The 141,284-nt window shown below is 37.3% G+C and overlaps 10 protein-coding genes, 1 long non-coding RNA gene and 1 pseudogene across 15 annotated transcripts; 7 read left to right on the top strand and 5 right to left on the bottom strand.

The window, feature by feature from the left end:
• Positions 1 to 59,663: 59,663 nt before the first annotated feature.
• Positions 59,664 to 64,570, top strand: LOC125200876 (uncharacterized protein At1g51745-like). Its single transcript, XM_048098689.2, has 4 exons — positions 59,664 to 60,397; positions 61,791 to 62,254; positions 62,469 to 62,729; positions 63,112 to 64,570. Exons 1-4 carry the CDS (start codon positions 60,213 to 60,215, stop codon positions 64,173 to 64,175), a joined length of 1,974 nt encoding a protein of 657 aa, XP_047954646.2. The 5' UTR covers positions 59,664 to 60,212; the 3' UTR covers positions 64,176 to 64,570.
• A 6,196-nt stretch (positions 64,571 to 70,766) lies between these two features.
• On the top strand, positions 70,767 to 77,939 carry LOC125210711 (DNA (cytosine-5)-methyltransferase CMT2-like). Its single transcript, XM_048110291.2, has 21 exons — positions 70,767 to 71,235; positions 71,361 to 71,395; positions 71,502 to 71,613; positions 72,258 to 72,365; positions 72,450 to 72,569; positions 72,848 to 72,941; positions 73,647 to 73,846; positions 73,938 to 74,003; positions 74,090 to 74,326; positions 74,548 to 74,606; positions 74,704 to 74,770; positions 74,948 to 75,277; positions 75,596 to 75,664; positions 75,746 to 75,832; positions 75,907 to 75,994; positions 76,395 to 76,516; positions 76,587 to 76,685; positions 76,932 to 76,975; positions 77,074 to 77,143; positions 77,227 to 77,330; positions 77,491 to 77,939. The coding sequence occupies exons 1-21, from the start codon at positions 70,831 to 70,833 to the stop codon at positions 77,654 to 77,656; spliced, it is 2,682 nt and encodes an 893-aa protein (XP_047966248.2). The 5' UTR covers positions 70,767 to 70,830; the 3' UTR covers positions 77,657 to 77,939.
• A 4,917-nt stretch (positions 77,940 to 82,856) lies between these two features.
• Positions 82,857 to 85,325, top strand: LOC125202645 (cell division cycle 20.2, cofactor of APC complex-like; annotated as a pseudogene). The gene is made up of 5 exons (XR_016134991.1): positions 82,857 to 83,345; positions 83,508 to 83,783; positions 83,899 to 84,167; positions 84,249 to 84,830; positions 84,932 to 85,325. The product of XR_016134991.1 is annotated as a cell division cycle 20.2, cofactor of APC complex-like (transcript).
• A 268-nt stretch (positions 85,326 to 85,593) lies between these two features.
• On the bottom strand, positions 85,594 to 88,456 carry LOC125202647 (protein VASCULATURE COMPLEXITY AND CONNECTIVITY-like). Its single transcript, XM_048101096.2, has 3 exons — positions 88,148 to 88,456; positions 86,518 to 86,720; positions 85,594 to 86,146 (listed from the first exon to the last, which is right to left on the bottom strand). Exons 1-3 carry the CDS (start codon positions 88,241 to 88,243, stop codon positions 85,807 to 85,809), a joined length of 639 nt encoding a protein of 212 aa, XP_047957053.1. The 5' UTR covers positions 88,244 to 88,456; the 3' UTR covers positions 85,594 to 85,806.
• Positions 88,457 to 91,319: 2,863 nt separating this feature from the next.
• LOC125202648 (late embryogenesis abundant protein At5g17165-like) lies at positions 91,320 to 93,469 on the top strand. Its single transcript, XM_048101097.2, has 2 exons — positions 91,320 to 91,556; positions 93,053 to 93,469. The coding sequence occupies exons 1-2, from the start codon at positions 91,453 to 91,455 to the stop codon at positions 93,336 to 93,338; spliced, it is 390 nt and encodes a 129-aa protein (XP_047957054.1). The 5' UTR covers positions 91,320 to 91,452; the 3' UTR covers positions 93,339 to 93,469.
• A 3,316-nt stretch (positions 93,470 to 96,785) lies between these two features.
• On the bottom strand, positions 96,786 to 98,711 carry LOC125200914 (11S globulin-like). Its single transcript, XM_048098743.2, has 4 exons — positions 98,376 to 98,711; positions 97,951 to 98,213; positions 97,421 to 97,870; positions 96,786 to 97,287 (listed from the first exon to the last, which is right to left on the bottom strand). Exons 1-4 carry the CDS (start codon positions 98,650 to 98,652, stop codon positions 96,904 to 96,906), a joined length of 1,374 nt encoding a protein of 457 aa, XP_047954700.1. The 5' UTR covers positions 98,653 to 98,711; the 3' UTR covers positions 96,786 to 96,903.
• A 4,601-nt stretch (positions 98,712 to 103,312) lies between these two features.
• LOC148932714 (uncharacterized) lies at positions 103,313 to 105,049 on the bottom strand. Of its 3 annotated transcripts, none has more exons than XR_016135445.1 (3): positions 103,877 to 105,049; positions 103,716 to 103,787; positions 103,313 to 103,632 (listed from the first exon to the last, which is right to left on the bottom strand). It is a non-coding gene; the product is annotated as an uncharacterized LOC148932714 (long non-coding RNA). The 3 variants fall into 3 exon arrangements; XR_016135444.1 differs by having other exon boundaries at positions 103,901 to 105,049; XR_016135443.1 differs by having other exon boundaries at positions 103,930 to 105,049.
• Positions 105,050 to 112,610: 7,561 nt separating this feature from the next.
• Positions 112,611 to 113,150, top strand: LOC148932713 (uncharacterized). The gene is made up of 2 exons (XM_089065211.1): positions 112,611 to 112,786; positions 112,868 to 113,150. The coding sequence occupies exons 1-2, from the start codon at positions 112,611 to 112,613 to the stop codon at positions 113,148 to 113,150; spliced, it is 459 nt and encodes a 152-aa protein (XP_088921337.1).
• Positions 113,151 to 114,730: 1,580 nt separating this feature from the next.
• Positions 114,731 to 124,108, bottom strand: LOC148932712 (uncharacterized). Its single transcript, XM_089065210.1, has 3 exons — positions 123,407 to 124,108; positions 118,639 to 118,738; positions 114,731 to 115,302 (listed from the first exon to the last, which is right to left on the bottom strand). The coding sequence occupies exons 1-3, from the start codon at positions 124,106 to 124,108 to the stop codon at positions 114,731 to 114,733; spliced, it is 1,374 nt and encodes a 457-aa protein (XP_088921336.1).
• Positions 124,109 to 127,730: 3,622 nt separating this feature from the next.
• LOC125198078 (uncharacterized) lies at positions 127,731 to 128,632 on the bottom strand. The gene has a single exon (XM_048096528.2). It carries the CDS (start codon positions 128,628 to 128,630, stop codon positions 127,935 to 127,937), a length of 696 nt encoding a protein of 231 aa, XP_047952485.1. The 5' UTR covers positions 128,631 to 128,632; the 3' UTR covers positions 127,731 to 127,934.
• Positions 128,633 to 130,202: 1,570 nt separating this feature from the next.
• On the top strand, positions 130,203 to 132,418 carry LOC125202186 (large ribosomal subunit protein eL13z-like). Its single transcript, XM_048100546.2, has 5 exons — positions 130,203 to 130,291; positions 131,095 to 131,207; positions 131,307 to 131,440; positions 131,765 to 131,923; positions 132,009 to 132,418. Exons 2-5 carry the CDS (start codon positions 131,102 to 131,104, stop codon positions 132,228 to 132,230), a joined length of 621 nt encoding a protein of 206 aa, XP_047956503.1. The 5' UTR covers positions 130,203 to 130,291; positions 131,095 to 131,101; the 3' UTR covers positions 132,231 to 132,418.
• Positions 132,419 to 134,369: 1,951 nt separating this feature from the next.
• On the top strand, positions 134,370 to 137,631 carry LOC125200625 (aluminum-activated malate transporter 4-like). Of its 2 annotated transcripts, XM_048098320.2 has the most exons (7): positions 134,370 to 134,942; positions 135,494 to 135,631; positions 135,747 to 136,010; positions 136,087 to 136,223; positions 136,312 to 136,458; positions 136,641 to 136,758; positions 136,843 to 137,631. In XM_048098320.2, the coding sequence occupies exons 1-7, from the start codon at positions 134,573 to 134,575 to the stop codon at positions 137,337 to 137,339; spliced, it is 1,671 nt and encodes a 556-aa protein (XP_047954277.1). In that variant the 5' UTR covers positions 134,370 to 134,572; the 3' UTR covers positions 137,340 to 137,631. The 2 variants fall into 2 exon arrangements, with proteins under 2 accessions (XP_047954277.1, XP_047954269.1); XM_048098312.2 differs by having other exon boundaries at positions 134,373 to 134,942; positions 136,641 to 137,631.
• Positions 137,632 to 141,284: the final 3,653 nt, after the last annotated feature.

Here is a 141,284-nt window from a genome sequence, read left to right as displayed (position 1 = left end):
GGGTATTGAACACAAGGCGTACTGGGCAGTGAAAGAAATGAACATGAAGCCGATAGCTTGCGAAGAAGAGAGGAAGTTACAATTGCAAGAGTTGGAGGAACTTCGGCTGGAGTCGTTTGAGTCTGCCATATGGTACAAAGAAGGAACGAAGTTATGGCATGATAAAAACCTCCGGGTCAAGGAACTTCATGTGGGACAGAAGGAGCTCCTTTTTCAGTCTCGGCTTAAGCTAATGTCAGGGAATAAGTCTAAATGGATCGGCCCATACACCATCGTTGGCATCCGAGCAAATGGAGCAGTGGAGATCCAGGGAAGTGCTCCAAACTCTGTTCCCTTCCTTATAAACGGTCATAGAGTGAAAGTCTATAGGGATAATTCCGAGTTGTGTGTTGTGGACGAGATTCCACTACGCACACTCCCTATTATTGCCTAAAAGGACGGAGGTAATTTCCGATGAATTCCTGGGTCAAGGAGTAAGTTAATGATTTTGAAAATTCAAAACTGAACCAGGGAATCTCGGAAATACAACATGTAAATAGTTTAATTGTTTTCCTTTAAAAATAAAATAAAATATATATATATATATATATATATATTATATATATTTTCGAAGCACCAGACTCCAAGGAGAACCGATATTTTATGCCCTAACCTCGACCTAGGGGTCTGGAACCTTCATTTTCCTTATTTTGTAGGGCATGGTCGAGGGAATCACCCAGGAGGAGAATCTGAAGGAAGGAGTCAAGGAGGGAAAATATATTTCGAATTTCAAATTCTGGCCGATAATTATGGGAGACGTACGGTTGCTTACATCACGCCTGCAACCGCACCATCTTTTCACCAGAAAAGCAACCGTCGTCCTTCTCTCTCCAGTCATTCTTAATTAGACGAAATTTGTGTTTGCTCTTCCTTCTCTCTTCATTCATTCTCTCTCTCTAAAAACGGACGAAACCCTAACCAAAAATCGCCCAGTTCTTTTCATTTTTTTTTAGATCTACACCGATGGATTCTATCAAGGGCACTGAGTATGACCCAACCTTGTTGGCCGAGTTGACGCGGAAGGTGTGAAGTATAGAGAAAGCAAAGGAGGTGTATGCCCTATTTGCCGCCAGTCTAATGCCGTCTGCGCCGACTGCACCGTCACTGACAATTCCGGCAGATTCGGCTGCGAAATCGGCGAGTCTCTCTGAGGAAGGATCGCGAGTCGCTGCACCACCGCATGCAGAAACCGTTTCGCAAGAGGCGGAGGAAGAGGAGGCATTACACAAACAGTCGGAGGAGGGTGAACCGACACATGACGAGACCTTGGTGGAGACAGAAGGGAAAGAAACTGAGAGCCCTAATCTTGAGGGTAGGGAAATGTGTGATGGGGAAACCCCTATTTCTGTTGAAGTTCGTGAGGGGGAAACCCCTGTTTCTGTTGAAATTGCTGAGGGGGAAACCCCTGTGTTTGAGAAGACTGCTGAGGGGGAAACCCCTATGTTTGAAAAGACTACTGAGGGGGAAATCCCTACTTCGGAGAGAATCGCTGAGGGGGAAACCCCTATTCTGGAGACGGGGGATGGGACCCCGGTTGATTTCAGGGGTGCAACCCCTGAGTTCGTGGAGGAGGGGGCAACCCCAGGAGATGTCAGGGGGGAAAACCCCATTTATATCGAGGGGGCAACCCCAATGTTGGTTGGAGAGGGGGAAACCCTAGAAAAGCTTTTGGCGGAGTCAGATCTACATTCAACGGAAGTACCGGAGCCCGAGGAAGGGCTGAAACTGATCGTGGACCTGGTTGATGACCAGGAAGAAAGTGAGCCCAAGGTTGATGAGAGGGCAGAAAGGAGGCGCACTAGGAGAAGCCTCCTTGATGAAGTCGATGACTTTATACCTGACGCAACAGAGGCAGAGGCGTGCTTGGCCAAGGAAAAGGCAAGAAAAGGAAAGGCGCTGGCGACTACATCCACCCGGTCAAGGAAAGCTCCCTCCGTCCAGGAGGTCGAGGAGACCCTTTCCCCTGTGACCGAGGAAACCTCTGTCGAGGAGCACGACGAGCCCATCCCTGAGCCCAGCTATAACTCTGAGGAGGTTGCAGAAGAGCCGATTCTGGAACGCCCGGTAATTTGGCAGACTAAAAGTTTGCTAGAGGAGATGAGGCAGTTCGACGATCAAAAGAGGATCGCGGTATACAAGGAGAGGTGTAGAGCCGGGAAGATGGCTAAGTCAGGGAAGCAGTACAGCTTGAGGGAGCTCAAAATTATCGCTTGTGACAAAGAATTCCGCGCCTGTATTCGAGCAATAGGGTTTGAGTGGCTGTTGCAGCACAGCCAGGAGAGGGTACCAGTAGATTTAGCAAGAGAGTTTTTCTCCACTTTTCGTTTGAAGAATACCACTGACCTGGACGCGGATTCTATCACATTCAAGCTTTTCAATCAGGAGTACGAATTGAGCATTAGAGAGTGGTCTTTGCGGATGGGGTTGTTCACCCAGGCAGAAGATGAAGAGGGGGCATGGAACGACAGGATGGTCGGGATGCCAAAGAACACGCCTGGTTTCAAAGTACAGACAGCATGGGAGCTAGTCACACACTCTAAATCAGGGGCGTTTAAATCCAGCTACTCCAAAGCCTCCCACATCGAAGACCGGGTCCTCCGTTTTGCTCAAACATTTGTCAGCTATAATTTGATGGGCAGTGCGAATTCAGCTCTCACTACTACCGATCTCTACTTCACATGGTGCATGGCGAAGGGTGTTAAGGTACACCTCGGATATTGGATGGCGCAGGCGTGCCACCAGATGACGAGCAACCCGGGGCGTCATATGTACACCTGCCACCTCATCGGCGCTTACCTCCAGAGAAATATAGAAATGAGAATTGCCAAGGCCACTCCGCTAGTAGTCATGTGCGAACCCCCAGAGGTGTTTAGTGTTGATTATTTCTTCAACAAGGGGCTGCTGCAGACTCAAGGCACCAAAACTCTCTTCTATTCATTGGGAGACAAGGTGAAGGCAGAGCCGGAGGAAGCCGAGGAAGCCATGCCGAGTGAAGAGGTTGAAGAGCTGCGCAAGGAAGTCCAGGACGTGAAAAAGGAGATGCAGATGATGAGGAGAGAGATGATAAAGGAGCTCGGTGGGATAAGGAAGGAAATGATGGGGAATCGGGAGGAAGTACAGACCCTGAGGGGAAATATTGCTGATTTGGCGGTGAAGTGTGCCAAACAGAATGATAGGATGACGGAAGCGGTGGAGCTTTCAATGAAAATGTTGAAGTGGATGCAGCAGACGCTCCCCTTGACCCAGTCGAGGACAACTCCTGGGTCCAGCAGTGAAGTCAGGCAGCCCACTCAGAGCAGTCCTTCCGTCAAGCAACCACAGTAGTCGCTCCAGTTGATCTCCTCGACCATTCCCGTGCAAGTTCCAGCCCCACCAAAATCAAAGTCTATCGTGAGAAAGCCAGTACCTGAACAAACAACACAAGAGGAAGGAGAGCTGGAGCAGCCAGCTAAGAAGAAAGTGAAAGTGACCCGACCCGGAATCCCACCCCAGTCTGGCTCTCGAGGAAGCCAGCCCCAGAAGTGATCAATCATCTCTTGACCAAGTAACTTTTATTTGTCGTTCTTTTCATTTTTTTTTATTTACCTGTTATATATGTGTTTAACATTTTTTATATCTTCTCCCACTTAGCCTACTTGCGTGGTCTAAGTGTGAGAAGTTTGTGTTTTCTGTTGTTATGTTTGTTTTCCTATGTTTTCTGTGTTTCTTCTCCCACTTAGCCCATTGCTTGGTCTAAGTGTGAGAAGTTTTATTATTTTGTTTTGCATTGATCTCTCTGTTCCCCCCTTCACGACGATGGCTTAGGGACAAGCTTGAGTGAAGTGGGAGGGGGAGAGGAGTCAATGCATTACCCGTGTTGCATATTAAGAGTCTGTTAGTCTTAAGTGTTGTCACATGAGCCAGTGGATATAATACGGCATGATCCCCTTAGTGAAAGTAATTGAAGATATGAGACATTTCAACTTAGAAGCTTTTTCCTTAAATAAGCCTAGTTAATTTGAATGAAGCGAGAACGACGGAGAATGCCTCTACTTACTTAGTTGTGAAGCCCTACTATATAGTGAGTTATAAACCTCAGATAACTTTGAGCTAACACATGTTTAAGGGCCACCACTGAATGCTTAGGGAAGAAGAGCTATGAAGGAGAAAAAAATTGGGAATTGGGTTATGAAGGTATAAGCTGGACGAAGTCCAGGGAAAGGCGTTATAAGCTGGACGAAGTCCAGAAGGAAGGAGAAATGGAGGAATAAGCTGGACAAAGTCCAGAAAAAAAAAAAAAAAAAAAGAGAAAAAAAATATAATAGAAAAGAGGAGGAATAAGCTGGACGAAGTCCAGAGGGGGGAAATGGTCTAAAAACAGGAATGATAATAGCCTGACCCAGGAAGGAGAAACTCTCATAACCCAACGCTTCAGTGGTGTAGCATTAACTTAAGAGAGAATCGATCCTTACATCCCTGGTGAGGAATGAGTGATCGAGTGAACCCAACAATTGGGTAAGTAGAAAGCTATCTTGACAAGCTGACAGATTGGCTAGGTAAAGGAAGGGAAAGGACCTATTTGGAGGAGTGCAAACTATTGAATTGACCTTAATCTTGTGGGGACAGATGCTTAAAATTGAAACTAGCTCATGTATATGTGTTTTACGTGTTTGTATGATTTTCTTATATTTTCTTAGTTTTTCTTGTGTCTAGGTCTAGGAGTCGGTCAAGAGATAACCTTGCTTGAAATTTGCCTTATTCTTTTTCTTTTCTTGTCTTTATACTTGAGGACAAGTATGGTTTAAGTGTGAGCAGTTTGATAAGGCTAATTTCAGGCATCGGTAATGTGCGAAAAATGTTATAATTTGCTGGGTCTAACACGCTTCCTAAGCCAGGTGTGTGAAGAAAATCGCTAGATCAAGGAAGTAATGAAGGAGATGGTCTAGCGAGAGAAAGGAACGGAATGAGCAGGATTTACAAGGAAAATTGGCGTGACAGAGGAGTTTACAGCTGAGGGCAACAAAGTCATTATCTATACCTCGCTGGGCCCACTCAAACGCCTATATATAGAGAAGAGCATGCAACACAAAAAGAGTCTTCGACACAGTAGTTTTCACTCTCATTAGCTCACACACTTTACACACACACTTGGGAATGGATCTGGGGTAGTCGTGATCGGTAGGGTACTTTCTAGAAAATCTCGTGTTTGGCAACACCGTCCGAGTGAGGGCGAAGATACAATCACCTTTAATTTCAGTTGTTTGCTTGTTTTCACCGTCGAACTTCACTTTTGGGAGTCGACCTTGATGTTGATGATGTTTAATTGTTTTATCGTTCATGGATCTGCGTTTAGCTGTTAAATTTCAAGTCATTTTGCATAGATCTCTCTGCTGTTAGCTTATTTCTTCAATTGTTATGTCGATCTCTGTTTATTTTGATGTTGAGGTGTTTTGATGTGGAATTTGGTGACAGATCTGTGGTTGTTTGAGTATTCGGAGTTCCTGGCTTAAATCTGACGTGATGGAGGGTTTCTGTTGTTTGGAGTTCATGTCGGACGCTTGGATCCGGAGTGGATTTAGCGTCTGAGGTTGGATTCGACGTGTGGAAAGATAGTTGTTCGATAGATTCTGTTTTTTTCTTCTTGATTTCTATTTTACTTCGTCTAGGGTATGCAGATCTGTTAAGTTCTTCGTTTATTATGCATTAATTTGATTTCAAGTCAGTTGCTCTGTTTTAATTTTGCTTATGCTGTTTTTCTTAAGAAGTTTTACGCAATTTTGGTTGTAGAAGACGATGTCATTGTCAGTTAGTACGAGAGTTAGTTATTCTGCCAACTTTTCATTCGTACCTTGCTTTTTTTTCAGACATGGTCCCCACAGTAGCTTTATTTCCTAGGTCTAGCTGTTAGTTTAAGAATTTTTAAAAGTTTCCAAGTCAAGTTAATTTGATTTCCTCAACCCAAGAAAATGCGTGGCAGCAGCCAACACCAAAAACACTTCCAAATCTTTGAACATGAGTATTACGCATCCTTCTCTGTGGGATCGATCCCTACTTCCCTATACTAGGTTTAGTAAAGTGGTTGAGGGTTTTTGAAAGAAAAAGTGCTCTGTATGTCCGACGACCGAGATTTCTCGCGACCCACGAGTTCCTAGACCGAGTGATCTGGTGGACTTGCTGGATTTAGGGAACCTGCTATTTCCTATTTGAACACGCAGAGACAAAACTAAAGCCTTTCAAGCAGCTCCTTCTCGACGACATCATCGGCGATTGCTGTGTCGTCTTCAGGCAGTCACGACTGGTTGGAGAAGTCGACGGACAGCAACGATGTCATCTTCGTCGGTGAGGATGGCGACGGACAGCAGCAGGTGGCGGCGCTGTAGTGGGAGCAGCACCCGCAGTCTCGGGAGGTGGCGGAGGTCAGACGCGGCAACAGCAGCTACTGCGAGGCCCAGTTGCGGACCAAACCCTAATTAGTGTTTTGGTCACGTCGTCCCGTTGTCTCGTTTTCGTTTCGTTTGCTGATGCACAAGTTTATAATTTTGGTTTAAAATCTAAGCCTAGAAAAATTATTTAATTTTTGGTAAATTGGAATGAATAATTTGATTAATCAAGCTTCCAATTTATAGACAATTTTGATGCCTTCTTTAAAATTTGCAAATTTGACTAATTGGATCCATAATTGAATTTAATTTGCTAATTAACTGATTTTAATGAATTTTTTTCCATCTAGACAATATCAAAATAATTTGCATGAGATAATTCAATTAAGTTTGATTGATCTAACTTTTGGCACTTCCATAATTTGATGGAATTCTAAAGGAATATTCTCTCAAGATGCTTTTATATTTTATTTTAAGGTTTAATTGGAGTTGTCTTTGTTTTAATTGGTGATTTGTGGATTTATTTCCTAGAAATACCTTGGGAAAAATATAAGTTTTTCAATTGTGTAAAACATTAAAGTCTCGAAAATTGCATAATTAATAATTGGATGGATTCAATTCCTAGATTAAAATTTGAATTTTGCCTTTAATTTGATGTAGGTGAATTTTATTTCATCTAGAGAACATCAATTTAATTTAAAGATATGAGAAATTCATTTGGCAATGACATGCCACTAAAATCCTTAATTATTAAAGTTTGAATTAATTAATTAGATTTTAATTGGAATTCAATTCCTAGTTTAAAATTTGAATTGTATCTTTAATTTTGATGAAGGTGAATTTACTTCATCTTGATAACATCAAATTTGATTTAAAGGTATGAGAAATTCATATAGCATTAATTTTGGTATTAAAACTCTTAATTATTTATTTTGAAATTTGTCTTTAATCTTCGATGAAGGTGAATTTTATTTCATCTAGAGAACATCGTTATTGATTAAAGATGTAATAAAATTCTTCTTATTATGTGATTTTATGAAAGCCATAAGTATTTTAATTCTCGAATTTAATTGGTGTGTTTTAAACGGATTTAGTCTTAATTGGATAAATCCGGATTTATATATCCATGTGGGCATTTTAAATTAAGACTTGGCTAATCTTTTATGATATACACCTAGGCATTAATTTTAGGATAATGATGGATTTTTCTATTTAGGTAAATCCTAAGTATATTAAAAGGTAGTACTAATAATCAAGATACGTTGTTTAAGTAACAATGTATGATTATTTAAGATTAGACTTTATATCTATACAATATTGTTAATGTGAAGATAGAATTTTAATTCTATCTATTTATATAATTAGATGCTTAATTAAATAATCAAGTTTCGTCATTATGGTTATGTGAACTACTTGTAAGTGTGTTTTCATGTTTTAATGATGATTGATGGATATTTAATTGTTTGAGTTATGATTTTATTTGTTAAATTCTAGTTTAACTCGAGCATCGCCTATGTACTTGTTGCATGCTATGGTTAATGTGCTTTTAATGCCTTAGAAACTTACATGCATAGCTAGTACATGTTAGTTATCATTTGAATGTGGATGCCTGCCTGATAATATGAAGCGATAATTACAACATGTTTGTATATAGTCTCCATAAAATTGATCTAAGTACGAAGTAGTGACCGACCTGTCTTTACGGGAGAAACATTACCAGTTTGTATGTTTAAATTTCTCTAGATAAAGGTTATTAAAATCGTAAAATTAGTTTTTCACTAATATCACGACTGGTCTTTACCGGAGCAATATTGCTGGAAAATTAAATGACTTGTATTTTAATAATGCTTGGAGGGAGCTATAGGAGGAGATGCTTGTCCGGTTCGACCTTTCTTTAGAGGAGTTCACGCACAAGTGAGGAATCCTTAGTGCTTAATTTTATGGTTAAAACGCTTTAGCAATATTAGTTAGCCATGCCATTCTTATGGTCTCTAGACTATTTGTCAATATTGTGTCCAGTAAAACTAATGAATTTCTTGCATGAATATGACATGTGCTTCCTTGTTGAAGAACGTTTGTGCTTGATTTTTGTGGATGTAAAATGGATGAATTGTTTTGTGGTTATTTGCAATTCCATGAAATTTTACATGTGTATGTTATTGGTGTTTGTTTTCAGCTTGAACGAAAAATGATTACAACTTGAGATATTTATTATGCGATACTTAGTTCGAGGAAGCATGATTCTGAATTATATAAGGAATGGAAAAATAAACTCGATGTTGACCTTTTGGTTAATGACTTGAAGTTAGTTCTCAATGAGGACCGTCCTTCTACATTCCATCTACAAAATGAGGACAAGGAATTGCACGCTCAATGGCATACCACGGACTGTCATCTCAAGGGGTTTCTGTTGGCCACTATTGGCAATGCCCTTGAGAGGTTTGACGAACCCAATAGGCCATTGATCAACAAACCTAGGTGGTTCGAAGAAGTTTCCTCCATGGCAAGAGCTGGACTTGCTGTGAAGCATTTGAGGAATGAAGTATCAGAAGATGGCCAAGACGTGGGAAAGTATGTCCTAGTCATGCATGGCTGCTTTCATGAACTTCTCATGGCGGGGGGGGGGGGGGGGGGGGGGGGGGGGGAAATTCACCCAGAAACCTGACAAATAATGATGTTGGGCATGACTAGGACATATTTTCCCACATCTTGGCCATCTTCCAATACTTCATTCCTCAAATGCTTCACAGCAAGTCCAACTCTTGCCTTAGAGGACACTTCTTCAAACCACTTAGGTTTGTTGATCAATGGCCTATTGGGTTCGTCAAACCTCTCAAGGGCATTGCCAATAGTGGCCAACAGAAACCCCTTGAGATGACAATCCGCGGTATCCCATCGAGCGTGCAATTCCTTGTCCTCATTTTGTAGATGGAATGTAGGAGGACGGTCCTCATTGAGAACTAACTTCAAGTAATTAACCAAAAGTTCAACATCAAGTCGATTTTTCCATTCTTTATATAATTCATAATCATGCTTCCTTGAACTAAGTATCGCATAATAAATATCCCAAGTTGTAATCATCTTTCGTTCAAGTTGAGAACAAACACTAATAATATAAACATGTAAAATTTCATGGAATTGCAAATAACCACAAAACAATTCATCCAGTTTACATCCACAAAAATCAAGCACAAATGTTCTTCAACTAGGAAGCACATGTCATATTCATGCAAGAAATTCATTTGGTTTACTGGCCACAATATCGACAAATAGTCCAAGACTATAAGAATGGCATGACTGACTAATATGGCTGACCAAGCATTATTAAAATACAAGTCCTTATAATTTCGCAGCAATATTGCTCCGGTAAAGACCAGTCACGATATTACTGAAAAACTAATTTTACGATTTTAACCGTTATCTAGAGAAATCTAAACATACAAATTAGTAATGATTCTACCGTAAAGACAGGTCGGCCACTACTTCGTACTTCATTCCTCAAATGCTTCACAGCAAGTCCAACTCTTGCCTTAGAGGACACTTCTTCAAACCACTTAGGTTTGTTGATCAATGGCCTATTGGGTTCGTCAAACCTCTCAAGGGCATTGCCAATAGTGGCCAACAGAAACCCCTTGAGATGACAATCCGCGGTATCCCATCGAGCGTGCAATTCCTTGTCCTCATTTTGTAGATGGAATGTAGGAGGACGGTCCTCATTGAGAACTAACTTCAAGTAATTAACCAAAAGTTCATCATCGAGTCTATTTTTCCATTCTTTATATAATTCAGAATCATGCTTCCTTGAACTAAGTATCGCATAATAAATATCCCAAGTTGTAATCATCTTTCGTTCAAGTTGAGAACAAACACTAATAATATAAACATGTAAAATTTCATGGAATTGCAAATAACCACAAAACAATTCATCCAGTTTACATCCACAAAAATCAAGCACAAATGTTCTTCAACTAGGAAGCACATGTCATATTCATGCAAGAAATTCATTTGGTTTACTGGCCACAATATCGACAAATAGTCCAAGACTATAAGAATGGCATGACTGACTAATATGGCTGACCAAGCATTATTAAAATACAAGTCCTTATAATTTCGCAGCAATATTGCTCCGGTAAAGACCAGTCACGATATTACTGAAAAACTAATTTTACGATTTTAACCGTTATCTAGAGAAATCTAAACATACAAATTAGTAATGATTCTACCGTAAAGACAGGTCGGCCACTACTTCGTACTTAGATCAACTTTATGGAGGCCATATATAAACATGTTGTAATTATCGCTTCATATTTTTGAGTTTGCGGTTTTAATAGTTTAATTATCACTTAAACAGTTCAGACAGGTATCCACATTCAAAGGATAACTAAAAATGTACTAGCTATGCATGCAAGTTTCTAAGGCTTTAAAAGCACATTAACTATAGCATGCAACAAGTACATAGGCAATGCTCGAGTTAAACTAGATTTTAACAAATAAAATCATAACTCAAACAATTAAATATCCATCAATCATCATTAAAATATGAAAGCACACTTACAAGTAGATCACATAACCATACCGACGAAACTTGATTATTTAATTAATCATCTAATATAAATAGATAGAATTAAAATTCTATCTTCACATTAACAATATTGCCTAGACATGAAGTCTAATTTTAAATAATCTACATTATTAATTAAACAATGTATCTTGATTACTAATATTACCTTTTAATATACTTAGGATTTACTTAGATAGAAAAATCCATCATTATCCTAAAATTAATGCCTAGGTGTATATCATAAAAGATTAGCCAAGTCATAATTTAAAATGCCCACATGGATATATAAATCCGCATCTATCCAATTAAGACTAAATCCGTTTAAAACACACCAATTAAATTCGAGAATTAAAATTCTCATAACTTTCATAAATCATATGATAAGAAGAATTTTATTACATCTTTAATTTATAATGATGTTCTCTATATGAAATAAAATTCACATTTATCAAAGATTAAAGACAAAATTCAACTTACAAAAATAATTAAGGATTTTAATAGCAAATTAATGCAACATAAATTTCTCACATCTTCAAATCAAATTTGATGTTATCTAGATGATATAAATCCACCTTTATCAAGATTAAAGATAAAACTCAAATTTTTAATCTAGGAATTGAATTCAAATTAAAATCCAATTAATTATTTCAAACTTTAATAATTAAGGATTTTAGTGGCATGTTATTGCCAAATGAATTTCTTATATCTTCAAATCAAATTGATGTTTTCTAGGCGAAATAAAATTCATCTACATCAAATTAAAGATAAAATTCAAATTTTAATTGAGTTCCAATCCATCCAATTATTAATATGTAATTTTAGGATTTTAAACAATTGAAAAACTTATGTCTTTTCCCAAGGTATATTTCTAGGAAATAATTCCACAACACAACAATTAAAATAAAGATATTTTCAATTAAGCCTTAAAATAAAACACGAAAGCATATTGAGAGAATATTCTTTAAAATTCATCCGATTAAGGAAAAACCAAAATTTAGATCAATCAAACATTGAATTTTCTTATGTTAATTATTTTGACTTTTCTAATGTGGAACGAATCCATCTAACGAATCCATCTAAATCGGTTAATTAACAAATTAAATCAATTATTGAGCTAATTATTCCAATTGAGAATTTTAAAAAAAGTTAACAAATTCTCTTTAAATTAGAAGATTGATAAATCAAATTATTCATTCTAATTTACCACAAGTTATATAATTATTCTAGGTTTAGGACTTTAAACCAAAATTATAAATTACGTGTGCGTTAAGAACGAATTGAAAACGAAGAACGAGACGACTAGACGATGCAACCCAAAACCCTAATTAGGGTTTGGACCGCAGCCAGCCATAGCAGCGGCTGCCATCGTGCCTGACCCTCTGTCGCCTCCATCGCTCCCACTGAAACAGCACTGTCGTCTGACCGCCGCCGCCTCTGCCTCTCCCACTGGAGCAGCCTGCTCTAACCAGCAACGAAGACCACCGCCAACGCAGCTCCTCGCGGCATCCGGCGTTCCAGACGCTGCTGCCACTGCAGCGCTGCCGCCATGTCGCTCCCACTGCAGTAGCTGCCTGCCCTCCGTCGCCTGGAACACTGCGGCTGCTGCCCCAACCGAAGTCAGGGCTGCCGCTGCCCAACGGAGCTGCGCCCCTGCCACAAACCGGCGGTATGCACAGCTGTCCGACATGGTGCAGATCGAAGACGTCGTCGCACCTGCCAAGATCTGGTGCTGATCGCTGCTGCTGTCACACGACTGTGCAGTCGCTGCCGGAGCTTCTGTCCGTTGCCTATCACGTGCGCTGCTGCCCGCTGGAGACGACGTCGTCAGCCACTGCCCCTGCCTCGCTCAGCCGGATCTGGAACGACGATCCCCGACAAGGCAAGATCCACAGCCCGGTTTCGAACACACCTAGGACTTAATCCTTGTGTTCCTTTGTTCGTTTTAGATTTAATTAACTTGATTCATCGCGGTCAGATCGCGGTCGCTTGGCTTGACCGCGATCTTAAATCTTAATTAATCATTTCTCAATTGTAACAATCACTTATGTTCACACCAATATGCACATTTAAATTTCAAGCTTTTAGCAATTTAAATTATTCTAGCATATTAAGAACATAAATCTGTGGATCTATGAATACTTGCTTAGATCTAGAATATTCTTGTGAAAAACTTGAATTAGATCCAAGATTCATAACATTCTTTCATCGATCAAAGTTGTTGATCATGGATCACTTTATTTCTTGATTCAAAACACATATATTCACTTAAACACATACATATGTATCAAATTAAACATATAATCTAGTATATAATATGAATTTAATGATATTCATGATATATCTAGAATATTTTGTAGATCCTAGGATTAAATCCATTGATCTCAATGTTCAATCATCGATCTAGAATATCACATCATAGATCTAGAAATAAAATCAAGAAAAACATAGATGCAACACATATTATAAACATATAACTTGAATTTGCACGATTTTCGAAAAACCCTAGTTTTTATACTATAATTGTAAAACATTACAAATAATTAATCACATAATCAGAGCCTAAAAAATTGGCTCTGATACCAATTGTTGGGGTTACCACAGCCGAAGACACGAAAATCAAACAGGTCGTTTCGGATCTATTTAGGTGACTATGTGATTAAATCCAATTTTCATGCAATTAATCTAGATATATAAAAACACATCAAAATCATACACAAACATGTTATTTGATGTAGATTTGATTGTTACCTATCTATCCATTGAAGGATTGCCGTTGCTTGCTGAAACTCCCGGTGATCCTTGATTTATCGACCCTGAATCTTCCACTCTATTCCCACGTCCTTGATTATTCATCCATGTGGGCGGATCTTGAGAAATCAATAATAGTTTGACGAGATCTAGGAAGAACACTACACAAAACAATCTATCTCGATTCAATTATATGGATTAGAATGAACAAGATAAGATAAGAATCAAAACCCTAGCTCTCCCTTTGATGAGGCTCGAAAATCGAGATGAGGGAGAGAGAGAGAGGCCACGTGAATGGCGGCTAGGGTTTGGAGTAGGAGAATTGTGTTATGTCCTGTGTATTAGGGTTTCCATATCTCATCACTATTTATAATCTTGGACTAGATTTGGGCTAGAGTGGAGATCCATAGAGTGAATTAGATGTTGGGCTCACCCATTAGAAAAATATCTAATCAAATTAATTAACCCATGATTTAATATATTATCAATAGAATATTGTTATGTTCCACTAAAGAATAATATTGGACTCTCATCTAAATCACCAAATTACATATAACTTGGGTTTCATTTCTCACTTATTTCTCTTTTCATGGATCCAAACTTAATACTACTATCTTTCTATTCCAATTCATCTGAGGAGGAGAGAGAGCGTAGGATTGTTGCTGAAGCTGCGGTGCTTAGGCATCCATTGACAGGAAGCCATGTTCCGAGAGCACGTTGTAGCAAATTATTTTTCCGAGAATCCACGTTGGAGCAAAGCAACTATTAATCAAGTAACATTTGAGGTTTTAATTTAGGAGCTTAAATTGTTGTAATTTACTACTCCCTCCGTTCCATAGTAATAGGGGCGTTTTTCCATTTTCGTCCGTTCCAGAGTAATAGAGTCATTTCTCTTTTTAGTAAAAGTCAACACATTTTTCCACACCTACTTTACTCTCTCTTATTTTTTTCTCTCTTTATCTCTTTACCTTTTTTATTTTCCACTTTATTCTCTCCTTACTTAATTCACCTAACACAATTTTTCTTAATCTCCATGTCGAAAAGTTTTGCCTCCATTACTATGGAACGGAGGGAGTACAATTTACAATATGTTTAAAATTCATAATAATAATAATAATAGCATAAGTGATGCCCAGTCTAATATAAACATGCCAATGTTGCGGTTATTTTTGAATTAAGATGTACATAAACAAGTAAAAGGCTAACGTGGAAAAATATGGAATGAAATAAATGTTGCTGAAATTTATTCTTTTAACTATTCCTATACGGATTTGTAGTCTTTTTTTGTTTGAAGCGGAAAAGGAGTCATTAAAGCAAAAGCAGCTCTCTTTTAAAGAGGCCGCAAAATTCACGCAATCAAGTGAAGCTGCTATATTTGATGTAAGAATTGAAAAACTCTATTGTTTTGATATTTTCTTTTGTAGTTATATTTAAGCATCTATTTAGACATCTCGTGTGATTGGTGTAAGGTGCAACATCGTACCATTGTCCAAACAATAGAAAATCAGAGTGAATGAAATTATAGTCTTGAAGTAGAGAGACATCACATGGTATTTATTAAGCAGTAGGAATAAACTTTTGATTACCAAAGCGGTAATGATAAAAACATTAGCTTCTTCAACCAATACCAATCTCAGAATCCATAAAAGTGGAATAGAAAAATGCAAATAACACGAGGTTTAAATCGCCTTCTGATTATCCGACAGTGGTTGGAGAGCAGTCCTTGCAGATGCCTATTTTAACAAGTGAAAAGTAAACAAGGCTTAGATCATAATGTGGATAGAATCAATTAAAACACATTCATGTCATCAAGAAAGATAAGTTACCCCATATTCACCCTCATTCTTGTCTGATTTCTGTGTGAGCGCTAGCTCCTTCATTTTCTTCGACAGCTTCATCAGACTCGGGTTATCCAGCATGGGGACAGTCTCAGCAATTTCCTTGACAATCTTTGACCTCTCTTTTGCAGGCGCGGTTTTACTTCCACTGCCTATGTTCTCTTTATTGTCTGAATTTGAGCTCACTCGGATCATTCTTGTGGATGCCCTTTTTGGTGTCGAAAAGGTTGGTTGTTTGATGAATGATGGAACCGCTGCATTGTTCACCAAACTAATTTCAGAGGGCATGGAATCATTGCCTGAATCTGATTCATCAGGCTTGGATTCGGTTTCACTTGAATCAGCTGCAGTTTTTGATGATACTTATGTCAACCAATATAATCCAAATAACTAACTAACTACATGGGAAATGTAGGACAAGAAAGAAGAATGGGCAAGAAAGTAGATATCATACTATTTAGATCAACATCTTCATCAATCTCATCAAAAGCTATTTCTCCATCACTTTGGATAACAGTGTCAGAAGACACTACAACAAATGCAAGATCTTGTGAGCATAAACACAATAAGGATAACAAAGGTGTTAAAGACCGTGAACCCCAAGAACGGGAAGTGCAAATTATGAAATAGGAATCAATCAAATCTTAGATCAAAGTAAAACAGTTGATCTTCCAAATAACATACCTCCATTTTCAACAACTGGTTCATCCACCAGTTCAACATCTTCAGCAATCTTCTCTTCTGTAATCTCAGCTTTGACCCTCATAGTTTTGGTATCAGAAGTTAGAACCGCATCAATTCCTGTATAAGATTCACAATTCTAAATAAGAAGCTGAACAAATGTATGTTTATATCTCATTATAATTAACTAGGTAGTCTGACAAACACACCATCAATATCAAGAGTAGAGTGATGTTCCTCAATTTCGGGCAGCTCTACTACCTCCACTGAGGTGTTTGCATCTACACATTCCTTCATCATTGATCGAGTTCCATCTTTGTCAGTTGCAGATGATGACAGTTCTACATCAATAGACACATCCTGTTCATCACTCGATTCTACATGTCCTTCGTCTGTTCTCTCAGACTCTTCTGCCTCAGTAAGTCCCGACACTTGAACCGAACCATCAAGGCTCTTTTCCAAGTTTATTTTGAACTCCTGCCCCTCACCAGTAAACAAATCCTTCTTTGAAAACGGCGTAACACCCTATAATAACTTGGCACTCTTCTCTGCCAACCTTGCAGACCGCCGTGTTCCACAAATTTGCATGAGTGCACTGTCTTCCTTCACAGCTATTCTCCTTCGGCTAGCAACTGACTGAGCAGGGGTCGACAATACATCTGTTAAGGGTTTTCCCCTAACGAGGGTCTGCAACGGCGTGCAATGACCCTAAACGTACGGCCCGGAGTAGGGTCGGCGGCTGATAGACAGAGGCTGTGCGCGGGAGTTCTTCCCCGTCGGGCAGCGTCAAGTCTAGGTTTTCGAGAATAACTTGTCTCGCAAGATAATTTTGGCACAATCGTGTATTTCTTATTCAATGCTTCAAAGTTAGAACAAGTGCCCTATTTATAATCTAAGGACCCTAGGATTGGTTCGACTCGTAATCCTAATTCATCTCGGGAAAGAACCAGCAAAGAAAACCCGAAACGGAGCTTATACTTACGCTCGACTCATACGCAAAAATAATTAAAATAACAACGAAAATAAATAATAATAAAAACGTAATCAGAAACTAAATCCCACTACGAATCTACTTCGGGGCGTAGTCCCCGAACCTGACCGGCTGTCGCGACTGTCTCTTGGCCTTTGACGTCACGATGGACGGTTGGTGCTCCGGCGCAGCTTGAACTCTTACCTCCTCCGCTGAACATGCTCTTGTGGCGGCTCTTCTGCCTCCGCCTGCTCCTGCGGGGGTTGCACCGTATCAACTCCCCCTTCCACAGCAACCTCCTTATCCTCAAGGAGCACGTTCGGAAACCAGCGACACACCACCTCCAGCGGCTCCCATGATGGCGAATCAGTGTCGTCCGACCACCTAACTAGCACATGCTCCTTCGGCTCCCTATCGTGCCACAGCATACGGCGATCCAATACGCGAACTGGGTACACCCGTGGCTTATCTCCACAAAATTCAGTCGGCAAACTTGCACCCTGCTCTACACCCCCTTCCACAAAAGGCCGCAACAAACTAACATGAAAAACATTATGGATATGACTTCCCTCTGGCAAACGCAGCCTGTAAGCCACAGGACCAACCCGCTCCAATACCTCGAACGGCCCATAAAAACGACGCGCCAACTTTGCAGATAGAGGACGCGCCACCGAGTGCTAGCGGTAGGGCTGCAACTTCAATAACACACGATCCCCCACCACAAACTCCACATGACGACGGTGTTTGTTGGCCAACTCGCGCATCCTCTGTTGTGCTCGCTCCAAATTTTCCCGCAGCTCCACCAATAGTTCTCCCTGCTGACGAATCAGATCTGCCACAGACGGGGGCGTTACCAACGACGGCGGGGCAAATATCAAGCTCGGCGGCTCGCGCCCATATAGTGCCTTAAAAGGCGACATGCCCAACCCCTCATGGTGCAAACAATTGAGGGCGAGTTCCGCCCATGGCAAGAAATTTGCCCACTTAGCCGGGCGCTCCGCTGTAAAAGCTCTGCTCCAGACCCCTATTATGGACCTCCATTTGCCCATCCGATTGAGGGTGATATGCCGTCGAAAAATTCAACTTAGTTCCGCTCAAGCGCATCAACTCCTCCCAAATCTCATTTAGAAACACCGAGTCGTGGTCCGACACCAAGGTCTTAGGGAACCCATGATGTCGCACAATCGTGTTAACAAACAACTGCGCCACTCGCAACGCATTAAAGCGTGTCGGCAAAGTGTCGAAATGAGCATACTTAGATAAACGGTAACCCCGAGATTGTGGAAGGCCAGTGATGAAATCCATAGAAACGTCCTCCCATACCTACGTCAGAATAGGCAGTGGCTGCAACAGACCTGCCAGCTTCTAGGTTGAATATTTAGACGTTTGGCACACCACACATGCCTCAACAAAACGCCGCACTTCTTTCCTCATGTTCGGCCAATAAAAACCCCCCGCGACTCGCTTCATAGTGCGCTCGAACCCCGGGTGACCCGCCGAAGGAGAGGAGTGCTACTCCGTTAGAATAGGCGTCCTTGCCTCAGGGAACTAACAAAAATCCGCCGCATGTAAATCACCAGGCCATCGACAAAAGATAAGTGAGGAGGGCTCCGCCCCTTCTTAATAGCAGCGGTAATCTCCCGCATCTCAGGGGACGATTTCGTCTCTCTCCGCAACAGATCCAGCAAATGGGGAATAGGTTGTGCCGCCACAGCGAGTAGCGCACAATCGCGGGCAGCCCCCGCCTCGTCTGATTCCGCCGCAAACCTGCCCCCTTCTGGCGCGGCTGTTGACTCCTCCTCGCTCTGGGACAGCGCGTCGGCTACCTTGTTTAGACTCCCCTTCGTGTACTCAATCGAAAACTTATACCCCATGAGTTTGCGGACGTACAACTGTTGATCTGGTGTCTGGACCACCTGCAAAAGCAATTCCTTCAAACTCTTCTGATCGCTCCTAATAATAAATTCTCTACCCAAAAGATACTGACGCCACTTCTGCACCGCCTCCACAATAGCGAACAACTCTTTATGATATGTCGAAGCGGCCCTCCTGCGAGGCCCCATTTTCCTACTAAAAAATGCAATAGGATGGTTCGCTTGCAACAGGACTGCGCCGATGCCAACGTCAGACGCATCTGTCTCAATACAGAAAGGCTGATCGAAGTCCGGTAAACGCAGTACCGGTGCTGTGGTCATCACGACCTTGATCTCCCCGAAACTCGCCCCCGCCTCTGTAGACCAGGTGAAAGCGTCCTTTTTCAGCAAGTCTGTCAAGGGAGCAGCAATAAGGGCATAATTCGCATTAAAGCGGCGATAATACCCCGTCAAGCCCAAAAAACCCCGTAATTGCTTCACGTTCTTCGGGACAGGCCATGCAGTCATAGCCACAATCTTAGTCGGATTCGCCTTCAGCAGCCCGTCAGTAACAATGTGACCTAGATACTCTACCGAAGTGCTACAAAAAGAACACTTGGACCGCTTCACCAAAAATTTGTGCTCCTGCAGCACCGTAAGGACCGAAGCTAAGTGTTGGCCGTGCAACTCCTTCGTCGCACTGTACACAAGTATATCATCAAAGAAAACTAGCATAAACTTGTGCAACATCGGTTGGAAGATTGCGTTCATTGCTGCTTGGAATGTGGACGGGGCATTCGTTAGTCCAAACGGCATAACCAAAAATTCAAAGTGGCCATCATGCGTGCGGAATGCCGTTTTGTAAATGTCCCCCTCATGCATTCGTATCTGATGGTAGCCCGAGCGAATGTCCAGCTTGTTGAAAACCCGAGTCTTACCCAACTCATCAAAGAGCTCATCTGCCGTCGGGATAGGGAAGTGATCTGGTATCGTGGCTGTGTTCAAAGCCCGATAATCGATGCAAAAGCGGAACGTGCCGTCCTTCTTGTGAATCAGTAGTACATGTGACGAGAACGGGTTGCTGCTCCGCTAAATAATCCCTTGATCCAGCATTTCCCGCACCTGACGTTCGATCTCATTCTTCTGAAAGTAAGGATATTTGTATGGTCTGACATTCACTGGGCAGGAACCCGGCAAGAGATAGATATGGTGATCAAAAGGCCGCTGCGGAGGCATGCCTTCGGGCAGGCCAAAAATGTCCCCAAACTATCTCAGTACCGCCACCACCCCGGGGGGAAGATCTGATGAAAAATCCTGCTACACTTTTGTCGCCGGACTCAGAGGAGCCTGAGCATCAAGATCTCATAACACTCAACGTCCCCGTGTGAGGGCAGCCAAGAAACAAGGGAGTGGAGGGATACGCGGCGTGGTTGGGGTAAAATACCCCGTAACGCGATCGGCTTTTCCCCTTGAGTAAACTCCAAAATCTTCCCCACAAAATCTGTCGTCACCTTTCCCAAAGACTCCAACCGATCCATCCCTGAAACAATGTCAAGGCCGTGGATGGGTAAGATGTTAAGGTCCACCAGAACACTGTTCCCTGTACTTCTACTTTAGTCTGTCTCTCCATGTGTGTGCAAAGCAGTGCGGCACCATTCCCGATAAACACCTTAAAGGGGCGAATAGGGGATAGTGGAATGTGCAGCTGCTTCGCCACCGCTGGGTGCATAAAATCTCTATCACTACCCGTATCGATCAAAATACTCACATCCCGGTTCTGGATTGAGCCCACGATCCTCAAAGGTCGTGATCGGTGGTCCCCCTGCATCGAGTTAATGTGGACCGAATCAGCCCTTGTAGTCTCGTCTGCATACTCATCGAGAGGTCCCGTCTCCATCTCCTCATCCTCGTCCGCATAACACAGTAACCTTTGTTTGCACACGTGGCCGATCACCCACTACTCTGGGCAGTGATAGCAAAGACCCAAGCGCGACCGCTCGACCCTCTCTGCCTGGGAAACCCGAATCAGTGGAAACTTCGGGTTGATAGGGGGACGTCCCGATTGCCCCTGAGTTGTACCCGCAGCTATGACGGGTTGAGTTGACGGCTGGGCTATTGTGGATCCCGAGCTCGCCGGTTAAAACCGAAACCGTAACCGCTGGTTACGGTTCTGAACCGAACCGCGAGAAATATTTCGAACCGAAATCGTGAATTTTAGAACTGTGGTTCGGTTCAGGTTCCAGATTTTTTGAATCGAAACCGCGACCGAACCGCCAGTTCCGGACGGTTCCGAACCGCCGGTTAACCGACGGTTTCACGGTTCCGACACAAAATTATTCTCAAATATTTATGAATTAATATTGATTTGATTTCGTTCCATATGTGAGAATATAATCCAGTTAATATACTATATTCTAATAAGCTCATGAATTTTATGTACACTTTAATAATTTTATATTTGAACTTTTAAATATGAACATTAGACTTACGTGGACTAGCTAGAGGGTAGAGCCGTAGAGGCCAAGAGGGGTCATCACTCATCAATGTTGCACTAATTTCATATATGAAAGCATTATAAATGACTTACACAGTAAATACATTGTAGGGCATTGTTGATCATACATGATTTAGTTAATCAAGATCAATTAAAATCAATTAATCTAGTTAACGCAATCTCCTAGTTTTGTACGTATAATATGCAGTCTCCAAAATATGTATATGCATTCTTCAATATTGATTGGTTCATTGATTGGTGGTGGGTGATGGTTGCACTCTTCAAAAATGATGGCACAAAACACCATTTTTTTAATTTTATTTATTTATTTTTTAAATGTTGATATTAAATTAAAATTTAATCTCATTTCCCTCCATTTTTATCTATATTTGCCTCATATTTCTCATTTGTGTAATTGTGTTTACATTTTGAGAATTTAAGTGCTAGTGCTATTTTTATTTATGTATTGTTTGTTAGAGTAGTGATATGGGGAAAGTGCCCCTTAAGTATATAACTAGAGAACAAATCACAGCCACAAGATCAAGAAAATTAAGGGCTAGTTTTAACACATGAGATTTTCGAATTTGAAGGAGAAATCAATTCACTCTATCACAGATTTACTTCACTATACAAGGTGGGGGTATAATAGACATTTCACTAAATTGCAGAATTCATCTCCCACCATCACTGCTCTTCCCGTCGCCTCCATCCATCGTCGCCGTCGCTTCCATCCACCGTCGCCATCGCTTCCATCCATCGTCGCTGCAATCGCCGTCGCCTTCATCCATAGTCGAACAATGAATCCAAATGAGAAAGATTTTTCAAAATGTAAGTTGTTCTACTAGTTACTGATTTAGATTTCTCATTCTTATTTAGATTTAGTTTTGAGAATTCTGCAAATTCTAACGCCGAGAGTGTTTAATAAGTGAGATATGCAGTAGTTTATTATGGAATCCAAATTGAACAGAACAGATGTTAGCTTACAGTTAATTACTACAGTTAACTACTTCTATGTTTTGTGTAGGTTTTGATCGACAGAAAAAAAGAAAAACAACAACCATAGACTCTGATCGTGAGTAACAACTACATGCTCTGTTTTTCATTTAGTGAATTATTACATTATTAGAGTGAAGTGTTTGTGATCTATGCTTATTGTGCTCTGTTTTTTCATTGGTTTGAAGTAAAACAGTGTTAGAGTGAAGTGTCTGTGATCTATGCTTGTAGTGCTTTGTTTTTCCATTTCAGTGAAGTAAAACATGGTTAGAGTGAAGTATTCCAGTGTTAGAGTGAAGTGTCTGTGATCTATGCTTGTAGTGCTTTGTTTTTCTATTTCAGTGAAGTAAAACATGGTTAGAGTGAAGTATTCCAGTGTTAGAGTGAAGTGTCTGTGATCTATGCTTGCAGTGCTTTGTTTTTCCATTTCAGTGAAGTAAAACATGGTTAGAGTGAAGTATTCCAGTGTTAGAGTGAAGTGTCTGTGATCTATGCTTGCAGTGCTTTGTTTTTCCATTTCAGTGAAGTAAAACATGGTAAGAGTGAAGTATTCCAGTGTTAGAGTGAAGTGTCTGTGATCTATGCTTGCAGTGCTTTGTTTTTCCATTTCAGTGAAGTAAAACATGGTTAGAGTGAAGTATTCCAGTGTTAGAGTGAAGTGTTTGTGATCTGTGCTTGTAGTGCTTTGTTTTTCTATTTCAGTGAAGTAAAACATGGTTAGAGTGAAGTATTCCAGTGTTAGAGTGAAGTGTCTGTGATCTATGCTTGTAGTGCTTTGTTTTTTCCATTTCAGTGAAGTAAAACATGGTTAGAGTGAAGTATTCCAGTGTTAGAGTGAAGTGTTTGTCATTCATGCTTAAAGTGCTTTGTTTTTTCATTTCAGTGAAGTAAAACTTGCTTAGAGTGAAGTATATCATGGTTAGAGTGAAGTGTTCCATGGTTAGAGTGAAGTGTTCATTCATGCTTAAAGTGCTTTGTTTTTCCATTTCAGTGAAGTAAAACTTGCTTAGAGTGAAGTATTCTATGGTTAGAGTGAAGTGTCTATCATCCATGCTTATATTGAAAAACAAATTCATGAGATAGAAAAATCAACTCTTGCGATGGAATGCTGAATTAGCATATCATGAAATCGACTATTAGCGTTGGAGAAATTAGCTCTGCGATGAAAATTGATATAACAGATCGTGAAATTAACAATTGACGATGGATAAATCAGCTCTTGCGAGAAAATTGATATAGCAGTTCATGAAATCAACAATTAAGATGAGGAAATTAACTCTTGAGATGAATATTTTGCGAGATGTGATTGTTGAACATGAGCCCTAATTTTACTTTCACTGCGAAATCGAGCAAGTTTTCCCCTCATTTCCACCGATAATCTGAAAATCGCGGTTATTTGCAGTGTAATCCTAATTTTGAGCCCTAATTTTACTTTTACTGTGAAATCGAGCAAGTTTTTCCCTCATTTCCATCGATAATTTGAGAATCGAGCTGTGCGGTTACTTGCAGGTCGAAGTATGAGCACTAAATGTGAAATTCCGGTGACGGCCGATTCATCCTCGCCGCCGTGGATCGAGCTGCCTGCAGATGTGACCGGCAACATTCTCAAGAGGTTGGGGGTGGAGGAGAAGCTGTGCAGCGCGCAGCAAGTGTGTGCAACCTGGTGGAATGTTTGCAAGGATCGGTGGCGGAGCGAAGGACGGCGTCGCCGAAAATCTGGATGATTTTGTTGCAGCAAGATCTGGAATTAGCGTGAATCTTCCATAGAATATGGTTTCCAAAAATGCCCTTGTTAATTACTTTTTAATTAAAATATGTAAAAATAGTTAAGCCATAAGATTAATTTTAAGTATTAAGATATGTGGCTGAGATTTGTTCTCTAGTTATACACTTAAAATTAGTTAAACATTGATCACTCCTCTTGTTTGTTATACTTATATTAGTTGACTCTTTCTCTCAATTGAAAAATATATAATTCTATATTACTATCAAGATGTCTTCACCTCATGAAGCTCGTGTTGATAAGGGAAATGGAAAATCCAAGACTAAGAGGCCAAGTCGTAAATCCTTGATTGTAATTTGTATATTGAAATTGTAAACTTGATATCATTTTCACCTTACTCATCTTACTTCATAATAAACTATCAATTTTCTTGTTTCAATTTATTTTATAATTTCAAACTACATGGCAAAAAAAAAAAGGAAAAAAATCGCGAAACCTTGAAACCGGATCTAAACCGCTACCAACCGTCCAAAAACCGGTGGTTCGAAACCGAAACCAAAACCGCCGGTTTTTTAACTGAAACCGAAACCGTGAAACAGCCTCACAGTTCGGTTCCGGTTCCATATTCCTCAAAACCGGAACCGGCGGTTCCGAACCGAAACCGCCGGTTCATGAACTGTGGGCAGCTCTACCCCACCCCTCCAGCGGCCACTCACGTGCGAAGTTAGGGTTCTTGAGGTGCAAGCCATTGTCGCCATATCTCCCTCGGTTAACTTCGCCAAACTCTACGTCATCACCATCATCCCAACCCGATGGTCGGTCGGTGTCACGTGTTTTCATCAACTATAATGACTCAAATAGCCGTTCCGTCTCATCCTTCCAAGAATCGAATTTATCCACCAAACGATCCAACTTACTTCCTAAAGTATCATCATCCCGACCTTCATCCGTGTAACGGAATTCGGTCACCTCCTCCGCCGGAAATCGGTGAGAAGGCAAAGATTCCCGACGGCCCCTCCCTTGACCACGGCGGGAGCCACTCGGAAATTCGTCGGGGTGAGACCCCCAAACTCCCTTACCGTTGTTGTAGAAACGGCTCATGAGTTCATGAGAGAAAGCACCAGTTGTTAAGGGTTTTTCCCTAACGAGGGTCTGCAACGGCGTGCAATGGCCCTAAACGTACGGCCGGCACCCGAAGTAGGGTCGGTGGCTGATAGACAAAGGCTGTGCGCGGGAGTTCTTCCCCGTTGGGCAGCATCAAGTCTAGGTTTTCGAGAATAACTTGTCTCGCAAGATAATTTGGGCACAATCGTGTATTTCTTATTCAATCGCAAGATAATTTGGGCACAAAGCCAGCATTATCAAAACATCATTTCATCACTCTACACTTAAATTAACCGTATTGATGCAAACAAGTAACGCAGTGTTCGATTAAAACCTCAGTATTGTTGGATATTTGACACACAAAATATAGGAACACTCAACAAAGATGAAATATGGAGGATAAGTATTTATAGGCTTCTCACAAAAGGATTACAAAATACACACAAACAAAAGTGCTTCAGCACTACAAAGCTTTCTTCTCTCTTTCTCTCTATGAGCTACGGCTCTTTCCTCTCTAATTCTCACTCACAATTCTAACTTTATTGATTTTACAACAAACAACTACACCTCTATTTATAGGTGTATAAAGTCGGTTAAGCACCGATTCCTAAAACTAGAGACCTTCTAGTTAGCACTAATTAATTAAATAATACAAGTTGATAATTTGCAAACTAGATTACACATATATGCTACGTCTCCTAGCTGTCACTTTATACTTAATGAGGAAGTCTTCAAATGCCACCCACAAAATACTACCGCTTGATGTAGTGCAAATGTGGCTACTTTCTTAGCCATGAATTACTCACAAATTTACACCACCAAGATAAGGTGGTGATGCAGCACCTTCATCACCACTCCTTAATTGTGAAGTAATTGAGTTAATAATTTCAACATCCTCCCTTAAGCTCAATTCTTCACAGTTTTCATGTCGAGAATAAATTCCAATCTTCTGATTGTATCCTTTCGCCACCAACCTTGCCCTGTACCTTTGCACTTCACCATTGACATTTTTCTTTGTTTTGTACATACATTTCACACCAATTTCTTTTCGGCCTTCTGGTAGCGTTGTCAACGACCAGGTATCATTTTTCTCGATCGCATTGATTTCTTCATCCATTGCGGTCTTCCATCTCCTGTCTTGTGCAGCATCTGCATAAGCAATAGGATCAACATTCATATGAAAACAAACAAGATTCACATTTTCCTCTCCAGCTCCATCAACTTCTTCAGTAGCTTTATATATATCATTCAGATTGCGCATTCTTCTTGGCCTTCCGACTGGACCTTGAGATGATGTTGGTGAATCTGGTTCTTCAACTTCACGTGCTTCTTCTTGCTGATTAGATACAATTTCTGACGAGCTTGCTTTCTTATCCTCCCAGCTCCATGTTTGATCTTCTTCAAACACCACATCGCGACTTATGATCACCTTCTTCTTGAGTGGGTTATACAATTTGTAACCCATTACTCGATCTCCATATCCCACGAAGATACACTTCTCACCTTTGTCATCAAGCTTGATTCTTCGAGCTTTAGGAATTTTGGCATAAGCAATGCAGCCAAAAACTCTCAAGTGCGCAATACCGGGCTTGAACGAACTCCATGCTTCTTCAGGCGTCATTTTGCGAACACTTTTGGGTGGACATCGATTCAAGAGATACACTGTTGTTGCGACAGCTTCAGCCCAGAATTCTCGAGGTAAGTCTTTCCCTTTCATCATACTTCTCGCCATATCAAGAATTGTTCGGTTCTTCCTTTCAGCAACACCATTCAGTTGAGGAGTATATGGAGGAGTAAGCTGGTGAATGATTCCATGCTCCTTGCAAAACATTTCGAACAGGTCGGATGTGAACTCGCCACCTTGGTCGGATCTGAGAACTTTAATATAGTGCCCACTCTGTCTTTCAACAAGAATTTTGAACTCTTTGAAAATATCAAATGTTAGAGTTTGTATACTAGAAATCACGTTTCGAGTGATTGAATACTGTAAAACTCTTATTTTATTTTCCAATGAATAAAACAGATTATTTTTGTCATAATGTTGTTATGTTTTACATTTAATGGATGTTAATGCATGTTTAAATGTATAAGTTAACTTAACAAAGTCTAAGTCTTTGTTTTAGTAGACCGGTTGTGGGCGTCGTCCACTTTAAGGTAATACGGTCAGTTCTAAACAAAGAAAAATATGAATTTCACAACCTAGATGGAATTAGACTACCCATCGAGAAAGGTTGCAATGTCAGTCCGTATATTTCTAAGCCTTACTGAAATAAGATGACATTGGTGTGGTATAGCACTGAACGGATCTAACAGCAAGACTTGCCTTGGGCTATCTACTGAAAGGCGAGGTCTTGATAAATATTTATTTCTTAATCAATGTAGGTTAGCATTGAGCATACGGTATTGATTATGCATTGCTTTGACTTATCAAATGGTGCGGGTTTTTCGTAGCCCAATTATCCTGATATATTGGGCAGTGGTGATCGATATCTAGAGGTGCTAGGATTGCTATTATATTGAATCGTGCACGAGGTGAGTCTCGTTTGATAATGTCCTCAAGAGGAGCGCGAAACTAAGTTTTATTATTCGGAACCTAGCTAGTTGGAGTATGATTACTCTATGAATAATAAATGAGTGTTTCATGCTAAGTCCACTCTTGGAATTAATAAGAAGTTAATTAATTAAGTCAATAGCAGACATTAATTAATTAATGGACATATTAATCTTAAGCACGGGAAATGAAAGATAAACGGAAACCCGGATTACTTATAATTTCGGATTTGGATGGGGAGAGTTCAATATTACTTCTGTAGTGGCTGCTCGTAATATTCCAATTATAACTTATATTAAATTGTGGGTTCAATTTAATTAGTAAAAAGTAAATTGGATGAGCCCATATCCAAAGCCTTCCATAGATCCCTGTCTGGGCCCAAAAGGAACTTAATATAAATAGGAGAATAAAGGAGACAGAAAATACACAATATCTCATATTGCAATTTTCGAAAATTTCGATCTCTCCCAGCTGTAGGAGATTTCGAATTTGAGTCCTATTCCAAAAAGGATTTCTTCTGTCTTCTTTATTTAAGTCCTAGTATTCTAGTAAGATCAGCCCACACTGATATTAGAGTACAGTTCGGGAACCAGAGAGAAGATTTGTGGTCTAGTACTTAAAGCTACACGTGGAGAAGTCGCTAGCCATCTTCAATTCTTTGGAGAATTAATTAGGTATTATTCTACTCCGTAGAAAAGCATGTTTTAGGTTTTCAATATTCTTAAAGCATGATTAATTCTAGTTATGAGCATGATACATGTGATAATTACGCGAATAGATTTTGTCTAAATAATCTGCTAAATAGATCTGATTATTATGTGATTTATTTACATGCTCTTCCGCTGCGTGCACCAACAATTGGTATCAGAGCCAGTCTTTGGCTCTGATTATTTGGATTTAAATTTCGCGAAATTCATGTATGCATGTCTTGATTGATTACGAAGCATGTTCTTGTGTTTTTATTTTTTATGTTTATGCATGTTGAACTCAAGAACATTCGAATCATAGAACTTGAATTATTCGAACGAACTAGATGTGCGATTCGTCGGCGCTTGCGCCGGGACGAATTGCGCTATGATCGATCGAAGAGGGTTGCCAATCGAGTGGGAGCCGAGGGCGACGGGCATGGGGCGACGCGCCGGCGAGCAAGGGCTCGCGCGCGCCACCGGCCAAGCCCGCCAAACCCTAGCCGGCCCCGATCAAACGCGATGCGACGCGACAGGAGCCGAGGACGTGCGATCACGCGGCGACGCGCATGCGAGCAGGGGCTCGCGCGCGCCGCCGATCGAGACCGCGAGCCCAGGCGGCACCAGACGCGTCGGACGGAGGAAGCCTGGCACGGTGGCTCGTCCGAGAACCACCGAGGCGCCGGTCTTCTTCGCAAAACCCTAACCCTAACCCTAATACCGAAACCCTAGCCGACCCAGCCCTAGCGAGGCGCAACCGAGAGCAGCCGCCGGCTGCTGGTGCGCGCGAGCTCGTCGGGCAGTGGGAGATCGCCGGGAGGTCGTGGCTCTGGCTGCGCCTTCTGGCTCGACGACGACGGAGGGTGAAATCTCGGCGGTTGTCCGCCGGGAGGAAGAAGGGAGAAGGAAGAGCGCGCCGTAAGGCGCGGGTTTTCCGGCGGTCGTCGGGGGGCGAACACGCCGTCCCGGCGAGAATCTCCGGGGATATCTTCGTATCTTCGTTGTGTAGATTCGTGCCAACCTCGAATCTCTAGAAATTGACGAAAGATTATTTTAATGATTATTTAATTGTTTAATTAATAGATATCATTAAAAATAATATTATTTAATGAAATAAAACATTTTGGGAAGATTTCCCTAGATTTTAGGAATATTTGGATTATTTTCTATATCTATGAATATTTTATATCCTAGATGATATAGATAAGAATAATTTAATAGTTTCCTAATTATAATATATATCTAGAATCTATTATAAGATATGATATATATAAGAATACATTAAATAATATAATTGATATTCTTCCTAATCTTGAACTTGGAAATTATATGAATTTGATTTTTCATGTCTAATTAAGATTATAAATAATGTATTTTATTTTAGATATATCTTATAGTAAGACATGAATGAGAATTAAATTCTAGATTAATAGTTTCTATATTAAGATATTAAAGATTATAAAAGATTTAATTATCCAGTAAATTAAATACCAACAGAATTTAATTAGTCTTAATCTGCCTTAAGGCTAAAGGATAATTAATTAAAACCATAACCCAAATATCTAAGCGATAATTATGAACTAATGGTTTATATATGGTCTCCATCGGTTGGACTGCAAAATTTTGTGAAGCTGATTTTCTAATATTATCGCCACCTACAGAGTAGGGACAATAATCCTACGAAAACAGTAAGTTCATAAGGGCGGACTTCTCAAATAATGAATAGAGTGAACTAGAAAGTGATTCCTAATATTATCGCCACCTACAGAGTAGGGACAATAATCCTAAGGAATTGCGAGTTTCAGGGTTCAATCGGAATTTATGAGATAGCTTGATTTTGTTATCAACACATGAACATTGTTATGGGAGTGTGTTGTAGAAATAAAATACTGTAATGCTAAACCAGGTGGTCGTGCTTAGGAAGCATTTGACATGTCAACCTCCAGAGGAGGAAGCTATTGATATGTCGGTGTTGTGACCAGTAAATTGTCGAAATTTTAATGCGTATTAACCTCCTGAGGAGGATACAATTTATTAATTTTGCTGTTGTAAGATTTTGAAAAGTTTTATGGTTAATCTACTCAATTTCCTTACATAAGTTTATGACAAATAGTAAAATCTTCTGTTTGCAGTGCAATAAAATTCGTCAAGATGTCTTTTAATCCTCTTTCTGCCATTCTCAAAGAAAACAAACTCGAAGGCCAAAATTACATCGAATGGAAACAAAACATGGATATCGTTCTCACAGCAGAAGAGTACAAGTTCGTACTCACTACTCCACGCCCAGCTGTCCCGGCTGCTAGTGCCAGCCAAGCATTGCGAGATGCGCATAGACGGTGGCATAAGGCGAATGAGATGGCTAAGTGCTACATGTTGGCTTCTATGTCATCAGTACTCAAGCATCAGCATTCTGCCATGGAAACTGCCGCCGAGATCATGACAAATCTCGCAAATCTTTTTGGTACTCAGAATCGAACGGCTAAGTCTCAAGCCTTTCGGAGTATCATGACGAAGTCTATGAAGGAAGGCTCGTCTGTGAGGCAACACGTCCTCGAGATGATGAGTCACCTCAACCAGATTGAGGTATTGGGAGGGACGATCGATCCCGAGTCCCAGGTTACTATAATCCTTCAGAGTCTTCCCCCTAGCTTCCAGCAGTTCAAGCTCAACTTTGAGATGAACAAACGGAATTATACTTTAGCAGAGTTGCTGACTGAACTTCAGTCGGCGGAGGACCTTATGGTTCAAGCTAAAGTAGCTATGATGAGTATCGCGCCTAATTCCTCTGGCTCTAAGGCTAGAAGAGGAAAGAAAAAGGCACCGAACCAAGTAGCAGTCAACAATGCTAAGGGAAAGAAGAAACAGCGGGGTGACAAGAAGCAAACTGGAAAATGCTTCAAGTGTGGAGAGAAAGGTCATTGGAAGCCAGATTGTCCTAAAAAGGGCAAGGCTACAGGTATGCACCATGCTCTAGTAGTCGAGTCATGTTTGGCTTTGACATCTACTCATACTTGGGTTATTGATACTGGAGCAACTGATCATATATGTTTTGATCCTGACTTGATGCAGGTGACAAGACGGCTACATGATCGTGAGATAGAGGTCCAGCTGGGCGACGCTACGAAAGTGGCGGCCGTTGCAGTGGGAGACGTTTATTTACGTTTTTCTAGTGATAGATTTTTGATTTTGAAGAATGTTTTGTTGATACCCTCTTTTAGAAGAAATTTAATTTCAGTTTCTAAATTGTCTTATGATGGATATTCGATTTCTTTTAATGACAATTGCGTTATTAAGAAAGATGGTTCTTATATCTGTCGCGGTATCATGGAAAACAATCTGTACACGATCACTTCTACACAATTTAATCAACGTAAATCAGAACTCAATGCTACATCGAAAATTTCTAAGAAAAGAAAAGAACCTTCAACTTCAATGAATGAAACGTACTTATGGCACCTTAGACTTGGTCATGCCAACGAAAGAAGGATTCATGCGATGGTTGATCAAGATCTTATTAAAGGTCTTGAGAAGGAACCGTTTTCGAAGTGTGAGTCCTGTCTCGAAGGCAAGATGACTAAGAGATCTTTTAGATCAAAGGGGAATAGGGCCAAAGAAGTACTTGAGCTCATTCATACTGATGTGTGTGGACCAATGTCAACCGAGGCAAGGGGCGGTTTTCGATATTTCGTCACCTTTACAAATGACTACTCGAAAATCGGATACATCTATTTGATGCGCTACAAGTCTGAAACTTTTGACAAGTTCAAGGAGTTTAAGGCTAAAGTAGAGACGCAACATGGTAAGAGTATCAAATGCCTGCGATCTGATCGCGGAGGCGAATACCTAAGTGCCGAGTTTTTGGACTATTTATCGGTAGCTGGGATTGAATCCCAAACGACTGCGCCGGGCACACCCCAGCAGAATGGCGTGGCTGAAAGAAGGAATAGGACCTTATTAAATATGGTCAGATCGATGATGAGTTATGCACGGTTACCTGTTTCGTTTTGGGGTCATGCTTTGCTTTCTGCAAACTATCTCTTAGACGTCTTACCTTCTAAATCTGTTCCTACTACCCCATATGAGTTGTGGAATGGGCGTAAGCCCAATCTAGAACATCTCAGAGTATGGGGGTGTCCGGCTCATGTATTGGAAAAGGATCCAACTAAGCTGGAATCTAGGACTGAGGTTTGCGTGTTTATAGGATACCCTAGAGGAACGAAAGCTTATGAATTCTATAGTCTCAGAGATCAGAAAGTGATTGTGAGCACTCATGCCACATTCTTAGAGGAAGACTATGTAATGAATCATAAGTCCAGCAGTGAGATTGCTCTAGAAGAGCTAACTCAAGTTTCAACTTCCATTAACCAAGAACAATTACCAAGTGTAACAACAATTCCAGAAACTTCAACTAATACTCCAGATATTGTAGTGCCGCGCCGCAGTGGGAGGGTCTCTCATGAGCCCGATAGATACATTGGTTTGGGTGAGTGTATGGATCACTCCTCGGACAGCAATGTACTGGATCCCTGGAATTTTGCAGAGGCGCAGGCTGATGTCGATCATTGCGAATGGGTGAAAGCAATGGATTCGGAACTACAATCTATGTTAGACAAAGACGTCTACGATTTGTCTGTCCTACCCGAAGGCTGTACTGCCATTGGGAGCAAGTGGATATACAAACGTAAACGTGGACCCGATGGACGAGTTAAAGTCTTCAAGGCAAGACTAGTGGCTAAGGGGTATACCCAAAAGGAAGGTATCGATTACGATGAGACCTTCTCCCCAGTGGCCATGCTCAAATCGATCCGTATACTTTTGTCTATAGCAGCTTACATGGATTGGGAAGTATGGCAGATGGACGTTAAGACTGCGTTTCTAAACGGGAGTCTTGAGGAGACCATCTACATGGAACAACCCGAAGGCTATGTAGTGAAGGGCAAGGAACACATGGTTTGGAAGCTTAAGAAGGCCATTTATGGTCTCAAGCAAGCATCTAGATCATGGAACCAGTGTTTCGATCAAACTGTTCAAAAGTTTGGATTCGAAAAATGCCCTAATGAAAGCTGCGTGTATAAGAAGGTTGAAAAAGGAAATGTTGTGTTCTTAGTTTTGTATGTAGATGACATTCTTCTAATTGGAAACAATAAAAAGATGTTGTCATCAGTGCGAACTTGGTTGTCCAGCCAGTTCGAGATGAAAGATATGGGTGATGCGGGACACATTCTCGGTATCAAGGTTCTTAGGAACCGAGGTAAGAAAATGTTGTGCTTATCCCAAGAATCTTACATCGAAACGGTACTTAGACGCTTTAGCATGCAAGATGCCAAGAAAGGTTTCCTACCTTTTAGACATGGCATCCAGTTGTCTCAAGAGATGTGTCCTAAGACAGCATCTGAGATAGCAGAGATGAGAAGAATACCATATGCCTCGGCAGTTGGTAGTCTCATGTATGCTATGCTTTGTACTAGACCCGATATCTGCTTTGCTGTTGGCATGGTAGCAAGATATCAATCAAATCCCGGCCAAGGACATTGGACTGCCGTAAAGAACATACTCAAGTACCTTAATCGGACTAAGGACTATGTTCTAGTTTACAATGCAGCCGAGCTCTGTCCTTTAGGATATACAGATTCAGACTTTCAGGCTGATCTGGATTCGAGAAAATCAACTTCCGGATATGTGTTTACCTTAGGAGGTGGAGCTATAGTTTGGAAGAGTGTAAAGCAGAAATGCATTGCAGACTCTACCATGGAAGCCGAGTATGTAGCAGCTTCGGAGGCTGCAAAGGAGGCTGTATGGCTTAAGAACTTCCTTCTGGACTTAGGTGTGGTTACGAATATGCCCAAGCGCATCACCGTTTATTGTGATAACTCTGGTGCTGTGGCAAATTCGAGGGAACCACGGGCTCATAAGGCGAGCAAGCACATAGAGAGGAAGTATCATATCATTCGAGATATAGTGCAGAGAGGAGACATACAAGTGGTCAAGATTGAGTCAGAAAACAACCTGGCAGATCCTTTCACGAAGGCGTTAGCGGTAAAGCCGTATGAAAGCCATGTTGAAGGAATGGGAGTTCGACTAATTCAAGACCTCAATCCGCTTTCAGTATAAGTGGGAGATTTAGACGTTAGCACATTTTGTATACTCGAAAGTGTTTTGAGTATAAGTGGGAGATTGTTAGAGTTTGTATACTAGAAATCACGTTTCGAGTGATTGAATACTGTAAAACTCTTATTTTATTTTCCAATGAATAAAACAGATTATTTTTGTCATAATGTTGTTATGTTTTACATTTAATGGATGTTAATGCATGTTTAAATGTATAAGTTAACTTAACAAAGTCTAAGTCTTTGTTTTAGTAGACCGGTTGTGGGCGTCGTCCACTTTAAGGTAATACGGTCAGTTCTAAACAAAGAAAAATATGAATTTCACAACCTAGATGGAATTAGACTACCCATCGAGAAAGGTTGCAATGTCAGTCCGTATATTTCTAAGCCTTACTGAAATAAGATGACATTGGTGTGGTATAGCACTGAACGGATCTAACAGCAAGACTTGCCTTGGGCTATCTACTGAAAGGCGAGGTCTTGATAAATATTTATTTCTTAATCAATGTAGGTTAGCATTGAGCATACGGTATTGATTATGCATTGCTTTGACTTATCAAATGGTGCGGGTTTTTCGTAGCCCAATTATCCTGATATATTGGGCAGTGGTGATCGATATCTAGAGGTGCTAGGATTGCTATTATATTGAATCGTGCACGAGGTGAGTCTCGTTTGATAATGTCCTCAAGAGGAGCGCGAAACTAAGTTTTATTATTCGGAACCTAGCTAGTTGGAGTATGATTACTCTATGAATAATAAATGAGTGTTTCATGCTAAGTCCACTCTTGGAATTAATAAGAAGTTAATTAATTAAGTCAATAGCAGACATTAATTAATTAATGGACATATTAATCTTAAGCACGGGAAATGAAAGATAAACGGAAACCCGGATTACTTATAATTTCGGATTTGGATGGGGAGAGTTCAATATTACTTCTGTAGTGGCTGCTCGTAATATTCCAATTATAACTTATATTAAATTGTGGGTTCAATTTAATTAGTAAAAAGTAAATTGGATGAGCCCATATCCAAAGCCTTCCATAGATCCCTGTCTGGGCCCAAAAGGAACTTAATATAAATAGGAGAATAAAGGAGACAGAAAATACACAATATCTCATATTGCAATTTTCGAAAATTTCGATCTCTCCCAGCTGTAGGAGATTTCGAATTTGAGTCCTATTCCAAAAAGGATTTCTTCTGTCTTCTTTATTTAAGTCCTAGTATTCTAGTAAGATCAGCCCACACTGATATTAGAGTACAGTTCGGGAACCAGAGAGAAGATTTGTGGTCTAGTACTTAAAGCTACACGTGGAGAAGTCGCTAGCCATCTTCAATTCTTTGGAGAATTAATTAGGTATTATTCTACTCCGTAGAAAAGCATGTTTTAGGTTTTCAATATTCTTAAAGCATGATTAATTCTAGTTATGAGCATGATACATGTGATAATTACGCGAATAGATTTTGTCTAAATAATCTGCTAAATAGATCTGATTATTATGTGATTTATTTACATGCTCTTCCGCTGCGTGCACCAACATCAAATACCTCAGATTTCCTTTTCAAGAAATATACCCAAGTCTTTCTGGAATAATCATCAATGAAAGTCAAAAAATACTGATTACCTCCGGTAGAAATAGGCTTCAGAGGACCGCAGACGTCTGTATGAACGATCTCCAACGGGTGTAATGCTCTCCATCTCATTTCTTTAGAGAAGCTTGGCCTATGATGTTTGCCAAGTATGCAACCTTCGCAAACTTCTTCAGGATGATCAATATGCGGCAAACCTTTCACCATATTCTTTGTAGACAGTAGCTTCAAACCACCAAAATTCAGATGTCCAAGACGGAGATGCCATAACCATGACTCATCTTTAACAATGGCATTCATGCACTTCAACGTATCATGTTTTATATTCAATGGAAATAATCTATTTTTGGACATCTTCACACCGGCAACCAAATTACCAGTAGCATCATTGATAGCAAGATAAGAATTGTTGATACTAACATCAAATCCTTTCTCCAGCAATTGACCAAGACTCAAAATATTGCTTTTCATGGCAGGCACATAATAGACGTCACATATAAAACCATGATTTCCATTCTTCAACTTAATCAAGATATTACCTTTTCCTTGCACCGCAACTTTTGAGGAATCTCCAAAGGTCACGTCCCCATAGGATGTCTCCTTTAGTTCCACGAAGAGTTCCTTGTTCCCGCACATGTGGTTACTCGCTCCAGTATCCAAGTACCACGTGCTACTCTGATCACCTTCAAGCCCTTTATGAGTAAAAAGAGAAGTTGAAATTACCTGCTCATCATCGTCTCCACTTTCGGCATAATTGACTTGTTGATTGGTATTTCCGGCTATTGGACACTCATAAATGTAATGCCCGAATTCGTGACAAATATAGCACTCAACATTTGATTTATCAAACTCTGGTTGATTGTAGGTTTGAGAATAACCGCCTCTGTATTGTCCTCTTCCTCGTCCTCGTTGTCCATAAGAATTTCTACCTCTGCCTCGATAAGTGAAGTTTTGACGTCCTCCCTCGTTTTGATAATTCTGGCCTCGTCCTTCTTGATTTAAGTAATTCTGTCCACGTCCTCCTTCATACTGGTAATTCTGGCCGCGTCCTCCTCGGCCACGATAGCCTCGACCTCGGGCTCGGCCTCGGTTTTATCCACCATGCGATGTCCCAGGCTCAGACTTCTTATCTTCTTCGATTGACATCTTCGCTTGTAGCATATGCTCAAGTGACGGAGTGGTCTTTATCTTCACGCGTTGCTCGTGGACTTCCAAGCTGCTCTGCAACTGGTCGATGGACATGTTGTTGAGATCTTTTGATTCTTCGATAGCTGCAACGACGTGCTCAAATTTCGACGTCAAGGAACGAAGAATTTTCTCAATAACACGAACATCTTCAATGTTCTCTCCTTTCCTTTTCATTTGATTCACAATAACTAATGTTCTTGTGAAATAGTCTGAAATGCTCTCCATTTCAGACATGGCCAAACTTTCGAACTCGCCACGTAGAATCTGCAGTCGAACTCGTATCGCCTTATCAACGCCGGTGAAAGCATTTTCAGAATCTCCCAGGCTTGTTTCGACGTGGTGGCTGCACTTACTTTCTCAAACGTGGTTTCATCAATACCTTGATAGATATTGAATAATGCCTTCTTGTCTCGTTTTCTTGCATCTCTGAGGGCGTTCTTCTGGTTGTTCGTCAGTGCATCTTCGGCTTCTTGGGAAGCAGGTTCGGTGTAGCCGTCTTGAACAATATCCCACAACTCATGTGATTGCAACAAGACTCGCATCTGAATACTCCAATTTCCATAATTGTGTTTCTCCAATTTAGGAATCTGAGGTTGAACCATGTTCAACGTTGCCGCCATAGGTAGGATCGAGTGGCTCTAGATACCAGATTTGTTGGATATTTGACACACAAAATATAGGAACACTCAACAAAGATGAAATATGGAGGATAAGTATTTATAGGCTTCTCACAAAAGGATTACAAAATACACACAAACAAAAGTGCTTCAGCACTACAAAGCTTTCTTCTCTCTTTCTCTCTATGAGCTACGGCTCTTTCCTCTCTAATTCTCACTCACAATTCTAACTTTATTGATTTTACAACAAACAACTACACCTCTATTTATAGGTGTATAAAGTCGGTTAAGCACCGATTCCTAAAACTAGAGACCTTCTAGTTAGCACTAATTAATTAAATAATACAAGTTGATAATTTGCAAACTAGATTACACATATATGCTACGTCTCCTAGCTGTCACTTTATACTTAATGAGGAAGTCTTCAAATGCCACCCACAAAATACTACCGCTTGATGTAGTGCAAATGTGGCTACTTTCTTAGCCATGAATTACTCACAAATTTACACCACCAAGATAAGGTGGTGATGCAGCACCTTCATCACCACTCCTTAATCGTGAAGTAATTGAGTTAATAATTTCAACAAGTATCGCTAAAACCTGATAGCACAGTAGTGTCTATTCCACTAACTCTACTTCCAGGAACAAACAGATCGATCAATCAGATTAAAGCTCCATAAATTACAACCTAATCATAATTGAAAAGCGATCAAAACAGTAGAAAATTATCGATCTACTCATAATGTCAAGAGCTTGGAGAGAATCAGCCATATCAACATTGGTGATGTTGGCGGGGAGCTTGTTTCTCTTGCACAATGCCTGCAATTCTCTCCTTGAAAGGCTGTGGAAATCCATTTGAACCCTAATCTGTTGACACGTTGAAGTTGACGGTTTTGTTCTTCGTTGATGAGTGTATGAGTGTATAGTGATTCAGTGAAGGGGTATTTATAGTGTGCGGCGAGATGGGGAAGAATGATTAGCGGCAAATTAGAGTTAGAAAATTCATTGCGAATTGATGCATTTGAATTTCAAATTATTATTTTTGGAAAGGTAATTGTTAATTAAGAAAAATATGTAATTTATTAATTCGGGCTTAATTTATTTTTAGAAATAATTAATAGGACATATTTGGTGGTAATTATTAAATTATAGGTACCTATTAATCATGTACGTTATGTGTGATATTGTGTTGTTGCACATAGTGTATTTCACTACTTCTATGATTATTTGTCATTCTATTAATAATTAAATCTCTTGAAAAAAACAAGTTTAGTAAGGGAAATATAAAATTTCTATTCGATGGGATTTACAATTTCTCATAGATCAAATCACCAAATAATTCATTGAGAGTATTTTAGCTTTCAAGGCCAAAAAAGTCGTACTGTTTAAAGTTTTATTAAATACACTATAACAATTGAAAATAAAATTTGAAGTTACCATTAATGCTTACGCAGATTATGCATTATCATTTTCAAATTCAAATGGTGGTTTGGTCCTTAACGAATCCGATTAGTGTTGCAAGTCCATAATCAATTAATCATTGCAAACTAAATACTTCTTTTATACTAAAAATGGTTAATTGTATGCAAATTCATAAAATATGGTCAATTTATGTACTCCCTCCGTCCCAAGGTATTAGACCAACTTTCCTTTTTGGGATGTCCCAACATATTAGACTCATTTCCTTTTTTAGCAAAAAGCATTTATCTTATTTTATTCTCCACCTACTTTTTTCTCTCTTCTCTCCCCTACTTTTTCCCTCTCTCATACTTTACTCTCTCCACTTTAACTATTTAAATATCAATTCCTTAAATCTTGTGCCCAAAAAAAGTGAGTCTAATACTCCGGGACGGAGGAAGTACTAAACTTATTTTTATAAGACATCAAATTTCACAGACAATTCATGTTACTTGTGTCTAGTATGTGCACGTCTGATAGGTGAGTTCCGGAGGAGTCACGACCACCAACTACGATGATTTTGTTCTTCCAAGCTGTGCAGGTATGTCTGTACCTTTCACACGGAGGAGTGAGTACCCGAAGCCGACACACATTGCCACTTCCATGGGTGAGCCCCTGCAAATATATCATAGAAAAGCCTGAATACATGACTTTTTCAGTAGGCATAAGCCACTGGACCATAATGTTGAGCCATTTACTTACAAGTGAGGCGCTCCAAATCGGACATTGTTTTGCAAAAATGATAATAAATAGTTAGAGTAGAGATAAAGTAAAGTAAGTAAGATAATAATGTATATACAACTTTTTTCTATATTATTCTCTCTCTTATTTTACTTTCTCTCCACTTTAACTATTTATTATCGTCTTCGCAAAACAACGACCAGAAAGAAACGCCTCACTTGTAGTGGGACATCGGGAGTATCATTTAAGTGTGCAGGTTCAGGTTGTGTGCCAAGTTTGAGAAAAAAAATTAAAACGTCACCAGTATCCAATGTGTAAAGATCATTATATTCCTCATTATCTTTGCCACACCGACCAAAAATGTAGAGCAATTTATTGACAAATGCTGCACTGTGGTCTGATGATCTCGGTTTTGGAGCTGTACCGCTAACATTTGGTACGATCCACGTATCAGAGGCTATCATGGGATATGGAATCGAGTGATGATAAACAATCAAATTTTGTACGACCAAAATAAGGTTATATTAATAATTTGATATATTAATTATATATTAAAATTATAAATATAGTAAGCGGACAAGTTAAAAAGACTTATTAGCCTTTAACTTCATTTTTTATTTTATACTCCACCTGTCCCATTAGAAATGAAACGTTTTCCTTTTTGGTTCGTCCCATTAAAAATGAAACGTTTCTAAAAATGAAAACAATACTCTCTCTATTTTTTCTTCTCTCTTACTTTACTCTCTTTTCATTAACTCACAAACCAACACTACTTAAATTCCTGTGCTGAAAAGCAAATGTTGCATATTTAATGGGACGTAGGGAGTATTTGAATTTCTTTTCTATTATTTTTAAAATTTGAATTAAAGTATGCACCTATTACATTTATGGTTCCAAAAAAATAAAAAAAGTTATACACAAATCATAAATATATGACCACAATATTATGCATTTTCCATGTACAATATATGTATCTATATATTTTAATTAAATGCATAAATAAACCTTTTTTTTCAAATAAACTAGTTTTTGGTTGTACAAAATTTGGTCACCTAGATTTGTTGTAATTACATTTGAAAAAACAAGTTCCAATGTAAAGCTAGGAAAATGATTAAAACTGTATACAGGAGAGGATTGAGAACTTACAAGCATCCAAAACATGTGGCTCTTCCCCGTTCGTACCACCAAATACAAACAAATAGTTCTGTATTAGTGGTACTGCTATGGCTTTCGCTTGCGGTAGGTGGATCTCCCTTCACATCGGGCTCACTCCAATGCATACATTACAACAATAAAAAAGGACCTTGTGCATATTATGTGAGGAAAAAATAATATACAGACATACATGAACACACAATTCTCAAGAAATCGGAAAATTGAAAAGAATATGAAAAGAAATTACTGGTATCCTAAAAAAACATGCATTGTCATCTACCACAAATCCCCACAAATCATGAATACAAGCAAGTATTCACTTTTATCAGGATCCAAAAGCATGACACACACACACAGGCCCATATGCATATTTAGCAATAAGTAAACAAGTACACACACCCTAAAAACATGAATCAAACACATCACACACACACGACAAACAAGAAACTAGAAAATATGCACATTGAGCCTACTAAAACTCCCCAACAAATTATGAATACAGATCAAGCACTCAATTTCATCAACATCCAAAGTTAAAAAAGAAAAGCTCAAGAAGCATAAGAAACACATAACCTGGTCAGATTCAAGATTCAGAGTAAACAAGATTTTAAACACATCCTAAAAACATGTGTTGGAAGGAAAGATCCTGCACAATCAAATATTGGAAGGGAAGATCCTGCACAAACAAAGATTGAGAGAATAATTAGTATTAATTGATATCTTTTATATACCTTGTATAGAATTAGGTTTAGCATTATTAACTTACCATACGTGAGATAATGAGGCCTATATGAGGCGTGTAAATCCATGTACATTGATCAACCAATAATGAGAATCAATTCCTACAAACCTAGTTTTATCATGGTATCAGAGCGGGTCGCCGACTGTGGGTCAAATTTAACTGACCCAACAGTATATCTGGGCTGAAACTGAAAAAATGACTGACCCAACAATATATCTGGGCTTAAAATGTGGGCCAATTGTCCAATCGATCAGAAAAAAGTCCAACCCCTCCAAATTTGGCAATTGAAACTAGAAAAATAACATATAACAGTCTCACATCGGTGTCAAAAGAAAACTGAAACTACTATATAAATCTCATGGGCCACTCCTCCTATCACCAATTGGCTTTAGGATGGAACCCATGGATTTCTATCATTGCTTCAGAGCAGGTTATGAATTAGGGCTCAGAAAATATATCATCACCGCCCCCATACCAATCCCGACCAGAAAACAAGAAACAAGTGAGAAAACCAAATCCTAAATCAAGTTCCAAATGGCCGACGAAAAACCAACCACAGAATCATCAAGCAGTAAGACACAATCGAGCAAGAATGTAACTGTTGCATTCAAACTCAACGGAGGAAATTACCTACTATGGTGGCGTCTGATGAAAGTCGTGATCGGGAGTAGAGGATGCTATGTTAGAGTTTGTATATAGAAATCACCTTTCGAGTGATTGAATACTGTTAAAACTCTTATTTTATTTTCCAAATGAATAAACAGATTATTTTTGTCATAATGTTGTTATGTTTTACATTTAATGGATGTTTATTACATGTATAAGTAACTTAACAAAGTCTAAGTCTTTGTTTTAGTAGACCGGTTGTGGGCGTCGTTCACTTTAAGGTAACACGGTCAGTTCTAAACAAAGAAAAAGAAGAATTTCACAACCTAGATAGGCTTAGACTACCTATCGTGAAAGGTTGCAATGTCAGTCCGATTATTTCTAAGCCTTACTGAAATAAGATGACGTTGGTGTGGTATAGCACTGAATGGATCTAACAGCGAGACAGTCTTTATGCTATCTACTGAAAGACGATGTCTTGTGAATTGTTATTTCTTAATCAATGTACGTTAGCATTGAGCATACGGCATTGATTATGCACTACTTTGACTTACCAAATGGTGTGGGTTTTTCGCAACCCAATAAGCCTGGTATATTGGGTAGTGGTGATTAATATCTAGCGGTGCTAGGAAAGTCTGTCTAGTTAAGTTTACTCCAGCTGTTTTAGAACTTTAAAATATCTCAGTTTCTCTAAGTCATGTATGTTCCGTACGTTCCCTGTTCTTAGACCCAGTAAGTAGAGTATAGTTTTTCTTATCTCTAAAACCCAGTAGTTTTAAGTTCTCGACCCACAAAATTGCGTGGCAGCAGCCAACCCCTTTCCCAAAACATCCTCAAATGCAGTTTCGTAACACCTTCGTCCTCGTGGGATCGATCATTTACTTCCCTGTGCTAAGTTTGTAGTATAGTGGGTTGAGATTTTTGAAGGAATAGAGTGCACCCAACGACCCATTTTCTAATAGTTTCATGATCTTCTAGCCTCTGAAGTCTAGTCGAATCCTCTAGACCTGTTAGATCGAGTGACACATATCACCGCACACGCACTGCACTTCTAGTCCTGTCATAATTCCAAGAGTGGGCTTAGCAAGAAACACTTATTTATTATTCATGGAATAATTAAATTCCAACTGGCCAGTTTTCCGAATAATAAAACCTTGTTTGAGCTTCTCTTGAGGATTATCAAACGAGACTCCCCTCGCGCGCTATTCAACATAATAGCAATCCTAGCACCGCTAGATATTAATCACCACTACCCAATATATCATGATTATTAGGTTGCGAAAAACCCGCACCATTTGATAAGTCAAAGTAGTGCATAATCAATACCGTATGCTCAATGCTAACGTATGTAGATTAAGAAATAGTTATTTATCAAGACCTAGTCTTTCAGTAGATAGCATAAAGACACGTCTTGCTGTTAGATCCATTTAGTGCTATACCACACCAAAGTCATCTTATTTCAGAAAGGGTTAGAAATAATCGGACTGACATTGCAACCTTTCACTATAGGTAGTCTAAGCCTATCTGGGTTGTGAAATTCTTCTTTTTCTTTTGCAAAGCATTGCATAGAACCGACTGTGTTACCTTAAAGTGGACGTCGCCCACAACCAGTCTACTAAGCAAAAGACTTAGACTTTGTTTGCTTCTTATACATTTAAATGTTTATAAAACATCTTATAAATGCACAAGCAAACACAATGTAATAATATACTGATTCTATTCATGCGAAACTGCTCGAATAATACTGAATCGGGTTAAAAGTGGATTATAGAGTTTTACGTATACAAGTAAGATTCTATTCGAGCGAAACTTGCTGGAAACATGCTTTTCAGTATACCAAACCTTAAAAAAATGACAGACTTTTTTACAGAAAAATGCCTTATCCACCAAACTTCCTGCCCATATACACCTAAAAAAAATGGGGTAGCCGAGAGAAAAAACCGAACCATCCTTGAGATCACCCGAGCCTTGATGATTGAATCCAAAGTTCCCAAATCCTTCTGGCCCGAAGCGATTGCCAGCTCCATTTTCCTCATAAACCGACTCCCAACAAAAATTCTAAACAAAAAAACATCCCTTGACGTTTTGACCAAACTCACCAAAATTCCTGAACATTTGAACCTTCAGCCCCGAGTTTTTGGTTGTACAGTGTATGTCCATATCCCAAAACATGAGAGATCCAAACTATCCCCTTGTGCCACCAAATGCGCCTTCATGGGTTATGGGGTTAATCAAAAAGGTTATAGATGTTATGACCCAAGCACACGGAAAGTAGTAACCACGATGAACTTGAAAACTGAATTCTTTTACCACACCAACTTTAGTAGTCAAGGGGAGAGTGAGTCAGATAAAACATTTGACTACCTAAGTTGGTTTGTGGCTCAATCAAATCTCTCCAACGAGAACTCAACAGAAAAGGTTAGCACGGCCACCGAGCAAGTCTCTGCCACGGAGTCCTCTCAACCGCCGCCACCCAATGATCCTCCTCCTCCGGTATCCAAGGCATCTGAGGTAATTTTTGATCTTTCTCAAGAAAATACTTTTCCTACTGATCCTGTTGATTCAGAGACTGCTCTAGATGAGAGCACAGGGCGATATATACTTCCCCCTCGGAGTACTCGAGGAGTTCCACCAAAAAAATATTCTCTGGAGAAGATAGGAAGGAAGAGTCAGTATGCTATACCAAACTTTGTAAAGGGAAACTTAACCAAGATGTCAAGGGCTTTTGAGGCTGCCCTCTATGAGGAGGAAGAAATTCCTTATAAAGCAGAAGAGGCTTGGCAGAAAAAGCATTTGAGATATGCAATGCTTGTGAGATGGATGCACTATTGAAGAATAAAACTTGGGAAGTCAGCAAACTACCCAAAGGAGCAACGACTGTGGGATGTAGATGGGTGTTTACCATCAAGAGGAGACCAGATGGGTCTATTGATCGATACAAGGCCAGGTTGGTAGCAAAAGGATATACTCAGACTTATGGTGTGGACTATGGTGAAACCTTCTCACCAGTAGCCAAAATCAACACAGTAAGGGTATTATTCTCAATTGCGGCTAACCGAGACTGGCCTTTGCATCAATTTGACTACGTGTCTTATTATCTATGTTGATGATATGATCATTACTGAGGATGATGAAGAAGAGATAAGTCAGTTGAAGATGAATCTGTTCAAAGAATTCGAAATGAAAGATCTTGGTGCCCTGAAGTACTTCCTGGGCATTGAAGTAATGAGATCAAAACAAAGTATTTTCATCAATCAATGGAAGTATGTGCTCGATATCCTTGCTGAAACAGGAATGATAGATTGTAAACCAGCGACACTCCAATGGTGCAGAATCATGGGTTACGGATCCGAGAAGGAGCTAAGCGGGCTGATCGAGGAAAGTATCAAAGATTAGTGGGAAAACTCATTTATCTATCTCACACCAGGCCAGATTTGGCCTATGCCGTTGGGGTAGTAAGTCAGTTCATGCATGCACCTCAGGAAGAACATTGGGAGGCTGTTTTGAGAATAGTACGGTGCTTGAAGGGCACACCAGGGCATGGAGTACTATTCAAGAAGCATGGTCACTTAGAGATACATAGGTATACAGATGCAGATTGGGCAGGAAATCCGAATGATAGAAAATCAACAGTTGGGTATTTCACCTTTGTTAGAGGCAATCTTGTGACATGGAGGAGCAAGAAGCAGAAGGTAGTAGCTCTGTCTAGTGCTGAGTCAGAATTTCGGGGTATCAAGAGTGGATTAACTGAAGTACTATGGCTTAGGAGACTTGACTGAGTTGGAGCTCAAATCAACTCAACCGTGTCGATTGCTATGTGATAATAAGGCAGCCATTAGTATCTCTGAGAATCTTGTTCAGCATGATCAAACCAAGCATGTGGAGGTGGATAGACACTTTATAGAAGATACAATTGATGCAAAAATCGTGGAACTACCATATGTCAAGTCAGAAGATCAATTGGCAGACATCTTGACGAAGGCTGTGAATTCTCAATCTTTTCATGAAGTATTGGGCAAGTTGAGCATCAGTGATCTCGTTACTTAACTTGAAGGGGAGTGTTGGAAGGAAAGATCCTACACAATCAAATATTGGAAGGGAAGATCCGGAAGGGAAGATCCTGCACAATCAAAGATTGAGAGAATAATTAGTAATTGATTGATATCTTTTATATACCCCGTATAGAATTAGGTTTAGCATTGTTAACTTACCATATGCGAGATAATGAGGCCTATATGAGGCGTGTGAATCCTTGAGGCCTATATGAGGCGTGTGAATCCTTGTACATTGATCAACCAATAATGAGAATCAATTCCTATAAACCTAGTTTTATCAACATGAATCAAACACCACACACTCGACAAACAAGAAATTAGAATTTAGGCAAAGATGCATTTTCATCTTCTAAAACATCCCACCAAATTACGAATACATATCAACATCCAAAATTTTTAAGAAATGCTCAAGAAGGATAACATACAAACACGTTCATGTTGGAATATTATTAAATACACCTGATTTTGTAATGGAAATATCATTATGTAGAATTATCTAAAATTAGGCATGAGAAAATATCTAGATATTTGAGTAGAATTAATTAGACATAGAATTCTCTAGAATATAGATATGGGTAGTGATAAAATGCAAACTCTAAATATTATACAAACTCCAAATTATGATCTGGATTATTAAAAAATATCAACAGATAATAAAATCACAGCAACAAAAAATGTCAACACAGTTTCAACACCATGTAACATAACATCAACTGTTGACATTGTGTTGACATTTTTTGTTGCTAACATTTTTTCATTTGGTTAACATTTTCTAAGGGTGTCCACAATGGTGGCTCCCTTGGGCATGCCCAATAAACTTGGCCCTCCCCTTAAAAACTTGGCCACCACAATGGTGGCCCCCTAACCCCAAATTAAAATTTTTTTTTGCATTTTTTGTTATATTTTTTAATTTAACTAGAATAAAAATTATTGGACTATAATAATTAAAAAAAATCTAAATTAATTTTAAAAAATTTGGCAATTACAAGTAAATATATTTATTAAAAATTTGAATTTTAATTATTTCTTTAATTAGGGTGTGAATTGAAATCACAATCCTTAATTAAAAAGTTGACCAATTTAATTAGGATCTAGTTTTAGAGATTGATTTGTTTCATAAATTAATGCTAAATTAATGTATACAATTTTTCTATCTCTCTCCATAACTGGCGTCCTCCTCTCTCTCCATATCACTTCATCTTCTCCAAAATTCCTCTCCATAAATTAGCACAAAACTGGGGAAAAAAAAAATTCTCACCTGGGCGGTGCCGCGCCTCGCGCCCAAGGGCCTCAGCCAGGCCGAGAGCTCGCCTCTCTCTCGTCCACCCCCGAGCCGCGCCTCCCTTCCGCCTCCGTAGTGGGGGGCCGCGCATGGGCCGACTCCGGGCCAAGGGCCGCAGCCCTCCCACTGTGGATACTCTAACAGTCCAGATCATAGTTTGGACTTTGTACAATATATAGAGTTTGCATTTGATCACATTCCATATAGATATTATCTAAAAAATATCTAGATTTTTATAGAAAAAATCTAGATATTTAGAATATAAAAGAATGAAGTACATAAATATGAGAGAGATGTACCATTTTGTATAAATTAAGAAAGTTTGAGAATAAAGAGTTTCTTAATTTTCCCACGTCACCTCTCCTAAACTATTTTCCATATATTCCACTTATTCTCATCTCAAATATTTTCTTCAAACTAAATCAATGTATATCTTATAGGATTATATTCCAACAGTTCCAATTCCCAAACTTATGAATAAGATAAATTAACATAAAAAAAATACACACACGACAAGCAAGAAATTGAAAAATTGAAGATTAAAGTTAGCGAAAAACACTACTGGTGTTGATAACGCAATTGGTACAACAGTGATCTTTTCCCAATGCATTGCCATGTTCATGTACTCCACACGCGAAAGCAATAGAAATAGAAGATTTGAACGGAAAATATCAATAATCATCGACCAGTAGAACTAACAAAGTTGTGAAGATTTTAAAATTGAGAGAAACTTTGTACTTATTTTTATAAAAAATTGAGGATTTATCAATTAAGAGCTATTCTTAATAAATATCATTTGAAATTATTATTTTAATATATGCTGAAATTAAATTATGAAATGAGTACTAGTATTTATTTATGTTTTTATTAACTATTAATTAATCAAATATTTGTGGGGACTCATCGCCCATCTTGACGATCTCTAAAAGGGTCTCATCCAGGGCAGAGCTAGAAATTTATGGGAAGAGGGGCAAATTTACGTATGAAGAAATTTTAAGAATTTGAAGTGGAGCACTCAACGAGAGATTAACAGAAATAAATTTTAAAATCGACAATATTGCTTGGGAGGTGGCGTGTTGCTGTGTCAGTGGTGATGTGGCATGGTTGACAAGAAGTCATCCTATCCATCACCTTTGTTGTTTTCTTCCTAATAGACCATCCAATCCGATGTTGGGTGATCGAATAAGTACTTAGTCAAGTATAAACGATCGGGAAGTGGTGTGTAATGATGATTGCAGTACTCCTAGACTTTTCGAATCCAATTTGGGGCATTCTAGCCGTCAAAACGAGAAGGATCGAGTCGTAGGGACTACGAGGCCTCAGGCACAACGCGAGGCGGTGCATGCGTGAGCGATGGCGGTATTTTCCATCCCCGTGTCGTGGTCGCAACTGTTGGTAGGTCAGCCAGCTCCTTCTGTGCCTTCAAGATGGTGGCAGCAAGTTTGGTCAAGGTTTCCTCGAGTCTCCTATCAACACACCTTACTGTCGAGCGAAGGACTCCTGCTCGAGCTTGTGTGCAGTAGAGGACGCAGGATTTTATTGGGGGCTCCAAATTACTGTTAACGATTGTTGCATATTTTTAGCATCAACTACCGCAAAAATTATTCCGATTTGAATAGTACATGACTGAGATAGAGAACTACATTTACACAAATAAGAATACTCCATCCATTTCCTAAAAATAGAAATTCTTTCATTTTTGGTATGTTTCCTAAAAACAGAAACTCTCCATTTTAGGAAATGAATCTCACAATCAACTAACACATAATTCGCTTTCTTATTTTATCCATTTTTTCTCTTCCTCTTTATTACTTTATCAATTTTAATTACAATTCGTGTCATTTCCAAAATTCTTATATTTAGGAAACAGATGGAGTATTATATGTATGATATATATGTAATTTTATGGGTTTTTTTTTTTATATTTCTTGAATTATAAAGAGCAACATTTATACAGATAGGAATATACACAAATTACACCAAAAAATATAAATAAATTAGCTAATAAGCATTTAAATTAAGAGAGTTGTGATCAATGTCGAACCTTTCTTAAAGATCGAATTAGAGACCAAATTTAGGCCATCCATTTTCTTAATCTTATGGTTAGGATTAATTTAATATTTTATTTAATAAATATTTTTTTTATTTTCTCTTTTTTTAATTTTTTTTTTAACATTTTAATTTTTTTATTCAATAAAAACTTACTGGAGTAAATAATAAACTATATTCACTACATAATGAACTAAATGAACGTATGTTATGAAGTAAATTTTCGCATTCATTACATACCGAATTACACTTCAACTGAAAGATAATTATGTCATAACACATTATGAAGTAATAAACTAATGGAATGAAGTAAGAGCGTGATTGAATGAAGTAATAAATTAACGGGATGAAGTAATAAACTAATGGAATGAAGTAATAGCATGACGGAATGAAGTAATAGCATGACTGAATGAAGTAATAAGTTCATTACTACTGCTTGACGTTATAACATATTTACTTCATTACTAACATTCATTTGGTTCATTATTTATTGAATATAGTTCATTACTACCGCTTACGTTTAACACTAAAATTTGTTGTATCATTAATGTAACATATCAAAGTTACTTCATTACATACTTCATTTAGTTCATTATTTACTCCGACAAATTTTTATTGAAGAAAAAAAATAAATAATAAATAATAAAAAAATTTATAAAAAATTAAAAATAAAAATAAAATAAAAATAAAAAAATTTTATTGAATAAAATATTAAATTAATTGTAAATCTATCATAATCTAAAGTGTCAGTTTGGTGAAAAGACATTGATGCCCTTTTTTGGAGGGAAAATCATAAGCTAATTTGTTTACCCTTTTAGTCATTTTGAGAAATGACAATCATTGGACAGAAAAGAGACTGATATTATTGGACAAAAAATTGGTCTAATGAATCAGTGGCTTCTCAAACAAGATAAAACACTTATACATACAACACTTATACATACACACACCTTTAATTGAATCTGCATTTTTATTAATTGGTTTACTCATAATTTTATTTTTGATTGCAGCATAGAAGGACTCTTGGAATCCGGCGACAGCTCCGACGATGGGTGACGAAGGCGGCAAGGCTGATGGAGGCAGAGCAGTGGCGGCAAGGCGGCGACTGGCCACGCGAACGTGACGGATCCGGGGCGAGAGAGATAGGGCGAAAGGTGTGAAGACGAAAAAGAAGAGGAAGAAGAGATCCGATCTTTACCAGCAACGACAGCAGCAAGGCAGTGGAGGCGTGAAACGAGCGGCAGGGCAGCCGGGTGAGGCGGCGGCCATGGCGAGTAAAGCAGAGCAGCGCCGCGAGGGAGGAAGGCGTGACGGCGGGGCAGGTAAGGTGGCGCGACAGGCGGGACGGGTGGCGAGGTTGTGTGGAAGGAGAGCCGACGAGGAAGAAGGAGCGGTACTCTGGCGGGGAGATGATTTCCACCGCCGATTAGGGAGGAGGAGGAGGGAGGGTGAGAGAGAGATGGAGGCGTGGCATGTGCATTAGGGTTTTAGGATGATACTCCCTCCTTCCCGGATTAGGAGTCACTTATTGTTATGGCTCGGATTTTAAGAAAGAGTTGAAGTGTGTAATAAATGAAGTGAGATGGTAGAGTGTTTAATAAATGAAGTGAGATGGTAGAGTGTTTAATAAATGAAGTGAGATTGTGGAAGGTGGATCCCTTTTGACTTTTTGATTTTTGTTTTGGTTTATTTTAATGTAGATAATGGCATTTTGATGTAATTTTGATTAACAATGGAGTAAAATTGTATGACCAAATATGGAAAATTTTAAATGTGACTCTTAAACTGGGACGGACTTTTATGGCAAAAAGTGACTCTTAATCTGAGACGGAGGGAGTATTAATTTATTGTATATTGTTTGGACTTTTGTTTATACTTAGTGGGCTTTTATTGTGTTAATTTTTTTAGTAGTATATAATTTAGATTTCAAATAGTGCTATGTCCTCATTTGATAGTATATCTTTCTTAACTAGATAGAGTTTTAATTTAAGTGTCGTACTCTATTATGATATTTATTTTAAGCTAAGATTAATTTGGACTAGATATTCTAATCTATTGACTCTGTATAATATATATTTTTTAAATTATTTTTTTAATAAGTAAGTTTAAAGTATATTAGTTAGAATTGAGTTATTTTGATTTACTCATATTTCTATCTTTTAGACTTCTGATAATTTTGAAATATTAAATTTAAATTTGGCTACACCAAATAATAATGATGAAAAATGAAGCTAAATTAATTTCATTATTAAACAAAGAACAATATTGCATAACAAGAACATGCTTATTAATACGAACACATACTATGTGTTAGTTTCTTGATATTAGATCGTACACTTGGTGTTACTTCTACTCAAGAGGGAAAATGAAAATTTTAAGTCTTTTTACTAAGCTATTAAATTCATAGTATATAGATAGAATTGATTTGTCTTTGATTACTCATATTTCTCTATTTAGACTTTTCAAAATATTTGTGGAATTTAAATATATTATCAAGTATTGAAATTAAATTTGGCTAAACCAAATAATAAATATAAAATACTACAAAATAATAATGATAAAAAACAAAACTAAATTAATATCAATATCAAACCAAGAACAATATTGCATCATACTAACATTTTTAAAAAAAATTTGGTGTTACTTAAACTCAAGAGGGAAGATAAAATGTATACCACCAATTATAGAGCGGAGTTAAAAGATTGATAAACATAAAAAAAAATCGCTAAAACCTCGCTTCAAGTAGTACTCCGTTCATAAGTATTTGAATATCTTATCTTATCTTATCTTATCTTACTAATCTAATATATTTAGTGGACTTTTTGGAGTATAATTTTGATTTCAAATAATGGTACTATAAAATTATGCAATTTATAGTAGGGGTACATTTTTATTAATAGAATATAGTTTTAATTTAAGTGTTGTACTCTATTATTATTTCATGCTAAGTTTTAATTTGAAATTTTTATTTATTGGACTTTATATTTTTTGAATTATTTTTTTGAATTAAGTTATTATATTTAAGTGTTGTATAGATTGAATTGTTTTTTATTTACTCATATTTCTATTCTTTTTACTTCTCAAAACTTTGAAATATGTTTATATTGAATTCGAAAGTGGCTAAACCAAATAATTATGAAACACCAATAAATAATGATATAAAGTGAAACTAAATTAATATCATTATCAAAAAAAGAACAATATTGCATAACATTGATTGTTGTTGTGTATAGTAATATACTAAAATTTTATATATAATATATTAGTTTAATTAAATATGTTAAAATTACTTATAAATATATTTATATTTAAATTACTAGAAGTACACATAGTTATAATTGAGTTACATAGTTATAATTGAGTTGATTTTGTTAATCGAAACTGGTGAACTATTTATTCCTTCAAATAGTTTGCTTTTTTTATTCTTTTGTAAATAGTAGTATTACATTTTTCTTTATTTGTATGTCTTATTCTATTTCATCCACACATCTCTTTTGTTATTTCTTTTATTTTATACTACACTCATATTAAATATTAAAATAATATACAATCATCCGCTAAAATATAAAATGTTTCTTGAGAGTGGGTTGAGAGAATACAATTGTACAATTTTTGTTGTTGTTGTTGTTTATAATATTATAAATACTTATTTTAATTAGTTCTTATCTGTAAATAGGGATGTGTTAAAATGACAACCCCTCTTAAAATAACATCGTACCACCATTCCTAGCCAATCATTTGTACACGTGGACGAATAATCAACTGCCATGTGGCAATCATAAAAAATTCGCAAGGGTAAATTTACGCGAACTGCAACATCCAATACTCTAGACTGCAAGGTGACGCGTTCTAGCGTTTATACTATTGCAGTCTAACATATATAATATTGCAGTCTAGCGTGGTGTCACAGTGTCTTTTAAGAGTGTTGTCATTTTAACACACCCCCTGTAAATATATTTTTATACTTATTTACTCTATATTTTTTATTTTAATTTAATATATCTTCATTATTAAAAAAAAATAAAAATTCATGTGCATAGTACAGGTGTTAACACTAGTTAATCCTAACCACAAGCTTAAGAAAATGGATGGCCCTAATTTGATCTCTAGTTCGATCTTTAAGAGTGAATTTGTGGATAATAGGACTCTAAATTAATAATCAGAACAATGAAAACTATAATTAGTAGCTATAAATATAAACAAAATGCGTTGCTTGTGGGATTAGAAGGCAGATCCTTTAATTAATAGCCATCATAAAAATAAGAGTGAACTTCAAAAATGGTCCCTGGACTATGGGTTTATCTCGAAAATGGTCCCTGGACTTTAAAAATATCACCAGTAGTCCCTGGACTAAGGGTTAATATCAAAAACGGTATTTTGAGACGAAAATGCCCTTTTGAGGGGTTTTGAGGGGTTTGGGCAATTTGGTCTTTTTACACTTTTAACATTTTAAATCTGATATTATTTTAGTTATGTACTGAATCTGATATTATTTCAAAATTATCATTTTTCTTCCCTTTTGTCATCCTTCACTTTGTTTCTTTATTTCAATATTAGATTTAATTTTACAAAATTAAATTTTAAATTTCAATTTTTAAATATCAATAAATTTTTTTAATTAAAATTATTAATTCATGGAAACTATAAATATTGATTAAAACTATTAATTTTTGTTATTTAATATAATATTAAGCTGAATTGAAGAAGTACAGAAAAATAATATTAATCGTGATGGAAAAATAAGAGCTATTCTATTTAGCCTTCGTTCGGTTGTTATAATTGCTTGTGATTGAATATTATGAAGTCGACTAAAAATTTTGTATAGGAGTATTTTTGTTGAAATTTTCTAGTCATTTTGATTGATTGTTTTCAAATTAATAAACGAAAATTATATTAGTCTTACATTAGACGCATATTTATTTCAGAATAAATCGTGTTATATTGTCTATTTATGATTAAAGCTATTAAATATTGATTAAAACTAAGACGTTGTTATATCTTATTGATTAAATATTAGACACTATCAAATAATGATTATGACTAATAATTTTTGTTATTTAATAATTTTTATAATTAAAAAAAATTATTGATATTTAAAAATTGAAATTTAAAATTTAATTTTGTAAAATTAAATCTAATATTGAAATAAAGAAACTAAGTGAAGGATGACAAAAGGGAAGAAGAATGATAATTTTGAAATAATATCAGATTTAGTACATAACTAAAATAATATCAGATTTAAAATGTTAAAAGTGTAAAAAGACCAAATTGCCCAAACCCCCAAAACCCCTCAAAAGGGCATTTTCATCTCAAAATATCGTTTTTGATATTAACCCTTAGTCCAGAGACTACTGGTGATATTTTTAAAGTACAGGGACCATTTTCGAGATAAATCCATAGTCCAGGGACCATTTTTGAAGTTCACTCTAAAAATAAACAAAACGCAATTAATAGTCAACATAAAAATAAACAAAACGAGCTGGTGTATTATATGTATGATATATATGTAATTTTATGGGGTTTTTTCTTTTATAATTCTTGAATTATAAAGACAACATTAGTACAGATAGGAATTATACATAAAAATTACACCAAAAAATATAAATAAATTAGCTAATAAGCATTTAAATTAAGAATCAGAACAATGAAAACTATAATTAGTAGCCATAAATATAAACAAAATGCGCTGGTTGTGGGATTAGTACACAGATCCTTTAATTAATAGCCATCATAAAAATAAACAAAACGCAATTAATAGCCAGCATATAAATAAACAAAACGAGCTGGTGGTTGGATTGGATCGCAGAACCTCGAATCAATCGAGGAACATCAGTTTCGAGGTCAATATGCAAACCATCTACACTACGATATGAGTTGTTAACAATGGTTTGAATATATAATATATAGGTATTTCAAAAATAGTTGGTGTTCCAAAGATCCGCTGGCCCCCAACAACCAACGTAGGTCTCCCTTTGCTTGTGTGTCAACAATTTCTCATGCTAGTTGGCGAATTAGATGTAATATCAAACAACATTCAGCCGATTTCGTGGAGGGAATATGTGGGTGGCGACGATGGCGTTACGCGCTTGGTGGTGGTCGCGGCCAGTGGTATCGCCATTTATCTTTAATCTTGAATAATAATTTTATATAGAGCAAAGAGTAAAGAGGGGCCTTCGAAAATCAAATAAATAGAAGGGACCTATATATCGTATATAATGGAAATCTGGTACACTATTTATTAGCACTAAAAATACTTGCAAATATACAAGGTATATCTAGTATAGCTAAAGGTCAATACCAGAATATCGAACACAGAGAATAAGATTGCAATTGTCTATCATATACTAAGCGCTATATACTATCTAGAGACACAAGACATTTTTTGGGTTGATTAATTAAACTAGAAAAAAATAAATAAATAAATAACAAAAAATATAAAAAATACTCCCTCCGTCCCATTAAATATGCAACGTTTGCTTTTCGGCACGAGATTTTATACAGTGTTGTTTTGTGAGTTAATGAAGAGAGAGTAAAGTAAGAGGGAAGAAAAAGTAGAGAGAGTATTGTTTCCATTTTAAGAAACGTTTCATTTCTAATGGGACAGAGGGAGAAGAAAGCAAGCTAATGAATGTAGAGTTTTAAGAACCACAATAAAAAATTAATATCCAATCGACTTCATTGAATTTCGTAAGTTAGTTATATTCAATTATTAAAATTTGGTATATATTTTTTTCTCAATGAGGACAAATAATATTTTCTATTATCTTATGATGACTAGAATTCCCGATGTAAATTCCCTCGTCCCATTCAAGATGGTCACTTTTCTTTTTTTGTCTGTCCCAATCAAGATGACCACTTTTCTATTTTAGAAATAACATTCTCTCTCCTCTCTCCTCATTAAAATATTTAACTACTTTTTTTATTTTCTACTTTATCCCACCTAACAACACTTCTTAAAATCTTGTGCCATTAAATAATGTGACCATCTTGACTGGGACGGAGGGAGTATAAACGATAAACTTATATCAACTGAGATATTTTCATCATATTTTACATATGGTATTTCCACTTAATTATTGTCCGAAGCAATACACATTTTAGTTATTCAATATCAATTAGGGGTGGGTCGGTACGATATATCGTATCGAAAACGTTGTATCTTGTATCGTATCGAAAATATCGATATGAAAGAATTTCATATCGTTATCGTATCGAAAGTTTTGATATATCGAATTTCGATATATCGAATTTCGATATATCGAACTTTCGATATAACAAAATATCATATCGTTATCGTATCGATATTTCGATATATCGTTAAATATCGATATATATCGAAAATAAAATATCGATATATATCGAAAATATCGATATATCGAAAATTTTCGATATATATTGTATTTTCGATATAAAACGATATATCGCGATATAAGGAAATTCATATCGTTATCGTATCGAAAACTTACGATACGATATCGTATCGTATCGAAAATTACGATATATCGAAAATTCGATAATTTTTCGATGGGTAGTGATTTAGAGACATAATGTCTCTATGACATAATACCCCTATGGCTTTTTTCCATAAATATAATATAGATTTTGACTAATATATCCTTAATAGTGTAATTATGGATAATTCTAATTTTAGGGGATTTTAATGTGAAGAATTTCAGTTACATTAATGTGATGTCTGATTAACATAACCACACACATTTTCATTTTTTTCTTCTTTATATATCTGTATTTTCTTGAGAGTATATATTCTACAAAATTACAAATTTTCTACTTATTTAAAATTGTACTCCCTCCGTCCCGCTTAAGATGACACGTTTTCCTTTTTAGTTTGTCCCAACTAAGATGACACATTTCCTTTTTTGGTAACTTTCTCTCTCCAATTAATACACTCAACCACTTTTTCTCACTCCTATTAAAATATCCATCTATCTTCATCTCTCTACTTTAATACCTACACTCACCTTCTCTCTCTCCAATTAAACACTTTAACCAATAACTCCTAAAATCCCGTGCCGGCTAAGCAATGTGTCATCTTAGCCGGGACAGAGGGAGTAATAATTAAAAAATAAAAAAAAAGTTTAAAAAAAATCAAAATTATGAAATTCTTATAATTAAAAATGTGAACTGAATCATTATTAATATACTATTATTTCTCAAATTTTAATTTATTGAGAAATTTTAATTTATTGCATGAAGAATTAAGCTAAGACTCTAGTACTATATTTTATAAAAAAGAGTAAATATTAAATATGAAGCTTTAAAATATTAAATAAATGAGTTTAAAATGTGATAATTTTTTTGATAGAGGTTTGTAAAGTTTCAAAATTAAGAATTTATATAATTTAATACTATTTTAAAAAGTAAAGAATTAATTATAAAATTATTAAAATTTTGAACTCAAAACCTTAAATTCAATTAGTATGAATAAATCATATCGTATCAATTTTTTTAAATTATTGCATGATAAAGAAATGAGCCAAGAAGTTTATTTATAAATAAAAGAAAAATATTGGTAATTATATATCTTTAAGATATTGAATAACAAGTTAAGAATTAAGATCATGTGATTATATTTTGATCGAGATCCAATTATAACGTTTCCAAAAATTAGACATTTACAGAAATTAAAATTTGGGAAAAGTACATAAAAAAACTCAAAATTATGAATTCTTAAAATCAAAACTGTAACCTCATTTAGAATTAATATATCTTATATCAAATATAAATGTGTTACATGTTATATTGAATTAAACTAAGGACTCTAATATTTTACAACAAAAAAATATAAAGTATAACTGTATATTTTTAAATAAACATATAGTACTGTATTAATTTTAAGCATTCGAAATTTTTACATTTTTGAATATATGTTTAATTATTTTGTCATTATTAACGAAAATTGTTGACATTTTTCCTTATCTTTTTGATTCATTTGTTTTTAAAGCACATGTAAAAAAAATGATATGGATCAATTAATTTAAAGCTGTGGGTCCCAGCTAAATCCATATATATTTCCGTTAATGAAGCACTCTTATGGAGTAGATCTTAACTAATACTCCTTGATTAGATAATTATATATGTAGGGGCAATAAGGTATATTGATAAACTATAATTTTAATCAAAAATAAAATTAAATACAAAATTACTAATTACACCCTATTATGGCAATGCCATTATGTCTCCAAAACATTTCTCTTTTTCAATATTTTTCAATACGATACGAGTTATATATCATTTTTTCGGTATTTTTTCCCGGCCAATATCAATAGTGGATGCATTTTTTACATGATTGTATGAGAGTGGACTAAATTTGTTTTAATTTTTATTTGTGCCTTTTTTTCAAATTGAAAGTACACAGGGTAGAGAAAAAGCTAAACCATTGAAGCCCAAACTCTTAAAAACTTCTATTAATGGGCCGTTACCTTTTCCAGTCAAGGCCCAAAAAAACCCACCTATTCCGTGCGCGGATGACGCTAAAGTGAGCCGAGTGGTGAAAGAGCCTTATCGATCACGCACGCTAAGCGTCTGAGACAACTCGTGCAGCTGAAGCGCAGAGTCAACACTCAACCCAGCACAAAATCGACTCACCTATACATACACCTATACATACACTTCGTCTCTGTAATTCAAATCCCTCTCTTTCCTCGATTCCAACTGCCAATTAAACTCTTTAATTTGACCAGTATTTCCCCAACTATGAAACCCCCTTAAATTTTTTGAATGGAAACCCTAACCCTAACCCTAACCCTAACCCTAGCCCCACCCCCAATTTCTCTGCTTAGATCGTCGCGATTTTCCCTCTTGTTTTCCGGAGGCTGATCAATTGATGCTCGAATTCGCTTCTCCATCGTCGGATCAAACATATATTGGATTTTTGTGCACGTTCTCTGTTTTCTTAATTCATCTGTTTTTGTTGGATTGCTGCATTTTTTTGTAGTTGTTTGATGGAGTGCTGTGTCCTGGGTCAAAAATGGAGATCAATAAGTTTTAGGTTGGAGAAATAGGATTTGTATTGTCCATAGAATCATACTTGCAAATATACATTTTGTTATATTTCTGTATAAGGGATGGGTAGCTCAGAAACGGGAGGAGTTGTGGATTGTAGTGTGGGGAGTATAGTTTGGGTCCGACGAAGAAATGGGTCTTGGTGGCCTGGAAAAATACTTGGGCCTGAAGAGCTTTTATCGTCTCATATAACATCGCCACGATCAGGAACTCCAGTCAAGCTTCTAGGGAGGGAGGATGCTAGTGTGTAAGTTCGAAATGCTTTTATTTCTAGTGAAACCTATAGCCGCAGTTGTCATTAGTATGTGTATATGGTAGTGGTGAATGCAGCTCCTAGTGGATTTTATTTGCTGGTGCAAATTTGGAGTTCTTATGATCAATCATTTTCTGAATTCGTAGTCGTGCTAAATGTAACAGAATATTACTTGTAGGTATCAGTATATAGCGAGTATGAAATTTAAAGCATAAAAAGACAGTGTTTTAGTGTAATGAAATTGTTAAGGAAAGTTGCATGAATGAAGATATTATAGTTACCAAAACTTATAAAAGAATAAGTCAATATTTTTTGTTTGCAAGTTCAACAATATGCATGGCCTACTATTGAAGGATTTTCTTGAGATATGCTTAAAGTCTTCTCCAGTTTATTTTATTTATCATTTTGGAGTTACCCTGATGATCATGGAATGCTTTATGCAATGAAGGTTCTGTTCTTATTTTGATGTCTCGTTGATCAATTTGACGGGTCTGCGTGACACGGATCATTTTTAAGTTCTCATGTTCTTTCACGATGGCTATTAGGTCCAACAATATCATTTCACATTCTTTTCTTAACTGACTTTTGTACGTACATGCAAGGCTTAGTGATAGAGTGGTTTTTTAAGAGTCTGTTTCTATGTCATATACCCTTTCAATCTATATTGTCACACTTTATATTGTACTTAGGGAAAATCAACAAAGGAACTTCTGTAAACTTCACATAGGTTTTCTCGGTGTGTTGAAGCATTGTTCCTAATCCTGTAGTTGATATATCATGCTTGACAAGCCTTGAAATTCTGCATTTGTGTGTGTGGCTTTGGTTGTAACTTGTATCTAGAAAGGGATGTCTGACTTAAGAGTGGAGACTTGAAATCTCTTTTGTGGAGTAATTATTATGGTATTCACTTTCTGTTGTATATAAAATACAAGTAAAGAACTCATTCCTTTTAGATGAGGGAAAGGAAAAATGAAGATCATAAAGATGAAGTTATTTCCAATCCAACAGCTCAGGGTTCGTAAGGCTTATGTAATTATGTTGCATCACTCAGTTTCTTGCAACTTACTACTCTGCAGCTAATACCGACCCATGTTTTGAGTCCCTCAGTGCACAAATTCTAGGTTCATTTATGTGGTGCATTAATTGCTTAAATACGAATTTGGGTGGGTATGTACCATGAACCCTTTTTCTCTGACCAACAAGCTTCTATATCCTCTCTTTTCTGCAGCCATAAAGAATTATTACATCAGATAATGTTAATCTCATAAATGATGAATTATATTTTGACTTACTTTTCTTAGGCAATAAAATCGAATCCAAAATTTAAGATTCCTTGTCTAGTTTGAACTATATTATATGAATTTTCTTTTTTTGTACGTTATACTAGGGACTGGTACAACTTGGAGAAATCAAAACGTGTAAAGGCTTTCCGATGTGGTGAGTTTGATGACTGCATAGAAAGGGCTGAAGCTGCTCATGGTATGCCTCCAAAGAAAAGAGAGAAATATGCACGGAGAGAAGATGCAATATTGCATGCTCTTGAATTGGAGTTGCAACTGCTGGAAAAGAAATTTGGAAAATCAGGAAATCTGTCTAATGGCCAAAGAAAATCGCCTGACGCTGTGGTGTCTTCAGAATGCTTGGAAAATGGCGCAGAAAATCAATTAGACCCCAGATCTGGCCAGCTACCAGCGATGCTTGGTCTATCTGTTGTAGAAAAGAATGGGTCAGACCAACATCTATGCGAAGAGACAGTTATTAATCAAGCGAGTGGTGATGATGATAGTGCTGGTGCACTACCTCGAATGAGAGGGTTGCAGGACTTAGGTCTCCGGATTACTCCACCAACAAGTAAGCTTCTTCCCTTAGTATGCTCAAATATTCTCAAACTCTATTTTGTTTAACTTCACCCTTGTGCTGTTCCATAGTGATTTTTCTGTTCAACAAAAAAGTTTCTAGGCGGCAGAATATCTCACCAGAGATCCAATTGTTTAAATACTGAAATAAGTATCAGGTTTCCATCATATCTTGTCAGGTTGGTAATTGTTCTGCTTTGGTTTATCAGGAGAGGAGCATTCTGGAATTGCAATATCTCGGGCGAAGAGGAGTAGAACTGCTTACTTGACATACGATTCAGGGGATTGTTCCAATGAAAATCAAACTCTAACCACCCAGATGGAAATACCTGTTTCAAAGTTTGAAGAAAGCAACTATCAAGCTGATGCTGGTGACCACATTTCTGGGTCTACAGAGGACACTGAAACAGATTGTTCAGAAACTGATTCTGTGGAGTCGGATTCTGATGAAGATATGGCTGCTCTATCTGGTAAGATATTTTGTATTGCTCTTGCAATCATTGCAAAGCTACAATATGACCTAGACTGGTTTGAGACTCTCATCGTCTATTTTGGGTCCGTATTATTACATCATTGCAATTTTGGTGTGGTCCAACATACTCTTCCACATTTTGGAACTGCCTACAGTATTTTTTAAAAATTAGGTTTGCTGTCTATATATGTGCTGTAACTGTATTTGTCACAAGAGGACTTTTCGGTGATACTTGTTGCTGGTAAATATTTCCTGGCCATGGTTTTGCTGTCATTTACCTGATCTACGAATTAAGTTCTTATCCCTTAATATCTTCTTACATGGTTGCTTGTACCACCCATTTTCACGCATTATAATTAGGTAATTTTTTGGATTTACAGATGGCGCAGAATCTATAGAATTACAACCTAAATATCCAAGGAATATTGAAGCACACGAAGAGCATGGAAGCATTAGCAGTAGTGATGACTTTGATGAAATGGCCTATGCTGATGGCTACATATCAAATAGTGGGGAGGTTTCCAAGTGGCAGCTAAAAGGGAAAAGAAATAACCGCAATATTGGGAAAAGGTATTCCGACACAACTGATGCTGAGCTTCCCAAAGGATACACGAACAACAGAAACTCCAACTGGAGCAATGGTGGTTTCAAGGCTGATCCAATTGATAAAAGTTTAAGGAACCATGCATCCAGGTATGGATCGATTGGGCTACACAATTCTAATGAGACTGCTGAATTGGACGACTTCACTTGGAATAATCAGTCAATCATGAGAGGATATTGGGAGGATTCACATGAATATGTAAATCCTTTCTCTGCCGATAGGCATCCTTTTAGTGGTCGGACCATGCTGATAGACGTGGATTTGAAAGTCCAGGCCAACAACTATCGAAGAGATGTCCCAATGATCTCGTTGATGAGCAAGCTAAACGGGCATGCTATAATAGGCCATCCCATCCAGATCGAAGCTCTTGAAAGTGGTTCGTCCGAGAACTATGTCTCTACAACTGATTATTCTCACCCCGAACCTCTGGAGACTCCTGCACTAACTTCAGTGTGGAGGACTGGTCGCAGGACAGCAAATTCCCGTGTTCCCCGCCCGTTTTTGAACGGTGAGAGCAAGCAGCAGAGTCTATTCATCGATCAAGATGCCCGTCTGAAAGGGAGCATGATGCAGAAGAGGTACTCCCAGTATCCAATGGACAGAAAAATCTCAAGAAACTCACCCAAGAAGAACAGCCTGTCATCCAACAACCTAAAGATACGAAGTCTTTCATCGATTGCATCAGGCGATCAGCATCAGAGCCAGCCTAGAAACGATGCCAACAACTTTCAAGTGGGCGGGATGATCAAAACGGGGAATCTGCCCACAACAGTTGCTTGCATACCGGTTAGCTTGGTATTTAGTAGGTTACATGAGGAGTTGGTTGGTCACCACCAGTAATAATCTGTATGAATTATTGTAGATATTGATTGTTTACTAGTTGCATGTAAATTTTAGGAAATAATTCTATATAACTACACCATGTTATCACATTTTCTGTGAAAACACCCATGTTGAGTCTTGACTCTCTGACAGTGAGGTCTAGCATTGTTACGTGGTCGGAGATGACTGGTTTTGGTTGCTGCAGATTGGCTAGAAATGGTGCAGCAGCACAGATTTAATTTTACTTTTAGGAAGAATGTGAGCTTTGTATACCTAAGGGCTAAGGAACGAGGTCGTTTCATCTGCAGAAGATAAGAATGCATACCGTAGATTTATACTCAAATGTAATGTTAGAATAAGTTTGAGCCTTTGAGGAGACGTAATAGAATCATACTACTCTATTCATTTTGTTATTTTGGTACGTTACATAGTTGCAGAGCCATTTTCTTTTTTAGTAGATAGTAACACATTTCTTCTCACTTAATTTACTCTTTGTTATTTTATTCTCTCTTCATCTCTCTATCCTTTTTCATTTCCTACTTTATCATTTTTTTACTTAACTCACTTATCACAATTTTTCTTTTATCGCGTGCTGAAAAGAAACATCTCCGCCACTATGGAACGGAGGGAATACTAGGTTACAAATTTGTTACTGACGTCATTGATAATTCATATTCATATCTTTCTATCAGAGCTCAATTCTTTTCAGTCAATTCATATTTATTCACATACCACCTCGTTGATAATTTGTTACTGACATCATCAATAATTCATATTCTTGTTAATTGAGTTAATTCTTTTCAGAATCGAGATTAAATAAAAAATTTAGTGTGGTATGTGAAGAATAAATACAACAGGAAAAGAATAAAGAAATAAAACAGTAGAATTATTTTTTGTCAAAAATGAAAATTGACTTAATTTTCTTGGAACATTCCGAAATGAAAAAAAAAAATCAATTAGCAATGAACGTAGAGAGTAGGGGTTTGATTAATTGCTAACTTTGTTAAGTTGCTAACTTATTAACTCATCAATACAGTGTATTAAAAATGTCAACACGATGACATTAAAATGTCAACCCATAATTTTGTTGAACTTCAATATAATGTGTTGATATTATGTGTTGACATTTTGATGTCACTGTGTTGATATTTTTAATACACTGTATTGATGAGTTAGCAAAGTTAGCAACTTAAATAGTTAGCAATATAATGTATCCCGTAGAGAGTATTACCACTGTTTCCTCATTCTAAAAAAATGATAGTTTTATCCATAGCTTTCATTTATTTATTTACTATAGCCTTCTATTTAAACTAACAATATAGTAATTCCAAATTTACTATTCTATCTCATATCTGTAACCCTCATATTAATTTCCAGAGGTAGAATCGCTACGAAAATATAACTAATTGACCTTTTATTTATTCGTTCCCAGTTGTTTAGGAATAAACATGGACTCAATTAATTATACCCCTACTAAACACGTCTTTTAATTGTATTATTCTTCTTTTAAAAGAAGAAAAACTGATTGAGATATTCATTTGGGTAGTAAACAAATTACATAAGTGACGATTTGCTCCCTAATCTTATATATACTTCTACGTTTACAAATTACGACGAAGGACTTGAGGAATCACTTGAATAATAATAATAATAAAATAATATATGATCTCCTCGCATATATTTGGGCTTCCACGTGATTAGGTAGAAGAAATATCCGACGAGGATCACTTGATTGTGTTGACATAAAGATAAAAAAATGTGGAAATAAGTTTTATAAAAAGTAAAAGAACTAGGGATGAAAATTTACGAGATAAAGAAAACTCTCATTGTCAAAAACTTGAGAAAAAATAGTACTCCATCTCTTTGCAATATTATTTGCATTACAGCTGAGGGATGAAAAAATATTCATTGATATGCAAGTAATCCGGAGAGAGAGTCAGGCTGGAGTTTTATGAGAGATTTCGGAATACGGGTCTCAATTCGCTGATCTTTCGAGATTTGACATTAAATTCACTAACCTTTCGAAATATGAGGTCACTGCTTGCGAATTTTTCAAAATAAGAGATTTTTGCATTTTTTTTTCCCATTTTTTCCTTACTACTCTCCGTCCGCGAATATGAGTCTCATTCCATTTCGGCATGGGTTTTAATAAATGTTAAGAAAAGTGAGTGGAAGAAAGTTAGTGGAATAGAAGTCTCACTTATATATATTAGTTTTAAATGATATGTGAATGGAATGAGTTGGTGGAATATGAGGTCTTTTTACCATTTTTGGTAATTATGAGCCGAGACTCTTATTCGCGGACTGAGGGAGTATTTGCCTTTCAATATTTATCAATTGACCAAATTACCTTTTTTTCAAATTTCGACCTAAATTCAGAATCAACGTCTGAAGTTGATCAATCCGATAACTATTTTCAAATGTACGTCTGCTGAAGTTGATTGTCTTATTTGATTTGATTTCTTGGTGGTAGTTTGTTTAACATGGCTAATTGGTTGTTGCAAGATGAAGTTGGTTCAAATCTGGCTGGGGATGTTTTTGTAGGAAATAAAGATGATTTTGGTGTGAAACATAGAAGCAGAAGTTAATATGGTTTAATATAACTATTTATATGTGTTTTTATGGTAGACAAACTTCGTATTAATGCTGATTCATTTCGTTGAAATTTGAGTACATAGAACATGTTCAGTTATCACAATCAAAGTCCTCTAAAACTGGAATAGGTGGAAAAATATGGAGACCACTTGCTTATATGGTTGGAATGCATAAACATATCTATAGGCGTGATTACTTTTACCAATTAGAATTAATATAAAGGGGGTAATTTGGGAAATTGATAAATATTGAAAGAGAAATAATAAGAAAAAAATGAAAAAGAAAAATCCTTTATTCTGAAAATTCGCACTCCTAGATCTCATATTTTGAAAGGTCAGCGAATTAAGATCCATATTTCGAAATCTCTCGAGTTGGTATCGGACGATTTTATTCTTGCTTACCATGATTTTCTTATAATCGTATCAGTACATATAAAAGGAAAAACAGATTTCAAAGAATAAAAAAGCAAACCAAGATCTCAATAAATACAAGAAAATGAATTTTACTATGAATAGCCACACAAATCAATCAATCACTACGCGGCGGAACATCGACGTCGAGTTCCCGGTGAACGTCGACGACATCTTCAGTCCCATGGGCTGAATGTCGTAGACACTCGACTTGACGTTGTTCGGGATCCACTCCACTAAGTATGACAAGTTCTTGTTCAAAGGGTAAATATGTATTATACTAATTGATTTAAAAGTAATTAAAAATCATGAACCGATTTTAAATGTGAATTACCTAGAGTATCCAATTATCTTAGTTTATGACTACTCATTTAAACAATTCAAATCTCTCTTTCCTTAGTCAAAACATTAGAGTTTCCAACGACAGATATATCTTCAAATTCTACTCCCTGTCTCTTTTGCTTCAAGTATATGTACAAACCTTTTCCCAAACTAAATAAAATCACAACTCCTGCGATTGACAGACAAACAATGGGTACAATATAATCTAACCAAAACCAATGACCACTTGATTTTGAGCTAATCATATTTTTTTCACCAAAATTCATATTTTCCATCCACTCATTGCGATGTGAATTGAACTTTTCATCTATACGTGCTTCAAGTTCAAGAGATGTTAATGAGAGCAAAATCATGAGAAATAATTGCTTCATAGTAAGTTTTTTATGGGAGTTAGGTGTTTATGTGATCTTTTTTGGTAATAACGATGACGTGACAAGTGTGATATTTATGGTGGAAAGTGGAAACTATACTACTCCTTGTGGGGGAGTAATTAATTTTACAATGAATGTTATATTGTGAAGGAAAGGAATAATTATGGCAAAATATTGTAGCCACCATGCTGATATTTATGTAGCTTGATTCCGTGACAAACTTTATTACTCATTCCGTCTCATAATAGATGTCATATTTTCCATTTAGTTTATATCTCAAAAAAAATATCACATACTATTTTGTGCTTAAAATATGCAGCAACCCAAACATTCACATGTTTGTTTTTTTTCTTCTATTTTCTTTTCCTTTTCCTTTTATTTGTTTAAATTATAAAAACCTACATAAATCAGTTATAACATTGTTAACTATGATTATCTTTTTAAAAATATGATTAGCTGAAAAAATGTTCAATTTTTTTGAAAAAGAATGAAAACATAAAGAAAAGATAAAAAGAAAGAATGAAAATGTTAAAAAATAAAATGGAAGAAAACAAACACACTAGGTTGTTCGTGTATCAAATACTACAACAATAGTATGTTTTGCTATTTGGTACAACAAAGGATCCAAGTTCGAGAGTATAATAGTACTCCCTCCGTTCTATGGTAGTTGAATCATTTCATTTTCTGCATTTGTTTTGGAAAAATGATAATAAATATTTAAAATAGAGAGAGATAAAGTAAGTGATATAGTAAGGTAGATAATAGTCTTACCTATATTATTCTCTCTCTTACTTTACTTTTTCTACACTTTAACTATTTATCATCATTTTTTTAAAACGAGTGCAGAAAATAAAATGATTCAACTACAGAGGGAGTATTAATATGTGTAAGTGATTTATATGGCTTATAAAATGTAATATTTTTTTTATGCAAAATTTCTATGTCAGATGTAACAGAGGAAATTAATTTTTGTGTGAAACCTTACTCTCCCCAATGGCACATAAGTGCATGCTGAGGTTATAACTTAGGCCTATCTTGGTATTATTAAATGAATGCGGATGGGAGTGAAAATGACATTTTTTTTTTTCCATTTTGATTTCATTCTCACCTTCGTCTCATTGTTTCAAGTAAATGAATAGAATTGAAGTAGAAACTATAATTATTGAACAACGCAAGTAAGTGGTGTTGCAATCCTTTCTTATACAATTATATTTCATTAAACCTAATAAGAATACTATGATGGGGGAGTGTTATATTGCTAACTCAATACCTAATTGCTAACTATAACAAAATAATATTTCCTATGGCCACAAATTGCTAACTACAAATTGTAGACCACACGTTTTCTAAAATCCTATGACCTTAAATTAGTTGTAGTTAGCAATTAAATGATGAGTTAACAATTGATCACTCCACTATAATGAGTATATAATACTTGATCAATACCGGTTAATCATGATAAATTTTGATTCTGAGTATTATTTAAAGAGAAATGATATGTTGAGCGGCGTTATGTGAGTGATTTGTAGGTGCTTAGTGACCTGGCATCCTCATCATATTTCTCTAGCATATCCGATGTATCATCCTCACATTTCTCTCTTTTATTTATATTTTTATCATAATATTCTCTCGTTTGATATTCAATCCTCCATCAATTTTAATCTCCATTTAAAATCTGATCTTCATCTTTCTTGTCCCTTTACGAGTTTTCCATCACTTATCTGTAAATGATTTTTCCTTTTTTTCTTGCGATTAAACATCGAGAATGATATTATCACAGATGTGATCGTAAAATCATTGAGATGGTCATATGCGTTTACCATTGAGATGTTTCTCTACAAGAAACTACTCCACTTTTTTAGAATTAAAATCCACTTTTGAATAAATTTAAATAGATCCAGAAAAGCTATTTGATTTCACGAATTTTAGTCGGAAATTGTAGAAACTCATTTAGCGAGGAATATTGAAGAAAGCCAATGAGAGTACGCAAACCCAATTCACAAGAATTGCAGGCATGATTTGCCATTCATAAATTATGAGAAGTACTAATCCAATGGTGAAAAACCATTGGTGTAGTTGAAGAAATTTGACGACAATAAAGAAAATTATAGATGAGAGGGACAAGAGAATAAAATAAGGCCTTCTACATAAGTTTCATCTGCAATGGCCAGAAAATTACAAATAAGTGAGAGAATTAATTGACTGGTGACAAAGAATTGATAATATAATACTTACTACTATTAAACAAAGATAGAATGTTAATAAAGATATTACTCCCTCCGTCCGCTGTTACAAGTCCCGGTCACTTTTGCGCACTCGCTTTGTAAAAATGATACTAATAAATAGTTAAAGTGGAGAAATGGTAAAGTAAAAGAGAGAATAATGTTGACAAGAGTCTTATAAGTTATTCTCTCTCTTATTTTACCATTTCTTTACTTTAACTATTTATTATCATTTTTATAAAATGAGTACGCAAAAGTGACCGAGACTCTTAATGGTGGACTAAGGAAGTAAAGAAAATGATGGTATCAGTATCACCATGCTACGTAATTACCAGGTGCCTACAAAATCGCTCACATGATGTCGCCCAGCCTATCATTTCTCTTATTTAAAAATCTAAACATAATATTATCTGCATCAAAAATAGTATCTCTCCCCCTTTAACTATTTTTGGCTGAAAAGTAAAGTAACTAAATTCTGACCAATCTCAATTGTATTCACAAAAATAGAATAAAAATAAATGCGTAAACAGTCAATAAATTCTTAGAATTTTCAAACATACATGCAATCCCGCCCTATCAACGTTGCAGACATACATCGCGAAATTTACCAAAATACCCTTCATTTTCCCCTTATATTTTTATTTCCATCTTCCGAATTTATTGTAGATTCTCTTTTCGAGTTCGAGCTTCCCCAAAGTAACAGACTCACATCACTTTCTCTCTCACCTCAGCTATGGCAGATCCTTCCCAAATCGACTCGGCTGATCCGCCGCTAGCTCCGCTTCCATTGCAGCCGAATGAAAATTCCGAGCCTGCGACTCCAGTTTCAAGCAGTAGCGACAGAGGAATTGGTAATTTGGAGAATTTTCCTCAATCTAATGGCGTTACGGTGGAAAAATCAGCTAATCGGAGAGTGGAGACACTGAGGATCTCAGATGATCAATTCCGCCGGCGCTCGCCGAGACTGGGGGGAAATGCTGGAGGTGAGCGCTTCGTTAGGGAGGCTAGTTCTCTCAAATTGAGTAGTCCGCCGCTTAAGAAGCATAAAGGCGGAGAACAGGTTTGGTTCTTCGTCGGCGAGCCAGTACCTGATGACGAGGCTCGCCGTAGGTGGCCATGGCGGTATGAGGTAGCTGAGGTAAGTAAGTGCTACTACATTGTTATTAAGCTTCAATTCGGCTCTTATTGAGCTCTGGATTTCAATTTGCAATTCATTTCGGAGATGTATGTTAGAGGATTTGATTTTGGCAATTTTTGTTGTAGGGAAAACAAAATAATGGGCAATCACAGAAACGTAAGTAAGTGATACATTGCTATTAATTAAGCTTCATTTTGTCGATTTAAGATTTTAGTTGATGCATTTATTGTTTGTCACCCACATTATTGATTTTGCAACTTTGGCAGGGTTGATGATGATGATGAAGATGATAAACTTGTTTCAAATGTAAAGTGTCACTATTTACAAGCTGAAGTATCGAAGATTATATTTGATCTCAGTGATTGTGTTTACGTCAAAGTAAGTTTGCTTTACTGGCACATATTTCAATATGTCACTAACAAATTTATCGTATTCTGAACATCAAAATGTGGCAAACCATAATATTGCAGAACATTCATATGAATGTAAATAAGCTAGTACAGTTCAGTAAAAGCTTTTGTCAAATGTAGCTTGTATTTTGCTAAAGCACAAGTTAGTAAGAAAAGCCAAGCGTGTTTTGTGTTTATATGAATCAAGAAATGTTGTAGATTCATCGCTGCAGTGTATATGTACATACTCATTGTTCACTTGAACTGATCTTAGCACTGAGGCTGGCATTAACCTGATATGAATAAATTTGTTTTGAAAACTATAGTGCAATTGGTTTTAGATTAGAGAAGTTACTAAGGGCGCACACTTGGTGTGCCTCGAACCCTGACGTTCGAGGTCCTCAAAATTTCTGAATCATATGCATTTCTCTCTTTTCCCCTACTCCTGTTGCCAACTATATCATATCTAAATTTGAACATTTCATATAATATTGACACAAAAAAACTCCGAAATCTCCATCCATGGCAGTTATAACTTGCTTGCAAAGTTGGTTAATTATCTCATCATTTCATTGCTGGCGTAGCTGTAGTTCCATTTTCCTATTCTCACTCATATCTTTTCAATAATTATAGGGCCCAAAGGGAGGTCCTAATTACGTTGGCAAAATTCTAGAATTTTTTGAGACAATGGATGGCGAAAACTACTTTAGTGTTCAATGGTTCTTTCGAGCAGAAGATACGGTGACAAAATGATGCTTTTCTTTACTCATTGTCGCCTCCTTAGTCCCTCTTTCACATCCTTCGCTAATTAGTTTACCTTGCCAGGTTATAAAGAAAGATGGAAGGTCACATGACAAGAAACGGTTATTCTACTCTACTCTCGTGAACGACAACTTGTTAGACTGCATAGTTTCAAAAGTTAAAGTTGTTCAAATAAAACCAAATGTACGTCTGAAATTCCCAAGCTAAACAAATATAGTACAATTTTATGTTACTAATCTGTATGTTTGTAACCTCAATACTGCATTTTAAGGAGGGAGACATATTTTTGGTCGATCATATTTACTCCCACTTGCGTTCGAGTTTAGTTGGTTCTTGTATTAAAAATGATAGACACCAGAGTCTGGTGAAACTTCATTGATGACGAGTGACAAAAACATGTCTCTTAAATTGGTTGATTACATTCTTGTACACATATGTTATTGACATTCATTTTGTTGTAGGTTAATTTGAAAGATAATACAATACCACCTTGTGATTATTACTTTGATATGAAATACGATGTCGACTACTCAACTTTCAGTACAATTTCAACAGGTACTCTGTACTATTTTGCTTTGAAAATTTTAGAAACCATAATTGATGCGTATTTATGGCTTGGTACACTTACTACTTTGCATGAATTTTTTGTGTGTGGTTCTGGTAAGGACTCCCCGCCTATATTCAAGACTACATCGTGTGATGTCACCTATGAAAACTTCCTAGCTCATTTCCGTACTCTGTTTTTAGTTAGCACATTAGGTTTCTCCAAATCCATTTTAAAACCATGTAAGAAACTACAGTAGCAGACACAATCTCAAAGTTAGACATACTAGATTTAGTTCAAGTGGCTTTCTACAGAACTTTAATTGCAAAAATCTTCTAAGCAGTCTTGTGCTTGTGCAAATAGGTTCTAATTACATACTTGATTTACTTTCTGAGTGGCCATAAGTCAAAGATCTAATGAACTACTAAATAATGATTTATGTCGTATGCTCATACGTTGTTAAACTAAACTGAAGATATACAATCTAGATACAGTAGTTAATTCATTGCATGAATGATCAATTGTGCTATAATTTAGTTACCATGAGTTGTTACATGCCTAGCTATGAGAAATAACCACTTCATTTCTACCTTTCTTCTTTCAATTCATGCTTCACAATCTTAGTATGCTGTAGCTAACAACATAGTCAACCATTTTAGCTCCCATTTTTGCTGATCTGACTATATGACCACCTACATATTATTGTATTAATGCAGACAGCGACAGACAGTTATCTCCTCATCCTTTGATGATGTCATCCAACAGAAAATGCTCTGCTTCTAAAACTGCCACCAAGTCTTCTGTGGATGGAATTTGTAAATCTGAGCTAGCATTACTGGATTTGTACTCTGGCTGTGGAGGAATGTCTACTGGACTGTGTATTGGCGCTAAAGCATGTGGCTTAGATCTTGTGGCGGTAGTTAGCAATTTTTTTCAACTTTCAGAAATACGGGTTGAAGAAATAGTTTTTCTGTTTAATGGTCAAGACTAACTTCCGTGTATGACAGAGATGGGCTGTCGACATTGATGAAGCAGCATGTAGGAGCTTGAAGCTGAACCATCCAGAGACACAAGTTGTGTATTGAGTTTTCTTTCTCTTTAAATTGAAGTCCCCAGTTTATCAGAAGTATTTGTAGTATTCAAGTGTCTCATTGAACAGACAAGGAATGAAGCTGCAGAAGACTTTTTTGATTTATTGAAGGAATGGGATCGCATCTGCAGAAAATATGGGAAGTATGAACAGAAAGAACTCAGGTCAAAGATTGTTAGAGAAGCTGATAATGTTAAAAAATCAGAACTGAATCAAGAAAGTTCATGTGAATATGAAGTGGCAAGGCTGGTAGATATATGCTATGGTGATCCCTCTGACTCAGGGAAGCGAGGGCTTAAATTTAAGGTGCAATTATCTTATTCATGCTTGACTAATATGTTAATATAGTTACTCAAAGTGACATGGCAGTAAAGTTACAGAATAATCATTTAAAAGGAGCAAGGACCTTTATTGTTTTGCGGTGGCAAGCGGGTTCAATTATAATGATAGTATTCATCATCTAAATTGCTACTTGTTGAATACTTAAGTACATGCCGACATTTAATGTCATGCTTATATTCTTTTAGGTGCGCTGGGTTGGCTATGGCCCAAGTGATGATACATGGGAGCCAATTGAGGGATTGGGGTACATTTCCAGCTAGATACAATCAGCAGTTACACAGTATTCAATGTAGCTATTTAACTGAAAACTTCTGATATGTTTATTCTGCTTTTCTCTACAGAAAATGCCCAGATCACTTAAGAGATTTTGTACAAAAGGGAATAAAAGCAAAAATACTGCCTCGTCCGGTATGTTTACTTTGATTGTGAAGATTACACATGCACCCTAATGGGAAGAAAACCAGTTTTCTGTTTATTTGACACTATTCTTGTGGAATAATTTGTGCCATGCAACCATTGTATGCTAAAAACATACTACTATAACCATCTAATATACCTGATCCATATGCTATCAACTTAACACAGGGAGATGTTGATGTAATTTGTGGTGGCCCTCCATGTCAAGGAATTAGTGGCTACAACAGATTCCGGAATTTTGATTCTCCTCTTGAAGATGAGAGAAATCGCCAAATTTTAATTTTCATGGATATTATTGAATTCTTAAAGCCAAAGTTTGTTTTAATGGAAAATGTTATTGACATCTTGAGGTTTGCCAATGGCTGTCTGGCAAGATATGCTATAAGCCGGCTGGTTAGTATGCATTACCAAGCAAGGGTTGGGATAATGGCTGCTGGTTGCTATGGGCTTCCTCAATTCCGCTTACGCGTTTTCTTATGGGGTGCTCAGCCTCTTGAGGCAAGTATTATCGATCCTAATCTTGGCACTTCTGGCATCCCTTGTGATTTGGATGACTTCCTATTTTTTTTAACTAGAATATCTTGGATATGGGCTTCATCAACTATGGGTTTTCCTGTTCATGTTGTATTATCATATACTCCGTATATTGATTATGTTAAAAGCATGTTTCTTTATGTATCTACACATTCAACCTTCCTCCTTACCGGCCATCATATTATGAATTATCTCATGACTTAGGCTTTAGCTAAGTTTATTATCATTGCTCTTCAGTTGTAAATTTATTAAACTTGCAAGTGACTATCATTTTATTGGCAGGTGCTACCCCAGTTTCCTCTTCCATCACATGACGTGGTGATCCAGTATGGATTTCCTAGCGACTTCGAGGTACTAAACATTTTTAACACACGGCTTTTACTATGTAGTAACCCACGAAGTATCTACTTATAATCTGATTCCGTATTGCAGCGAAATGTCGTCGCTTATGATGAAGGAAAATTCAGCGATCTAGAAAAAAAAATTCTTCTCAGTGATGTTCTTTCTGATCTTCCTCCTGTACGTTTCATTTGCTGCGCACTTTGATTAATTCTGAAATTTTATAAACTGACTTCCTTCATTTCTATTTTCAGGTTTCAAATAATGAGAAACGTGACAATATTCCACTCAGAACCGAACCTGAAGCAGAGTTTCAAAAGTATATCAGAGCAGCTAAATGTGGTAGGTCATTTGTCGTCTAGTTTTCAATTCATTCTTACGTATAGATACTCTGCTGCCTAACCTGACTTCCAACAACACTAGTTTGAACTAATTTAATAGGCATTTCAAATGAAGCTTGCCTCATATGAGGTTTTAAATAATTAAATCCTCAGCAACTAATTGGCTGGTGAACTATTGCGTTGCTAAAAGCCTCATTGAACCTAAGAGATTGGAAATAGATGCTAGCAAATGAGATACTAACAAATCAATTGGAAATTTTATCTTCGAACCGTGCTTCCTTATCTCAAAAAAAAAAAAACAAAGGAAAAGAAAACTCCAGTGCTTCCTTATATACATGAGAGCAACCAAATAGGGTTGGAACTAAAAGTTTGGACTAACTTCGTTCTTCCTCTTTGTCTAGATATGACTGCTTCACCTTCCAGTAAAACAACTAAGCACAAAAATCCTGTTTTGTACGATCACCGGCCTTATCCTCTGAATGAGGATGATTACATGCGCGTCTGTAAAATACCAAAACGAAAGGTTAGAACAGTGGGATTTTCTCTGCCATACATTAGGCATTCTGGTTCTGATTATGTACTTCACTCGACAGGGGGCAAATTTTAGAGACCTCCCAGGCATTGTGATTGGGTCTGACAATGTAGTTCGCCGAGCAAATGAGCAGGACTTGATGCCATCTGGAAAGCAATGGGTAATGCTTATAAATTAGTCAAGCTCGGGCTCCAAATTCAATTTATAAAATTATACGAAGTGAAGTCTTTGTCAAATGTTTGTGAGTTTGCGTTCAACACCTGATCTCAGCAATCTGCATTGGCAATCAATATAAGCTGCTAGCTTTGCTTTTGAATGACATCACCTTGTTTTATAACTTGCATAGACTAAATGAATATTACAAGTGTGATGCTTCTTAACGCACTCTTGCTATTTCACTAATCAGGTGCCTGACTATGCCCTTAGTTACCGTGATGGAAGGTCCCATAAGTGAGTTACTACACATGGAGTTGCAGTTTAACTCACTTTTTTTATCATTTCTTCTATTCATTTACTAACAAGATCCTCTCTATAATCGAATACTGCAGACCATTCGGACGACTGTGGTGGGATGAAACTGTACCAACTGTTTTCTGTTATCCAGACCATCGCTCGCGGGTCTGCATCTTTTACCTAGTCTTCTTGATTTGGTTCCCAATAGTTTAGCTAATTATCTTTTTTCCTTGTCTTTTTTGTTGAAGGCTATTTTGCACCCGGAACAAGATAGGGTCCTCACTTTACGTGAATGTGCAAGACTACAAGGCTTCCCCGACTACTACATGTTCACTGGAAGCTTGAAAGAGAGGCAAGTCTTAATCAAATTTAGAATAAATCTCTAAAAAAAGAGCATTGAATTGAAACTGGTTATGCTACTTAAAAAATAATCATACTTAACTTAATCACATAACAAACTTCCCCTTCATTCTGATTGTAATTTTATCTCTGTATTTGTCCATCTACAACAGATACAGTCAGGTTGGCAATGCAGTAGCTGTTTCTGTCGGACGTGCTCTAGGATACTCATTAGGCATGGCAGTGCAGAGACTGAGCGGAGACGGACATCTTCTCACTCTTCCACCCAAGTTCTCCCATTCTACAACCGTTGAGTTGCTATCTTTGCTCAACCAATGAGTATTCATTCTTGGGTTGTACACTGGACAAGGAGACGACGTGCCGTCCCTCCACAATTGGTGCCTTGTATGACATAAGTAGTAGGAACGCATCATCTGTCTTTAGCTGTAAAAGAGTCTCTCTTATAACTAGTCCACATTTATATGAAAATAATTGCTAATATGTACTCCTAATGAGAGCTGCAATTGTGATACTCTCGTGGGATATTATGTTGTATTACTACTGGAAAATGTATCATTTGTACAACTAGAATAAGGATTGATGTAGTAATTATTTATTGATTGTTCCTTTCTCAGACCAGAATATGAAGTTGCTTATTTGACAGAGAGTTAGATTTCCGACCAGAATGCAAAAATTTGAAGTATTGGCGGGCCCTACTCATATATTAGTATTTATTAATATATTAGTATTTATTATTAATTCGATTTGGCCGAGTATATTATTTTGACTAAAGTCAAATTATTCCCGTATATTAGCTAAAAAAAACTTTTTGGTCTTATACGGTAAGTGTTTTTGGTCCAAAAGAATATGTTTTGGTTCATACTTAACAGTTGTATAAAAATATTGTTGGGGATTGAAGCCCCTTGCACAGCGAAAGTCATGCATTCACAAATAAATCATACATATGGATCTATTTGACAGATTATGGGATCAATTTATCACATGTTAAACAATCAATTGCATGCTAGAACACACATAAATCATGTTTTAAGGAATTAAACCCTAATTCATGATATTCTACGGATTAGGGTTACCGATCTGATTCTCCAAATAATCGACGATTGCTTGCTCCTTCTCCACGTGAAGTTCTTCGTACTCGACCACAAATCTTCTAATCTGTATCCCGAACTCAGATAATGACCTTTGGGTGGGCAAAGCTTGTCAGAATCGAAAAGGGCTTGATTAGAAAGAAGACAGAACTTCAGTTCTATGAAGAACTGAGAAAACCGTTCACTCCAGAGAGGGGAGAACGAAATTTATGTGTTAAAATCACTTTAAATCTCCTTTCTAATCTCCTTTTATATTGAGTTATGATGGGCCAGATTAGGGATCTATGGAGGTTGGACTTGGGCCAAACCTGTTGGACTTTTACTAATTAAATTGAGCCCCAATTTAATACAAGTCCAAACAGAATATTATTATCATCCACTATAGTATAATAATATTGACTGCCCATCCAATCCCAAATTACGAGTAATCCGGGCTTTTACCTCTTTAATTTATTATTTCCTGTGTTAAAGATATAAATATCCATTAATCCATTTAAGTCTGCTATTTGACTTTAATTAATTAATATCTTTTTCTAAGAGTTGTCTAGTTCAAAATCTTTATTTATTATTCTGGAATAAATTCCAACCGGCTGGGTTTCTGAATAATAAAACCTTTTTTCGAACACCTCTTGAGGATATTATTAAACTAGACTCACCCAGCACACGATTCATTGCAATAACAATACTAGCACCTCTAGACATTGATCACCACTACCCAAGATATCAGGATTCTTGGATTGCGAAAAATTTGCACCATTTGATAAATTAAAGTAGTGCATAATCAATATCGTATGCTCAATGTTATATCAACAATGGTTAAGAAATAACAATCATCGAGACCTCGTCTTTCAGTAAATAGCAAGAAAGACTTATCTCAACAGTTAGATCCTTCAATGCTATACCACACCAGTGTCGTTTATTTCCTAAGGTAAGGAAATATGCGGACTGACACTGCAACCTTTCACGATAGGTAGCCAAAGCCTATCTAGGTTGTGAAATTCTATTTCTCTTCTACAAAGAACCGACTGCGTCACCTTCTGTGAACTTCGTTCACGACCAGTCTACTATGTAGAAGAATTAGACTTATTTGCTTCTTATACATTTAAATGTTTGAGAAACATCTTATAAATGCACAAGCAAACATCAATGCGATGAAATTACTACTTCTCGCCTTGGGTTAAAAGTGGATTGTAGAATTTATTGTATCCAAGCAATTCTATCCGTGCAACAAGCTCGAAATATGCTTTTTAGTATACCAATCCTAACAAATATTAACTGTCAATTGTGTGTAAAAGTCCAAAATTGATTTTGTACATTTGCACAAATAACTGATTCGGTCTTATATATTTTAAGTTTGTTAGCTTTTAATCCTGAATAATATTCTCCATTTTAGTTTATACTTAACTCATTAATTAGGTCAAAATGTGGTTGAACGTTAACTATTTAATAAGCATTACATATAGATCAAAACACATTGATTAGTTTCAAAAGATAACATACTTAATATGCGGAATGTAATCAAATGCAAACTCTAAATATTGTACAAACTCTTAAACTATGATATGGACCGTTAGAAAATATCAACAAATTATAAAATAATAGCAACAAAAAATGTCAACACAATGTCATCGGTTGATGTTGTGTTGAAATTGTGTTGAAATTATATTAACATTGTGTTGGCATCAAAATCTTGAAATTTTAAATTGTATTGACATTGCGTTGACATTGTGTTGATATTGTATTGAAAGTTTAGAATTTGTACCATATATGAGATTGCAATTTTATCATTACCTCTTAATATATAAAGTTAAAAAGTTTTTTTTAGACAAATATAAGAGACTAATTTAGAACTTTATCTATTATTTTTCCTCCACTTTTTAGTTAGGAGAGCACTGGATCATGATCACAGAATCAGGTTGGTTAATAAACACTTGTATTTCGCCAATTTATAAGATAATTACATCATTCATTTAAAATGTTTCGCAGTTATTTCACGTTGGTAGGAGAAAATTCCAGTTAATAGTAGTATTTCATTTGGTCCAATTGTAATCATTCCGTCATCAGGTGTTCGACATTGCAATTTTTGCCGACATGTCATCTAAGTAATTAATGTTAACATTTATATTTTGCTATTCAAATATCTTAGATTGAATTTTTTTAAAAAATAGATAAATATGATAGTTATTTTTTTCACACTCTATTTACTATTAGTATTATTTTATTTGGAGATGTCCTAATGAAAGCGAATAAAAGAAAGAGAAAAAAAATATATATATAAATAATGATAAAATTTCATATATATAAAATTAAATTAATTTGGTCGAGCTATAAAACTAAAAATTACTCCATCTGTCACACATTTGGAGTCACATTTAGTTATGACACTGGTTTTAGAGCATGAATAACGCATAGGGGCCGGGCCGCAACTCGCGAGTCCCGGCCCGTGTTCAGCGTTGGATGGTGTTGCGGCTCGGCCCGGGCCGGTCCCGAGGACGCAGTTGCGTCCCGGGGCCTCTCCCTCCGTCACGTCCCGGCCGGCGTTATCCATGCCCGGGCCGCATCGGTTGCGGCCCGTCCCGGCGTTAATTGTGTTCGGGCCGGGCCGCAAGTCCCCACCGAATTTCTTTTTTTTTTTTTTTTTTTTTGGTTTTCTATTTATACACTATATTTGCTCATTTTTTGTAACTCTTCCACACAAACTCTCACTTCTCTCTCAATCCTCTAGCATTTCAAGACTTCTTGAGTTCTATGGATTGGTTTAACAGCGACCAACGCCAAATGGACGATTTCGTGAACTCCTAGAACTGGCAAGTGCCGCCGACACCCGATCCAGATGCAACACCTAGTCCCGGGATGCCTACCAATGTAGACATGGAATCGCCGGTTAGCACTGATGAGTACGATATCAGCGATATGGAGCCAGCTCCACGGAGGGGCAAGGGCAAGGTTGCCGATGAGGATGGGCCGAAGAAGTACAGTCCGCAGGAGACAATGTGGCTGGCCAAGAACTACGTCGACGTCTCCGAGGACGCTGTGATCGGCAACCAGCAAAGCGGCAAAGCGTTCTAGCAGCGGATTGTGGATAAGTACAACGCTGGTCGACCCGAAGGCTCGTTCGAGCGTACCTACGTGAAGCTACGCAAGCATTGGGGTCGGGTGCAGAAGGAGATTAACAAGTGGAATGGCAAGTGGACTAACGTAGTCCGGATGTGGCCGAGCGGGCACAGCGAGATGGACCTTGTGGACAAGGCCAAGGCAGATTTCTTCGCTGACGGGAAGAAGCACTTCAAGTACTTCGACGTTTGGAAGCTTGTCGAGAAGAGCCCGAAGTACACTGGTGGGGCTGAAGCGGCGGCGAAGAGAACCAAAGTCGTCGCCGGACACTACACTTCAAGCGAAGGAGGTCCGCCAATCGACCTCAACGTGACAGACGATGACTTCTTCCTCTCATCTCCTGGTACTGAAAGCCGTCCGATGGGCACAAAGGCGGCAAAGAGGAAAGCAAAGGGGAAGGCAACTGCGAGCTACTCCGCTATGCCGCCGCCGCCACCCAATCCTTCCTTGGACAAGATATCAGACTCTATGTCAGATATGAGTATTACGTTGCGGATGGGCCAGCTGACGGAGTTGACATCGAGGGATACATCGAGAATGTCGGAGTACGAGCTCGAATTGCACCGTGAGATGATCGAATACCTTCGCGCACAAATGAAGAAAAATTAGTTCTTTTTTCTAGGATTTGTAATTTTCTTGTTTCTAGGTTTGGTAATTTTCTTTCTCTAGGATTGGTAATTTTTTTTTCTAGGATTTGTAATTTTCTTTTCTTATTTTCTGACTGAACAATAAATTTTCCCGGTTTTAATTGTTCAACGTATTCTATTTTACGATTAAAATATGTTGTGAATAGTGCAGATGAATAGTTGTGGCCTGAGTTGTGGCCCGAGTTGTGGCCTGCGGTGTTAATGGAGTTGTGGCCTGGAACCCCTAATTTGAGGGAATGATGACGTGGAGGGGACTTGCGGCCCGAATCCGGGCCAGGGTTATTCATGCTCTTAAGGAATTGGTGGACTGTATAATAAATGAAGTGAGATGGTGGAGTGTGTAATAAATGAAATGAGATGATGGAGTGTGTAATAAATGAAGTGAGTTGGTTGAAGATGAATCCATTTTTTTGACTTTTTGGTTTTTTATTTTTATTTTGGTTTATTTTAATGTAGATAATGACATTTTGATGTAATTTTGATTAATAATGAATAAAATTGTATGACCAAATATGAAAAATTCTAAATGTGACTCTAAAACTGGAATGAACTTTTTAGGATAAAATGTGACTCCAAAACTGAAAAGGGAGTAATTTTGGTCAACCAAAACTGGAACGAAGGGAGTAATTTTGGTAAGCCGCAGTAAGCAAATTTGGAAACAACCGCTCGTTACAAAATTTAGCCGTTAAACCTCTCCGAAGCCCTGAAAAAAATCCAATCCGCGTTGTAACCCTAATCCCAGATTGAATGCATATATAATTTGGTGAATTCAACTCCAAAATAAAAAATCAATCGTCACGATTCTCTCTCTCTGGCTAGCTACTTCATCGTTCATTGGATCTTGAATTGCTTCTTCTCTAACTAATTCTGTTTTCTGCAGGCGCTGCTTTTCTTCTATTTCTAGTCTGTGTTTTCTTTGGCGCAGGGATTTTTTGCTGATCTGCTTTAATTTATACTAACAGTTGTAGATCACATATACTGATATACACATACGCATCTTTTTCTCATTGATTTCCTTCAATTTCTGTGTTTTTTTTTGTTGCTAACGTGATGGAAACAGGAATGACTCATTCATCTGCATCTTCATCTTCAAGCAAGTCTCAATCGCGATGCCCGCTTCAAGAGCAGTTTCTTCACAGAAAAAATTCGCGCGAAAACGTATGTTAATGTGCCGTCATCGCTATTCACGAATTTGTGTTTTGTGTATATTATAATTTTATTATTCATTCAATGATCTTCGCGGTTTATGTGGCTTATGAAGAATTTTGTGTGATGTTTTCTCTATTAATCATTTCAATTATCTTTGGTTCTGGTTTTCAGTTGGATCGGTTCATTCCGAATAGATCGGCGATGGATTTTGATTACGCACATTACATGCTCACAGAAGGTAAGAAAGGTAAGGAAAATCCATCTGTCAACTCTTCTCCATCTAGGGAGGCATATAGTAAACAGCTTGCAGAAACTTTCAACATGAATAGAACTCGAATTCTGGCTTTCAAGAATAAGCCGCCTACTCTAGTCGAGGACATCCCGAATAACTTTGCAGTGGCGGCGCAGCAACCGAAAGCTGCCAAACCCCGTCGCCACATCCCACAGGTTGGTGCCATCCTTCATATTGAAAGCTGCAGTGAAGTTATGTTTACTTTCGTAGATTGTTTAGACTTGACTATTTTTGATGTTGTTAATGATGAATTGGATATGTTTGTTGCAGACTTCTGAGAGGACATTAGATGCTCCTGATATTCTGGATGACTACTATTTGAACTTGCTAGATTGGGGAAGCAGCAATGTTGTTTCGATTGCTCTTGGAAATACGGTCTATTTGTGGGATGCTTCCGATGGGAGTACCTCAGAACTTGTTACTGTCGATGAAGATGCGGCCCTGTGACCAGCGTTAAATGGGCTCCTGATGGAAGGCATATAGCCATTGGTATGAACAACTCTGAGGTTCAGTTATGGGACTCGACTGCTAACAGACTTGTAAGTTCCTTATCATGTTTGTACTACCTTAGTGATTGTTCTTTTCAATTTCTCAAGTGCTGAATCTTTGGTGTTATGCAGCTGAGAACTTTGAGAGGCGGCCACACATCACGAGTTGGTGCTATGGACTGGAACAATCACATCTTGACTACGGGAGGGATGGATAGTCGGATCATCAACAATGATGTCAGAGTGAGGGCACATGTTGTTGAAACCTATCGAGGCCATCACCAAGAAGTTTGTGGGCTCAAATGGTCAGCCTCAGGCCAGCAGCTGGCTAGTGGTGGAAATGACAACCTCCTTCATATATGGGACAGGTCCATGGTGTCGACAAATGCTCCTACGCAGTGGCTTCACAGGCTTCAGGACCACACGGCCGCTGTCAAAGCACTTGCGTGGTGTCCGTTCCAGGGCAATCTGCTTGCGTCCGGTGGAGGTGGAGGCGATAGGTGCATAAAGTTCTGGAACACACACACTGGTGCGTGCTTGAACTCTGTGGACACAGGCTCGCAGGTCTGCGCTCTTTTGTGGAACAAGAATGAGCGCGAACTGCTTAGCTCTCACGGTTTCACTCAGAATCAGCTCACTCTGTGGAAGTATCCTTCAATGGTGAAAGTAGCAGAGCTCACTGGCCATACATCTAGAGTTCTTTACATGGCTCAGGTATACCATTATATCTCTCACATTAAGATTTCTAACTTGGCATGTTTGCCATCTCTATTGCCTTTCCTTGACACGTTTCTTGGTATCATCGCGTTTTCCAGAACCCAGATGGATGCACGGTCGCATCTGCAGCAGGGGATGAAACTCTTAGGTTCTGGAATGTGTTCGGGAAACCCGAAGTAGCCAAGGTGGCACCAAAGACAGCAGCTGCAGAGCCGTTTGCTCACTTGAATCGCATCAGATAATCGGTGTTTGTTTTCTGATCACGACTACAACTGCGCAGAGCTTGAGTGAGGAGAGAGAGAGAGCTTTGGCAATTTCTTTCATTCTTTCATTCTTTCTATTTTGTAAATTCTGAGCTGATTTCAGGATTAATAATACTACTAATTTCTTATGTAAATTTTTCTGTACTTGGAGTCGCATATTGTGACAAATCTCCTATGCAGAATAACAACTCTTATGATCATCAGTTATACTTGATTCTTTTCTTGTAAAGATTTGTAAAGTTAGTTCTGTTCATGCAAATATCAATGAAGAATCATGAATCATAATAGTCCTCAAGTTAATATTTTAGAGGATTTAGTTGTGTCCTCTTTTTGATGATTATAACTAATAAATATGTATGACTTCAGAAACCATGTCACAGAATTGGGGGATGTTTTGCTATCTAAAATTTCTTCCATTTATTTACTTACTTTTTAGTTTCTAATGAATAACAACAGTAATTGTTGCATATATAGCCAAGCGGAAAAAACACATGTACTTCTAGAAGCAATCTTGAAATTAATAAACAAACATAACTACTTGTATTCATTATCAACAGGTGATAACAGACTCCCTCGAGTAAGAAATGAAATGAAAAAGGAAAAGGTAATCACAGTCAAGACACTTCTTACAGCCCCTCTTGTTTCTTTCTTTCTCCTACAAGAACCCTCAACCACATAGCCGTCTATCCCGAGCTCAAGAGCCATGCCGGCTACGTGAACTGCCGCCTCATGTACGTGTCCTCGTGCACGAAGACGGGCGGGGCCTCCGTGTTGTGTGGAGGGAATTGAGGTTGTCCCATGGCGATCGCGCCTCGACTGGGAGGAACATGTGAGCCCCACGCCTCGTTACCCTCCTTACCGGAGGTTAAGGTGAGGTAGTAGAAGATCCCTAGAGTCACACTGGCGAGCGACAGGATCGCAGCTCCAGCAAAAACGCCTGGTTTCACAACATAACAGTAGTAACTGCCGAAGTATAAGTTCTCCTCGCCATGCTGATCATTGAGAGCCGCACCGGTGAGTAATAGAAGGAATGCGATGACGAAGGTGAACCTGAACATCATGCCATGAGACATAAGATTTTAGACTGAATCGCAAGTTTGATTAATATAACTTTCCAGCCCAGAGTGTGCGCGTTTCATTAGATACAAGCACTTCCAATAACTACATATTAGCACCCCCATAACTTCGTTTTCAAATATATGACGGGCAGAACTTATGCGGTATAGTAAAGTTGGTGCTCGTCGTTTCCCATTGCCATTACCACTCGGTACCGGTAATGTGGAAGGTTTCTAAAAATGTTCATACTTGGGAGCATAACAAGTCATTGTTCGTTGCATTTAAGATAATCAAATATGTGCACAATTTTATCTATGATCAAATGAGCATTATGCATAGAAACGGCATGATAGCGGATAAGTTACCAAGAGACAACAAAGCACACGAGTGCTATACTCCATCTAGAGCTAGATTGATGAGAGCCTTTCCTACAACACATGCATCCAGTTGCAACATTGATGATAATTTGAGCAATCATGAGAGAAACAGCTGCAGTTAACCCGAGGACTAGTGCAGGACTCCTCGGATATACACAAAAAGAAGGGGATGGAAATGTGACTTGGCTACCCTGCACGATTGAATCAAAGATTTGGATGAAAAATAAATCAAAAATGAAAGCCAACACAACAACTTGCAACACATTTTCGTAGGGACTAAAAGAAATCTAAAATTTCCAGCTATCTGCGAAATGAGGAACAACCTAGCCGAGTGAGAACTCACAGCCACCTTCAGATGTAATTTTGTACGCCACAAATCACAATGGACAATAAACATACAGTTTTAGAGAAATAAAGAATAAATATTCACACTCTTTTGTATGGTTAGATGAAAAAACTTGCCAATAAGCTACGCATGTCAAGAAAAGGTAAAGCAATGAAACTGATTGGTGCGTGCAGAGTGATAAGAATCTTAGTCTTTTTTTGCAGGTTCACACGTGCTGTTGAGATTTCAACACGCTCGACAAATCAGATAATTAGTGAAGTAAATGGATGAAAGAGTAGCGTTGATTAAAAACAACAAGCCTCATGTTTAGTTAATGTTCCAAAGCTGCTACACATCTACCATATTTACTCAGAAATGATTCAGCCTGTACAATCAAACAGATTACAATGGACCGATTATTAGGAACCGAGAAGCATTCCAGTATCCGAGAGCTAGTTGAGTAAAAAAGAGATATGCATATGCCTACGCTCTACTTGCAGGTAACAGAAAATGGAGCTTCACTTTCTTCTTTTCTCATCTTTATTCACTCAAAACTTTTTTTATCGGTAGAAGTACGAAAGTTGTGTAGATGTGCACTAGATGTATGTGCCCAATAAAGCAAGATAAGCACATCGTGATCCATATACACTCACAATACAAAATAAAGTAAAACAAAAGAGAAGCTGAATCACCTAAAACATGAAACTAAAACTCAACTAACAAGCCTCTCACATCAAAACTATACTACTAGTATAGTTTTATCTACTTAATTTTCCAAACACAAGAAAATCTAGTTTCTGCCTAATTCTTGCAAACTACACCAGTTAATTATTCACCATCACAGTAAACTGTCTCTTTCTACAATTCCAATCCTAATATATTAACCAAAACAAGTTGACTATCTAATCTTTAATTGCTATTTTAGCTTAGAATAAATGACCTATTCAACTTTTTCCCTGAAAACTTCATAAATAGAGCTTTGAACATATCCATCAAATATTACCCTTACCAGGAAATAAAAAGCCCTACTTAAATTAGCTAGGAACAACTTAAATCCATATGCCCTGTGAAGTAGTAAATCCCAACAACAGAATATCATTCTTTGAAAAGGAACTCACAAAAACTAACTCAATAAAACAATCAGGATTCTCCAATTTTCCAACCAAAATCTAGAAATGTTTAACCAAAATAGTGTGAAGAAGTAAACAAAATATGAATGAATGCACAAATTAGATGCATAGAGCAGAAACATACAAAGCAAAAGGTCCAATTTGAGAGAAAAAAATGGCAGACCTTAACCCTCTTAGCCTCTGCGGCAAAGCCTGTGGCAGCAGATAATAGCCCAAGAAACCCCACAACACAGCACACTATAATCACCCGTCGCTCCATTCCTTCGTTTCTTTCTCTTTTTGAAACTCTTCAAAAAAGAATCTTTTACTTATAGCGTTGAGTAGAAGTGTGACAGTAAAGGATGCATGTCAAAAAGTAAGGATTTGAGGAACTCTGTGCAAACGGAGATTCTTCTAGAGAGAGAGAGAGAGAGAGATGATTTCAAGTTTCAAGTGTTTTTTTGTTGTTGGAGATGGTGACGAAACATGGTTCCTTCTCAGCTAAAATAAAGACACGAAGATATGTATATTATCCAATTAAATGTACTCCATGTTTATACGTTTCTAATTATTTTATAATAATAATAATACTATGTCTACGTGACTAATAAAATCTCTACATAAGATTAAATTGATTGAAAATAATGGAGAGTGATTGATTCGCATAAAATTAAAGACATTATATGAATGTGCGTATCTTTAGGGCGGGGGAAAAATACCTAAATACTGAAATATCAGCCTTATTGTACCAATAAAAATATTAAAAATATCGAATTTTCGGTATACCGTGACTTTTGGTACGGAATGATACCTTACCGAAAGATTCTGATAAGATAACGGTATGAATTTTCAAATACTGCAATATACCGTTGCTTACCGAAATTCGGTATATACCGTAAATTAAGGTATACACCGTAAACTAAGTTATATACCATAAAAATATAAACAAAATTATATATAAAATATATTTTATATATTTTTAAATTATAAAATCTATTGTGAAATATAAATATAATTATGAATAAATTATATTTAATTTATTTTTAGAATTATAAATATAAATAATATTCTAAAAACTCTAATTTTCTATTTTAATTGATGTTGAAAGTCAGGTATACCGAACTTCGGTACAGTATACCGAAAATGAGGTACGGTATCGGTATGAAAATTCGTCATACCGAAAATAAGGTATACTGAAAATCGGTATATCGAAAAGTTTGGTAAGGTAAAGGTATCACTTTTCGCATACCGTATTTATGGTAAGGTATACGGTATGATGGTTTCGGTAAGGTATACCGTACCTACCCACCCCTGCTTATGTTACTACTCAGTGAGTGAATAAAATAACTTTGATGATTTTGCATAGTACTAGCAGTACTACTATATTTTGATGAGAGGATAATTTAAAACTCAACTAGGCAAAATGGCAATGAAATTTAACGCGATTGAAATGGATTCAAGATACAAACATTTAAAAATTGTTTCAGAATTAAACCGGATTATAATTTAATAAATATTGAATATCAATCTTTGATTAATTATATTGAACAATATTAGTAGTACTAGTACTAATTAAGAGAGTAACTTGGAACACTATTGTCCTTTTGTTAATTCTTTTATTGTCCAGCACTGCTAATTTAAAAAGGTAGTAGTACCTGTTTTTTCCTTTTAATTTCACATTATTGTGAAGCATTAAATAATGTGATTAAACTTGTGCTTAGACACTTCAATAAATATCCCAACAATGTCATAATTTTAGTGAATTATGATCTCTTATGAATGTCACCAAATAAAGTTGTGTTTAAATTTAAAAGTACTATTCCATGCATGCAACAAAAATAAAGGCATGTTAGAGCCGGCCGCAATGGAAGCTAGCGGATAGGCTAGCCGATGTTGTGTTTAAAGTAAAAAGTACTACTCCATGTATACCACAAAAATAAAGGCATGTTAGAGCATCTCCAATGGAGGCTAACGACCAGTGACAACAATTTGGGCGGCATCGGTGAGCTCTAGCCGATTTGCGGGCGCTAACCGATCTGCTGGCCGATGCGCTAGCCGTCATTGCAGGCTCGAAATCGGCTAGCCTATTAGCTAGAATTATTATTATTATTTTTTTTTTTAAGTTTTCGAAACTCACACATGAATGGCGTGCGGCGACTGGGTCCGAGTGTGTGGAAGTAGGAGGAATTTTTTTTATATTTTTTTAATTATGTGTAAAATTTGAGGTGCCACGTTGCAACAGAAATGAAGATGCCTGTTTAATCCCACCCCGTTGAAATTCGCTTATCTTGTGAGGGTTAGATTAGTCACTCCATCGCACCGCCTCGAAAATTGATACCGTCCGGTGCATCACGGCGTTAAAGTTTCTGTACTTTGCATAATCCGATATCTAATCTCGAATACTTAATAATGTACCTTTATCATGCCACGTAATATAATCTATATAAACATTTATTTATTATTATGTAGATTTGCTACTTTACACGAGGACTAAGACAATTTTTTTTAGGCCTTATTTGGCTTCATGTCTTAAAATCCAAGTTTGTTGTTCCATCTTTTGACTTAGTATCTTGAAACTTGGAGTACTCATGAAATCTCTATTTATGTTAGGGAGGTTTGATACTGTTATACTCTCTCCATCCCACATAATTTTACCCAATATTCTATTTTAGTTCGTCCCATATAATATTACTCATTTCACTTTTACTATTTTTGGTGGTGGATCTCATACTCCACTAACTCATTCATACTCACATTTTATTATAAAACCGATACTTTAAAAATAGGACTCACATTCCATCAACTTTTTCAACCCACTTTCTATTACATTTCTTAAAACTTGTGCCAAGTAAAATTGTGTAAAATTATGTGGGACGGAGGGAGTATATTTCAAATTTGGAAAAAAACATATATAGTTGTCTTAATATCGTGAATCCTGATTCCGTACAAAAGATTAAATTTTAATTGTTTTTATAAAATTTGTAAATAAATTATTAAATTATAAAGTTTTAACTTTTTATTAATTATTTTATCCACATATAAAATGATATAATGATATTTGGTTTATAATTACACACTCTTACAACAAAATAAATGTTACTCAATTATAAAGATTCTTTATATTTTCAACAGTAATATGATTAATCATCACTTTTTACATTAGTTTTTTGCAAATTGAAGTTGCGGATCCACAAAAGAAAAAGAGTAAGGGTGACAAAAATAAGAAACAAAACCATTCCAATTAATAAGGGTTTAAAGTTGAAGGCATGAACATTTTTTGAATAATCCATATTACAAATATTATTGAGTATTTGGTCCAAGGTTAACGGAATTATGGAAGTCCGTCAATTGTTTGTAGGGGTGGTTGGTGCGGCCATAGCCATTGCAGGCACAACTCTTCCTTATAAAACTAAATTATTCCTCCATTTTCAGTTCCACTCACCAATTTGGCTTTAATTCTCTCTGCAAACACTGCGACTCATATCTTGTATGGCCGCTAATTTCCAGCGCACTCGTGGACTTGCGAATTTGGGCAAAAGATTAGCTGGTCAGATCCGCTCTCGCCCCCTCGCCATTTCTCTGCTCCACCGCAGGTCTGTCTGTGTGTAGCTAAGCTGCTCATCTCGATTATTCACCTATTTTTAATTCCTAATTGAGGAATAGTAGTAAGGAAATGATTTTTTCAATCATCATTCATTCATATGATCGGAGCTACTGTTTTTAGCACTTGTTGATAGCTTCATTTCTATTTTTTCTTCATGATTGATCACTTCGGCTGAGACAAATTTGGGGGAAGATAAACCTGAATCCAGGGAAACATTATTTTTGGGGTAATCATGATATTTGGAAGAAATTTTGTGTTATTTTGCTAACAGAATAAGACATTGGAATAACATTTTTTATTTAAGGGAAGAAAAGTTCTAGCTCACATGTCAGTTTCCATTTATTCTACTTTTTCACGTTTCTTTTTCCTCTTTGAAAACAAGTTATTTATCCTTCAAATAAGCGAATTTACTTAGTTGATGAAGCAGGTTAGTTCAATACTCTTTTGATGGTCTAAAGATGTTTTTTATTTTTTTTTTATTTTTTTTTATATTATTATTATTATTATTATTATTATTATTATTATTATTATTATTATTATTATTATTATTATTCTGTAATCGAATGCTTCTCATCTATGTTTATTTCAATTTACCTAACTGACCATTAACTAAATTGGTTTAGTGATTGATGTTTCCTTAGACTATTAAATACAGGATCGTATTAGTTTTCAAAAGAGTGGTATGTTTTAGGGTAAAAATCACAAAATAATTTTTTTTTGAAAGGCTTAGACAAAAAGGATTGTACTTAGTAAACACGCATTCAAGATTCCATGAATGAAGTGGTCATCTTTGTAGATAGGATTATGCTGTCGTTGCCAAGAACATGACATTTTGGCTATTTATTCTTAATAAAAAGAAAATTGTCCCTATCATAGAGGCTTTATCTAAGTTACAACTTTTATATAGCGGTGGCTTCGGATGCCTTGATTCTTTCTAAACTAGAGGTGGCATGGAACTAGTCCATATGACTTTTGCTTGATTATTGTTTTTTCTTTTTTTTATTGATAAATGAATATAATTTAAGGCTTTGTCAAGATGGACTCAAACCCGAGACCACAGGTCTTGTGCATCAATCACTCTAGCCACTAGGCCAACACACGCGCACAGATTTTTCTTTTTCCTTTTGGAGGGAGGGGGGAGGGTTCCTTTTGTTTTGGCTCATAAGCCTCATATTGCGTTAGCTAAGTACCTTCTTAGTTCCCGAATAAGTCTCCTATTTTGAGATGAATCTTGTTCTTGTTATTCAATGCAAATTCTTTGCTTTTTCGGTTTTGTTTTAGGCATTTGATGGCTTATTTTGGGGATGTGGGGACTGAGAGTATGAAAAGTCGAAGATCATAGTATTTTAAGCGACATGTTGCTTATTATGTGAAATGAATATTATCTAACATAGATTAATTTCAACACAATCTTATGTGTTATGGGAGTTGAATTTGAGTATGATTATCAATTCATTTGCATTGCACAATGCATGTGTAAAACAGGAGTGTGCAAGCATCAGCCTATGAAAAGAACCCGGAGGACAATGTGAACTCGACTCTGGTCCCAGACCACGTGATCCCACCTCAGTCAGACGAGTACTGGGCTCCTCACCCGAAGACAGGGGTGTTTGGGCCTGCAACGGATGAGAACCCAGGTTCTGGCCGAAACCTGGGAGCTGAAGGTAGCACTGAAGGGGGCTCGGTGTTGGAGGAGAAGGCGTTCTTCCGCCCTCTCGAGGACTTGGAAAAGCCTCTGGTCCAGCCGTCCAGCCTCGAGTCGCATAACTAGGTTGTATCTGCATCTGTAATGAATAATAAACCTGTATGTTTGTATCCTAAAGTGCAGAATATGATACTGCTATGTTGCGAGAATGGGTTTAAGTTTGTGATAATGATGGGAATAGTTTGGATGCTGCGATATATGCTTTTTTTTTTTTTTTTTTTTAATCTTTTGCTTTTTAATATAGGAAATAGGGAGTTTTTATTTTAATCCGTTCTTTTCTGCTGATTTTTTTGAGGTTGATTACAATTTAGGAACAAGACTTCAATTTTTTACACTCCAATAAAATATCGGTAAAATGTAATAGTTCCAAATGATTCAATTAAAAAGTTGCCTTAAAAAAATAGAACATGGGTGATCTGCATATCCTGGTGTCGTTTTCGGATCAAGGAAAGTTGTGCAATTCCAAAATTTCTCCGAAATTGATAATTAGAGGTGGATGTTATCTTATCTATCTTTCAAAATCCAAGTTCAATTGGCCTTATATGCCTTTTTACTTTTTGTCCTTGTCTTTTTTGAAACCGCTAGATCGTTTAATTATAAACGGGAGGGAACTACTTTGTTCATTAGATAAATGAATAAGATTAATCTTCTATTTTAATTTATTGATTTCATTTAATTTTCTATTGTAATATATTGATTTCATTTAATTAGCTTAGATAAATGAATAAGATTAATCTTCTATTTTAATTTATTGATTTCATTTAATTTTCTATTGTAATATATTGATTTCATTTAATATTTGCTAATGCTTATTTGAGATTTATTAAATAAATAGATAAAGGAGATAGTGGGTTGAATGGAGCACTTCTCAAATGTTATTGCAATTTAAATCTAACCCAAGTGAGGGTGGAGACTGAAAAATAGAAAAACTTTAGGAATTGAGAGGTCGATTCTAATAAGTAAAACATAGACTCTATACCTCATCTGCTCATCATATGAGCTACCTCACTGAAAATTTGCATACAACAGCAAGACCATGATCTGAAGTGCTGGTTTCATGGAAAGAATTGAAGAATACAATGAAAATCTGTAAGAAATCTATAAGGTTCTAGCTTAGAAGTAATTGGTAATAAAGGAGAAATTTATGACACTTATATAGTGATTTCAATTCAGTTTTATTTATACTGATATAAGATAGTTATATTTTTATTTCTGAAACGTTGATATAGGAACATGAATAGTGGTAGTTTTCTTTATTAATAATTGGTATAGTTTCTTCATCAGTAGTTGTAGTTTCTTTTACATAGTGGTGAATGGTGATATGTGTTTTGTTTTCTATAATAGTTTCCTTATATAAGTTGTCTTTTGTTTTCTGCAAATGAGTTGATGTAGAAAATTTATTTTAATGTACTTTCTTCCGTTTTTATCACAATAATTCTTATTTGGAGAAGTAGTTTTGCTCAAAATATTACTCTATTAATAATAATGTTGCACTTAGTTTATGCATTGATTTTGTGTTTCCTAGAAATTATGAATTAATTTTGTGTTTTCTGGAAGTTTTTATGTATGCATTGATTTTGTATTTTCTGGAAGTTTATGTATGCATTGATTTTTTGTTTCCTAGAAACTGATTTTGTATTTTCTGAAAGTTTTTATGTACGGATTCTACGTGGATTCCTGGGATTTTGTTGTGTTATTTCACTATCATTAATTTTTACAATTATAAATAATCTGAGAATTATAATTGACTTATTAAATTTAATGCTTAAACGGTTAAACCATGCCATTTACTATATACTCCCTCTGTGTCAAGGTAGTTGGAGCATTTCTTTTGGGAAGGGGTAATTAGGTTGCACGGTTATTTTTTCTTTTTTTTTTTTCATATCATAATTTTTGTTTTATATTTATATTTGTATCAAGAAAATATTTAGATTTATTAAACAAGTACGCTAATAATTTCCAAAAAATTAAACTTAAAAGTAGAATATAATAAAGGTAAATTGTATTCAAATGTGTTGTTTTTGAACAAACCGTGTAATTTTAGAATATATTTTTTTCATCCACCCTTTTTATGTTCTTCATTTTAGTATGTAATTATTTTAAAACAAAATAAGAGTCTATTAGTACTATTGATGGTAACTCGTACTCTAATGTATTGAAATATACCCTTGATGCAAGATTTGGTTGCATAAGATTTGGTGTTTTTAGTTTTACCATTGGAAGAAGCTTCATCTACTACCCATTTTTTGTTTCTGAGTTCTCAATTAATTACTCCCTCCGTTTTAGTTTAAGAGTCACATTTTGCCATAAGAGTCCGTCCCAATTTCAGGAGTCACATTTAGAATCTTCCATATTTGGACATAAAATTTTATCCCATTATTTATCAAAATTACACCCAAATGTCATTATCTACATAAAAATAAACTAAAAAAAAGAAAAACCCAAAAGTCAAACCATCTCACTTCATTTATTACACAGTCCACCAACTTACTTCATTTATTACACACTCCACCAATTTCTTAAAATGCGTGTCATAACTAATTGACACTCCTAAACTGGAACGGAGGGAGTATAATGTTTTCAAAAAAATAAACTTTAATTTGCTGAAAAATGTAATCATTCAAATTTTATCAGAAAGAAAAATAAAGTTTCTTTGCGGAAGAAAGGTTAGAAATTTCATTCTACTTCTATGATTTGGCTATGAAACTCCGTCGCCTTGACGGCTCCCACACTCCAGCCAGACATCATGTGAGGGGGTTAATTCAGGGTACGTAGTAAGTAGTCCGTTATAGGGGAGGTCTTAACCCACTGACTGTCAGAAGCACATCTCCCAAGGCCTCACACTTGTACCTGAGAGAGGAAACAACTACATAATAGCAGTGAGATTTGAACCCAGACTCATTGCAGCAAGATCTGTCCCTTCGTTGCTTACTGCGCTACGCCCCTCATTGTCGAGCATAGATCTCAACATAGGGGCTGATAGCTAGCATGATTCCCTTCAAATTTCAAAAGCAACATCACCACAATTATCAGTAGGAAAAGCTCCTGATTGTTCAAATATCCAAGGTTCTTGCAATTTACATATCCTAAACCATAACTGAGTATATTGACCAAATCAATCCCCATTAATCTCATCATATCATAGGGATACACCAAGATCTCCTTTTTTTCCCAAAGCCATCTCAGTTACAACATAATCAACAATATCAAAAATCTGTTAAAATTGAGAAAATTAAATTATAATTAGTGGTTTGTTAAAATTGAAAAAATCAAATTACGCGTTGATGATAGTTCTTTCTTGTCTGCCTTTTGTGTGGTTTTAACAATTTGTTTTTTATTTTTTTTTAAAATGAAGGATAAGATGAAAAATTCAAAATGTATGTATGAAATTCAATATATAATAAGTTAAAAAAAAAAAACTAAATTAATTAAGCTAAAGGAATTGTAATTTGTAGGAAAGTTGAAAGTAAACATAAAAATGAAATAGACATATAGTAGGACAAACTTTGATAATTTGAAAAAACGTAATCTCTTTATTAGTATCAAACATTGGCCATATAGGCACAAGCCGATATACATTATTCCTCACACTTAATTTACATTTATTTATGTTGAGTCACATTTGATTTGATCAAGCAGAGCGACGTGCGTCATTAGCGTTGAAAATAAGAGTCTCCTGGCGCGAAAACTTGATCCTCTGTGCCTCCTCCCTCGATACTTGGTACGCGTTAGCAACGACATCCACGGGCAGCCCCCTGATGGCCGAGGTGCGGCCGCTCAAGGTGTTGATGGCCGCATTTTCGTTGGTGTTGAATGCAACCCACTCGAAGCCCTGCTCTTCGGCCTGCTTCACCACCGCGAAGTTTTGGGGCACCACGAGCACCTGCCCCTCTCTCACCTGCCCGTCGAACACAGCTTGGCCGCGGTGGTTCACTATCTGCACCCGTGAGGCGCCTCGGGTGGCATAGATGAGGCTGTGGGCGTTGGTGTACCAGTGTGGTGCGAATATAGCGTTCTACAAATACAATGACAATTAAAATACTCAACTGCTTTTTGTATCTGCTTACTCTGCCTAACCACTTAAAAATGTGGTGAGTTGGTAGTATTTAAATTAGAATTAATTGGGATAACTGTAATATTGTAATTACCCTGTGGAGGACTCCTTTGGCGGCGCTGAGTTGGAGGAAGCTGAGGATGGGGAGGTTGAAGCTGTTGAGGGTGGAGAATCTCCCGGCGCGTGGGTTGTAGAAGTCGGCGCGTGAGGCTCTGTCGAGATTCTCCTTGACTCTGGCGCTGCAGAAGGTCTCCTCGAGGCCGTTGTGGCGCTCTTGTTCGCGTTCCTGGCGGCTGCGCTGGGGCTGGATCAGCTGGATGCTCTTCTCTGCCCTTATAATGTGGCCTCTTTCGTCGTTTTGGCCCCTCAGCTTCCTTGCGGTCTCTACATCAACATTGAATGCCTCTGCCAACAACTCGTCGTCCAACCCGCTGAAGACGTTGCCCAATTCGGATTGGGCTTCTTGGCCGCGCTTGCTTCCGCGCAGGCTCCTGTATTGCTCCTCCTCTTGCTGGTTGCCCGGGTTTCCGGCCAGGAAGAAGGACTGCAAAATTTGGATAATTAGTTAGATGAAATTTATATGAGTAGGTTGTATGTATTAGTATTTACTATTTACCCACGTACCCTTGGGTTTTGGTCGAGTTGGTTGGCATTGTTAGAGTTGTGGTGGAAAACAACGACAACAAGCTCTTGATCGCCGTCGTTGTAAACCCAGTGAGCATCACCGGCCCTGATGGCGATGACGTCTCCCTTCTGGAATTCCTCAACCTTCTGATGTCTGTCGTCTCTGAATCTCTGGCTTCTCTCCTCCCGAGAAAATTGTTGTTGTTGGCCTGCTTCGAATGTTTCGGCGCAGCCAGATCTCAGAACTCCGTAAGTTCCCTTGCCTGCATAGCATACATGAAATGAAACGATGAAATTCCGAAACAGATAGAGTGGTAATGCCTGAGGCCAAAGTGGCCAAAAGTCTCAATTTTCAAGTCCACTATGACGCGGCCTTTAAATTAAAATAAAATTGATGAGGATTTATTTATTTATAATTAACGAACCTTGGACGACGTAGACGAGGACGGGGGCGTTGTGGTAGACAGGGAGAAGGAGGCCTCTCTGCTGAATGATGTGGCGGCGGATGGAGACGCCGGCGCATCGGAACTCGTTGTTGTGGTTATCCCAGAACTCGGTCTGTCCGCCCTCCGATTGGACGCGGTAGGACGGCTCCCGGGCGTCGATGTTGCTGAGCTGGCATTCTCCCTGCTGCTCTCTAAAGGCGTAGCCCAATCCTAGCAGCAGAAGAAAGCTTAGAACAGAGAGCGAGAGCTTGCCCATGGTGGATATGGAATGCTTGACGCGCTGTGTGTGTGTGGTGATGAGAAGTGGCGAAGCGGAAGCGTCGGTATATATAGGCGAAAAACTCTGCAAATTGCATGGCTTCATATCTCCTTTGGCTTCCACCTATGATTTTGTGAGGGCTACATGGCTTTCTTTCTCTGATACTACATGTCACATGATGACATTCTTCACCTCTCAAAATTTAATTTTTTCATCATGTATGTGTATCTGGACGCAAACAAAGTCAGATACCTCTAGTCTCTTCTATTTTGTTTAGCATTCATCTCATATTTTAATAGGAAGTACTATTAGATCATTCTTTGATGTTTAATAGAGTTTTATTTATTGGGTACTTAGAAACTCACCAAGTTATAGTAGAAGTGAATACATTTTCCCCATAGTTTAATTTTTCTTATAAAGAGAAAATATAAAGTTGTACTTTTATATGTGGAGTTTTGGTCTGAAATACAGTTAAAAATTAGTAAAAAAAACAACAATAAAGTTCAATAATATAAGTCAGTGTAGGTTAAGATCCAGATAAACTTGTAGGTATCTGGTGTGTTGTACGCGCGTGTCTCTAGCTATAAAGATAAAGAATTGGAGTAGAAATTTATATTTTAATTGTCATGGAGTTTTGAATTTAATTTTAATTGTTTTATTTAAGTCAAATTCTATTCTATGAGGGATTTGAAATTATTGATAGTCATTTTCAATTAAGATTAGAAATTGAGTTGAATATAACTCTGTTTAGTGTAATTCTTTGTTATATGACTTGAAATTACATTAATTCTTCAAAAGAGTTTTTCTAGTCTGAAACTTTATTTATCATTCATAGAATAAAATTCCAGCTGCATAGTTTTCTGAATAATAAATTTTTTTTTCAAACACCTCCTAAGGATTAAATCATACCACATGGGCACGCGGATTCTATGAAATAATATTCTAATATTTTCATGTTATTCAATTACTAACACCCAAGATACCATGATTGAGTTACGAAAAACTCTCACATATCGATACGTCAAAGTGGCGTCTGATTAAATAAACAATATCAATATTACTCCCTCCGCCCCAGTTTAAGAGTCACATTTTGCCATAAAAGTCCGTCATAGTTTAAGAGTCACATTTAGAATTTTCCATATGTGGTCATACAATTTTACCTCATTGTTCATCAAAATTACATCAAAATGCCATTATCTACATAAAAATAAACTAAAACAAAAATCAAACATTTAATTACCCCAACCCACCTAACCCCACCCTCATTTGAATTTCATCTCTCTATCTCTCTCCACCTTCCCGACTGTGTTTCTTCCATCTTGAACGAACCCTAATTGTCGCCTCCTATTAATCGCTTCTCTAAACCCGCCGTTACTCCATCACCGTTGCCTTCTCATGGTCGATGAATGGGTTGCAACGCCGGAGTTTGAATCATTGCCATCTTTCGATACACCACCAGAAACCCTAATCGCCCCTGAAACACCACCGGAGGTCCTTGACCGGTGGAAATCGAACGAGCGGTCGATTGGTACCACCGATCTGGAAATCGACGACCGTTTGGCGGCGTTGACGGGTCTGAAACTCCTCCACCATCTGAGTTTGTCCAAGAAACTGAATTTCTTCCACCGGCTGGGGTCTTCGACGGATCTGAAACCCAACCACCGTATGAGGACTTCCACGGATCTCAACGTCAACCACCATTCCAGCCCTATGACGACTCTGAAACGCAGGCACCGTCCCTGCCCTTTAACGACTCTAAAACTCAGCCACCATCCCACCCCTTTGCCGACTCTAAAGTTCAACAACCGTCTTCATCAAAGGTGGAGTACACCAAGAATGAAAAAACAATGTTGTTGATCTTGTTGCCTTGCACGAAAGATCTCCTCTAATCTGTGAGTATTTTTTCTGAGGTAAGCCACCCCCTGTATAGGGTTTGGAGGTTGTTTCTATGGAATTGATTGAGGGATATTGCTGCCTTGGCTATGTTGGAGGTTCTGATTTTGTGTGATGGTTTGGTGGCTCTGATTTTGTCTGATTTGCTTCTATGTGATGAAATTTTTGTGAGAGTTTGGCATGCTATTGTGTGTATAAACTGCCTTGGTTGGATTATTATGATTAGAGCCACCCCTTTGATGGTTTGGAGGCTCTGATTTTGTGTGATCCTGCCTCTGTGATGAAATTTTTCTGAGAGATGCATGCTATTGTGTGTATAAACTGCCTTGGTTGGATTATTATGATTAGAGCAACCCTCTTGATGGTTTGGAGGCTCTGATTTTGTGTAATTGGTCCTCTGTCATGAAATTTTTCTGAGAGATGCATGCTATTGTGTGTATACACTGCCTTGGTTGGATTATTATGATTAGAGCCACCCCTTTGATAGTTTGGAGGCTCTGATTTAGAGCATCCATCACTTAAACTTGGAATTCATACAAAATGCAGCTTCTAGAATTGTAATGCAGACTAGTAATCCTAACCCAAAATGAAGGCTATAACCCAAAAAATAAGTTTACATCCTAAACACCAACCTATTTTGATGCTTATACTGTAAACCCCATGATCCAAGTGGCCTATCTAGAAATCTAAAATATTGATTAGATGCCCTATGTAATATTAGGCACCCACATCATTCTCTGGGAGTAGTAGATACTTCAAGCTTTCCCTTACCAGATTCTCTTCAACTTCAAGTACTGACGTAGGAAGCCCCACTGTTCTTCTCAACCTTTCTTTGTTCAAGTGGGGTATTTTGTAGTTGTTGCCCCCATGCACTTCTAGGATCTTGCTGAAACAGTTTTGCAATGTTAAAAAAACATTGTTCAAACTTTGTGGTGTGAGTTCCTCAAAAGAACTCCAAACATTACCCAACAATTCATCTATATTGGTGGCTAGTTTATCATCTTGCAGTGATTGTATGGCCCTAAAAAATCCAAGGTCCAATACATTAGTGTCTGGGGAGTTGGCTGGTTGGCTAATTAGATGGAATTTAAATCCATCTAAACTTGCAAGAGACTCAAATTGTGAGTCAGAGGAGTTTAGGTGAGGTTTGACATTATCTTGTTGGATATATATCTCCTTGCTTGCATTGGCTGACCACTTAGCTTTGATTGCTGGAATAATCTGTGCATTATGTATGAATAAATGAATGAATGGCTAAGTGATGACATTACCAATGTCTGATAGGAATGTGAGTTGAAAAAATATTCATACCTGATTCAAGAGACATTCTCTCATTGCTTCCTTGTTAACTGATGGGATAGGCTTTGTCTCCAGTGTCCCTCTAAGCCTATTCTTTGACTTCCTTTTGGCTGGAACTTGTTCTGTGAATGGGAATATGCCTATTTTACCATCAAAGATGGTCTGCCCATCTGTGCCAAGCTGTGGCCTACTTACAGCACACATGAACATCACTATAGTGATGAATCTTTTTTATTTACAAGACCTGTAAGGCTCATCCTCATCCGGCTACAGGTAGTATCTGTCTGAAGCATTTGTCATGTAAAACCATTTCTCATCAATATGAACTGTGTTGTGCATTGCATGATTGAAAAGCCTCTTCATGTGTATAGTGTGTTCAAAAGGAAATAACAGGTTCTCTAGGTCCAGCAAATCCACTAGATCACGCGGTCTAGGAACTCGTTGGTCGCAGGAAATCTCGGTCGTCGGACACACAGAGCACTTCTTTCAAAAAACCCTCAACCACTTTACTAAACCTAGTATAGGGAAGTAGGGATCGATCCCACAGAGAAGGATGCGTAATACTTATGCTCAAGGATTTGGGTGTGTTTTTGGTGTTGGCTGCTGCCACGCATTTTTCTTGGGTTGAGGAAAACAAATTAAACTGACTTGGGAATTCTTAAAACTCCTAAGCTAACAGCTAGACCTAGGCAAAATTGTAAGAGAACGTTGCAAAGGAAATTAACTGCTCAACACTTGATCTAAGAAACTACTTCACTACTAGACCTAGGAAACAAACCGACTGTGGGAACCATGACTGAAAAAGCAAGGTACGAACGAAAAGCTGGCAGAATAACTAACTCTCGTACTAACTAACAGCGACATCGTCTTCTACAACCAAATTGCGTAAAACTCATAAGAAATTTAACATGAACGAAATCAAAACAGAGCAAACTAATTTTAAATCAAATTTATGCATAAACTACGAAGAGCTAAACAGATCTGCAGACACTAGACGAAGCAAATAGAAAACAAGAAGAAAAACTCGAATCCATCTAACAGCTATCTTTCCTCACGTCGAATCCAACCTCAGACGCTAAATCCACTCCGAATCCAAGCGTCCAACACGAACTCCAACCAACAGAAACTCTTCATCACTTCAGATTTGAACAAAAAAACTCCAAACAGTCAATAAACCACAGATCTATCACCAAATTCTCATATCAAACACCACAACATCAAAATAAAACAGAGATCGACATAATACTTATAGAAATAAACTACCAGCAAATAGATCTACGCAAATCGACTTGAAATTCAACTGCTAAACGCAAATCAACAAAGCAGATGTAATACCCGCTCTTTTATTAACCTTTTCTTAACGTTTAATGTCGAACCAGAGAAACGTTTGTTTCTTCTAATTACTTTCAAATCAGAAATATTAGTCAATGACTTTGCTTGTTTGCTAAATTGAAGAGTGTCGATCGGACTATAACATATTTCGTATATATGTATTAAATACAATAAATGTCAAGAAAGAATATGAGGTTACTTTGCTGATCTAGAAAATTCGAATACATATCAAGCTACTCTCTAGTTACAAAATAAATTACACACAAGTTGATGAGAAAGAATTTAAGAATGCAAATATACAAATGTTGGGCCTCTCTTCTCGAACTCAAGATTCTTTCGGCCCAATGACTTGAAGGGCAGCCCGATGGCCCACGCAGCCAGCCCGACTGCCTTGTCTCGATCCAAGACCACATCACCAAGATTCAAAACCATTTCCCTTATCTGCCATCAAACCTGCAATGAACAAACAAAACTAATAAATATTGTAAGGTACCTTTTTCAACATCATACCAAGCAAGGGAAAAAGACATCCTTACTTTATCAAAGGAGGTCAAAATGATCCCAAAATGGCAGGTACACACCTACACTTCCATTGCACCAACCGAGAGCTGCAATGAGAAAACAACAGTTGTTAAAGACTTAGGAGTAAAAGGCTGCAAACCTGTGTGCTAAGTAATAAATGAAAGGAGGGACATACTAAGATAAAACAAATATGGTTTACTTTTCAATGCTGCCAAATTGGAGACTTGCCTTTCTTGGAGTGGCAACTCACCCTTAACCAACTCCTTGTCAAGTAGCTAACCCAAAACGTCTCCCTCTAGCTGCACCAAATCTGCCTGAATCAAGCAACCACCTGCACCCCTACATGTCCAAACAAGTGATATTATGAAGGGAGTAATTGTGCTTCAAGAAAGAGACGAATGTATTAATTAAAAGCTTAGTGAAGATCTTAAAAAGGAGGATTTGGCTGCAAGAAGAGAACAAAGTAATACAACAGCCATTTAAAGCCTCACGAGTACACACACTTCGCCTATATAAACCACTCTATACTGCCCTCTGACTCCCTCCCCATACACCACAAATATTCAGCAAAGTTAGAGAAAAATTTGAGAGCTTGGAGTATCAACACCAGTGGCAGCAAGAGCAACTCCCACTCCCCATAGGTAACACATTTTTCCTCCTCTCATCACAAACACTTGATGCTAAAGCAAGCTCATCTTTTTCCCCAACTTTTCAACAAGGAATCAGGGAGTAAGTGAGAGAGTCCAAGTTTTAGAAGCTGAAAATCAAGCAACTGCTTCAAGAGGTAATACACCTCCACCGCTCTCCCAAATAACATCTCATATCATCATGTAATTTAAGTAGAAAGACATAGAGTAATTTTCAGTAGCTCTACTCCAACCCAATGTAGCTAATCTATCTTAGAATCCAATTTTAAGGATGAAAGAATCCTAAGCACCAAGGCACATGAACAACAAGAGCATAGTTCTATAGCCACACCAAGTTTAAACACCTCCAAGATAACTCAAGAAAGCTTAAACAAGAGAAATAAAAAAAAGAAAGAAAGATAGACTTAGCTTAAGGAGCGAAACGTCCGGCGGCGGGGCGCCGACGGGGAGGCAGAACTCGGCGACATCGGCTCGCTGAGGTGACTGTCGCTGCAGAAGAGGATGACAGCGGCGCTGCCTCGGCAGCGTCAATTGTGAAATGCGACAATGGCAGTGCTGCACCGCTGTGTAGCACGGAGAGAGAGAGAGGCGATGCCTCCTCCTCACTTCCGGCGGGACTCCGGAAACTCCGCGAGGCGTCTGCAGGCCACGGCTGAGAGAGGCAGAAGGAGGCGATGCCTCCTCTGTGCTGCTGGACTCGCCGAGGATGAGAGCGCTCGACAGAGGGCGTGAGACGGAGGCAGCAGACGTGAGTCTCCGGCGAGTGTCGTGGCTGCCTCGCGAAGGAGGCAGCGGCGAATGGAGACGAGCGGCGGTGGGTCTATTCGTCGAGCAGTCGGAGACGAGGTAGGAGGCGATGTGCGCTGCCAGCGACGCAGAGGAGGCGCCGACCGGAGCAGCATCGGGCGCGAGGTGAAGACGCCGCTGTGCCCTTCTCGCTTTGGAGAAATTCAAATTGGAAAAAAAGAAGAGGTCACTCCGGCGTGGATTCGCCGGAGGAGGGTGACAGAAGAGAGAGGCGTGAGGAAGAGAGGTGCCGCGACTTCTCTATTCTTCCGTCTAGGGATTTCATTTTGGAAGGTGAAATTTGGGGATTATCAAGTGTGGTAAAGGAGTATATTTGAGAATAGAATTTGGGCCAATCTTTTGAGATAAGTTTGGGCCAAACTAATTAAAATGGTTGGGCTACTTTTAGTTTTAAGTTGGGCTAAGGAATAAGTTAAGTTGACTAGTCACCAACTTAAATCTTGGGCTCGTTTGAAATGATGGTCGCTAATTAATTTTGAGACGATGAAAATAAACCTCGGATTTATTTTAATGTTTGAATAAATTACATGGAAAATAATACTCCCAGAGGTAATGAATTATTTCCTAAACCTCTACCATAAATTAAATCTCCCGATCTAATTAATGTTTAGGGTTCCTAGAACTTTTTAGAAAAATAAGAGAAAGAATAAATGAGCACGCACTTAGGATGCATTCACGTTTAAGCTTAATTGATTTCTTAAATTCTAATTAAGTATTATTTTATTTCCTAAAGGGACGTATTCACACGTCGTTTAAGACTAAGTCAAAGATTTTTCCCGAAAAGACTTAAGCTATCGAGGTGGGCATTTCTTCCAAAATGTGAACTTGCCTTTTAGCATGATTATGTGAAAATTGTGCTATTTATGTTTTGTCATGCCACTTTATGTTTTATGGATTACCTATCTGCTTGGCTATGCCAATTATGTTTAATCGAATTCGGGTCCCAGTAGGGAAGTAAAGCCTACTCGGACTAGTGTACACATATGGGGATCGTGAGCTAGCTTTTAAGTTGGCCGGTCCAGTGACCGTCGTGGAATGTGGCCACATTCCCGGTTCACATACGTTTCAGATATGGTATATATGTTATGTGATTGCGCAATCAACTTTACGAACAAAAGAAATTTTAGTGACTCGGGCCCTTTAAGTTAAAACCCCGTGTTCACTCAACTGGCTGACAAATCTTTTTACGAAAATTATGTTTCGGCAATGTGCCCACTGAGTATATCAAATACTCAGCCCTGCATGTTTCTTTTCTAATGTGCAGGTTGAACGTGTACGAGGAGGCGAAGGTGTTGTTGGGAAATGATCATTAATAAGTAGTTAGGTAGCCCAAAGTAGTATGTCTTCATACATACTATTTTGTCTTGGACTCTTCCGCTGCAGTAGAACTATGTTCTAGGAATGTATGAATTCAGTCTTGACACTCTGACTTTCTTTTGACTATGTACCCATTTGCCTTCGAAACTATTTCCTTGAGTTGAATTGTTTCTGTTATGCTTAATTCATGAGTGATGAGTTTATATTAGTCGCGAAATAGCTACGTTCACTAGCACTAGGGAGTTGTGCTTGTGACAGAGTGGTATCAGAGCACCGTTCTTTCGCTCTGGACCCAAGAACCTTCCTTCAAGCCTTAGTCTAGAATGATAGTACTAGACTACAATATGACTAAAATGGAAAGCTTAAAGGTGAACCAACACCTCGACTCGTCACGTTCAACCGCAACAATGAGGTAAGTAAGGAGTTCTTACAAGAAAATTTTTAGTTATTCATGAAAGAACTTGATAAAAGGAAAACTGATTTCTTTCTGAAGATATTTTGAAAATATTCAAGGTTTTCAAGGAAAAGCATGTAAATTCCATTTTTCCTACGAACCATGGGATTTCAAGTTTAAAATGTTAAGCGTACGGATGTCTTTGAGACAAATGCTAAAGTATTATTAGTTACGCATGCTCGATTACGTGAAGTATGATGATAGATTAAGGAAGTTTTTAGAAAGTTACGAAATGACTAATGCATGTGAACATAGGATGCCTAAGAAGTACATTAGGCTGAAAGCTCTTGAACAGTAATATAAGTTGATGATTCCCAGCCGCTTTTCTAAGCGGTAAAATGAACGAGTATATGCAAGTTAGGGCAAACCCCTAATTTTGTTTAAAATGAGGAAATATAGATGAATGAGTCTGAAAACGGACCCTGTACCTTTTTCCTCCACCTTATGTTTGGACGAAACCATGATTCGTGATGTTGTATTTGGAATAATTCCAAATGTACAAGAATGAACCTTATAATTTATGAATGAATCCATCTATTCTTAGATGGTAACGATCGCGCGAGATACGAAAAACTACCTACTGCGCATGGGCGTCTATCGAACGTTTTAATGATGTGAACAATAGAAAGTTCCATTTGCCTTTATGATCTCAATCATAACCAAAATGAGCGTACCCTCGATCCAGTAAAGGAGGTGTATCCTTACACGAAAAGATATCGTACCTACAATCTAATTAAGTGATCCAGTCTTGCGAGCAAGTCAAGGAGGCTACGCGATCTAGAAACAATGCTTATAGAACGTTGTGAAGCACGATGGAGAGTGCAATGTTTTACGAGAATGATTGTCCTGACTTATCGAGAACATTATGAAAATATGACCTTCAACGACAGTTATTAGTAGTAACACCAGGAATCATGGCTTGGAATGTATGGTTTCCTAGAACGCTCTGATCATGTTCGAGCTCCGAAAGAACAACCAAGGAAGTGCCACATAACTGGGACAGATGATTATGATCAATAGTACTTACTTGGATTCCCATAGATTTCTTTCTATGAACCTCCTTAATGAAAATGCCCTTGTCTACTTTAGACTTTAGATTGACTTGCATTTATGCAAGTGATGCCTCACTTTTTTCCTTTCCTATGAAAGTTGTGACCCTCTTTCAGTAGGTTGGCTATTGTAGTTGAGCTCCTTGTTTAGAAAATGTAAAGTGTTGAATTCTTAAGCCCCGGTTATAAACCTTTGATTCCAAAGTTGCTTACGACCATGTCCTCCGGGATAATCTCATTTTGAACATCCTTAACAAGGGTGTCCTGCCGTCTATTTAAGATTTTTGATTGACTCATGTTTTTACAATTAATAAGTCGCTATCATTTTTTTTCAACGAAAGTGGTGACTCACTTTCAAATCCTAAATTCAGAAGACTCATATGTTCTCAACTATCTTTGTTGATAGTTGTCTCCTACGACCCATCATTTATAAGATCAATATCCTGGGTTCTTTAACTCTCAACTTCACCCTTAAGTTGCTTATTGTTCAGACATTTTTCCTCAGAGAATGGCACAATAAGTAGAACTTTTGTTCACCTCCTTATTTGGCAACCATATTGCGGCTATTTCATCCTTATATGGGTGAATTTTTTTTTTAGCCCAGTTCCACTACATGCATTGTTTCTAGATCAGGATTTCTTTTTGAAACAATAAGTTAAGGCTAATGAATTGCATTTTCCTTGATGGTAGTTGACTTTTCCAAAAAAATATTTCTTTCACTTTGGTCGCTACCTGTGAATCCATTGATGTATTTCCATGATTTCCACATTATGATGTTGGTGAACCATGATCAACGTTAAATCATGGCAATTGTTCACATTTCTAAACCCTCCTGCGACTAATCATATGAGGTCTTGACATGTTGAAACCATCATCCTTAATGTCCGGATCTAGTCAATTTGAGCGGACAATTGAACTATATTATTTGACAGCCTACTATGGAAATTGAGAGTTAGTTCAGTATCATCTTATTTTCATGACCTACCCCATGTTCTTTCAAGCTCCCATCAGAAGTGAGCTTTCAAATTCGATGGGTTTATCTAAAACCATTTGGACCGCCTGGTTCTTTGAATTGACATGATGAGTTCAATTGAACTTAGTATTTTCCTTCAATATCAATTGTCGCAAGTTGATGATGAAAATTCATAAGAGTCGAACAAGAGATGTTATCCTTGTCCACTTTGATGTTCTGGAGCCCTTCAAATTTTCAGTCATGATCCTTCTATGTTCCTATCCAAGTTAAGACTGTTAGATTAATCTCCAAGTTCTTGATACAAGACTCTCGAGAAATGCATAGCCTTAATTACTTTAAGATACGTATGATAAATAAGTTTCTATTACCACACGTGCAGAAAATGATACAGCATCCAGAAGCGTCGCATAATCGACAACACGAAATGTTAAATATTTCACATCTTCGTACCGCTTGTAACAAGCTGGAAAAAAGATCGAATCTTATGCTATGTGGATAGGTAATTATCCTTAAGAAGAGAAATGTTAAGGAATATATATATATATATATATATATATATATAGATCAAATGACTTTTGATGATGTACAAGACCATATATACAAATGTTTAACGGATCGAAATGCTTATTAAGAGTAAGATAAGTGAGTCACAAGAAACGAGGACTCAGTCATGGTTATGTAATGAAAATCATGGATCAAATGCGAGCATATTCGTAGTTTTCATTTGACGAAACAAATTCCATCAACCAGAGGGATTCGTCTGAGAGGTGGCTAGAAAGAGCCACAGGTTGGAGAGACATTCGAGAAAAAAAAAAACGCGTGATAGCACCACTACCCTCACCATCCCTGCTACGGGAGGAGAGAATCAAAAATTTTCTTTAAAGAGTTATCGCGAGAGAACGGATATGGAGTCCTACAATGTGGAATAAGGACAAACGTTAGCAACAAAATGCGAAGAAGTATTCTGTGATATGTTAAACCATACCCCCGATTAAGCGGTCCAAAAAAGAAATGACGATAGAGTTTTGTGTTAATCCTAGACATGAGATCGATATCATCGTGGAAAGTCATGTTAGATTATTTTACCACGAATCGCTTAGTCGAACAAAAGGGCATGAAGCCAGCAAGGTTTGGAGAAAGAAGCCAACACCTTCACTATACTATTCCTGTATTCAAGGATAAATATAATTAAAACAAAGTTTGTACTAAATCATGACAAAATGGATTACGACCGGCATAAAAGTATCCTTAGGACTACGAAAAGTAGACTACCCCAGCTAAGTAGAAGGTTACGAAGTCTAATTTGCTAGCCCTATGGCTACAATTACGACCGATGCAAGCATTAGAGAACTCCGTATGTGACGATGAAGCTTAATATGAGGAATGGCTTCACCAGTCATAGAAAATAAATTAATCAATGGATGGCTTGAATCAGCCCTAGTATCAAAGGAAGGCACCATACGGAATGACGCCTAACGAGTCAGAAGAACTAAAGATACAGTTCCAAGAACTACTAGACCTGGGTTTCATCCGACCCAGTGTGTCACCATGGGACGCACCAGTACTCTTCGTGTAGAAGAAAGACGGAACACTGAGATGTGTATCGACTACCGAGAGTTGAAAAAGTTGACTCTCAAGAACAAGTATCCGCTACCGAGGATTGATGACCTTTTTGACCAACTTCGAGGGGCGGGTGTATTCTCAAAAATGGACTTGAGATCAGGCTATCACCAAGACGGCGTTCCACACCAGATATGGCCATTACGAGTTCACTGTAATGCCTTTTGGGCTTACAAATGCCCCGGCGGTGTTCATGGACCTAATGAACTACGCGTTCCACCCGTACTTGCACAAGTTCGTCCTAGTCTTTATAGATGATGTACTTATCTATTCGAAGAATGAGAAGGAACACGAGAAACATCTGAGAACCACCTTAGAGACGTTGAGAGCCGAGAAAATCTATGCTAAGTTTGGAAAATGTGAGTTCTGGCTTAACGAGGTGAACTTCCTTGGACACATAGTAACGGTAGAAGGGATCCGAGTGGACCCTGCAAAGGTGGAAGCAGTACAACGTTGGCAGTCACCAACAACGCCTAATGAGATTCGAAGTTTCTTAGGTTCGGCTGGATATTACCGAAGGTTTATTGAAGGATTTTCTAAAATAGCCAAACCAATGACTCAACAGCTCAAGAAAGAAGCTAAGGTCAATTGGACACCGGAGTGTGAGGCAAGCTTCCAGCTGTTAAAAGAAAAGTTGACCACTGCACCAGTCCTAGCCGTGCCAGCACCAGGAGCAGGTTATGTGGTGGACACCGATGCATCAAAGATCGGACTCGGATGCGTATTAATGCAGAATGGCAAGGTGATTGCGTACGCGTCACGCCAACTCAGGCCGCACGAGTTAAACTACCCCACTCATGATCTGGAACTAGCGGCAGTGGTACATGCCTTGAAGATTTGGAGACATCACCTCTACGGAGATCGATGTGAGATCTTCACGGACCACAAGAGCCTCAAATACTTTTTCGAGTAGAAAGATTTGAACATGCGACAACACCGATGGCTCGAATTAGTAAAGGATTATGACTGTGGTATAAATTACCATCCTGGCAAGACGGATATAGTGGCAGATGCCTTGAGCAGAAAGGCTACACCCCTATTGACCACCTTCCTCACACAGAATGAAGAGCTCGTATGTGAGTTTGCTAAGATGCGACTGGAAGTAGTAAGAGCACCGGAGACGGTGGAAAGTAGGATCGCCACTTTGGTGATTGAACCAGACTTAAGGGCCAAAATTGTTGAGGCTCAAAGGAATGATGAAGCATTGGAGAAAATCTGCCTTAAAGTGAGGACAGGAAAAGAGGCAAGTTACCGCGAAGAGGCGGATAACGCCCTCACTTTTGAAGGAAGATTGTGTGTGCCCAATGACGAGACACTCAGAAATGAGATCAGGAGTAAAGCGCATGAAACACCTTACACTGCTCACCCAGGGACCACGAAAATGTATCAAGACATAAAGAAACAGTTTTGGTGGGATGACATGGAGAGGAGCATAGCGCCGTTTGTAGAAAGATGCCTAGCATGTCAACAAGTGAAGACTCTACATCAACGACCCTATGGGAAATTGCAACCCCTAGAAATTTCTGAGTGGAAATGGGAGCACATTGCGATGAATTTCATGACAGGATTGCCAAAGTCCCAACGGGGAAATACTGTCATCTGGGTGTTTATAGATCACCTCACCAAAAGCGCTCACTTTGTACCAATTCGTATCACTTACGGATCGGACAAGTTAGCTTAGATCTATGTACAAGAGATCTTACGCCTACATGGAGTACCAGTGACAATCACTTCAGACCGTGATTTAAAATTCACTTCTGGATTTTGGATAAGCCTGCAGCAAGACCTGGGCACCCGATAGAATTTCAATACTGCGTTCCATCTGCAGGCGGATGGACAGTCTGAAGGGACGATCCAGACACTGGAAGATATGTTGAGAGCCGTAGTGCTCGACCGTGGAGGAGGCTGGGAGCCCGCATTACCGCTTATAGAGTTTGCTTACAGCAACAGTTATCAGGCAACTATAAACATGACCCCATATGAAGCATTGTATGGAAAGAAATGTAGAACACCGCCTTAGTGGTGAAGTCGGTGAGAGAGAGATGCTCGAACCAGATTCTGTAGAAAAGATAATAGAGATCGTCGGTCAGATCCGTGAAAGAATCAAAGAAGCTCAAGATAAGCAAAAGTCTTACGCAGATGTTCGCAGAACCGACCTGCAGTTCAAGGCTGAAGATAGAGTTTTTCTGAAGGTATCCCCATCAAAAGGGATAACAAGGTTCGGTGTCAAAGCCAAGCTATGGCCGCATTTCATCGAACCCTAAGAGATTCCAGAAGAAGTCGGTCCTGTGGCGTATAGATTGGCGCTACCACCGAGCTTCGAAAATGTGCACATTGTTTTTCATGTGTCACAATTGAGGAAATATGTGTTCGACCCCAAATGCGTAGTTCACCAGGAAATGGTGTTGGAACCAAGTTTAAGCCATGAAGAAAGGCCTAAGCAATCTTGGATCGGAAAGAAAGAGTTGAGGAATAAATCTATTATAATGAAGAAAGTTCTGTGGAAGCATCACGGCCACGAAGAAGATACGTGGAAATTGGAAGACAAGATGAAGGAAAAGCACACAGAACTTTTTGAGTGACAAGAATTTCGGGACGAAATTTTTGCTAAGGAGGGTAGAATGTAATACCCGCTCTTTTATTAACCTTTTCTTAACGTTTAATGTCGAACCAGAGAAACGTTTGTTTCTTCTAATTACTTTCAAATCAGAACTATTAGTCAATGACTTTGCTTGTTTGCTAAATTGAAGAGTGTCGATCGGACTATAACATATTTCGTATATATGTATTAAATACAATAAATGTCAAGAAAGAATATGAGGTTACTTTGCTGATCTAGAAAATTCGAATACATATCAAGCTACTCTCTAGTTACAAAATAAATTACACACAAGTTAATGAGAAAGAATTTAAGAATGCAAATATACAAATGTTGGGCCTCTCTTCTCGAACTCAAGATTCTTTCGGCCCAATGACTTGAAGGGCAGCCCGATGGCCCACGCAACCAGCCCGACTGCCTTGTCTCGATCCAAGACCACATCACCAAGATTCAAAACCCTTTCCCTTATCTGCCATCAAACCTGCAATGAACAAACAAAACTAATAAATATTGTAAGGTACCTTTTTCAACATCAAACCAAGCAAGGGAAAAAGACATCCTTACTTTATCAAAGGAGGTCAAAATGATCCCAAAATGGCAGGTACACACCTACACTTCCATTACACCAACCGAGAGCTGCAATGAGAAAACAACAGTTGTTAAAGACTTAGGAGTAAAAGGCTGCAAACCTGTGTGCTAAGTAATAAATGAAAGGAGGGACATACTAAGATAAAACAAATATGGTTTACTTTTCAATGCTGCCAAATTGGAGACTTGCCTTTCTTGGAGTGGCAACTCACCCTTAACCAACTCCTTGTCAAGTAGCTAACCCAAAACGTCTCCCTCTAGCTGCACCAAATCTGCCTGAATCAAGCAACCACCTGCACCCCTACATGTCCAAACAAGTGATATTATGAAGGGAGTAATTGTGCTTCAAGAAAGAGACGAATGTATTAATTAAAAGCTTAGTGAAGATCTTAAAAAGGAGGATTTGGCTGCAAGAAGAGAACAAAGTAATACAACAGCCATTTAAAGCCTCACGAGTACACACACTTCGCCTATATAAACCACTCTATACTGCCCTCTGACTCCCTCCCCATACACCACAAATATTCAGCAAAGTTAGAGAAAAATTTGAGAGCTTGGAGTATCAACACCAGTGGCAGCAAGAGCAACTCCCACTCCCCATATGTAACACATTTTTCCTCCTCTCATCACAAACACTTGATGCTAAAGCAAGCTCATCTTTTTCCCCAACTTTTCAACAAGGAATCAGGGAGTAAGTGAGAGAGTCCAAGTTTTAGAAGCTGAAAATCAAGCAACTGCTTCAAGAGGTAATACACCTCCACCGCTCTCCCAAATAACATCTCATATCATCATGTAATTTAAGTAGAAAGACATAGAGTAATTTTCAGTAGCTCTACTCCAACCCAATGTAGCTAATCTATCTTAGAATCCAATTTTAAGGATGAAAGAATCCTAAGCACCAAGGCACATGAACAACAAGAGCATAGTTCTATAGCCACACCAAGTTTAAACACCTCCAAGATAACTCAAGAAAGCTTAAACAAGAGAAATAAAAAAAAGAAAGAAAGATAGACTTAGCTTAAGGAGCGAAACGTCCGGCGGCGGGGCGCCGACGGGGAGGCAGAACTCGGCGACATCGGCTCGCTGAGGTGACTGTCGCTGCAGAAGAGGATGACAGCGGCGCTGCCTCGGCAGCGTCAATTGTGAAATGCGACAATGGCAGTGCTGCACCGCTGTGTAGCACGGAGAGAGAGAGAGGCGATGCCTCCTCCTCACTTCCGGCGGGACTCCGGAAACTCCGCGAGGCGTCTGCAGGCCACGGCTGAGAGAGGCAGAAGGAGGCGATGCCTCCTCTGTGCTGCTGGACTCGCCGAGGATGAGAGCGCTCGACAGAGGGCGTGAGACGGAGGCAGCAGACGTGAGTCTCCGGCGAGTGTCGTGGCTGCCTCGCGAAGGAGGCAGCGGCGAATGGAGACGAGCGGCGGTGGGTCTATTCGTCGAGCAGTCGGAGACGAGGTAGGAGGCGATGTGCGCTGCCGGCGACGCAGAGGAGGCGCCGACCGGAGCAGCATCGGGCGCGAGGTGAAGACGCCGCTGTGCCCTTCTCGCTTTGGAGAAATTCAAATTGGAAAAAAAGAAGAGGTCACTCCGGCGTGGATTCGCCGGAGGAGGGTGACAGAAGAGAGAGGCGTGAGGAAGAGAGGTGCCGCTGCTTCTCTATTCTTCTGTCTAGGGATTTCATTTTGGAAGGTGAAATTTGGGGATTATCAAGTGTGGTAAAGGAGTATATTTGAGAATAGAATTTGGGCCAATCTTTTGAGATAGTTTGGGCCAAACTAATTAAAATGGTTGGGCTAAGGAATAAGTTAAGTTGACTAGTCACCAACTTAAATCTTGGGCTCGTTTGAAATGATGGTCGCTAATTTATTTCGAGACGATGAAAATAAACCTCGGATTTATTTTAATGCTTGAATAAATTACATGGAAAATAATACTCCCAGAGGTAATGAATTATTTCCTAAACCTCTACCATAAATTAAATCTCCCGATCTAATTAATGTTTAGGGTTCCTAGAACTTTTTAGAAAAATAAGAGAAAGAATAAATGAGCACGCACTTAGGATGCATTCACGTTTAAGCTTAATTGATTTCTTAAATTCTAATTAAGTATTATTTTATTTTCTAAAGGGACGTATTCACACGTCGTTTAAGACTAAGTCAAAGATTTTTCCCGAAAAGACTTAAGCTATCGAGGTGGGCATTTCTTCCAAAATGTGAACTTGCCTTTTAGCATGATTATGTGAAAATTGTGCTATTTATGTTTTGTCATGCCACTTTATGTTTTATGGATTACCTATCTGCTTGGCTATGCCAATTATGTTTAATCGAATTCGGGTCCCAGTAGGGAAGTAAAGCCTACTCGGACTAGTGTACACATATGGGGATCGTGAGCTAGCTTTTAAGTTGGCCGGTCCAGTGACCGTCGTGGAATGTGGCCACATTCCCGGTTCACATACGTTTCAGATATGGTATATATGTTATGTGATTGCGCAATCAACTTTACGAACAAAAGAAATTTTAGTGACTCGGGCCCTTTAAGTTAAAACCCCGTGTTCACTCAACTGGCTGACAAATCTTTTTACGAAAATTATGTTTCGGCAATGTGCCCACTGAGTATATCAAATACTCAGCCCTGCATGTTTCTTTTCTAATGTGCAGGTTGAACGTGTACGAGGAGGCGAAGGTGTTGTTGGGAAATGATCATTAATAAGTAGTTAGGTAGCCCAAAGTAGTATGTCTTCATACATACTATTTCGCACCAGTACTCTTCCGCTGCAGTAGAACTGTGTTCTAGGAATGTATGAATTCAGTCTTGACACTCTGACTTTCTTTTGACTATGTACCCATTTGCCTTCGAAACTATTTCCTTGAGTTGAATTGTTTCTGTTATGCTTAATTCATGAGTGATGAGTTTATATTAGTTGCGAAATAGCTACGTTCACTAGCACTAGGGAGTTGTGGTTGTGGCAGCGGAAAGACAATAAGTATCATCAACAACCAGGTCGACTCCCAAAAGTGAAGTTCGACAGTAAAAAACGAGCAAAACAACGAAAATTAAAAGGAATTGTATCCTCGTCCACACTCGAACGGTGTTACCAACCGCGAAACTTCTAAAGAAAGTGACCTTCGTACCCGACTACCCCAGATCTCCCATTCCCAAGTGTGTGTAGTGTGTGTGAGCTAAGAAGAGTGAAAAAAAGTGATATCCCTTGCGTTGCATGCTCTTCTATATATAGGCGTTGGAGTGGGGCCCAGCGAGGTATAGATAAGACTTTGTTGCCCTCAGCTATTGACTCCTCTGTCACGCCATCTTTTCTTTTAAATCTTGCTCACTTCGTTCATTTCCTTCGCTAGACCATCTCCTTCAACACTTCCTTGATCTAGCGATTTTTTTCTTCACACACCTGGCTTAGGAAACGTGTTAGACCCAACAAATTATAACATTTTTCACATATAACCGATACATGAAATTAGCCTTATCAATGAAAAGAAGCTTCCCTTCATCTATAGCTGGTTGAATATGAGTAAGACACCATCTCATTCTAGAAATTTTTTTACTTCAGTGAGTGCTGGCTTTATGGCATTTGTATGTGACCTTATCAGGTTATTCTTTGCCCATCTACCAACTGTGGTCTTGCTAACTTCCATCTTAATAGCATGTTTTCTATAGCAGGATCTCTCAAGAAAAGACAAGTGTCTAAACTTATCTTCATCTAAATTTCTTTTACGTGTTTTCTTAGTATATCCTGATGCTTTGCCTATCATGACAACATGTTTCCCATCTTCAATGTGCTGCTTGGCTATTCCCCATAAGCGACTCACTGTCCTTTTGTGCACTTTGAATCACTTGGCTGCCTCTTGAAATGAACCATGTGGCAGTGCTCCAACTTGGCATTGATGTTGAAGGAACTACACAATATGTTCTTCTCTTGGTTGCTCAAACACAGATGTTCTTCTCTTGGTTGCTCAAAGAGAAGAACCAATTTGTATGCTATAGATGTTATTAACCCCCTGGTCCAAGAATATCTTGAGACTGAATTGATACAGGAACAAATTGACAACTCGAAGTTGAGCCATTTAATCGACCGAGAAGTTGTAGGGTGGTGTGCAGCAATGAACACAATGGAATTGACAGATGAGGAACTAGCAGAAGTCATCATGGAGTTTTGCAAAAATCCCAAGTCAGCTAGATCAAGGGGATCAGCCCATGTGGCCAGTTTAGAAAATACTCCTGGGTCTGGGAAGGAGACTACCTGATGTTGCAGAAAAAAAATCCCTTGCCCTAGGAGACGAATGACACCGAGAAAGAACTGAAGACACTTCCACCAGGTCTCAAGTAATGCTTACTTGGAAAAGAATGAGACATTCCCAGTGATAGTCAACAGTAACTTGACCAAGGAGCAGGAGAAGGAACTATTGGAAGTAATCAAGCGGAACAAGAAGACAATAGGATGGACCCTCTCTAATTTAGTATGAATTAGCCCTGATCTCTGCATGCACCACATCCGGTTAGAGGAGGGTGTGAAGGCTCACCGAGACGCACAACAGAAGCTGAATCCGAACATGCGGGAGGAAGTTCTGAAGGAGGTGTTGAAATTGCTCTCTCTAGGGATCATCTACTCCATCCCGGATAGTGAGTGGGTCAGTCCAGTCCATATGGTGCCCAAAAAGTCAGGAATACAGGTTATCAAGAATGAAAAGAACGAATTGGTGCCCACTAGGCTTGTGACTGGATGGAGGATGTGCATCGACTATAGGAAGCCGAATGAAGCCACGAAGAAGGATCACTTCCCTCTACTCTTCATTGACCAGATGCTAGAAAGGTTAGCTGAAAAACAGTATTTTTGTTTCCTTGATGGATATAGCGGTTATTTCCAGATCTACGTAGACTCAGAGGATCAGGGAAGACCACATTCACTTGCCCTTTCGGTACGTATGCATACCGCAGAATGCCGTTTGGGTTGTGTAACGCACCAGGAACGTTCCAGCGGTGTATGATGAGTATCTTTTCGGATTTGCTTGAGGTATGCATTGAGATATTCATGGATGGTTTTACCATATATGGGAATTCATACGACACTTTTGTGCACTTTGAATCACTTGGCTGCCTCTTGAAATGAACCATGTGGCAGTGCTCCAACTTGGCATTGATGTTGAAGGAACTGCACAATATGGTTCTTCTCTTGGTTGCTCAAACTCAGGGTGGCCCTCGGCCCTTGCTCTGGTTCTGCCTCGTGAATATGCTCCTGCTCTGTCTGTAGTTACATACTGTTGCTCCATCTCCATTGCCTTATGAAGAGAATTCTCTAAGGGTAATTTAGCTATAAATACCTTTGGTTGGTTTGTTGGTAGGTGGAATTCAAGTTTTTGGAGTAATGGTGGAGTGAATGTATTTATAGGTGTATTTTAGCTTAAATTTGGTTTTGGAATTTTCCCTCCATGGGATTGTAATGAATTTTTCCCTCCTTATTTGGAGTTTGAGTTAGTGAATATTGAATTTGGTTCCCTCTTTAAATTTGTTGAGATGTGATGGCCGAAAAACATGGGTTTGCAATGTGTGAAACAGTTTTTTTTATTTTAATTTTGGCAAAGCTTAAATTTTTGTAAAGAAAAAAGAGTAAACACATTGAAAGATTAAAAACAATAAGTTTAAATAATTTAAACAACCAAACTTATAAGTAAAAAAGAAACAATTTTAAAATCTAAAAAGTCAAACCATCTCACTTTCCACCATCTCACTTCATTTATTACACACTCTACCATCTCACTTCATTAATTACACACTCCACCGTGTCATAACTAAATGACACTCCTAATGTGGGACGGAGGGAGTATTTTCATAGACTAGGAAATACTAAAATTTTTGAAATATATTCTTTCAGTAGATAGCAATAAAGAATATATATTTCGTATTAAATCCTTTCAGTGATTTACCACACTAGTGTTACTAATCTCTTCTTAGATAATAGAGAATTATCACAAACACCACAACCATACCAATAGGTAGCCAAGACCTATCTAGATTGTGAACTCGTTTTTCTTCTTACTAGATCTGGTCAAGTCCCCTACTGGAGAACCCATGAGAAATCATCAGATTCCCCTACTTTAACCTTGTTTATTTATATTTCAATAAATAAACCATTATATTATATTTTTATTCTCATAATTAGGTAAATAACTGGATGTGGCGTTTCTTGTAAACATGCACAAGCTGAATGTACAAAGGCATGTACGCTCGAAGCATCTTTTAGTATACAAACCTCAACAAAGATTTTGGCAGCACGTAGGACATATAATGTAACAGCCCGGATTTCTAGGGTATAATAAATACGGCGACTGCTTCCAAAACGGACTTAAAAGCAATAAAAACATAGGCTAGGGTTTCATTTAAAGAGATTTGACCAAGGTACTAAATGAACTATCAAAGCAATAAGTCAACGGTTTAACCTAGAAAATCAATGAAGAATAGATACCATAAACTATGATAAAAAATCAAGGGTTCGACATAAATTCAACAAAACCACAACATGTCTCAATCTTCTAAACCAAAGGGAACAAGTTCAAAATAGCCAAATAATACTAATAAGTTTCAAAAATTCAGCGGAAGCAACCAAGAGAAAGTGAAGTTATGTATGAAGACACAACTACACTCGAAGTTCAAAATATCCATCTTATTTTATTAATGTGCTCAACACCCGCCACCGCTCGTCGCCGTTCAACCCGCACATAAGGAAAACACCTGCAGGACTGAGTATTTTGAAATACCAGTGAACTCGTTGCCAAAACATTTTAATAGTTATGCCACCCTTACCATAGTGAACTCGAGTTTGCAATTATCAAAATAAATATCATCGAGTATCACAAAAATATTTTCATAGACTGGCCAGTCAAACAACTCCCCACTTTTCTCATCAATTTCCACAATCATAACATTTCCATGGTGCGACGAAAGTGTGGCCACACTTTTCGCCCATGAGACCGGCCGACTAGCAAGGACGGCTCCCGATCCCACCGTGTACACTAGCCTGGTAGGGTTTGCGGCCCTACTCAGACCCGAATTCGTTTATACATATCCATAACCCTATAGCCCAATGGAGCGAACTCACAAACTAGGCATCAGACGCACAATATCATAACAAAACAAACATAGGCATGACATAACAGTTAAACCACCCTTATCTCTCCACTTTCATAAATTTGCAACATAAAAGAGTTTAAGAATAAAGCCCACCTCGACTGCTTAGGTTTCAAGTACGTTTCTCTCTTTCGTTATCCGGCTTCGCAACCGAGGTTTCACCTTTTAATCACATAGGCACATATCACAAATCAGTTTCAACATCAACTCCTAAATCATGCATGTCTCAACGCTTCCCCCTTTTTCCCACCGATCCAGATTACGTTTATCATTCAACCCAAGCCATATTCATCATATAAGTCTTCACACTCAACAATCTTAGGTCTAACATCAACTTATGTCACACATGAGTGTTTTGCCAACACACGCATACACACACACGGTTTCACACACACATGCATCCCAATCATCAATTTATTTCCCTTTTTCACTCGTTCTAGATGCATGAGGGTTCAAGAGCACCGATTAATCGGTTAGATGAAGAAGATTAATATGAGAATACTTTTTTGAGAAAATGAACGGTAGAAATCAAAGTATTAGCCTTGGTTCTTCAAGATTCTTGAATTAAACTTCAATTCTTCTCCAAAAGATGACGAAATATTAGAGAATAGAAGAAGAAAATTGAGAGAGAGGAAAAAGGAGAGGGGGCGTGTACTTTGGGGTGGGGGCGAAAATTTGAGCTAGGGTTTAGGGTTTTTGGCTTCTTATTTATAGAGTTAAATAGAATCTATTAGGTAAATAAAATAGGATTGGGAAGATTTGATTCTCCACAATTAATTAAAAACAAATATTGTGGAGTAGAGAAGAAGAAATAAAAAAAAATGAACTAGGGTTTCAAGGCATGAAGTTTTCGAAAATTGTGGCTTTTTATTTAGCCAAGATTTTGTTTTGTATATTTTACGGAGTAGAATAAAATATCACGAAGCAAAATAAAAATAAAAATCCTCCCATTGGAAAAGGAAATAGGCGTGTACTTGGCCATCCAATAAGGAATGGATTTTTAAATATTAACTAAAATAAGATATGGCAAGATCTCTTGAGGTATGGTAAGATTTGGTAGAATATTTAAATTCTAGGTATGGAAGGAAATCAAATAAGGGATCAATTAAACAATAAAATAATTCCTCCTTCCCAAACATAGGTGATTTTCGAAAATCACCTAGAATCAATAGGGTGTCGATTTTCTCATTAAGAAATAGAGAATAATTAGGCTTTGGATTTAATTTGGATAAATATCCCAAGAATGAAATTAAATCCGGAAAAATAGGGTTTTTCTCCAATAAGGCTAAGGGTTTCGAAAATCTCAAAATTATGTGGCTATAGTATTTATGGAAATATCCTAAAAATCTCACTCATCCTTAAACAAATAATTCACCACATAATTCCACCTTTAATTCAAATATTCACAAGTCACGTCATATACTCATCAAGTTTGACTTTTCAAACTCCAACGCAACCCTAGACACAACTTGGTCATAAGAACTCATTCAATAAATTCATTCATCAATTAATTCACGTCTCCCACGTCATCAAATAAAATTTTACGGCTCTAAAATTAGGGTTCAAATTTTCGGGGCGTTACACATAACCATTTATGCGCATTTGTATTTTTTTCATTTTAGAATTTTTTTTATTTTAATGAAATATGTTTAGTTTTGTTTTATATTTTTGTCTCCAATTTATTTCATTTTGTAATTTTATACTCCCTCTCTTCCGCGGCAGTTGAGTCATTTTTTTTCGGCACGGTGATTAAAAAAGAGATATTAAAATATCAAGTGATGAGATAATAAGGAAGGAAAGTTAGAAAAGTAGAATAATAAAGTAAGAGAGGGAAAATGTATTACTTTTTGCTAAAAAAATGATTCTACTAAAAAATCAAAAGGTCGTCTTATTCAAAACCCCAATTATGACATCCCTTCTCTCCTACTTTACACCTCGGAACGTACCGTTCTTATAGAGATGAACGCGAGTGCATCTTGGATCTGTCGATTATGTTATGGACGGAGTCCTACCGTACCTTTTTCTTTTTTTTTTATTTCCCTCTCGACTCTTCAAAAAAGAAGTCGGTTTGTTAAGCGTATCCGCACTTCTATAAGAAATGATATAGAGATAGTGGTTGTTTAAGGATAGACTAGGCAATAATAAGATATTTGAATGTTCGCTCGGGTTAGCAGGGGGTTTGCTAGACAGACATTATCGAATAGCGCCTTTTTTCGGGAATACAACGGGATCTTCGTAAAGTTGATCGTTATGAGTGTTATGACGAATTTGATTGGGAGATTCAATGGCAAAACGAAGGAACATCCCAAAATGAAAAAAAATGATTCAACTACCATGGAACGGGGAATGTATTTGATAAAGAGCAACAATTAAAATTATATAGAGATAGTGAGATAAGCTCAGGATAGGTTGACGATGGGCTGATGATCGGCGTGGATGGGCCGAAGATGGGCTGAGAGATAGGTTGCGGACTTGGCCGGAGGAAATTGGAGATGGGCTGAAGATGAGTTGTTCCCCATTGTGAGTCCTCTTATATTCCTCCCAAACCTGATCAACATCTTTTCCTAACAACAGATTCCAATACTCCGGCATATAAACTACCCTCATCATCCTATTTAGCTCCGGCGTGAACCCTTCTCTTAAACTGTCGCAGTACTCCAAAAACCTCGACGTCGTGCCATATCCTTCGTCCCACCGGATTCCCTGTCCAGGCTTCGAGTACCCTTCGACATAGAAAGGCGACTTCAACACGGAATAATCGGCCATCCCCTCCGTCAATCCACCGGGCGCCGTGCCCTTGCCCGACCACTGGAATATGTGCGTCATTTCATGATACAAAATTGAGGTGAACCTAAACCTAGCTCCATCCCCGGGAGGGTATGTCTCGATGCCCTTGGCGCCCATGTACACGTTGTTTTCTCCGGTTTCAGCGAGGTTGCTGTCCTGGAGGTCTTGGATGATCACGTTTACAACATCGTCTGGGTAATAGTGGCGCCGGTCAGCCTCTGACGGCTGCCGGAATAGCGTCCATATGAAGTTCGCGATTTCGGGCATTGTTTTGAGGGTGTAGGCGATGCCAATCTCGCGGTCAAAGCGCTGCCCTCCCGGTGTGGAGGAGGCATTGTTGGTGGCGCCGAATCGGACGGCGAGGGTGCCTTGAAGGAGTGAGAGGGCAATGAGAAGCCATGGTAGGGATAAGTTATTAGTTTTTGTTGCCATGGTTTGTTTTAGTAGTTTTAAATGTGATAAAAATTGGTATTGGTTTTTGTGGTATATATATATCGACTTTGGTGAGCTAATGTTATGTTGGGAATTAGATGACTATTTCGTTAATGAGGAGGTTGCGTGGATTTAGTTTCATATATATTTTGCTAATAAATTAAGTGTGTTGTGGTAATACTTTTTTATTAAAGTAATAAGTGAATAATTTATGTGTGTGCGAGCGAATTTTGTAACGTTACATGGAATATCTGCAAGCATGCATGCGATTAATGGATAAATGACATTATATATTTTCTAAATGAATGTAGACATAATTGAAACTATAATTATACACTATAAAAACATGATTTGCATGATTTAAACATGAATTACACATCAGAATAAAATTAAAACACAATTTTTAAACAATAATAATTTAAAAAATTAAATAAGAATAATATTTTTAAAAAAATTACCAAAATCTAGCCCAATCAAATCCTAACTCAATCCAATATATCGGGTTGCAAACATCATTGGAAAGAGATTTAGAATTTTGGCGGCGTTCATGGTCCGATACTTGCTTTACAATCTCGTTCTTTTAAAAATACGGGTACCGATACAACCTTATGTCGTACTATATACTACTTCCACCACTTTCTCATCCTCAGTTTTACTTTACCGATTATATATTAAAATTCGCGTCATTTACAAATCAATCTATATTTGTGGACATATGGAGTATCAACGATTGTGTCTTTAGTTCTTTTCTGTATGATTTTTTAATAGATTGAACTATTCCCTTCGTCCCATCTAAAATGACATATTTTTTAGCCGGCACAAGATTTTAGGAGTTATTGGTTAATGTATTTAATTGGAGAAAGAAAATGTGGGTGTAAGTATTAAAATAGAGAGAGAAAGAAAGATGAATATTTAAATAGGAGTGAGAAAAAGTGATTGAATGTATTAATTGGAGAGGGAAAATTACCAAAAAAGAAAATATGTCATCTTAATTGGAATAAGCTAAAATGGAAAAAGTGTCATCTTATATGGGACGAAAGAAGTATATTTTTGGTACATAAGCTTTTAAATTGTAACAAATGCAGTACTCAAACTTTAAAAATATCTTTCACTTATACTTTTGGTGGAATATCCTATAGGGCCTTTTGCACTTTTTTGGATTTTATATTTGTCCAAAATATTCTTCAGCCCTTAAGGGACGTTTTAGTTTATTTGTGGTGTTTTAGCTAGATTGTTGTCATTTCTCTTTCATCACAAATAAATTAAAATGCCTCTCAAGAATTGGAGTATATTTTGGATAAAAAAATTCTAAAAAGTGCAAAAATCCATTCAGCAGTATTACATCAAAGTCTAGGAACGTTTAGAGATACCTTTTATGTTTGAGTATTGTGTTTAACACAATTTTAGAGTTTAGGTATAAAAAATTTCAGTTCACTCTTTTTACCTAATATTTTATTATATAAGTATTTTTTTATTTTTACTTTAGTTATACTCCAATATTTTATTCAAGAATAAAATTTTAATAAGAATATTTGTATTTTAATTTGAATATTTTAATGAAGATGTCTAAATACTGCACTTGATTTTTTGTTAAGTTATACTCCCTCTGTCTGCGTTAGGAGTATAGGTCCGTCCGCGAATAGGAGTTCTTGTTCATAATTACTATAAATGGTAAAAAGGCATTACATTCCATCAACTCATTCCACTCAAATATTATTTAAAACTAATATATACAAGTGAGTCTCGATTATATCCACTATAACTTTCCTCCACCCACTTTTTCTAACATTTCTTAAAACTCGTGTCGAAAAGAAATGAGACTCCTATTCACGGATGAAGGGAGTATTCCATTTGTTCCATTAGTGTTGGAACATATTTCTTTTTGTGATGTTATGCTAAAGTTCGTATATTTTTCTATTTTGATAAAAGTCAACACACTTATTTCTCTTACTTTATTTTCTCATCTACCTTATTCTCAATCTAATTCAACTCAACTTTTTAAATATGCAGTATTCCTTTCCTTAATATCCGTGCTCAACAAAATGTTCCAATCTAATGGATTCGGAGAGAGTACAATTTTCTATTTGTATTTATCTTTTGTCATGAATTTAATATTTCGAACAACTTATATTTAACGAAAGTAATATCTTTTTGCTAAGCTAAGAAAATTTTAATTACAATGGTGTAAACATATTTTCATTGTGTCAAAATAAAATATTGTTTCGAAGAGACATACTTAGCATAATTAATGAAAACAATATCAATGCACAATATTCTTGAATAATATGACTATATATGACTTACACTAGATTTTTACTGTATGGTTATTTTAAAATTGCTAAAAACGTAAGTATAATAATTTAGTGGCGTATAAGAATTAAGATTCACTCATAGAAGAAAAAAATAAACAAGAGTTTAAATTGTACATCCAGATGATAAAATGAAACATGGGAGGGAGAAGTTATGGGTTTTTGTTGCCATGATTTATTAGTTAAATGTGATGAAAATTGGGATTGATTATTGTGGTATATATAGGCTTTGGTGAGCCAATATTATGTTGGGAATCAGATGAGTATTTTGTTATTGAGGTAAGATTGTGTGGATTTAACTTATATATTTTGAATGCACTAATACCATCTTATAGTTGTAAAATGTGTGTTGGTAACATGGTCGTTTGAGGGGAAATGGAGAAATTTTGCTAAAAATTTTAAAGTGTTGTGGTAATATTCCTAACCTTATTGAATGCATATGTGAATAAATTTTGTGTGTGCACGCGAATTTTGTAAACACTATATAGAATATCTAAAAGCATGCGATTAAATGATTGACGTAAATGAATTTAATTAGGCATGGTTGCATTTGTATACACTATTTACATAACAAAAAAATTCGTGCAGACGTGCACCAATATATGCTCGGAAAATTTGAGCACCATGCGAGCATTTTCAACAATTTCTGATCAATTTTCAAGCACACAAAAAAAAGTACTCCCTCGGTTCCATAGTAATAGAGGCGTTTTTCCATTTCCGTCCATTCCATAATAATAGAGTCATTTCCCTTTTTAGTAAAAGTCAACACATTTTTCCACACCTACTTCACTCTCTCTTACTTTTTTCTATCTTCATCTCTCTACCTTTTTCATTTTCCACTTTATTCTCTCTTTACTTAACTCACCTAACACAATTTTTCTTAATCTCCGTGCCAAAAAGTTTTGTCTATGGAACGGAGGGAGTAGTTGCATAGATCCAAAATTGTGTTTTTACCGAGTCAATTCCGAGCACGGTCAACGTGCTTGGCATATGTTTTAGCGCTAAAATTTTGCGAGAATCGATTTTCATCCAAGCATGAGTTATGTGCTTGGAAATTACTCCCCAAGCATGGGACTTGTGCTGGGAAATTATCGAGCAATTTCCCGATTTTGTTCTAAGTAAATAGTTTTAATCGTTCATGATGAATTGATGATACTCTATCCGAATAACTAATTTCCATATAGTAAATAAATATGTGACTGACGCAATCGATAATGTTTCATTACATAATTATAAATTTGTAAGACTAGAGTCTGTGTGATACTGATAGGGTTTATTCTGGATAATCATAGTGGATATTAGAATGTGTGAGGTATATCATAATAGATATATATAGAGATGTTCAAATTAAAACATACTCCCTCCGTCCACGAATAATAGGAGGGAAATAAATGAGAGGATCTCTCAAATTAACATCTCAATAAACAACACCACTATCCGGTCCTAGTCAAACATTATTATTCTATGGAGTATTCTTTTAATTGAGATGATCTCTAAATACAAAACATTAATTAGATTTATTTAGCATACTTAGCCTTATATTCTTCCCAAAGCTGATCAACATCTTTCCCTAACAACTGCTTCCAATACTCCGGTTTGTAAACTTCCCTCATCATCTTATTCAGCTCCGGCGTGAACCCTTCTCTCAAACTGTCACAATACTCCAAAAACCTCGACGTCGCGCCATACCCTTCGTCCCACCGCTCTCCCTCCCCAGGCGTCGAGTACCCTTCCACATAGAACGGTGACTTCAGCACGGTGTAATCGGCCACCCCCTCGGTCAAGCCCCCGGGGGCCGTGCCCTTGCCCGACCACTGGAATATGTGCGTCATCTCATGGTACAAAATCGAGGTGAACATGAACTTAGCTCCATCGCCGGGAGGGTACGTCTCGATGCCCTTGGCGCTCATGTACACGTTGTTGTCTCCGGTTTCGCCGAGGGCGCCGTCCTGGAGGTCTTGGATGATCACGTTTACGACGTCGTCCGGGTAGTGGCGCCGGTCACCCTCATTTGGCTGCTGGAATAACTTCCATATGAAATTGGCGATTTCGGGCATTGTTTTGAGGGTGTATGGGATCCCGATATCGCGGTCGAAGCGCTGGCCGCCCGGTGTGGAGGAGGCGTTGTTGGTGGCGTCGAATCGGACGGCGAGGGTGATTTGGAGGAGTGAGAGGGCGATCAGGAGACATAGATTATAGGTTTTTGTTGCCATGTTTGTTTTTTTTGGTGTGTTACAAATGTGATTGATTTTTGAGGTATATATAGGGTTTAATGTGTTGGAATTGGATGACCATTTTATTATTGAGGAAATATTGTGTGATTGATTTTGTTGAGATTGGTTTCTTATTTGAAGAATTTGAGCGTGGAATTAATTATGTTTTCCCACTATATTTTGACTGGATTAATACCTTATTGCCATAGCTTCATTTTGTCTTTTTTTCATTAATGCACGTATCTGAAATTTTATAAATTAATTTGAATAAATTATGTATATCAAGTAAATTCAGTAATATTGTTCGAATAAACATAGTTTTAAATTATGACCGGCCATGATGATACTATATTTGTCAAATTAATTTTCAATATTGCCATATTTCACCTTATTTAATTTAATTTAATTCCTATCCTTTTCTAGGAGAAGAGATATTGGTTTTATTGAATTTATTCCATCAATTCTTCGGTGTCAATGTTTTTTTTGAGAAAAGATATTTGTTTTATAATTTATATCTAATCTTCGGTTAAAATGAAAATCCACGGTTCATACTATTCTCCCGTCGGTAGTACTAATTAATAACAAACCGAGTTAAAAAGCGACTCTACTAATCGCTCTATATAGGTGTGTGATCAAATACTAACTAAGTTATGGTAATAACTAATAACTAATATCAATTTTGTATGTAAAAAACATCAACACAAAGACATAAATTTATCAATCTTCTTGTGTCGATAAACTTATGTCTTTGTGTTGTCATTTTAAATTTACATGTTGTATTGATATAATTATGTCTTTGTGTTGATAATTTTAATACACAATATTGAAAGTTATTAGTTATTACTGTAAATTAGTTAGCACACGAACACAGCCCCTATATATCTCTGATAAACTCATATCCTTACGAAATAAGAAATGCTCAAACTATATAGTACCCCTAGGTGTTGTTCGATTTCCTAAATAAAATAATACTAAGATATAGTCTAGGATTGAGTTGTGAGATTATTTAAGTCATAGAGGGTGGTTAGCTATGACTAATTATCTCATGATTATCCATCTAAGATTGAATTGTGGGATTGAATCTCAGTAACCAAACACACTACTAATTTAATCCGGGATATAATCTTGCAAACCGAACACTTCCCTAGCAAACTGTTGGACAAGCAAAGATATATCACAACTTAAAAATAATAAAAAGAAGTATTAGAAAACCAAACTACAACAAAAGACATTGCAAAAATCCCAAATTCATAAGTATACTACGAAAATTTTGCTATGAATAATTTTAATGTTAGGATTATAATCTTTTGAGAAAAAAAAATCCCAAATTCATTACAAAATAAGAAAAGATGAAAATGGATGAAATACTTATAGAATGTGTTACGTTGGAGTATTTAATTTGAGAGAAATATAACTTTGTAGTATAAAATTCTAGGTAAATAAAATAATCATGTAATTACAAATTGGGTCATAGGCCCAATTCCTCAGTTTTCCAAAAGAACGGGCTTTTTCAATTAAATTTATCGGCCCAATAATCTGCGAAAACCAATCCATAACTTAGGGTTTTCTCGCGCTGTTTTACAATATAAGGAGAGGCTCCCATTTCACAGTGGAATTGGCAGCAAACCAGAGGTAGGAGAAGATCCCCGTCGTCCGCCGCTGTAAGTCTTAACCTTAACATGTCTACATTTCGCCTGCGCATATTCGATCCCCTTGGATTTATACGATGTGTGAAATCTGAGCTTAGAGCATCAATGGTTATTTTTTACTGTTTTTTTGCTTTTCTAGTTTAGAAACTGCCCAATTAATCTAGGTTTAGCGGAGCTAGGGATGGTTTTCTTAGTTTATTTGCTGATAATAATATGCTGGGATGTTTTGTTTGATGCCTTAGTGTGTAATTAAGGTATTTTGGTGATGTGTAATTTGAATGTGTTTAAATGTGTAATCTTTCCATCTTTGGGGTAAATGATTGGCTCGCCTTTTGAATTGTTTTATGATTCAATTTAGTTAGGGGATTTCTGTGGCACATGCTGAAAAACTCAGTCTTTTTTTTGTATGTGTGTCTTCTACTGTTAAATATGTTTCGTGGTAGAGTTTTTGTTTGAAATATTTCAACTAATTTCGTTCGTAGGATTGGTCTTGGCTTCAAAGTGAAATTGTAAGTGTATTAGTTGTTGGACAATAATTTACTAAATGCATAATTTAATCATGTTTGATGTTTGAATTTTTAGTCATTTCATGCAATCAACGTGCTTGAACGATAAAAAGATCATCTTTTCTAATGTCATTTTTCCATTTTACGACCATACATATTCTAATGTTCTATTCTACTCTATTTGTTGCAATGGTCATGCTTGTTGGTTTGCTGAATTAGTTGAGTTGATCTTGTGCTGTCATGCCAAAGCTATATGCCAATTGATTGGTAAAATTAGGGGAGTTGATCTTGTGCTATTGTTGTCCTTAGGTAAACCATGAAGCACAACAATGTTATTCCCAACGGACACTTTAAGAAGCATTGGCAAAACTATGTGAAGACTTGGTTTAATCAGCCTGCACGGAAGGCCAGGAGAAGAAATGGTACTAACATTTTCAATTTATAACTGATTTGTGGTCATTCATTTTTGTTTGTTTATATGATTGTTGTGTTCTTGTGATGCTTCTCTTTCTATATTTCAGCAAGACAGCAGAAGGCAATTAAAATTTTTCCCAGGCCCACAGCTGGGCCACTTCGTCCAGTTGTACGTGGCCAGACCTTAAAATACAACATGAAGGTCAGAGCTGGAAGGGGATTTTCACTAGAGGAACTGAAGGTGAGCTATCTTACTGCCAAAATGCACTGTTTAATAAGAGATTGTTTTTTTACTTGCTTATCTGCACATGATTCAGTATGTTAGGGATTTCTGAAGCTTGTATGTACTTGATGTTCTCTGCAGTCTGGTCTGTGTGTTATATGTTTTATTTTTTCAGCAGTCGTATACTCGTATATGGCTTTGATTTCCTCTGCATCATATGTTGTGATTTGCTTGCTTGAGTTGAAATTTTTTTACTACGCAAGAAGTTGTTGAGGTTTACATATTATTGCTTTGTTGGAGTATCACAAATCGATGACACATTTTTACTTGCAATATAACCAGGCTGCAGGCATTCCGAAGAAACTTGCACCAACTATTGGTATTTCTGTCGATCACAGGCGTCGCAACAGTTCTTTGGAGGGTTTCCAGACCAATGTTCAGAGGCTAAAGACATTCAAGGCTAAGCTTGTTGTCTTCCCAAGACGTGCTCGCAAGGTTAAGGTATTGATGCCCGCTCTAATTTATCATCTTGATTGTTAGCACAGAAGTAAACTTGTGATGATTAACTTGTTCTTTTTCACCATAGGCTGGTGATTCTTCACCTGAGGAGTTGGCAACAGCTACCCAAGTCACCGGTCCTTTCTTGCCGATTGTAAGCGAGAAGCCAGCCATTGAGCTTGTGAAGGTTACCGAAGACATGAAGTCATTCAAGGCATATGACAAGCTGCGTCTGGAGCGAACAAATGCACGTCACGTTGGTGTTAGAGCCAAGAGGGCAGCAGAGGCTGAGAAGGAAGAGAAGAAGTAGGTACAAGGGAAGTTTGTGAGTTTCGGATTCCGTAAACGGTTGAATCTGTTGTGTTGGGGCTTGGGGCTGGACCAACAATCTTGATATTGTTTGAAAATTTTCTTAGTATTATCGTTTGTATGAATTTTCAGAGACGAAATATTTCATCGTTTCACATGGATGAACTCTATGCCATTACTTTTTTGGTATGAATTGTGTGATATATTGGATACTGATTTATAGGGTTGAGAAATTAAATGCTATTATACGTGACTAGCTCTAGTGTTTCAATTCAATTAAAGATTGTGGTTGATTAGTCCATTTTATGTCTTTATAATATAATAAATATTTTGTCTACTATTGAATATTGAGGACTTGTAACATCTGACAAATCTAATGTGACCGATGTAAGGTTTCAACGCTTCAATTAAATCTGCTTATTCATAAAAACGGATGAATGGAAGTTTTTAAATTTCTGCAAAACCAAATAAGAGTAGTACATTTTCTCTCTAGAAAAAATAAAAGAAAGGCTAAAATATAAAGAGACTGAAGTCCATTATGTTTGCTAATTTTGTGTCCTTAACATTAGTTATGGTTTGATCTATTTTCTTGTCCTAAAAGTGATCTCTTGATCTTGCTAAATTTAACGGTCAAAATTATCTTGACCTAACAAATACTAATCGTATGATGTTTTGCATCAAAATTATAAAATCAAGACAAAATGGATCTCAGTATAATATTTAAGTGTTTAGTTGATAGTCTTATTAATTGGATCTAAATCCATTTGACCATCAAACTAAAAGATATCATCACTTGCAAAACGAAAATATGAACCTACTCAAAAGGACCTGGATCGATCAATCATAATGTTCTAAACAATGAACTTTTCAAAGACTCTTTTCATCTATAGTAAACGGTACACAAAATTAGCAAATTATGAGAAAAATAGAGAAAAAAGATAGTCAAAATATTGCTGGTGAAAAATGAGGTCCACTACATTAGATATAGAAACTATCAAAAATAAAAAAATAACTAATTTTTATGAATGGCTCAAAATAAAAATAAAAAACAAGACATTATGGACGGATATCATATTTTTACTTTGGATATAGAATTCAAACTTTTAGAGTATGTCGCACATAGTTTGAACATTGTGTATTTAAGTGATAACAGCTATTTTGAATTCCAAAGGTTTATTTAGTCCTTAGCTGTAGACTAATAAAATTTCATTGAATATTGTTTTAAATCAAATTTGTGATCCTAAATAGTAATATTGTAATTTCAAAATTGAGAGCTCAAATTTGAAATGAGCAGATGCATTACATATTTTAAGACCTGTTATTTTTCGATTCTCTTTACAGATGGACAAAACCTGTTATTTTCCGATTTTCTTTACAGATGGACAACTGGTTATATTGAAAATTGAAGCAAGTATCCTATTAATTGCAAACTTGTTAGTCATCACATACAATTTTACTTATTCACCACATGAATCAAGTAACTGACCAACCCATACTATCAATATTGATCCTTTTATGTTTGTTCATTATTGTGCAACTACATAAAAAAGGTAGTCTCTTGCACCTTACAATCTCAATCCATATTTCCCATCAAATTTAAAGTTCTTTTTAGGGGGGTCCGTTCAAAGTTTTGAACTTTAAATGATAAATTTCACAATCTCCCATTTCTTCACCCTTTTGACATCTTTTAACGCACTTGAAAATATGAATCACACATGATATTCTAAATTAATGTGATAACTAAGTTCTGCCTACCATTATTAATAGTAGAAACTACTCACACGAAAAAAAAAAAGAACTTGAGATGTCAAGATTCAAGGAATAAGGCAAATAAAGTAATAGGAGTATTTCATTTAACAAAGTAATAAAAAGTGTAGTAAAACATATCAGGAAGAATGAATCTAAAGGGTATTTTTATTTTGAAGAAAAATAGTAGTAGTAACATTATCTGTAAAATTATCTTATTTATGGATCAAAATTTATCCCAATCTACGTCGTAAAAGGTAAATAAACAGACTTTGCTAAAAATATTGCTACTACTACTATTTTATTGATCTTCAAAAAATTTCCTTAAAAAGAATGTGGCAAATAACAGTATGAGAATCTCAAGATTCTAAACGAGGAACAATATCGCAGTTGTACTAAAATTATTAGTACACTAATCGAGTTTACTCAATCCAACTATAATAGGTAAATCATATGCAATGCATCTGTCCCTTCAACATCAACTTCCTCCCTAAATATCCACCAATTATTTATCTGGAATTCAATAAATGAGGATTCTGCAAAAACAAACAAGCACTAAACTTGTTGCAAGAAATAAAAGTGAAGCTTCGATCATTCATGGCTGCAAATTACGGATCTTTGAGGCAGAGCTTCGTGGAGCGAGGCAAGGAGAGATTGGTCTCAAGAAAGCAGAGATCGGAGGTGGGATTTGGCGATTCATACATTGTCCGTGAGGGCTGTTTTCATCGGATTTTCCGAGTTTCGGGAGAGAGGATTTCGAGGTTGTGGAATAATGTTAAGGGGGCTGTGGTTAAGCTACATGGAATGGGAAGATCTGACCCCAGAAAAGTGGTGTTTGCTCTCAAAATGGGGGCTTCTTTGTCTCTGGTTTCTGTTCTCATCTTTTTCAAAGTGCCCTCCAATTTTATAAGCCAGAATGCAGTCTGGGCTATCCTCACTGTTGTTGTTGTCTTTGAGTTTAGCATTGGTGAGTGTTGCTTAATTCCTCTGCTTTTCTTGGTTTAATTGATTCTCACCTCTAAAATCAGGGGCTTATATCTGTTAGAAGCATGGTTGTCTTGATTAAGGTTGAATTGTTATTGTACAAGTATTAGTGTGTGTGTTTTGAGCAAACATTTTAGCTTTTGAAGTTTGAATCTTTGAAATTCAATCATGCCATGTTAACCAATCTCTATCTTGATTATGGTTGAACTGTTGTAAAAGCATTGTAACATAGTTATTGTTTTTTGAGTTTGCCTGTGACTCTTATCTGCTGTAGATATATGTCTCAGTCAATTGGATTGGTTGAGGCTATACACATATGTCTCGTGTTTGAATTTTAGCTTAAGTGAGTCTTGATGTTTGATTATTTGCTTTTCAATCATTACATGTGACAAATTTGTATCTTGATTAGGTGGTCTTGATGTTTGAGGCATTCCCTCTAGTTTAGCTCTTGAAATTTCCTTGAATTTTTGCTTTTCTAAGGATGCATTTTGGTTGCAATCTAGTGTTGTAACACACCCTTAATTTGATTGGTAGGGGCTACCTTAAGCAAAGGATTGAATCGTGCGTTAGGAACATTCTCTGCTGGAGCATTGGCTCTAGGCATCGCAGAGTTATCCGTGAAAGCTGGTGAATTTCACGAAATTATTGTTTTGATCAACATTTTCATTGCAGGTCAGATGATTTTGCTATCACAATCGGGTTTAAAGTATGCAAATTAGTATTTTTTGTCCTAAAACATCGATAATGTGAATAAGAAGGTTGTGTTGTGCTTTTCTTGCATTTTCAGGCTTTCTTGCTAGTTATTTCAAGCTGCACCCGGCAATGAAGCAGTACGAGTATGGCTTCCGCGTGTTCTTGTTGACATTTTGTATTGTGCTAGTATCCGGAACTTCAAATTTTTTTCAAACAGCTTTTTCTCGACTGCTGCTTATCGCTGTTGGAGCTGGTATTTGTTTGGTTGTAAATGTATGCGTGTATCCCATTTGGGCCGGGGAAGATTTGCATAAACTAGTTGTCAAAAATTTCAAGGGCGTTGCTAGCTCTATCGAAGGTACAACACTTTGCCCTTAGAAGCTAGTCTAAGGAGAGACGAACTCTTTGAAACTGATATATCTGTCCATCTATAGGCTGTGTAAATATGTACCTGCAGAGCGTCGAATACTCGAGGATTCCCTCTAAAATCTTGATCTACCAGGCCTCAGATGATCCGTTGTACAAGGGATATAGGGCTGCAGTTGAGTCGACTAGCCAAGAGGAGACATTGGTATGCATGTATATGGCCATAAAGGCTAAAATTTCTGACTCAAAACCACACTCATCTCCATCCGGTTTTCTTCTTTTGTCTGTCACAGTTGGGGTTTGCAGTCTGGGAGCCGCCTCATGGCCGGTACAAGATGTATAAATATCCGTGGAGCGAATACGTGAAAGTGAGTGGTGCTCTGAGGCATTGTGCATTCATGGTAATGGCAATGCATGGATGTATACTGTCTGAAATACAGGTACTGTTGTCTGTTGTTAGTATTTTTTACACATGCTTGGATTGCTTCGTCTCGTTAGTCGGATAGCATATTGATGCCGATTCTATCTTAGAAAGTAATTGCACTTGACTAGATTAGATTGTGGCAAGCCTGGTTAGATATCAATAGGGTTAATTATGGTTTATGACCTGAACTTTATGCAGGCATCGTCCGAGTTGAGACAAGCATTCAAGGATGGGATTCAGAAAGTTGGGACGGAGGGCACCAAGGTGTTGAGATTGCTGGGAGACAAAGTTGAAAAGATGGAGAAACTATCACCAGGTGATCCTCTCGAAAAGATTCACGATGCAGCAGAGGATTTGCAGATGATGATCGATCAAAAATCGTATCTTTTGGTGAATGCAGAGAACTGGGATGGTGCAAAACCGCCCGAGAAAGCCATGGATCAAGAACTGCTTCAGGAGCTCAGAGACAAAGACAACGAAGAGAGGCATGCGGTGATCAACTCTCTAGGCGATGGAGCTCATTTGAGATCCTATCAGACGATAAGGAACCAAGAGCCCCATCTCGCTAGCATGAGCATGACTCACTCCTTTTCGCAGGACGGGTCCGGAGAGGACTTGCTCAGGCAGCAGTCTATGTGGCCATCGCGTATTTCAGTTTTGGGCGAGACCTACTTGAATGAGCGTGAAGTAAGGACGTATGAGAGTGCAAGCGCGCTCTCCCTTGCAACTTTCACGTCTCTCTTGATAGAGTTTGTAGCTAGGCTGCAGAATCTGGTGAACTCGTTTGAGGAGCTTTCTGAGAAGGCTAAGTTCAAGGAGCCTGTTGATTCAGCTGAGAAAAAGGAGGATGTTGGATTCTGGTCTCGCACGCTCAAGTTCGTGTGCTGCAAAGATTGATGCAAGGTTATAATAAATTCGTAAAGTCGTTTCTTTGCAATAACACGATGCATCAGACATGATCATAGGCCAAATACAAGCAGCAGAAGGTCTGGTTTTTTGGTGTTACAGAATAACATGATGTGAATATTAGGAAGAATCTGTTTTTTAGCCTAAAGCTAGCAAATCTCTAAGAAACACATAAATTTTTAGTCCTATGTTTGTCACTTGGAAAGCATTTATTCTTTTATTTCTTGAAAAACTATGTAGCTGTTTGTCTAAAACATGTACTATAATCTACTGGTTTCTTACATACTCTATATATTACTATTGCAGTAAGCTCAGACCAAGAAACTGCTGATTAGTCTACACCATCAACTCGAATGATAATTATTCGAGTTCGTGTGCTGTGTTTTACCTCGAATTCTCATGTGATAGAAGTAACTGCACATGATTTGCAGTTTTTCTAGGACAAAAATGTGGAATTTGAAGTGTGATATCATAATAGATGAAGCAAATTAGGTCTAACAAGTTCAACTAGAATTGCTGTCTGAGGATGGATCTATTTTGTATGAATCTTGATATAAAATTATTTGATCTAAGGATTATCATTATATCCGAGATGGCGAACTTACAACCAATAACCAAACTGTAGTAGATTATAACTGTAAGTCATCTAAAAGAATTAGTGTAAGTCTAAAAAAATATGTTACTATTCCAAACATAATCCACCTCTAAAATTAGGATTACTAATAATTAACAATATTTTGTGAAGGTTACAAATTAGCAAGTTTCTTCAGGTTGTTAAAACTTAGGTATGAGATATATTCAAGTGTTCATACTTTTTTTAACAATACCTTGTCAATTTCTTTGGGAAAAAATAGGAATACAACGCTATCTTTCTTTTATCTATTGAACACCAAACACTATAATTAAATAAAATTAGGTTGGAATGATCACATATTCAACAATTTCTCATCAATATAATAGTAATACGTACTAACACGTATATCAGTAGCAATCATCCTTTGGGCAAATGTGGCTAAGAATAGTATTCTTCACGTCACCATATTTCTTACACCAATGCAATCTTAAATCCATTATGTCAGGTTTAGAAATGTACTTCAACTAACTTCGACACTATTTTAGGCCACGCAATCTTAATTATTTCACATCTATTACTCATCAAATGTAAGAAGTGAAACTTTAGATTTTATCAAAAATTACTCACTTATTTTAGATTTATGAAAACCAGAGCCCAATTCTTTCTCAGTTTCTCTCTCTCTTTGTTTAGGTCTTCTCACCGGTTTTAGGATTAGGCTTCCGTTGGGCGTCCAAAATAGTCATCCTGAACCATCTCTTAGATGCTTACACGCCACTTCCTATATTAATTATTCACTCCTTTAACAATTCACAAAATTCATATTGTGTTTTTTTATCAATTGTTCTTTTAGTTATATATTAAAGACAAATTTGTGGAAAATTTATCAAAGTTTGATCAATTTCTGATCAAATCTTACGACTTTAAAAAATGACCGATTATATTTTAACTTTCTATGATGAAAATTTTTGACGAACTAAATGTTTGAATTTGTTAAAGACAAATAGTGTTTGAACTAAGTGGTTTTAGAGAATAACATTTTGTCCACGTTTTCGTCTGCCTCATCATATATAATTTCTCCAAATCCATGATTAAGAGATAGTTGTTAATAATATATATCTATATATATATATATATATCAAAGTTATGATATGATTGAAAGAGTTGAATTAAAAGTTTTAAAATATTTTCTTTCTTCCAAGTTAACCCCATAATTGATATTGTTTAACGTGGATACTAATATTAGTGAAAGTAAATTTCGATCATCTATTTTATGATCAACGATCCAGATTAATTCTCCATTCTAACTCTAAGGAAACAATACCCATACATATATGATGCACTGAGTTTTCCTACATTTTTAACAATATCTTGACAATTTGTTCGGAAAATATCTAATACTACCAAACACCATAATTGAATAAACTTAGGTTAGAATCACATATACTCATATGTACTCCTTTATCCATATGTGACAATCATCAGGTTTGGGCAAATGTGGCCCAACTAACTTCGACATTATTTGAGTCCGTACAATATAATTATTTGACATCGACACTGTGCATTTCTAATAAATTGAGTGAGGGGCGTAGTTAAACTTTTAATTCAGCCAACATAATGATACAATTCATAGTATTTTAGTTAACCATATACAGTATTCAATCATAATGATACAATTCATAGTATTTTAGTTAACCATATACAGTATTCAATCATAATGATACTATGTATTAGTATTTCTTAGTTTGTGAAAACCATATTCAATAGGAGTACTATTTATTGCAATGGCTCTGATTCGCTTGTACTGTTAAATCTGATTTCTTTAGACTTGAAGTAACTTTTAAATTATTATTTTTAAATTCAGCTCTTTTAGACCAACTACAATCATACTCCAAAACCTCTATTTTGTGTAAAAATCATCTCCAACCATACACCAAACTCAAACTCATCAAACTCATTTTTTGTGTTTTCTACGGATTTACACCAAACTAGCTGACCACCCATGCGATGCACGGAGTATATATACTCCATCTGTCTTCAAAGAATATACACTTTGGATTTAGCATGAGTTTTTGCAAAATTGGTAAAATAAGAGATTGGTAGAGAGAAAAAATAATTAAATATTGTTATTGCCAAACGAGTCCCACTTCATTAGAGAGAAAAAAAAAATTAAAATTGGAAAGTGCATATTCTTGTGGGACGGACTAAAAATGAAAGAGTGTATATTCTTGTGGGATGGAGGGAGCATATACTATTCCTTCCGTGCGCCATTTGAAGTTCTATTTTGATTCGGCACAAATTCCAATAAATTCTTTGACTTTGTGAATTAGAGATGAAATTGAGAAAGGTGAGATGAACTTATCTATGAATGGGAAAAAAAAATAAATGAAACTTTAAAACATGGACATGTCGAAATTGCATGTAACATTTTTTCAAGGACGGAAAGAGTAAATCATATTTTATTGAATTAAATTAAACAAAATACTTAAAAAGTAATGCACAAGTGTTATAATAAAACAATGGATATATAAATGAGAGGAACTATAAACACTTAAAAAAAGAGACAATGTATTTATCAAATGTATTTTAAGACAGACGTGAATCTATACCAACAAAATAATAGATATTCATAGAAAAATCAAATGATATTTAAACCTCTTACAATATCTCTTAGTTCCACAAATGAACTAATAAGCAAAAAAACAGAAAATATCAATAAATACAACATAAAAGGGAGGAAATATATCATTTTACTATTCACATTTACAACATGTATAAAGTTAAAACATCATTTAATGCTAAATTTTTCATATAACAAACTATTGAGAAGTCCAATTATTAAAATATTAAATTGAAACCTAAATAGCAATATTCAATATGAAATATTGAGAAGTCCAGTTACAAAAATATTAAAATGGGCATTAAATAGTAGATTCAATAGTAAAATATCATTTTACTATTCACATATACATGTATAAAACTGACTGCACATGCATAATTCACGCAATACTGAAATCTACAATCAAATTGTTTAGAAATAAAATAGAGAAGCAGAGTATATTGCTACAGTAAACACCCATGATAGAATTATACACACAAAACACTAATAGATTTTTAAAAAAAAAACAATAACAACATATCAAAATATAAGAACCAATTTATTAGTCTATTGATATCAATATCTAAAGCTTGAGACAACGAAGTACTACGAAGTACTTATTCAAAGGCGATTTGTAAAGAAAATCTACTGGTATCCAAATATAATTTGCAAAAGATATATAGTACTAATTCTATGACACTTAATATATCTTCAGCTAAACTGGATGTATTAAATATGTGCAATAATAAATAGTTTATGCATTGGA

Source organism: Salvia hispanica, chromosome 2 (assembly GCF_029641045.1).
Source record: "Salvia hispanica isolate PSC_SH4W2 chromosome 2, Shi_PSC_v1, whole genome shotgun sequence".
In the NCBI taxonomy this organism is placed as follows: Eukaryota; Viridiplantae; Streptophyta; class Magnoliopsida; order Lamiales; family Lamiaceae; genus Salvia; species Salvia hispanica.
Note: the sequence above shows the minus strand (reverse complement) of the source record. Positions and strands in the feature narration are given on the sequence as shown.

Coding starts and splice junctions, on each gene's coding strand:
- LOC125200914 (XM_048098743.2), bottom strand. CDS start 98,652: ATGGGCAAGCTCTCGCTCTCTGTTCTAAGCTTTCTTCTGCTGCTAGGA. Junction 98,214..98,375: donor CCTCGTCTACGTCGTCCAAG/GTTCGTTAATTA, acceptor TATGCTATGCAG/GCAAGGGAACTTACGGAGTT. Junction 97,871..97,950: donor AACTCGACCAAAACCCAAGG/GTACGTGGGTAA, acceptor CAAATTTTGCAG/TCCTTCTTCCTGGCCGGAAA.
- LOC125200876 (XM_048098689.2), top strand. CDS start 60,213: ATGGGTAGCTCAGAAACGGGAGGAGTTGTGGATTGTAGTGTGGGGAGT. Junction 60,398..61,790: donor GGGAGGGAGGATGCTAGTGT/GTAAGTTCGAAA, acceptor ACGTTATACTAG/GGACTGGTACAACTTGGAGA. Junction 62,730..63,111: donor AGATATGGCTGCTCTATCTG/GTAAGATATTTT, acceptor TTGGATTTACAG/ATGGCGCAGAATCTATAGAA.
- LOC125202648 (XM_048101097.2), top strand. CDS start 91,453: ATGGCCGCTAATTTCCAGCGCACTCGTGGACTTGCGAATTTGGGCAAA. Junction 91,557..93,052: donor ATTTCTCTGCTCCACCGCAG/GTCTGTCTGTGT, acceptor TGTGTAAAACAG/GAGTGTGCAAGCATCAGCCT.
- LOC125202186 (XM_048100546.2), top strand. CDS start 131,102: ATGAAGCACAACAATGTTATTCCCAACGGACACTTTAAGAAGCATTGG. Junction 131,208..131,306: donor GAAGGCCAGGAGAAGAAATG/GTACTAACATTT, acceptor TCTATATTTCAG/CAAGACAGCAGAAGGCAATT. Junction 131,441..131,764: donor TTTCACTAGAGGAACTGAAG/GTGAGCTATCTT, acceptor CAATATAACCAG/GCTGCAGGCATTCCGAAGAA.
- LOC125200625 (XM_048098312.2), top strand. CDS start 134,573: ATGGCTGCAAATTACGGATCTTTGAGGCAGAGCTTCGTGGAGCGAGGC. Junction 135,632..135,746: donor GATCAACATTTTCATTGCAG/GTCAGATGATTT, acceptor TTGCATTTTCAG/GCTTTCTTGCTAGTTATTTC. Junction 136,459..136,640: donor GTATACTGTCTGAAATACAG/GTACTGTTGTCT, acceptor AACTTTATGCAG/GCATCGTCCGAGTTGAGACA.
- LOC125210711 (XM_048110291.2), top strand. CDS start 70,831: ATGGCAGATCCTTCCCAAATCGACTCGGCTGATCCGCCGCTAGCTCCG. Junction 73,847..73,937: donor GTGGCTTAGATCTTGTGGCG/GTAGTTAGCAAT, acceptor CGTGTATGACAG/AGATGGGCTGTCGACATTGA. Junction 74,004..74,089: donor TGAACCATCCAGAGACACAA/GTTGTGTATTGA, acceptor CTCATTGAACAG/ACAAGGAATGAAGCTGCAGA.
- LOC148932712 (XM_089065210.1), bottom strand. CDS start 124,108: ATGGCAACAAAAACTAATAACTTATCCCTACCATGGCTTCTCATTGCC. Junction 118,739..123,406: donor AATATAAGAGGACTCACAAT/GGGGAACAACTC, acceptor ATACACCGCTGG/AACGTTCCTGGTGCGTTACA. Junction 115,303..118,638: donor CCCTGATCCTCTGAGTCTAC/GTAGATCTGGAA, acceptor ATTTCTCCAAAG/CGAGAAGGGCACAGCGGCGT.
- LOC125202647 (XM_048101096.2), bottom strand. CDS start 88,243: ATGGAGCGACGGGTGATTATAGTGTGCTGTGTTGTGGGGTTTCTTGGG. Junction 86,721..88,147: donor CAGAGGCTAAGAGGGTTAAG/GTCTGCCATTTT, acceptor TCAATCGTGCAG/GGTAGCCAAGTCACATTTCC. Junction 86,147..86,517: donor GTGTGCTTTGTTGTCTCTTG/GTAACTTATCCG, acceptor CATGATGTTCAG/GTTCACCTTCGTCATCGCAT.
- LOC148932713 (XM_089065211.1), top strand. CDS start 112,611: ATGCTCGAACCAGATTCTGTAGAAAAGATAATAGAGATCGTCGGTCAG. Junction 112,787..112,867: donor CCATCAAAAGGGATAACAAG/GTTCGGTGTCAA, acceptor TGTGGCGTATAG/ATTGGCGCTACCACCGAGCT.
- LOC125198078 (XM_048096528.2), bottom strand. CDS start 128,630: ATGGCAACAAAAACCTATAATCTATGTCTCCTGATCGCCCTCTCACTC.